Source organism: Lampetra planeri, chromosome 60, assembly GCF_965212315.1.
Source record: "Lampetra planeri chromosome 60, kcLamPlan1.2.h2, whole genome shotgun sequence".
In the NCBI taxonomy this organism is placed as follows: domain Eukaryota; kingdom Metazoa; phylum Chordata; class Hyperoartia; order Petromyzontiformes; family Petromyzontidae; genus Lampetra; species Lampetra planeri.
The window spans coordinates 4,743,744-4,887,922 of NC_136166.1; the positions used below are offsets into that span (position 1 = coordinate 4,743,744).

General features: G+C 47.4%; 3 protein-coding genes across 7 annotated transcripts in view; 2 read left to right on the plus strand and 1 right to left on the minus strand.

The window, feature by feature from the left end:
• Positions 1-419: 419 nt before the first annotated feature.
• Positions 420-85,505, minus strand: LOC144736269 (copper-transporting ATPase 2-like). Of its 4 annotated transcripts, none has more exons than XM_078618893.1 (23): positions 84,854-85,505; positions 69,192-69,422; positions 44,225-45,143; positions 42,720-42,986; positions 40,147-40,410; positions 38,366-38,529; positions 36,268-36,429; positions 32,687-32,763; positions 30,719-30,899; positions 29,021-29,254; positions 26,921-27,012; positions 25,086-25,213; positions 23,709-23,863; positions 22,885-23,019; positions 20,130-20,324; positions 18,123-18,305; positions 16,614-16,815; positions 15,044-15,208; positions 9,872-10,014; positions 7,550-7,753; positions 6,424-6,541; positions 3,973-4,075; positions 420-2,853 (listed from the first exon to the last, which is right to left on the minus strand). In XM_078618893.1, the coding sequence occupies exons 2-23, from the start codon at positions 69,360-69,362 to the stop codon at positions 2,550-2,552; spliced, it is 4,566 nt and encodes a 1,521-aa protein (XP_078475019.1). In that variant the 5' UTR covers positions 69,363-69,422; positions 84,854-85,505; the 3' UTR covers positions 420-2,549. The 4 variants fall into 4 exon arrangements, with proteins under 4 accessions (XP_078475019.1, XP_078475018.1, XP_078475021.1 ...); XM_078618892.1 differs by having other exon boundaries at positions 84,327-85,505; XM_078618895.1 differs by lacking the exons at positions 69,192-69,422; positions 84,854-85,505 and adding an exon at positions 57,577-58,064.
• On the plus strand, positions 85,419-99,215 carry LOC144736271 (GDP-Man:Man(3)GlcNAc(2)-PP-Dol alpha-1,2-mannosyltransferase-like). Its single transcript, XM_078618899.1, has 5 exons — positions 85,419-85,783; positions 89,051-89,257; positions 90,377-91,124; positions 92,557-92,749; positions 98,186-99,215. Exons 1-5 carry the CDS (start codon positions 85,749-85,751, stop codon positions 98,461-98,463), a joined length of 1,461 nt encoding a protein of 486 aa, XP_078475025.1. The 5' UTR covers positions 85,419-85,748; the 3' UTR covers positions 98,464-99,215.
• Positions 99,216-122,109: 22,894 nt separating this feature from the next.
• Positions 122,110-144,179, plus strand: part of LOC144736270 (high affinity cationic amino acid transporter 1-like) — a 76,661-nt gene continuing 54,591 nt past the window's right edge. The window contains exon 1 of one of the 2 annotated variants that reach the window (XM_078618897.1): positions 122,110-122,238. The gene's annotated coding sequence lies outside the window, so the exon portion shown is untranslated. The remainder of the gene's footprint in view (positions 122,239-144,179) is intronic. The other variant, XM_078618898.1, reaches the window with a different exon arrangement.

Consider the following 144,179-nt stretch of genomic DNA (forward strand, 5'->3'; position numbering starts at 1 on the left):
AAACAAATTGACTTGAATATAAACAAAATAGGTGATGGAATGAACTGCGTCTATTTAGATTTTTTCCCCACCCTTAGTAGATTGCGTAAATATAAATGTGTCGTTAAACCTGCCACCACCCGACACAGCCAATTCGTGACTGTTGTACACATTCATCTCGTCACCGAGACACTCCATAGTGACCCCACTGCCTGTCATATCTCATAAATTGCCTATTATCGTTGAGTAAAATGACGTTTAAGATTTAAAACAACGGCTGCCAGCCGGGGAGAGGGGGGTTGGGAATAGAACCCTGGCAGAGGGGCCAAAGAGCCGCGCATGCTACACAGGAGCCGCAGGTATCTGACCCCTGGGTACGTAAACTAAATCGTGCACGGGGAACTCTTCGACTTGAGCGAGTTAGGATCTGGAGATCTGGGTTCGTAAGTCCAACTTTACTCCCGTAGATTCTAAAACACGTTGTACAGCATGTGCACTACACACGGGAACGACTTTAAACGTTGTATAATCTCCTGTAGATGTAGATGGTTCTTCACGTTCTGCAGATGTAAATGCCACCACCGCCATCTATTGCGCGGTGGCTGAACTTACGACTGGCAGTCCGAACAGGCAACTGGACATACGGACAGGTCTGCCCGTAAGTAGAGGAGTCCCTATATAGAACAGGGTCATTGTTGGTGATGGCTTTGTGGTGGATCGCAGAGCCCTCTGAGATCTACCAAGAGAGTTTAACCGTGCCTGGTGGATTGGCCAACGATGGCTGTGGCCCACAGTAAATATGGTTATACGGATGACGGGTCATTGGCAAACGTGCAAATGTTACACGTAGATTTTTTTTAATTCGTTTGCACATTCGAAAGTGCTTGGAAATTCTGCATCGCTTCCAATGTTCTCACTCTTGTCGTTTGATCTTGAAACCATGGCTATGAGGCAGGGTACGCAAATAATAACAATGAAAAACATTTCCACGGTTAATCTTGACTCGTTCTTACCGTATATAGAAAATAAAACTACCTTCATCACGGCAACCGTCGAGCGAATCACTTGAGCAACATGGCTAGGTAAAATGTTTTTGATTTCATTAAAAAATATATATACATGCAAATGGATACTAAAATAATTACTGGTAAAATTGCGTAAAACACTCGACTCAATGCGGTTACAGTTATTTGGCGGCAGGGAGGGAAATCAACCTCCACTCCCTCCGATTTGATTAAGCTGAAATTAATTAAATTCTCTGTCCACCATTTACAACTGCATTAGTTTCACATTTTACTATGACTCTGCTTGTTTACCCAGGAAAGTCTCAAGGTTCAGGATGATCCTGCCAGGTTTTTGCAGCAGGGTGGGGGCCGGGGGGCAATGTTGTTGCTGCTGCTGTTGTGCGTAATCCCAACTGAGTATTTTTTGTTATTGTTCTGGATGTTTTGTCAATACCAGTTACATTGTATGTTGTTTTGAGCTGTAGGAGAAAACCAGAAAACCTGCAGGAAACCGACGCAGAGCAGAGGGAGAGCGAACATCTCCACACAGAAGGGCGCCCGTGTCGGGAATCGAACCCTGGCCTCCCCTTCTGGCTGAGGTGCAAGCGTGACCACTGCGCCACCACTCCACCACCCTGCTGCCCCCCCTTACACATTACACCGTTATAACTGCACGCTCGGCATCAATTACACGATACGTCACCCTTTGCAAAGGACTCAAGTTAAAAAAATTGCCATTTCCCCCATCTGCAGATCGGAGCAAGTTTATATATCGCTCCCATTCATGTTATGTACGGATGTATGTTGAACATCTTTCGCACCGTACGTAGCCAACCGTGCTAATCGGAGGTGCGGGGAAAGGACAACAAACTAATAACCATGTTTTTGCATTTTAGATGCAGAAACAGGATTATTATCGTTTTTAAACCATACAAATATTGTATAACGAGAGGTAATGCACCTCGTGCAGAGGCACTGTAATAAAAATAAACTTATATGAAGAGGCTAAACAGGGCGCAGCGAGCGAGAGAGAGCAATCGAGCACGCCACTCCCTGTCGGTATGAATGAATGGAATGCGTTCACACTAATTAGTATTATTTTGATTATGCTTGTTAACCCAGGAAAGCTTCACGGAGTCTCACGGACTCTTTTTTTTAAAGAGGGTCCTAGACAAGGGAAAGTTCCGGTTCTCTGTTCCCGTGGCACGAAACGAGCGTCGCAGGAGGCGACATCGCGTGCTCGCTTTCACGTTAATCTTCAGGCGAAAACAAAAAAAAATCCTCGTTCGTGACTTCACTAAAACCACGACATGTCGGCAAGTCCAACAACGTATTTACATTGTAAAAGTTCGAGCTAAAAACCTCGTCTTGCAAGCGTGCGATAGACTTCAAGGTTGCCATCACGTTATTGCACAAGATGCACCGCTGGGGAAAGGACCGGGGAGGTGCGGGGGAGGGAGGGGCGGCGGTGGAGGCTTCACGCTCGACGGGCTCTCTCCCAGCACAGGCGAGCACGGCGATCGACCACAGCGGCCAACGACGGTCAGTCCCCAGCCATCGCGCCGTTCACACGTCGGTCGTGAATTCGTGGTGCGAGCCGCCGTCGCCGAGCAGCGAGTGCCGGTCGAGCAGCTGCACGGAGAGGGCGGCGGTGCCGCCGGCCATGCGCTTGTCCGCGGTGAGCGACGCGATGGACGTCTGGCTGATGAACTTGACGCGGTCCCAGACGCCCAGCTTGGGGGAGGTGCGCCCGTCCACCCAGGCGGGACGGTCTCCCATGCCCACGGCGACGCTCACCTCCGAGAGGCTGCACTCGCGTACGCGGCCCCGGGTCTGCGCCTCCAGGCGCAGGCGGCTCGGCTTCTTGTACCTGACAAAAGACAAAGGTCCTCCGGCTGAACAGACTGCTGGGGCAAGCGCTGCGCAGCGAGCACCTGTGACGGCCGGCACTGTGGCACACGAGGGGGCGGGTGGCCGGCACCGCGCCCGGCCACCTTTGAGTCAATGAAAGGGAGGCCCAGGACCGGTTCAGATCCTCGTCACTGGTGTTGGCCGTGAGCGGGAATCGAACACGGATCACCGGGTTCATAGTGCAGCGCGCTAACCGCTGCACTACCGCTCCCCGCTGCACTACCGCACGCACGCAGATGGACGCGAGACCACAACCGTGAAACCACCGCACGACCAGTGCACACATTTCCTGCTTCGCCGAGACAGATTTGCTCGCGCCGCAACACGTAACGCGCACGCGACGATTGCGCGTCCGGACATTTCGGCTCATGATGTAAGCAAATGAATTCACGGACATTCATTCTCCGAGAGCCACCGACGGCACCCTGCTTGGCGTGCACCGGCGGTCTGGGGTCCGAACCCGGGGTCACCAACGGGATTTTATCCGCACGGCACCCAGCGCTCTGGAAATCCCGGCCCTTGGGAGGTCAAGGACTCGGAGTCGATAGCTGAAGACCCCACCATCCAAATTAACAAAGCGTCTCTCTCCACCCACCCTGCCCGGCTTTCCCTCTCCCCCACTATCCTCCCCCCCCTCCCAACCTAGGTCTCCCATATTATGTTGGTTAGTTTAACACGTAGTCGTAGGCTTTCGCGATCAATATTATCCACGCACCTGGTGTTGCGGTACTTCCGTGGGCACCACGGTCGCCAGATGTAAACTACCTCGCGATCCCGACCCTTACGCCTATATATTTCGGAGTGTGCGTGTCTCTCTCTCTCTCCATGTGTTCACGTGGAATTTCCTCCGTTTCGAGTATATGGCTGCTGTAAATGTCCACGTGACGATAAGCCACCTCGTTGGGCTATCATTTGTGGCCAGGGCGCGTCTGAAAACGAGCTGTATGGCTCAGTGGGGCCTTACCAGGTTAAAATAAAAATAACTTAATTCACAGCTGTTTGCCAATGCCGCCGTCAACCGTACCCCCGCCAAACGCACGTAGGTCACGGCACTACAGACGGCGGGGCGTTAGCTCACCTCTTGAGCAGCAGCGACGAGAGCACAACAGACACGGACGAGGCAGCCATCGCTGCGGCCGCCATCCACGGTTGCAGCACTAGCCCCGCCGGCATGAACACCCCTGCACATGGCGGCACGGGGCACAGAAGGCGCGGGGCAAGTGAGCGCGGAATGGTATACAGACACGCGAAGTTTCGCGGAGTTTTGCGCGTCCTTAGCATTCAACTTTCGGCACGTGTTGTGACGGGTATAACCGCAAGATCCGCCCGGATCCGTCCGATGCTCTCCGAGCTGCGGTGGCTTCTGGTTGCCGAACGAATCCGTTATTAGGTCGCGCTCAATGACCCGCAATACCTCGCTCATCTCGTCAAGGGGCATAAAGCATCACACGAACTCCGGTCATCCACGCAGCAAGTGGCTTTTGGCTCAGCCATTGAACAAAGACGGTCACCGCATCACGCACTTTCAGATGCTCTTCCGCGGCCGACTGCAATGCTCATGCTTCTCTAGAACAGCTTTTTGTGTTTAGTTTGTTGCCAAAGTGGTGGTGCTGCAGACAGCCCCAGGTAGCCTCAATAGACCTGACACTTTACTTCCCCCTCACTTCTGATTATCACGGTTGGCTACGTATGGTGCGAAAGAAGTTCCACGTACATACTACCCATAGACTCAACACTACCCATAGACTCAACACTGCCCATAGACTCAACACTGCCCATAGACTCAACACTGCCCATAGACTAACACTGCCCATAGACTAACACTACCCACAGACTCAACACTACCCATAGACTAACACTGCCCATAGACTAACACTACCCTTAGACTCAACACTGCACCTCCGATTAGCATGGTTGCCTACGTACGGTGCGAAATAAGTTCAATATACATACACACTTGCATACAAGCACACTCCCCCTACTGTCGAGGACGCGTCACTGCAACCTTCTCAAATGTCAATCTCCCGTGCGGATAAAAAAATCAACGCCTTCCACTCATTGGCCTCATCCCACACCACCAACCTGGCCACTGGTAAACCGATCTAATCCTTAGCCGACAGCGACAGACAGATGAGCGCCATGTCCAATAAAGGCTGTAGAAACTTCAAGCGCGTCCTCAAATTGGTGATATTCTTGAGTAATTTGGCCGTTCATAATAATACATTCATTTAATATTCAGCGTCATTCACGCTAATAGCATCCCATAATGCTGCACATGAATTATACATAAGTACCAAATCCTATATACAGCCACTACACAAATAGAATAAAAATCCTACGACTACTACTCCCAAGAAAAACCATAAATTAATATACAAATTTAGAAATGGCACCAAAACAAAAAAAGCACAAATATCACACGAGGTCCACCATCCCAGACCACAATCCCAACTTTCCAACCAGGAGGGTCACAAAATTACGACTAATTCATACCAATAGATCAAATGTCCAAAAAGTTACAATTCTTCCTCCAGCTGACCGTGGATGAGAAGTCCACTTTTATGGTCGTAAAAAGATTGGGTCCGACTCACATCAATGGATGTTTACAAGATCTACTCTGCTATAAATCCCAATTCTTCGGGTAGCTTCCTTCTGATACACACGCCATGTTTGTTTGTTGTAGTACGGAGTTAGAATGATGGCTTTAATCTAAGTTGTCTTGTGGTTGTTGTCGTTTGACTTGCATCCCACTGGGATTTTTGCACACGGCTTTGGTGTACGGTGCTTTTTCTGCAATATTTTGCTGTCTTTTCTTGGATTTTCTGTTTGCACATAGTCACATAGTCACTTTAAGATGTTTTCATGTTCATGTTTTAGTTTTTTGTTTGTTGCGGTTGCACCCGATTCAAGAGCCCAATTGGTCACAGGGCTATACCAAATAAATGAAACTGAAAACTGAAACTGAAAACTCCTGTGAAAACTCATCACATCCCTGTTTAACATTTCCCCTCGCCACCCAAGACTCGGACTCATTCTCTACTACGTTTGGGAAAGAGGGCTTGCCTTCCCCTCCCGTCGACAGCGTAAATCCTCGGCCGCCACTACGAAGGAAAGGGTTTGACCCTGAACACTACTCTCGAACAGAAGACTTCTTTTGGGCGCCGAAAGGCTGAAAGGGAAGGACGGCAAGCTTCCACCGGGAGCTCCAGTTCCACATATGGCAGCAAACCAGCAGCTCCGCACAGTTCAACGTACATACATATACACAGACGCGAGGGAAGTCTCCGTCCTGCCTTGTTTCTATGTTGAATTACTTTCGCACCGTACGTAGCCAGCCATGCTCAATGGCCTTCCGCTGCATCGAGAATCGGCCCGGCCTAACAGCCCTTGCTGGATGGGCGGGAGAGAGGGGCACGGAGGGAGCGCTTGGGCACGCATGTCCCGGAGAGAACTCCTAGGGTGTTCGTACTGCACTGCGCACGTGGGGTGGGGGGGTGGGGGGGTAAGTGAGCGGTGCGCCGAGGGGAACCTGCAGCAATGGGGATCCCGACGACGTTGTAGATGAGGGCGAACACGAAGTTGATGTGGATGCGTCGCACCGTCTTCTTGGAGAGGTGAATGCTGGCAACGACGTCCAGCAGGTCGTTCTGCGCACAACAGACGCGGACGAGGCTCAACACCTACAAAGACAAAGACCTCCCATATAGCCTCGAGTACACCGCAGGGACGAGTGCTGTTAGTGAGCGCCTATGAAGGTGGACACGGCACAAAAGCGAGCGGGTGACTAGCACCACGCCCGGGCCAACTTTGCCTCCCTCTGCTGCAGCTACTGGTGGCAGACACGGGCCCGATGGACAGGTCTCGGTCTCCACGTTTCATTGGGTAGAAACCACAACGGGAATTAAACTCGCATTGCTGCAAAATGCGCAATGAGGTTCCCTACACAACAACGATTCGATTCCGACCCTGACGATGCCTGCTGTAGATTTGGAGTTTGCGTGTCTCTCTCTCACAGTGGTGAGATGTTAACTACCATGCCTGGTATACAGGTCGTGGATTCGATCCCGACCCTGACGCCCGTATACGTGCGGTTTGCGTGTTTTTCTCTCCCCGTGGTCACGTGGGGATTTTTCGCCGGATCCTCCAGTTTTTCCCTCCACATTTAGAATCAACGTCACGCGTTCAAGAGCATTTGGCCGCTGCACATTTCCACGTGACGATAAGCCGCTTCCCGTTGTTGGGCTATCAATTGCGATGGCCAGGTCGCTTCTGAAAGAAAGAGCTATATAGCTCAGCGGGCCTTACCCGGTAAAATAAACTAAATGGTTTAGTTTCATCTTCTTGGTTCTTTCGGTAAAGTCACGTAGAAGGGAAGTAATAAAATAATAAAAATAAAACATAATAAAATAATTCTCACGACGTTTCGGCCACAACGCAAGCAGCCGTCCTCAGGTGAAGACGCTGTCTCCCCAACACACCTGAGGACGGCTGCTTGCGTTGTGCCCCAAACGTCGTGAGAATTATTTTATTATGTTTTATTTTTATTATTTTATTACTTCCCTTCTACGTGACTTTACCGAAAGAACCAAGAAGATGAATCCCTGCAGTCACGAAAGCTTTAAATCGAAATGGTTTAGTTTGTCGTTGTGACTCACGCGGATGAGCACGATGTCCGCCGCCTCGATGGCAACGTCGGTGCCGGTGCCGAGCGCGATGCCCACGTCGGCGCGGGCAAGCGCCGGCGAGTCGTTGACGCCGTCGCCCACCATCGCCACCGTCTGCCCGCTCTCCTGCAGCTGCTCCACCTTGGCCACCTTGTGCGAGGGCAGCACCTCCGCAAACACGCGCCTGATGCCCACCTACAAAAACAAAGATCCAACACCCCACCCACGTATAGCCTTTAGCGGACCCATGGGGCAGGTGCTGTTAGCGCGCACCTATGAAGGCTGGCACGACACACGAGGGGGTGGGTGGCCAGCACCACGCCTGGCCGCCTTTGTCTCCCCTAGTACCGATGTTTACACACCGCACCAGGTATTTGACTTAGGGGAGGCCCAGGACTGGTTCAGATATTCACCACTATTATTGGTCAGGAGAGGGATTCGAACTCAGGTCGTTGGGTCCGTAGCGCAGCGAGCCAAGCACTGTGCCACTGCTCCCCACAGTACTGCCTACCTACACACACACACAGCACGTCCAAACACACGCGCCTGATGCGCACCTGCACACACACACACAGCACAGCTGCCTGTTTACCATTCACAGCCTACACCAAAACACGTGGCTAGTGAATTGTATTCAAACGCTTGTGAAAGGGATCCACTATCCAGTTTAAATCAGTTACAATCTTGCTGCGAGGCTACCTACGTATTACGATTATCACCGAGTTGAAATGCCAGGCGAATTGGCCAAAAGCTAGCAGCCTATGGGAACACCAGCCGCAATGATGATAATTACTACCGGATTGGTGAATTTACATCGCACTGCAAAAAAAAACCAAACGCTTTATTTTCCATCATCAAAAGCCACTTGCGTGCCATCACCTGCCACCCTTTGATTCATTAGCCCAGCTCCCTGCCTTGCTTATGACAAATTCACCGGGAATGTGGCCAATCTCATCTCATCTCGGAAGAGGAGCTGAGCCTGGACGGTGCTTAGATGGGACGAAGACCACGCACGACACGTGTTATCGGTGGAGAGAGAGAAAATAATTCTGCTCGTATTTGCATTCGAGTAATTTTATGGAGGGCAGTGAGCACTGAAGCAAAATTCTCAAAGATGGGATTCACCGGTAGAGGCAGTCGAGAGGGCATCCCTGTCGGCAGTCTTGTGTCGGTAACACTTTCGTTGATGGTCATTTCTCGTTTATTGTTTTGATGACATTAGCGCAGAATAAATGTGTATGTCAGTGTTCTTCACTCATATTCAAAGGGGGGGGGGGGGGGTGGAACACTTTTGGCAATAATACATCAGTGTGAGGGCCGCCACACATTTAAAACCATTGGGTTTGACAGCAGCACGATGATGATGGGTGGGGGGTGTGTTCACATTTGTGCATTGTCGAGGAGGCCGCACGCCAGGGGCTGCACTAAAAGCCGCCAGGGGCCGCCAGTGGCCCAGGGGCCTTGCACTGGTTTACTTGAACAATGGCAAATGTTGTAAAAATATCCCACATTGTAATTAATTCGTATGCAACTTTGCAGCTTTCCACTCAGGGGGCTCTCGTCGGATGTGCGCGGGGGCAGGCGTGTGCTGATGATGGGCGCCACTGTGGTGAGATGTTAACTACCTCGCCTAGTATACAGGAGGTCGTGGGTTCGATCCCGATCCTTACGCCTGCTGTATATTTGAAGTTTGCGTGTCTCTCTCTCATCATCATCACGGTGGCTAGGAGATGTTAACTACCTCGCTTGGTATACAGGAGGTCGTGGGTTTGATCCCGACCCTGACGCCTGCTGTATATTTGGAATTTGCGTGTCTCTCTCACATCATCATCACGGTGGCTAGCAGATGTTAACTACCTCACTTGGTATACAGGAGGTCGTGGGTTTGATCCCGACCCTGACGCTTGCTGTATATTTGGAATTTGCGTGTCTCTCTCTCATCATCATCACAGTGGCTAGGAGATGTTAACTACCTCGCTTGGTATACAGGAGGTCGTGGGTTTGATCCCGACCCTGACGCCTGCTGTATATTTGGAGTTTGTGTGTCTCTCTCCCTGCGGTCGCATGGATTTGTATCTGGGTCCTCCGGTTTTTTCCCTCCACATTTAGAACCAATGTCATGCGTTTTCGAGTATTTGGCTGCTATGCATGTCCACATGATGATAAGCCACTTCGTTGAGCTATCATTCGTGAAAGCCAGATCGCTTCTGAAAAACAGCTATACAGCGCAGTGGGTCTCACCTGTAAACATAAAAATTGTTTAGTTTAGAACCGGTGTGGGTGGGTCGGAGGTTCGGGAGGGGTTTGGGCGACCTGGGCCGCGATCGCTTGTGCCGTCTTCCTGTTGTCGCCCGTCATGAGCACCACCTGGAGGCCCATGTCGGCGAGTGTGCGCACGGCGAGCGCGGCCTCCGGCTTCACGGTGTCCGCGATGGCCAGCATGCCGCACAGCTTGCCTGAGCACGCAGAGCACAGAGCCACGGCCGCCGAAAAAATGTCAGGGCCCTCCCCCGTTTCTGAACAAACAACTAAAATGCAGGGTTGCTTCAAAAAAATGTTAACGCTCGATTTAAAGCTGCCGTCACCTGAGGACGGCTGCTAGCGTTGTGGCTGAAACATCGTGAGAATTATTTTATTATGTTTTATTTTTATTATTTTATTATTTCCCTTCTACGTGACTTTACCGAAAGAACCAAGAAGATGAATGTTAACGCTTCGGAGAATTTGCAACGACGCCACGGGAAATGTGCTGCCTCCCAGGCTCTGGAGACCACCTGGAGAAGATTCCAGGCAACCTGTTGACAATGACGGCGAACACGTGGAGACTCTGACTTTTTGAAGCTAATAAACATACATTTGTCATCATGTTACAGTGTAGTATCCATTAGAAACTATAGTCCCATAGAAGTGTTAACATTATTTTGAAGCACCCTGTACTCGCGACTGTAAACCACGCAACTAATCACGTCCGCAGTAACGTTTTTTATGGTTAGATAGCGGTAAAATAAACACGTTCTGTCGATAACACTGTGTGGCTTAAAGGGAAACATATTCAGGGTGGGACAAAAGTCAGGGCACATCATAGGATTATTTCATTCATTTTATGCATCTTCTACTTCTTTTGCACCGTGCGTAGCTAACCGTGCTAATCGGAGATGGCATTAAACATTGTAATTGTTTATTCCTTAAGTTAATATTTCATACTCTCTGGTTCTTTCGGTAAAGTCACGCAGAAGGGAAATAATAAAATAATACAAATATAAAACAATACAATTCTCACGACGTTTTGACTGCAACACAAGCAATCATCATCAGGTGTGAAATCCACAGCAAGAAAATGAAAAAAATAGTGGCGGTAAACGTCGTGAGAATGTTATTGTTTCACATTTTCAATATTATTTTATTATTGTATTATTTCCCTTCTAAGTGACTTTACCGAAAGAACCAGATAGTATGGATTCCTGCAGTCACAAAAGCTTCAAATCAAGATTGAATATTCTATCTGTTGTCATTATCAATATTTATTTTTCTTCTTCCTGTGGGGGGTCAACCTCAAATCCGTCGTTTACAAAACTCGACCAAGAACGCCGTGACGAACCGAGGCAACAAAACTTAATTGATGAACGTTCAAAGATTACACCTGTAATAAAAAAAAAAATCCTGAATTAATTTCAAAAATATCATTCATGCATGCATTAACGCTAATGGCAGTGGGTTTAAACATTTGTTAAAATAAATTAAATAACAGGGCTGTCGGGAAGACAGCGTCCTAATGAATACTGCTAAGCTTTGCAGTATATTTTAAAGCACTTTAAGCACTTAAAAATACGCTGCCAAGCTTAGCAGTGTTCATTAGGATGCTGTCTTCCCGACAGCCCTGTTCTTCACCTGAGGACGGCTGCTAGCGTTGTGGCCGAAACGTCGTGAGAATTTTATCTTATTATGTAATTTTTTTTTATTATTTTATTATTTCCCTTCTCCGTGACTTTACCGAAAGAACCAAGAATATGAATTCTAGATTTGAAGCTTTCGTGACTGCAAGGATTCATTCTCTTTGGTTTCAATTGTGGCCGAAACGTCGTGAAAATTATTTTATTGTTTTATTTTATTATTTTTATTGTTTCCCTGCAGTCACGAAAACTTTAAATCGAAATTTATTTTATTTTATTGATTATTTTACCTACGTGACTTTACCGAAAAAACAAAGAGTAATAATATTAATCCATGTAGTCACGACAGCTTCAAATCGAAAATTAAATCACCTTTTGTGATGTGTTAAAATAAACATAATAGCCCTGTGTGTCCTGACTTCTGGGCCACCCTGGATGAATAGGCGTCGTTTCGGGCAATGAACCTTGTTTGTAGCACAAGGCCACTGACTGAAACGTCACCCATTACAAAAAAACAATAATTTTAAGGCCACGCACAGTGTTACTGAGGAATGTGCTGAGTTTTTAAATCCTTTATATTAAGTTCACTTGCTTGCTTGCTTGCGCGCTTACGACCATGCAAATCTTTCGGTCGTTTTTTAACCCACTTCCCGTGATCCAATCGAGCTGACATTTTGCACACAGACTCGTTGTGCGTGACAATTTATTTTCGTGAAATTTTTTTTTTAAGATTTTCCACTTTTTAGGAAACATTTTTTTTCATATTGAATTTAAAATACCAATGTGATAAAAATGAAACTCTTACTCAAAAAAAACAGAAATGAATAATAAAATAAAACCGATGCCACGCATATAAAGGATTTATAGTAAAAAACTTTGTTTTTACGGGTTAACTTTTTATCATCTGTGCTTGTGCACCACTGCCAATGCAGCAGCAGCAGCATCGCCAAATAATTGATTGGAAATCGAGGATAAAGACGTCATCAATGGCCAATGCCAAAGAAAATAAATTAAATAATCGAATACGACGTTTCGATCGCAACACAAGCAGTCGTCATCAGGCAGAACTACATTTGCGAGAGAGACAAAACACAGACACATATATTTTCTACCTACGTGACTTTACCGAAAGAACCAAAGAGTATGCATTCCTGCAGTCACGAAAGCTTCAAATCAACTCTCTACGCTCCGCCAGATCCAACGTGGCAAGCTTCAAGATCTGTCCTGACAAGTCTCCCACCATCTGGCCTTAGGTCCCTTCTCTCCCCTTAGTCGTCTGGACTCGCATTGTATAATAACATCTGCACAACCATCTAACGAGACTTGAAATTGCGGCTCTTGATTGGAGTATACAGAAAGGCAGCACAGACGTCGGCGTGGCAAAGGAAGAGGTCGTCTGAACTCGGTCGCCAAAGGGGGCGCTGCATTCGGATTGAGGGATCCCCCCCTTCACGAGCACATGTAACTAATTATAATCCGACAATCGCCCAAGCTCTGCAGCCCTATATATATGTCAATATGTTTTCAGCCAATTAGCGAGTATATTGATGTGTGGGAGTAAACCGGAGCACTTCGAGAAAACACACAGGTGCAAGTGAGGGGGCAACCCTCTAGAAACTTTGCTGGAACCACCGTCTCCTGGCTTGCCAGCGCATGGACACCTCGACGCCCGTGGGAAGGGAGTTTCGCAACATTTTGTGCGATCCACCAACCCTCGCTGCTGCTGCTGCCTTCGTAGTGCCGGTCTGTAGGCAGCCACTACCCGGTGCACACGTGTCCGTAAAGACGATGCAGTGTAAATCTCTTCCTCCACCCCCCCTCCCCGTTCTACGTATGCAAGCAATAAATGTGTATAATCTACACATGTTTTGCATCTTCCATGTGTTTGTTTTATCCAAGCCACCCTCCCACCCATTGCCCCAGACAATTGGATAATTGAGAGGAGTTCATGGTATTTGTGTAAATCAATAGCCAGAGTTGGCAGGGACAGAACTGGGAAAAAATTAGACCTGGACCGTACCAACTGAGTCCCGAGTGCAGGGGGGGGGGGGTTGGCAGACACGAACACCCATCGAAAATCATGTAAAGTAATAGATCAATATTATTTATACATTTGTTACGCAAACAACGTTTGGGAGATCCAGAGCGTGACAGACAGACACTTGCGCATTACATAGATGGACTACCCGCCGCTACACTCGTCCGTGGTTCCTTCCGGAATGAAGGCAGCCCGGGTTCAAATTTCCCCTAGCATCACCACCACGGAGTTCCATGGTGGTAGGAGTGGTGAGATGTTAACTACCTCGCCTGGTATACAGGAGATCTTGGGTTCGATCCCAGAGTTTGCAGGTTCTCCCTGTGGTCGTGTGTTTTTTTCTTCCTTCGGGTCCTCTGTTATTCCCTCCACATTTAGAATCAACATCACGCTTTTAGAGTATTTGGCTGCTAGATTTGAAGCTTTCGTGACTGCAAGGATTCATATTCTTGGGTTTTTTCGGTAAAGTCACGTAGGTAAAAATGTAAAACTAAAATTAATAAAAGTTAAATAAAAATCACGACGTTTCGGAGGCAACACAAGCTTCCGTCTTCAGGCGGAACCGTCACAGCACGATAGCTGTATCAAGTATTATTAATTTTAGTTTTAATTTTTTACCTACGTGGCTTTACAGAAAAAACCCAAGAATATTTGGCTGCTGTATATTTCCACACGATGACAAGCCACTTCGCTGAGCTACAATATGTCATGGCCAGGCCGCTTCTGAAAAAGAGCTACGTAACTCAGTCGGCCTTACCAGGTAAAATAAAGAAATGGTTTAGTTTAGTTCTGGCTCCACCCCTGGGCATGGGTAGATGCGGCAGAGAGAACGGAGGCTCGTGATGGAGCTGCTAACAGTGAGGTGCTGGGTAGACTCCAGCTCGTTCGGAATGAAGCTGCTGGAGTCATTACGCGCGCACCGTTTCACGAGCACATCATCATCATCACACCCGCGCATTCGTCTCTGCACCGACGACTCTTCAAGTATCGGGTGGACTACAAGATCCTGCTGCTGGTCTACGAGCCTCCGCATGGGTTAGCCCCACAATATTTGCAGGAACTTATTTATCTTTACACTCTCCAACGAGGATCCTGAAATCTCCGGACTGCCTTATCCTGTTTCCGAGATCAAGGCTCAATTCTTGGGCTGAGCGGGCTTTTGCCAAAGCAGCTCCCAGACTACGGAACAACGCTTTGCCTTTGGTAATCAAATTCGTTGGAGTGAAAAAAAGTCTGTCCTGAAATCTCAACTCTTTAAACTGCCCGTTACACTCACCCCACCACCCCACTGGTTCTGGCCGTGTACCCCTGCAGGTTTCTCTTTATTTTCCTGGCTTTCCTTACAGGGTGGTGGCGCAATGGATGGATGGCCCTACGGATGAAATGGGCCACTTTACAATTACAACACTTGATACAGTAAATTTAGCTGTGACGGTCCCATCCGAAGATGGAGACTTGTGTTGCCTCCGAAACGTCGTGATTTTATTGATTTATTATTTTATTCCTATTTTTTTTCACTTTACAATTGTCAATTATCATTATCATAATGACTTTGATTACCGTTGATGGCGACCAAGACGGCGGTCTGGCCCTTCTCCTCGTGCTCAGTCATGGCCTTGTCGACGGGCTCCGCCACCAGCAGCGCATTCCGGTTCATCCACTCGCGGTTTCCAATCAAAACCGCGTATTCTTGCCCCGAGGTTGCTGCTGGTCCAGCCCCCACATCTGTTCCCGTGGACATGAAACAAGGAAAGTTTGGTGACGCGGCCGCGAGGTGGCTTTCCTCCCCCGGCACACCTCCGATTAGCACGGTTGGCTGCGTACGGCGTGCGATAGAGGTTCACCATACACACGTGTCACACACGTGTCACACACGTGTCACACACGTGTCACACACGTGTCACACACGTGTCACACACGTGTCACACACGTGTCACACACGTGTCACACACGCACAGGTGTAACCTCCATCTCACCTTCGTCAGATCACAGCTGGGGAAGGCTACTCGCCGAGTGCAGGTGGTAACAATCGTGCCTCACAGCAAGATGGACCCAGGGTTCGACTCCCCCGACGAGGGTGCCGTTATGCGTGGCGTTTGTATGTTCTCCCCCTGTTCTGCATGGATTTCCCTTTCCTCCCAAAACTCAAAACATAAAATGTCATTGATGTTGGCCAAACACACCCCAATGCAGGACTCCCCTGAAAGAGCCTTTGGACTTTCCTGCTAATATCCAACAGCGGACTGCGTCAATTATTGAATGCTCCCCGTGAAATAACCGACACACTTCCTCCGGCAATATAAAAAGGGACCGCCAACAATCGTGAGAAATAAGCAAGGTAACACGATGGTCATGTACTTATTATAAAACCATCAGCATTGTAATTACAGAGCACACACGCGGTACTCTCGAATGTTTAATCAGCCAGAATGAAACAAGTCTCAAACGCCGACTACTTTTTATGTTTAGTATGTTATACATATGTATGTTGATCTTCATAATAAACGTTTTTGGGTTAGATCGCGTTATTTATAAATGTGTCGCAACCCTCCACCACCCAACACGGCAAATCAGCAAAAAAGTGTCACGTTGACAAAAGACAAAATAGTTCACTACTTTAGCCCACCGGTGTGTTGAAGAGTGAATCCACAACATTTACAAAAAAAAAATTCTTCAACACACCGGTGGGCTAAAGTAGTGAAGTATTTTGTCTTTTGTCAACGTGACACTTTTTTGCTGATTGGCCGTGTCGGGCGGTGGAGGGTTACAACACATTTATAAATAACGCGATCTAACCCAAAAAGGACAACAAAGTAAACACAAAAATCAGTTATCAAGAAATGAGCTTTTAATCCAAATTATTTAAAAGTGAAAAGCTCCAGTGGCTTCCTAATATCGGAAGAGCATTCCAGACAGCCGCAGAAGCGCATCTGAAAGCGCACGATACGGTGACCATCTTTGTTCGATGGCCGAGCCAAAAAGCCGCTGCTGTTGCGAGGGTGCCCGGCGTTCGCCGATGACGGTTTACGCTCCTTGACGAAATCGGCAAAGCATCGTGCTTCGTTTGCGGAAAGCGCTTTGTGCGTGCGTAACGAACGCGACCTTGTAACACACACACACACATGCGCACCGGTGCTGGAGATGGTTCGGGAGCCCGCGGGTCCCCCGTCGGCGATGTCTACCAGCAGCGCCGCTGCCACCGAGTTGGCGGCGGCAAGGCCCTGTTTCGACGACGCCAGCACGGCTTCCACGTCGGACACGCGGCAGCTGATCCCGCACCCAGGGATGGCCTGGAAGTCGGCGCACGATCCCAGGCTTTCGGTGCCGAGGTTCTGGACACAGTCGCGGACACGGCCAGGGAGGAAGGAGTTTCGACGCTTGGACCGAGTAAGGGCACATCACGCGAGCGGCTCCTGCACCCGACACAGCTTGCGACCCCAGCTGCTGCCTTCAGGAGTGGGGCTGATGTTCTACACGAGAGGGGTCCTCCCTCACCTGGGCGAGACGTTAACTACAATGCCTGGTATGCAGGAGATCGTGGGTTCGACCCAGACCCTAATGCCTGCTGTGTATTTCAAGTTTGCATGTTCTCCTTGTGGTCGCGTGGATTTTTGTTCGGGTCCTCCAGTTTTTTCCTTCACATTTAGAATGGACACGCGTTTAGTATTTGACTGCTATACATTTCCACGTGATAAGCCACTTATCATTGGGCTATCATTTGTGATGGCAAGGTTGCTTCTGAAAGAGCTGTATAACTCAATGGGCCTTACCTGGTAAAATAAAAAAAACAAGCTTAGTTTTAAATTTTGATTCAAAGCTTTCGTGACTGCAGGGATTCATATTCTTGGTTCTTTCGGTAAAGTCACGTAGAAGGGAAATAATAAAATAATAAAAATATAAAACAATAAAATTCTCACGACGTTTCGACTGCAACACAAGCAATCATCATCATTTCACACCTGATGATGATTGCTTGTGTTGCAGTTGAAACGTCGTGAGAATTTTATTGTTTAATATTTTTATATTTTATTATTTCCCTTCTACGTGACTTTACAGAAAGAACCAAAAATAGCTTAGTTTTAGTTTAACCTTTGATGGTGGTAATAATTCCTATTACCACATAGGCTTTCGCGACCAAAATCATCCATAATACAGGTTTTTTGGGTTAGATCGCGCAAATATATGTGTCGTAAAACCCGCCACCACCCGACACAGCCAATTTAGTAAGATTTGTTACGTAAACAGAACATGCCAAATCGATGATCTGATAAGTGAAATTAAACATGTTAAAAAAGCGCTGCAATTCAATGGTTACAATGAGGCACAGATCAACAGGGCACTGAATACCAAAACCAAATCAAATAACACGAGCATTGAAACTGACCAAGTAGTTAAAACTATTAAAATACCGTACATTGCGGGAGTAACTGATAAACTAGCCAGATGTTTGGAAAAACAAATCATAATAAAAAAACAAGCGGTCGACACGTTTATTGCGATCGAAACATTGTGAGTTTTTGGTTTTTGACGTATATATTTTTGATAATTTTTATTTTATTTTGAATCTACGCGACTTTACCGAAACAACCAAAGAAAATGAATTCCTGCAGTCACTAAAGTTTTTAGTCACTATAATTACCTGCCGACAGTACTTGGCGACGGCAGAGCCGAGCGGGTGCTCGCTGCTCGCCTCCGCTGTGCCCACCACCGCGAGGAACGTGTGGAGGGGCAGCTTCACGTGCTCCTCCAGGATGGACACGCGCATCACCTTGGGGATGCCGTGCGTGATCGTGCCCGTCTTGTCAAATACCACCGTGCGCACCTGACGGGCGTGAACGTGCAAGTCGATCGCCGATTATTCCGGCGATTGTCCCCGGCTTCCAACACTATCCGGCGGTCCCGTGCCGATCCGGTGAACCACCTCCATCGCAAGCCGATGGCGTTGGATTCAGACTCTGAATAACCAGCCCCGATTCTATATCCCGTTATCATCACCCCATGCAAGCGTCTTCGAGATTCGAGTGGTAAGTACGATGCAGTCAATACAGTAACTATTCACAGTAGGATATTTACTTATTTCTCTTTGTGTATTTACTTATGCCGGTCTTGCGTAACAAAACGCATTATAAACACAGACATACACACAACACCTAAAAATCCATTATGCAAGAATGTGCAAAAATAAACCTATTTAAAATAATGATTAGTGATTATCCAGCATTTTTGAAAATCCAGTGCCGCCTTCCCCCCCCCCCAAGCCACCGGATAACCGATGATCTACTGTATGTACATACACGTCTGTTGAACCGATGATCTACTGTATGTACGTACACGTCTGTTGAATTCTCTCGCACCGTACGTAGCCAACCGCGCGAATCGGCGGTGCGTGAACACGCGCTGGCACTCAGGGTGTCCACCTAAACGACCGACGCCAACGACGCTATAACGTACATCCATGCCGACGCTGATCCACACATCTGTTCAACGGGACTGTTACAGTCGAATTGACCGGCTCTCTCTCTCGTTATAATAATAATAGGATACTTATCGCTACCCGCCCCCGCCCCCGCAAATGTTTTGTCCGCCATACAGTGCTTCACATTTTATTTGGGTCTTTCGGTAAAGTCACGTAGATAGGTTAAAAGAAAATAATTTACTAATTTTCTTTGAACCTATCTACGTGACTTTCAATTTGTATATTTACTTATTTACTAATTTATTTATTTTCTTTCAACCTATCTACGTGACTTTACCGAAAGACCCAAAGAATATGAATTCCTGCAGTCACAAAAGCTTTAAGTCAAGTGCTTCACGTGTTACGCTTCTACAGAGTGGTAGCGGTATTTGGCTGCTATAAATGTCCACATGATGATGAGCTACTTCGTTCAACTATCATTTGTGGGCAGGTCGCCTTCTGAAAAAGAGCTACGTAGCTCAGTGGGCCTTACCTGGTAACATAAAAATAGTTTAACGGTTTTTTTTTAAGTGCATGTTGGGGGGGGGGTTAAGGGCCCCGTGATTATATATTAATGCTGAAAGCCAGCAGCCAGGAAGAATATTGTCAATTATTTATCCACGAGAGTCCCTGCCGAGTCTCGGCACATCCTCTGCTGGGAGGTTTCGGCAATTCCTTCCGAAGCAGAGTTTGCAATGTGGAAGAAAACACGAGCGCCTGGAGTACATTGACGATGTATAATAATACAGTGGGATAGCACAATTACTGACTTGGCCACTTTTGTACGGAGCTTTGAATGTTCTCCCCCTGTTCTGAGTTTTTTCAAGGTTCTCCAGATTGTTCACACAGATAAAAAAAAATCACACAACGTAACTAACATGGGCCAGATGTGCTCCAGCGGCCGTCTGGAACGCTCTTCCTTCCGATATTAGGTAAGCACTAGAGCCATGTACTTTCAAATCTAGCTTGAAAACGAATTTCTTTAGAACTACTTCTTGTGTTTAGTCTGTTATACGTATGTTGAACTTCTTTCGCACCATTCGTAGCCAACCGTGCTAATCGTAGGTATGGGGGAAGGACAACAAACTAAACACAAAAGGTGAGGTAGTTAACATCTCGCCACCGTGGCACCCAATCTCCACCGAAAAACGCAACGTGGGCCTGCGGAACCCGCAGGGTGACCGTGCCCACCTTGTGAGCCATCTCCAGGGGCTCGCCGCCTTTGATGAGGATGCCCAGCTGCGCTCCGACCCCCGTGCCGACCATGACGGCCGTGGGGGTGGCCAGGCCCAGCGAGCAGGGGCACGCGATGCACAGGACCGTGATGGCCGCCTGGAAGGCGAGGCGCCAGACCACCTCGCCGTGCGACAGCCTCGAATCGTACTCCTTCCGTGGGACAGCACGCGGGGGGGGGGGGGGTGGGCAGATGGGGACGGGGGGGGGCAGAGTCGCACGCATCAGGATGAGCGATTAAACTAAAACTACAGGCTTTTAGTTCTTTCGGTAAAGTCACGTAGGTAAAAAAATGAAATTAAAATTAATCAAAATAAAACAATAAAAATCACGACGTTTCGGAGGCAACACAAGTCTCCGTCATCAGGTGGGACTGTCACAGCCAGATTTGCTGCATCAAGTGAGGGAGGGATTCAAGATGTAAGCTCTTAAGTACCAGTTAAGGGGGGAGGGAGGGGAGGGGCTTATCAGAATGTGGTAGCCAATGAATGGAACGTATCAGGAGGGGGGGGGGGCGGGGCTAACAGAGGGACGGGGTACTCGTGGTCGTGGTCAACGACGTGTTTGTGCGCAAGTCACTGTGGATGTACATAATAGAAAAGGAAAAGAAAATGCCTATGTTTATACCAGTGTTGGCTGACAATAAAGAGAGTACTGTTAAACGTTAGGGATGTAAATACTCGGTAAGCTTCAAATCTAGAATTAAAACTACAGAGCAATTTTTTACTCTACCAGGTAAGGCCCACTGAGCTGGAAAGCTTTTTTTCAGAAGCGACCTGGCCACAAATGATAGCTCAACGATGTGGCTCATCATCGTCATGTAGAAATTTATAGCAGCCAAATAATGTAAACGCACGTCGATTCTAAATGTGTAGGAAAAAACGCACGTTGAGTCTGAATGTTGAAGAAATATCCACGTAACCACGGGAGAACATGCAAACTCCAATGTACAGGTGTCAATGTCGGGATCGAACCCATGACCTCCTGTATACCAGGCGAGGTAGTTAACATCTCGCCACAGTGGTGCCCCAAATAAATGTGTTTTTTTTAAGCGTATGATAATATGCCTCCTTGTCAATGTCTTTCCATATAGAAAGTGTGTTGACCAAAAAAAGTTTTTTTTTTACAAAACCATCAGCCACATGGTGTTCTTGGAGTAGATTTTGTCAGCAATGTTGGTTTAACACACCAGCGCCGGTTTTGACTCATCAGCTTTCTTTCACCAATCAATGGTGGTGAAATACCAGATGTTAACCCTTTGCTAGATATGGGTCTGAGAAAGTCACGTGGTGGATAGGATGCATCTCAAAAAAATGTATGCAGAGAGACAAATTCTGCAAGGAGACGTATATTGTCCGATTATTTAGTGACTGATAAGCTTTTGAGCTCACTATAAAAAAATAAAACACCGTAAAACACGAAAAGCGCCCTTCCATTTCAACACACGAGCAATTGGTGAAAGGTCCGTGCAAAGGTGCGAAGATCATCGACAGCTTCAGGATACAGACATTTCTTGAGAAGGTGGTGTTGGAAATTCAGGTAAGACACGTTCAGACCGGTATTCCGTGTCGTGGTTTGGCTTAGGATTGAATTAAACACGGGTCCGCTCAGGTTTCAGCCACTCGGTTGTTTCTAAAGATGTTCAAAAGCCTTGACTTGGGTCAGGCTCATGGGAATCCTAAGTGTGGCTGGAACCACGTTCAAGAGCCAGCTCAAGTTTAGCGTGGCTGTGAACCAGAATCAGATTTTTTTTTTTTCGATTTAAAGCTTTCGTGACTGCAGGGATTCATCTCCTTGGTTCTTTCGGTAAAGTCACGTAGAAGGGAAATAAGAAAATAAAAAAAATTAAACAATCAAATACAACTCTCACAACAGCGTCTGTCTTTCCGACAGCCCTGTTCTTCACCTGAGGACGGCTGCTTGCGTTGTGGCCGAAACGTCGTGAGAATTATTTTATTATGTTTTATTATTATTATTTTATTATTTCCCTTCTACGTGATTTTACCGAAAGAACCAAGAAGACAGAATCAGAATATTTAGTTAAGACTGCAGGAAGGGTCCTATGAGCTATGAAGCTCTTTATCACAGTGTGGGGTGGGGGTCATCAAGCCGCGACAGCAAACACGACACAAAAACACGACGGGAGTGCAACATTTATAAAAAGGTAAGCTAGTCCACTGATTATAAATAGATACATAAATAATTATAGAAATCCGATGTATCAAGCTTGGGCAAGGCAGCATAAAAACAACAAAACAGTCCCAGACCACAGCAGGATTAATACCACAAAGTCATTCATTCGTGACGCACAGTCAGTGAAGGACCGTTGCTGCGCCAAACGTGCGACCTCTTGCGGTGACAGCATTCGCATAAACTGCTCTTGGCTGCCATACACCGGCGTCTCGAGTGATTTGTTTGATCCACGGATCACGGTGGGGGAGGGGGGGGGGCGACTCCGGTGACGTGTCCACAAAAGTGACAGCCGTCTATCCCTCGAACTAATAACAACACGGTAGTAGTATTCCCTCAATAAAATGGCACACATTAAGAGTGAACCGTCGACACTACGTGGGTCAGGATCAAAAGGCCTGGCTCACTGGAGCCAGCGCTGAGCAGAGCAGGGCCACGATCACAAATGTTAAACAGGGCCAAGGGGCCGCGTCATTCCACACCGCTGCAGAATCCAACGCGGGGGGGGGGGGGGCAAACTCACCGGAAAATATTTCTTAGCGATGCTGAAATCCACGTAGCCGATGGTGACCCAGGAGAGTAGGGTCACCACCGAAACGCCCACGATGAACGGCACAAAGTAGCCGCTGATCTTGTCGGCAAACTGCTGGATAGGTGCCTGCAGGAGAGGGGCGACAACGCGACCCCGTGTTGGTCGGGCGATCGTCCCTCAACGTCATACGGGCCCAATGGCCCTCGCCTTCTCCAAGTCTGCGAGATAAAAACTACTAAAGACTGAAAGTTTTTTCTTATTTTTACCAGTAAAGGCCCACTGAGCTGTGGCTATTTTTAGAAGCGACCCGGCCACAAATGATAGCGCAATGAAGTGGCTCATCACACGGAAATACTCTTAAAATGCGTGTTGATTCTTAACGTGGAGGGAAAAACCGGAGGACCCAGGAGACAAATACATGCGACCACGGAGAAAGAGAGACACGCAAACTCCAAATATACAGCAGGCGTCAGGGTCAGCATCGAACCCACGACCTCCTGCATACCAGGCGAGGTAGTTAACATCTCGAAAGCACAGCACCCATGAAAGGTAGTCCTACCCGCGAGAGCTCGTGGTCACTTGCTGACTGCGCCATATGTTTAACTTTATTTCACACCATACGTAGCTCCCCGTGTTAATCGGAGATGCGAGCAGCACTGTAATAATAATCATCATCATTTCTGTGGTCCCACAGAAATCATAATAATAATAGATGTTTGGAATGATAGCCCTAGGAATGGGCCAGTGTAACATGCTGATGTACACTAGGGGGGGGGGGGCGCTTACCGATGGCAGCACGTGGCCACGAGCCTCACCTTGGAAGTCTGCGCCTCCTCCACCAGCCGCACAATTTGGGACAGCGTTGTGTCGGCTCCCACGTGAGTGGCCTTCACCAGCAGGCCGCCGTTCTGGTTGATGGAGCCAGCGATCACCAGGCTCCCCGGCTTTTTCATCACTGGCATAGCCTCCCCTGCGAGCGACGCGGCAGAAATTACAGAAAGACATCAACCTACACCAACATCTCGAGGAAGAATGAAACACCACCAAGCTTGGAGTGTATATTTAAGCTGGGTTGGAGGGGGGAAGAAGAGCGCCTTGACAAAAGAATTTGCATATCAAGAATAATTTAGCATATTTATGGTAAATGCGTAGGAGGTGGGCGGGGGGTTTAAAAGTCATATTATGCCCGTGCATTATGCAGGATTAGCAGCATCAAAGGGAGGGGATGGGGGTAGCATTAACAAAGGGAAGGAATGTTAATAGTATGTAGCTAAAAAACCACGTAAAAAACTAAAGTATAAACTACATAGTATCATCAGTATACTAAATATACTCTCCAATAAGCTGAGCTACTAAACAGTAAGTAATACATTACAATTCTATGTCAAAGTGGCGAGATGTTAACTACCTCGCCTGGTATACAGGAGGTCGTGGGTTCGATCCCGACCCTGACACCTGCTGTGTATTTGGAGTTTGCGTGTCTCTCTCTCTCATCATCATCACGGTGGCTAGGAGATGTTAACTACCTCGCCTGGTATGCAGGAGGTCATGGGTTCGATCCCGACCCTGACACCTGCTGTGTATTTGGAGTTTGCGTGTCTCTCTCTCTCATCATCATCACGGTGGCTAGGAGATGTTAACTACCTCGCCTCGTATGCAGGAGGTCGTGGGTTCGATCCCGACCCTGACACCTGCTGTGTATTTGGAGTTTGCGTGTCTCTCTCTCTCTCATCATCATCACGGTGGCTAGGAGATGTTAACTACCTCGCCTGGTATGCAGGAGGTCGTGGGATCGATCCTGACGCCTGCTGCTGTATATTTGAAGTTTGCGTGGCTCTCTCTCTCATCATCATCACGGTGGCTAGGAGATGTTAACTACCTCGCCTGGTGTACAGGAGGTCGTGGGATTCGATCCAGAACCTGACACCTGCTGTATATTTTGTGTTTTCGTCTCTCTCTCTCCCTTTAGTCCCGTGGATTTGTCTCCGGGCCCTCCCGCCACATTTTGAATCAACGTGCATTTAGAGTAATTTGCTGCTATAGATTCCCACGTGATAAGCCACTATTGTTGAGCTATCATTTGTGATAACCAGGTCGCTTTTGAAAAAGAGCTACATAACTCATTGGGCCTTACCTGGCAAAAAAATCACAACAGTAAAAAATATTTTACTGCAATGTCGGTTCCCTCTCACCGGTGATGAGAGACTCGTCGGCGAGGGACTGCCCCTCGACGACCTTCCCGTCGACCGGGAACTTCCCTCCGGGCAGCACTCGCACCACGTCCCCCCGGTGCACCAGGTCCACGTCCACCTGCTCCTCTCTGCACAGCACAGAGGTCACGGAGCGCAGAGGTCACCGAGGGCAGAGGTCACCGAGGGCAGAGGTCACCGAGGGCAGAGGTCACCGAGGGCAGAGGTCACCGAGGGCAGAGGTCACCGAGGGCAGAGGTCACCGAGGGCAGAGGTCACCGAAGGCAGATGTCACCGAGGGAAGAGGTCACCGAGGGCACAGAGGTCACCGAGGGCACAGAGGTCACCGAGAGCAGAGGTCACCGAGGGCAGAGATCACAACGCAGAGAGGTCATCTCAAACTGTCAACCAGCCGATGTCCGTGTCCTCTCTTTGTTGGTATAGCTCTTCCTGTTGAAGCTGTTGCTGTTTGATGCACTTTTAAATGTAGATTTTAAAAAATCCGTAATGTGTTATTATAACAAAATGCGAGCCCAACTTAACACGCCTAAATGTTCCAATGACAGGGTAAGAAAACGAATCTATTTAGAACAGTTTTTTGTGTTTGGTTTGTTGTCCTTCCCCCGCTTCACCGGTTGGCTACGTATGGTGCAAAAGAAGTTCAACATATGTACATACGTTGGGTCTGATGAAAGGCCACTACTCAAAATTCCAGCCTGCTCTGTACTTTCTGTCCTGAGGCAGTGTAATGATTCATGTCAATGATTGCAACTTGCACTCAGTTGCTAACGCAAGTACATTCGCTGTCATGTTGAATTGCTTGTATAAAAAAATAATCGCACAGATATCACCATTAGTGAAGTGATAATCCGCTTTCTGGTGAAGCTGCAGAACCTATTTTGTGAGAAAGCTGTTCCTGTATCATTAGACCTCCTTTGCCAGTACCAAAATATAATAATAGGGTTTTTCCCCTTTTTTCTGGCAACAAAACTGAAACCTTTTAACGAAGGATTCATGTCTGCATTAACCACAATACTTGCAGTCAAATACAAACAAAAACACACTATGATAATATATGCATTGTCCTTGAAACTGATTGGTCCACACCAATCAGTCGTCCCTCTCTCTCAAAGAAAGCCGTCCCTTGGTGTGGACCAATCAGTTTCAAGGACAATGCATATATTATCATAGTGTGTTTTTGTTTCCATTTGACTGCAAGTATTGTGATTAATGCAGACATGAATCCTTGTTAAAAGGTTTCAGTTTTGTTGCCAGAAAAAAGGGGAAAAACCCCTATTATTAAGCTGGTCCTGTCTAAGCTGTGTTCTGCTGCAGCTCTTCCTGCCGAATCTGTTCTCCGTTTAAACTGTTCTTGTCGAAGCCGTTCCTGTTATTCCTGTCAAAGCTATTTCTGTTTACACTCTTGCCTGTCTGCGGTGTTCCTCCTGTTCCGATTGCTCCTATCTGTACGCTGTTACTGTCTTTGCTGTTCCTAATAAGTTTTTTTCCCCTTTTTTCTGGCAACAAAACTGAAACCTTTTTACGAGGAATCATGTCCGCATTAACCACAATACCTGCGGTCAGAATGCAAACAAAAACACACACTCTGATAATGTATGCATTGCTCTTGAAATTGATTGATCAACACCAGAGACAGCTTTCCTTAGAATCTAGTCTCAGACGGTGTTCGACCAGATGACTCCAAAAGGTGCACGCTATTCCTGTTTAAACTGCACGTGTTCGCTGTTCCTACTGTTCCTGTTGATGCTGTTCCTGTTATTCATGTGAAAGCTGTTGCTGTCTCAGCCAAGCGAGCACAGCGTCGACCCCCGACGTACCCGATGATGTCGTTGTAGAGTCCGTACTTCACCACCGTGGCCTCCGCAGCCTGCAGGGACATCAGCTTGACGAGCGCCTCCGAGGTTTTGCTCTGAAAGGCAAACCGCCGGCGAAGGGCAAAATGCGGCGACGTTGAATCGAAAAGCGAGCTTACACAGCCCCCGTTTCACGATCATGCATCCCACGATTCTCGGCAATCTGAAGAGAGTACAAACGCCATGAGACTGTGAAGGTTACATAACCTCAAGTTTAAAAAAATGGGAAAAACGTGCATTTAAAACCAGACGCAATGGAACGTCGGTGGCCTTTGAATCCCACATTGGCTTTGGGAGCGAGCTCAACAGACGGGAGTTCAAAATCACTGCTTGAAAGGTTCAATTCAGGTCAGTCTCGGCAAACAATGATGCAGGTAAAACGAAAAAGTAACGTGCGCTAAGCTGTGTCTTTGTAGAAACAGGGAAGAGCAGTGTTAGTATCAGCTTATTCTCCCTCCCCCCCCACCCCGAGCGTTTCCTTTTGGCAAGCTCGCCTTCTGCCGTCGATCGTTCAGCCACCAGGGGAATAGAAATGACCTTAACATTCACGGAGGTTGTCCAACTGTGGCAGATCCCGACGTTTCTCAGTTTTAAAAAGGTGAGCGTGTTACGTTTAGCGGAGGACATTTCTATTTTTTTCCCCACCGTTAATTTCACCCATCCTTGGCGTTAGTTTTAATATCTGGTTGCCGCTAAGACGTTAGCGCGGCAACTCTGAAGCGCGAACGTGGCACGGGAAGCCCTCCCATTGGCTCACGGCGCTCACGTGACAATACTGACTTTGCCGTTGGCCACCGTGCCGGTTGGTTCAGCGCCGAGCTCATGCTTCGGTTAAGTCAGGCGCGAGAGGCCCCAATTGGCCCATTGGTAAAACGGGTCGCTTCGTGGCCGTCTGCGAGACGGCTCGAGATGCGGCAATTGTTATATTTCTCTTCTTGGTTCTTTCGGTAAAGTCACGTAGAAGGGAAGTAATAAAATAATAAAAATAAAACATAATAAAATAATTCTCACGACGTTTCGGCCACAACGCAAGCAGCCGTCCTCAGGTGAAACCAGGTCTGTCGAGGCGACAGCATTCAGACGCTGTCGCCTCGACAGACCTGGTTTCACCTGAGGACGGCTGCTTGCGTTGTGGCCGAAACGTTGTGAGAATTATTTTATTATGTTTTTATTTTTTATTTTATCACTTCCCTTCTACGTGACTTTACCGAAAGAACCAAGAAGATGAATCCCTGCAGTCACGAAAGCTTTAAATCGAAAAATAAAATTGTTATATTGCCTGAACGTCTGGCGATTGGATATTGCGTACATAAGGGGCATGGGTTAGACTTGCAGTGGTTCTTAACCAGGGGTGCACGCACCCCCTGGGGGTGCGAGATGCCCTTTCTGGGGGTGCGAGACATGGCTGGATTTTTTTAGAAGGTAAATCATCGAAAACACAAATTAAGCACGGGGCACGCGAGTACAAATACTTACTTTTTTCATCAAACCCCTATGATTGAAAACCAAAGGGGTGCAAAGGCTGCAGTAAAGGTTAACAACCACTGGGTTAGAGTAACTCGGGGTGCAATAGCCGCTGACTTCGACTCTCTACGGTGGTTGCGCGTCTTCAATAAAACGTGGAAACACTCATTCATATACGGAGGACCGCAGGGCTTGGGCGATTGTTGGTAACGGCGGCTCACCCGCGTGGCTGTTGCCTTCCCACTCGCCCGTGGTTCCTCCTCGCGCCTCCGCGTGGAGGAAATGATTGTAATTGTTATTATTGCTTTTAGTTATTATCCAACAAGGCAAGCCTGTATTCTTGGGTCTTTCGATAAAGTCACGCAGATAGGTTCAAAGGAAATAACAAAAAATAACAAAAAACGACGATGTTTCGATCGCAACACAAGCGGTCGTCTTCAGGATTGCCCGCGGAATCTTCAGGAAGACGACCGCTTTGAACCTATCTACGTGACATTACCGAAAGACCCAAGAATATGAATTCCTGCAGTGACGAAAGCTTGAAGTCAAGGCAAGGCTCCCCGCGGCGTGCTCAAACTTCCTTCTGGGGCGGCCTCACACCTTGGCGATGTGCTCGAGCCAGCGGCCGAGCGACACGAACACGAAGAGCATGGGCGGCGTATCGAAGAACGTGATGGGGCTGACCATCGCCTGCTCCCCCATGGCCACGAAGAGCACCACGCACGAGTAGGCGTACGCCACGGTGGTCGCCAGGACGATCAGCACGTCCATGTTGGCCGTGCCGTGACGCAGGGCCCCGTAGGCCTGCTTGTAGAAGTACCAGCCGCCGATGAACTGCGGGAGAAGGGAGATGGGCGCTCAGGGGGCCTGTGGACCGGTGGTTGGGAATGAAGCCGGAAACGCCCGTGGAATGCCCCCGGAATGCCCCGGAACGCCGTAGCGGGAGTGGATTTCCACCTGAGGACGGCTGCTTGCGTTGTGGCCGAAACGTCGTGAGAATTATTTTATTATGTTTTTATTTTTTTTATTTTTTATTATTTCCATTCTACGTGACTTTACCGAAAGAACCAAGAAGAAGGGGAGTGGATTTGTGAACCCTGCGACTGCGTTCCGGAAGGAAGCAAGGATTCATCTTGTTTCTTTATTTCTTCCTTCTGCCTAACTTTCCGCTGACTTGTAAGGTTTCCATATGCAAGTGTTAACTCTTGTGTGTTCTGACTGAACTGCCTTGGCCACGCCTCTTGTATCAGCCAGCCAATAGTAGGACCACAGACATTGGTTTCATCACTACTATATACTAAATATCAACTTCTTCATTTTGTTAATTATTAAAAGGCCACTACAAAGGCTTTTCTCTAGATGTGCCCTATAAAATAACACTATTTAAGGGGGGGGTCACTCGACCCCTGGTATAATAAATGTTGTTACGTCACTGCGCTCGGCACATATGCGTCCCCCTAGCGATGTCATCCCATTCCCACCCCTACCTACGAATCGTTCAGGAGCCTGGGTTTTATGACGCTGTGCAGGTTAACCCCTTTCCCGTTCCGATGAGGTACGTGTCGGTCATCAGTTCTTCCTTCCTGATTCCGATGTACACGTATGTGTACATCATCAAAAACGAACCCGGCAAGAAAAACTAAAATAAAGTAACTTCATCGGTACCGAGGCTCCCACAAGGCCATGCGGGGAGAAGACATGTGGCACAGTGTTGGCACCGGCTATCGTCGAGTGCGGCGGTCGTGTCTCTACGGTTCTCCGCGGTGAATAACGTCGTTAAAAACAACGGCGTTACTACGCCTCTCGAAATAAAATTTATGCCGAGCCACTTGAACCGTTCCGAGATTCGGCGGTGAACGAGACCCACCCACCACCCTGCGACTTGCAGACGCCTCGGAACGGGGTAGGGTTAAGTGGGCCGCGGCGTGACCTTGTCGACAGACAGCGCGTTCGCCCGCTTGTCGCAAGAGGTTCCCGGTTCGCGTCGAGCGGCCAACCCCCCCATTTAATAACCGCGGGCGTCTTAACGGCGGAAGCGTGCGCTCGTCCGCTTCGGAGTCGACGTTAAAGATCCCGTGACGTCACTCGCAAGCGTTAGGGGGGCCCATCGTGTGCCGCCGGCGTCACGGTTCAAATTTGAATCTAAAGGTGGCAGTCGTCGTCCCCCGCTGCAAAAAAAAAACTTGGCGGGGGCCTTCCTGAAAATGAGGAATTCCTGGGTAAGCGAACGTAATAATAATGGTAACGATAACGTGATCTGTGGATTTTATGTTGTTCGTATTCGTTGGGAGTCGATACCTGCACTGGGGTGCACAACACGAAGGCAGCGAGGTTCATCAGAGAGAGTCCCGGCACGATGTGCTTGGCCAATATGCCGGTGTGGTGGCCCTCGTGGTGGCGTTCTGTCACCATCATGTAAATCATCATCCCCATGGTAGGAACCACAATAATCAGGCTGAAGAAGAATGACCTTCGCCACCTGTAACACACACACACACACAAAAGACGGAGATGCTTTGTACAGCTAGGAACACACCCGGGCGCCAATGTCTCTCCGTGTACGAATGTTTACACATCACGCCGGGTACTCGTTTAAGGCCGTTTACCTAGAGACAGCTTCAGATATTTGTCATCGATGTTGGCTGTGAGCGGGAATCGCAACTCGGGTCGCTAGATTTGTAGGGCAGTGCGACAACCACTGCGCTACCGCACTCCACAAAGACAGCGATTGCCCATATCGACTTCAAACAGATTCATATTCTTGGTTCTTTCGGTAAAGTCACGTAGAAGGGAAATAATAAAATAATAAAAGTATGAAACAATTAAAACTACTATTGTTTAATATATTTTTTATTGCATGATTTCCCTTCTACGTGAACGTGACTTTACCGAAAGAACCAAGAACATGAATCCCTGCAGTCACGAAAGCTTTAAATCAAAATTTAAACAGATTGTCGGGGCAAGTGCTACGATTAAAAAAGTAGCACCTTTGAAGGCCGGCACGGCACACACGGTGGGTTTCGCCACCGTCTCCCCAGTGACGCCGTTCACACGCTGCACCAGGTACTCATTTGAGACAGAGTTGACCTAGGGGAGGCCCAGCACCAGGTTTCAGATGATCACCACCGTTATTGGTTGTAAGCAGGAATCGAACTCGAAGCCGGATGTGCAGCGTGGTGCGCTAATCGGAGGGAATTGAAGTAAGCATTTGAAGCCGTAACATATCAAGTTCTATTTAAAGCTTTCGTGACTGCAGGGATTCATATTGTTGGTTCTTTCGGTAAAGTCACGTAGAAGGGAAATAATAAAGTAACAAAAATAAAACATAATAAAAATTCTCACGACGTTTCGGCCACAACGCAAGCAGCCGTCCTCAGGTGAAGAACAGAGCTGTCGGAAAGACAGCGTCCTAATGTTTTATTTATCTTATTTTATTATTATTTCCCTTCTACGTGACTTTACCGAAAGAACCAAGAATATAATATATCAAGTTCTTAAAAAAAAATTTTTTTATATCAAACCCACGAACATTGCACAAGTTATTCAGCAAAATACAAATCAGAGTCAACAAGGAGTGATGCTCTGCTCTCACCAACATTACACAGACACATTAAAAAATAAAATCCATGAGGGGCCGTCCATAAATGAAGTCACGCCCTAGGGGGGGGGGGGGGTCAGACATTTGTGACGAGGGGGGGTTTGAGAAATGTGACGTCACGTAAAAATGCGCAACTTTAAACAAATATAGAATTGTTATAACAACACTAATTGTTTAAACAACACTCCTACAACATCAGAGTGCAGCGCCACATTAAATACGCACTTCAATGACAATAGTTTAAAGCGATTTGAAGCATGTTTTATTTTCAAAATGGAAATATGGTTTGGGGGGGGGGGGGCAGAGCTTTGTGACGTCATATTTGAGGGGGGGGTGTCTGACTTTTTGTGACGCCGTGTGACAAGGGGGGAGGGGGGGGGGTCAAAAATTGCGTGACGTCATTTAAGGACGGCCCCTAAAAGAAATTGGAGAAAAAACATAGATCGCATTAGCCATATCAGATGCCCTGACAACAGTCGTCATCGCAGTCAATGCATACAACGGGTGGCGCTGTGGCGCAGTGGTTAGCGTGCTGCTCGCTGAACCTGGCCACCTGAGTTTGATCCCTGCCCACAGCTAAATATGCGAGGTGATCTTCACCGGTTTGGAAGAACGTCAAACCGCATAGCGTGGGCATCTTAAGGCAATGAGCGACATCAATATCTCACTGGTGAATCTTGTCCGAGTGGTCGAGGTGGTTCCCCGTGCGGTCTCTCTTCAGGTGGACGGCGTGGAACCCGGCATTCTGTGAATAACACGATGGCGATGATTAAATCTGTGTTAGACATCCAACGCAGGTGTTGTGGGGGGTGGGGGCGGGTTACTGGGAACGGGGTGGAGCAACACGATGTAACGTCTCAAATTGAGTGTGTGCTGCCTAACGCACACGCGCACCCACCGCACCGCCCGCCCGGTTAGCGAGGCTCCCGTGTGCGCGGGTGCGTGTAGCTTGCTTTCAGGAGCGACCTTCGCCACAAATGATAGCTCAAACGAAGCGGCTTATCAAGTGGAAATCTATCGCAGCCAACTACTCGAAACGTGCATTGATTGTAAAGGTGGAGGGAAAAACTGGAGGACCTGGAGAAAAATTCACGCGCTCACGGGGAGAAGGTGCAAACTCCAAATTTATAGGCATTAGGGTCAGGATCAAACCTACGAGCTCCTACATACCAGGTGAGGTAGTTACATGATGTCATAACAACCCAAACTAAGGACCACATAGTAAACCACTGTAGCCTGCGCTCCAAGTAAAACTACACAAACTCTATACTCTTTGGTTCTTTCGGTAAAGTCACGTAGGTGATTTTTTTTTTGTTTAATCACCACGTGATTTAATTTTATTTTATTTTGTTTTCACCTACGTGACTTTACCGAAAGAACCAAAGAGTATGGATGCTTGCAGTCACGAAAGCTTCAAATCTATACAAACTCTCTCTCCTGAAGCCATCATCGTGGCCAACAGACCTTGACACTGGAATTTAGCTTCTGAACCACATTGAAAATAAACCCCGTCGCCACTGTGACGTGGAGCGGACCTCAACTGTTGCGGTTTCCGTTCTTATGCCGCACACACGAACGCATCGGAGGCCACATCACTCCCAACACGAGACTATTCCGCACCTCCGATTAGCGCTGTTGGCTATGCACGGTGCAAAATCAGCGCAACGTACGTGCGTGCGTACTCACCCGACAGCACTGCGGCTGGAGTAAACTGCGGCACTGAGCTGTGGCTTCTTAGAGTGATCGACACACATTGATCCCCCCCCTATCTTTAGGATTCAGGACTAGGATGGAAATCCCTGACTGGACCCCCCTAACTACCCAACATGGGGGCAGTGGCTGCTCGTCCTGCAAAACTTTAAGAACCTTTGGGCACACCTGACTCTACCTATGTACAGGTACGTGCGTTGAACTTCTTTCGCACCGTACGTAGCCAACCGTGCTAATCGGAGGTGCAGTGTTGAGTCTATGGGTAGTGTTGAGTCTATGGGCAGTGTTGAGTCTATGGGTAGTGTTGAGTCTATGGGTAGTGTTTAGTCTATGGGCAGTGTTTAGTCTATGGCCAGTGTTGAGTCTATGGGTAGTGTTGAGTCTATGGGCAGTGTTTAGTCTATGGGCAGTGTTGAGTCTATGGGCAGTGTTGAGTCTATGGGCAGTGTTGAGTCTATGGGCAGTGTTGAGTCTATGGGCAGTGTTGAGTCTATGGGCAGTGTTGAGTCTATGGGCAGTGTTGAGTCTATGGGCAGTGTTGAGTCTATGGGCAGTGTTGAGTCTATGGGCAGTGTTGAGTCTATGGGTAGTGTTGAGTCTATGGGCAGTGTTGAGTCTTTGGGCAGTGTTGAGTCTATGGGCAGTGTTGAGTCTATGGGCAGTGTTGAGTCTATGGGCAGTGTTGAGTCTATGGGCAGTGTTGAGTATGGGCAGTGTTGAGTCTATAGGTAGTGTTGAGTCTATGGGTAGTGTTGAGTCTATGGGCAGTGTTGAGTCTATGGGCAGTGTTGAGTCTATGGGCAGTGTTGAGTCTATGGGCAGTGTTATGTCTATGGGCAGTGTTGAGTCTTTGGGCAGTGTTGAGTCTATGGGCAGTGTTGAGTCTATGGGTAGTGTTGAGTCTATGGGCAGTGTTGAGTCTATGGGCAGTGTTGAGTCTATGGGCAGTGTTGAGTCTATGGGCAGTGTTGAGTCTATGGGTAGTGTTGAGTCTATGGGCAGTGTTGAGTCTATGGGCAGTGTTGAGTCTATGGGTAGTGTTGAGTCTATGGGCAGTGTTGAGCCTATGGGCAGTGTTGAGTCTATGGGCAGTGTTGAGTCTATGGGCAGTGTTGAGTCTATGGGCAGTGTTGAGTCTATAGGTAGTGTTGAGTCTATGGGTAGTGTTGAGTCTATGGGCAGTGTTGAGTCTATGGGCAGTGTTGAGTCTATGGGCAGTGTTGAGTCTATGGGTAGTGTTGAGTCTATGGGCAGTGTTGACTCTATGGGCAGTGTTAGTCTGTGGGCAGTATGTACGTTGATCTTCTATTGCACCGTACGTAGCCAACCGTGCTAATCGGAGGCGAGAGGGAAGGACATCGCCAGGTCTACTGATGCTACCTGGGGCTGTCCGCGGCACCGCCACTTCAGAGGGAGGTGTACCCACCCCTACTGCACATCTGTGAGAAAGAGGTTTGTAGCTCATCGGATTCCTAAAATATGAATAAATATTCTCATTGTGATACCACACAGCATTACTGCCCAGAGGCACTGGGAGTGTAGGGCGCTCGAAGCGATTATCGGGGCCACTTAAGACTGCAGAAAAAGTTTCATACGTAAAAAAAAAGTAATGTGCAGGAGCGTTCTTTTTTTTCACATGATAGCAACAATTCTTAACGTTAAATAGTCGTCAAAGAAGCCATTTACGATTTTAAAACTGTGATCGTCGTTTTTTCCCCAAAAGATATTTACACACACACACATTGCCCTCCATCAGCCCCCCACCGCCCCCCCACCCCTATTTAAATGCTCATCTCTCCCCCGACGATGTCCTCACTTAGTTGGAGCAGCAGAACCCCCCCCCTCCCCCCCCCCTACAAATGGCAAATAATAATACAGTCATACCTCGTAATACGTCGAATTTGGTATACGTCGTGTTTTGACGAGAAAAAAATGTCTTGGGATACGACGTCTTGCTTGGGATACGAGGCGCTTGCTAGAACTTGTATGGGTCGGGATGAGTCACCGGCGTACCCGCGTAGACCCGTTCACGACTCCTCCCCTTCCTCACCACCATCCTCGTAGGCTATCAACTCCTCTCAGCAAGGTAAAGTGATGTTATATTTTATTTATATTTCAATTCATTTTAATTTATTTATGCATTTATTTTAATTTATGTATGCATTTTAGTAGTGTCTAAATTATTTTATACAACCCCATGAATGTATAATATGCCATATAAAATATCATTTCTTATACTCTAGAACGAATGATTTCCTTTCCCTTTATTTCTTATGGGAAAAATTCGCTTGGTACACGTCATTTTCGGTATAAGTCCTCCGACCTTCTGGAACGAATTAACGACGTATACCGAGGTACCGCTGTATACGGCTCCGTTGCATCGGGACTGTTCTCCGCGAGTGTTGACTCCCCGACTTGCGAGTCGAGCGATGGGCTGTAACGGGCTCGCGGTGTGTTGAATAATGAATAAAATAAAAATAAATGACAAGATATACGACACACAGAGAACACGTCGGCACGGCACGGACGACGGGCTGACCTGGACAGCCTTGATGATGTCCCGCGGGCCGATCTGGTCGGGGTCGAACTCCACGTGCGCCCGGTTTGTGGCCAGCGCCACGGCGGTGCTCGTGACGCCGTGGCACTGCGTGAGCGCCGACTCGATGGCGTGAGCGCACGACGCCGACCGCATGCCCTGGACCTGCCGGCGCCACCGCGGCAGAGGAGGCATGTCGCCGAACAGGTCAGAGGTCAAAGCGGCAATCACATGATCGCGCGGCACCGCCGTCGCACCTGAATTTTTTCGACGCTGTTATGTTGTTACCTATTTGTCGGTTGATCACCCTCAGCTTTTTACACGATTTTATTTAACTCACTCTTGTCTGTTGTTGTTGTCGTATCCTCAAATCTTGTAACTCAATTTTAACCCACTTCCCAATGTGGTATCGACTGCAAACTTGGTATACTTATGTCATACCGATGACAATACTATATTCTATCATGAAAATAAATATTTTTAAACAATCTTTTTTCTATGTTATGTTTCGGCTTGGGTCTAATTGTCCACGGTCAACTAACATTGGCTATAATTGCCCACGGTCCCTTACGTTATGGCAAGCTTCGGGGCCACTTCCTGGAGTCGTGGAGTTCTTCCATTACTCGTAGACTTCATAAAAGCGTGTATAAAAAAAAAGTTTTTTTAAATGTATAGACAGACCTGGTCTTCACCTGAGAACGGCTGCTTGCGTTGTGGCCGAAATGTCGTGAGAATTATTTTATGTTTTATTTTTATTATTTTATTATTTCCCTTCTACGTGACTTTACCGAAAGAACCAAGAAGAAGAGCCATATCGCTCGGTGGGCCTTGCCGAATAAAATAAAATGTAGTTCATAGTTTTATGTTGATTTGAAGCTTTCGTGACTGCAGGAATCCATACTCTTTGGTTGTTTCGGTAAAGTCACTTAGGTAGAAAAAGAAAAGAAAAAATAATATATCACAACGTTTCGATCGCAACAAAAGTGGTCGTCCTCAGGCGTAAAAAATAAATCGCTTGTGTTGCGATCGAAACGTTGTGATATAATTTTTTCTTTTACTTTATTTTTCTACCTACGTGACTTTACCGAAAGAACCAAAGAGTATGGATTCCTGCAGTCATGAAAGCTTCAAATCAAGATTCTCACCCCTCGTCTAGTTTGGTTTCATTTTTTTTTTGGAATATCCCTGTGAGCCATTCGCCTTTTGATTCGGGTGCAACTGCAACAAACAATAAAATTGCAAGATACATTTAAAATATACTGTACGCAAATTGAAACATCCCCTACAAAACAATCAAATCTTCCAGAAAAAAGCACCATTTGATTATGCTGCGTACGAATATGTGCAAAAATCCCATTTTGATGTTAGATCAGAATAACCATCATAATACAATTTAGATTAAAATTTTAAGTCTAACTCTATACTACATAAAAAAATCGGGCTAAACTAAACCTTTCTAGAAATTACTAAAATAATGCTATAAAAACAATGTTACAGTTATCATAAGAAATGTAATTGAAAGTTTACAATAGCGACATACATAACATATATTACTAAACCTAGCATCCTTCACTAGTTGCATGAGTCAATACATAATAACAAGAGTAACAATAGTAGAACCAAAGAGTATAGTTTTATGTTGCTGTGCGTAATCTCAATCGAGTAATTTGCAGTGTTGATAGTTCAACGTTGGCATGTTCGGGCCAATACCAGTTCCATCATATGCTGTGTTTTTGTTAGTTATGCGAGGAAACTGGACAACCCATAGAGAACCGCATGCAGATTACGGGGAGACCATAGAACACACTAATACCAAGCGCCTGCACGTAGCATGTATATATACGTTGAACTTCTTTCGTGCCGTACGTAGCAAGCCGTGCTAATCGGAGGCAGCATAGCAACTTTAGACCGCAAGGTTTGGGAGGCATTGAACTTAGCGTGCAATAACCAAACCATTAACAAGGTCAATGAGGGACACAGGTCACATTGTACACTCCTTTAAAAACACAAACACCTCTGCTGACGTTCCAGTCTGCAAAGAAATATCGACAGCAATTGTTTTTTTTGTGTTTTTGTTTTCTATAACGGCCGGGACGCGTACCACGAGCTCCAGGCAGCCCGGCGCGATGTCCTGGTTGTCGAGGAGCGTCGCCCCAAAGCCCATGTCTCGCACGCTCTCCGCGATCTCCTCCGGGGCCACGGAGGCCGGGTGGTAGCGCACCTCGGCCTTGCCGGCCATGAGCGACACCAGCACCGACTGAACACCTGCCGGGGGGTGGGATGAACGTATGCATGTACGTATGTACAGTCTGTTCTCCAAAAACGCGGTAGGTGGTAGTTGCGTTCCTGAACAACAGTACACGGGTATAGCACGGTCCGCGATAACACGTGAGATGCGTACGCAGGCTGAACAAAGACGGAGGCGCGTGTTTAGCACCTAGAAGCATCCAGCAGCATCCCGCCTTGTGCGATGCTACGCCGAGGTAGCCATACGACCGTTTATTCACACTAGTGCGACGTAGCTCTGTTCACTCGATCGCGCCACATTCAATTCGTATATCGGCGTAATAAAAATATAACGCCAACGGACTGTGTGTTGAACTTTCGCACCGTACGTTGCCAACCAACTGGAGGTGTCTGGTGAAATCGCATCACCCTGGACGTGCTGACAACACATTCGGAAGCGAATACGTTACGCAACAGGCCATTCTTTACTCGTACAGCGAATTATATCGCTTATATGCCATTTGTGTCTTTGCTGTGTTTGGATTTTATCATTTTTGTGACCCAGGACGCTCTTGCAAGTGAGACTCCTCTCCTGGATTCTTGAGTTGTCACCTCCTGGTTAAAAAAATAAACCTGAAACCCGATAAACCTGGGCTACTTACAGCGCACTGCAATTAAGCCTAACAGAGATTACTGGGCACATTTCTTAATGGGCATTACTTTTCGTGTTTCCCGCAAGAGCGGAGTGAGTTTGGAGGACAGTGGCCAGAATAAACTCACGCGCCAGGGAATAACACTTAAAGGTTACACAGACGGGTGTGGCAGCCCACAGCCAACTGTACTTCCCCTACAAAGATCTCCCGTGTAGCCTTAACAGACCGTTGAGGCAACGGCTGCTAGCGAGCACACGTGAAGGCCATTACGGAACGCGGGGGGGGGGGGCAGCGTCACGCACGCCCTGCCGCCTTAGTCTTCCCCAATCCTGATGTCTACGCATCCAGAGTAATTTGGCCCGTGACAAATTTCCACGCGACTATAAGCCAATTCGTCGGGATATCATTTGCGATAGCCAGGTGGCTACTGCATGGCTCGGTGGGCCTTACTTGCTAAAATACTAAAAATAGTTGAGTTTTTTACACGCTTTTATTTAACTCACTCTGTCTGTTGTTGTTGTTGTAGTATTCTCAAATATTGTAACTCAATTTTAACCCACTTCCCAATGTGGTATCGACTGCAAACTTCGTATACTTATGTCATACTGATGACAATACTATATTCTGTCAAAAATACATTTATTTTTAAACAATCTTTTTACACGCTTTTTATTAACTCACTCTGTTGTTGTCGTATCCTCAAATCTTGTAACTCAATTTTAACCAACTTCCCAATGTGGTATCGACTGAAAACTTGGTATACTTATGTTATACTAATGACAATACTATATATCATTAAAACATATGTATATTTTTAAACCATCTTTTTTATATGTTATGTTTCGGCTTGGGTCTAATTGTCCACGCTCAACTGACGTTGGCTGTAAATCACCACGGCCCCTTACGTTATGGCAAGCTTTGCGGCCAATTTCATTAAAGCGTGTTTATTAGTTTAGACTGCATGCCCCCGGGCAGAGGGAGGATGGGGGGGGGGAGCCCTTACCGTGCCTTCTGCCGAGCACGCGCTCGATGTTTGCCACGCACGAGGCGCAAGTCATGCCCGTGACCATCAGGAAGCACTTGGCCTCCTCTTCCTTCGCCGATGCCACCACCGCCTCTTCCTCGGTGGGCACGAGCTGCATGGCCCCCTTGCTGCTGCTGCTGGTGGACGCGTGCCAGCCCGGCCTGCTGCCGTTGAGCGAGGGGGTAGTCGAGCCCTCCAGTAGGAACTGCGAGTGGCTTGCCCGTGACTTGGGATCGCTGCCATCTGTGGTGAGACGGGACGACGACGTTCGCAATTGCAGCATTCCTGTCGCGTTTCTTTTTTTGGTATTTTTTTCTTGTTGTAACTTTCTGACCTCATGTGCCCCTACTGGACATCTGCGCAAAAAAAAGCTTCCCACCTCATCGGATTTCTCCAGCACAGTAAAACCTTGGATTGCGAGTAACTTGGTCTGCGAGTGTTTGGCAAGACGAGCAAAAATTTTAAATACATCTTTACTTGATAAACGAGCGAGGTCTTGCAATACGAGTAGCACATATACGCTTTGTCTGCCGAGCGTCACGTGATCACAACTGAGCCGACGGTTCTTCTCTCTCTCTCTCGCTGCGGGATTGTGGGTAATCATCTCCCATGCTCGGTCTCAGTCGGCGTGCCTCACTCGTATAGTCAACATCTGTGCGAGCGTAAACTGTTTACTATAGTGTTGTGACCATTTTCGCGAGATCCTCAAAAGGAGGCAAAAGCAAGTGTCATTGGATAGGTTCCTTGTTAAAGTCGCACAAAAAGAAAAAAATTCCAGTGAGCCAACAGATGGCAGTGATTCCGTTGGTGACAGTGAAAATCGTCCTACACAATAACCCTCCTCCTCCTCTCCTCTCTCTCGTCTCCCTCACACCAGCCACGATTAAATGTAATTAATTAATTTGATTACTTTATATTAAATAAAAATGATAAAAATATAAAAAGTTATTTTGTATGAATAATTTTTACATGAACACAGTATTTTTAGGTTGTGGAACGAATCATCTGAGTTTCCATTATTTCTTATGGGGAAATTCACTTTGATATACGAGTGCTTTGGATTACAAACACGTTTCCGGAACGAATAATGCTCGCAATCCAAGGTTTACTGTATCTATAAAATAATCTGATTCTGACTCTAGGGGCCACAGTTTGGGTCCCATGGTCACGATCGCACGACTGTGGCTTGCCTTTTATGTATCTCCTTGAGTCTCTACGTATCTCCACTGGTCTATATGCATCTGCATGAGTCTCTATGCGTCTCTCTGGGTTTACAAAATGGTCCAGGGGTTTGGCAGGTGATACGTGAATTCAATGGGAACTCACGTATTCCCACGGTCGCCACTTGTAAAAGACAATCGCGTCACTATCATGTCGCGGGGGTGGGGGGGGGCGAAACATCGTCGAACACGACGATAAATTATGCAGGCGATGCATGAACGTACATCTGCGCATCAGGATCCGATGATGGAATGCACATTATATAAATTAGAATTTTCCTGGCATGAGTCATGTGGTCATGACTCATGCCAGGCTCTTGCTATGTTGAAACAAGAACAAAAACAAGTTTTACCCTTTCTGGCAATAACACAGGAGGTGTTAAGATGTACAAACACCAAATAGAAACCCTTTTCAAGGAATAAAGTTACTGCATTAACCACACGTACTTGTGATGAACATGTAAACAAACACGCTCTGATAATATATGGCATTGCCTTTGAAACTGATTGGCCTACACCAGAAACAGTCTTCATCAGGGCCTTGTCTCAGCAGTGTCAAACCAGAGAACGCCAAAAGGTGAACACAGTACAAGGACAATGCCACTATCAGGGCATTTACAGCTCGGGGCGAGCAGCTACATAATTGGACCTCTTTGCCAGCATCTTGCTACGTTGCTTCACGCACACCGCTCGCGGTCGACAATCGGTGGGGAAACATCATGATTTGTTTTTAAATAACCAATATCTTATCTAGATATATATAGCGCCTTATTCCAAGACGCTTTACAGAAATTATAAAAAGGTAGTTCTAGATTTGAAGTTTTTGTGACTGCAAGGGTCCATACTCCTTGGTTTTTTTCGGTAAAGTCACGTAGGTAAAAAATAGAAAATAAATTAAATCACGACGTTTCGGAAGCAACACGCCTCAGTCATTTTGCTGGAGCAGTTAACACCTGATGACGGTTGCTTGTGTTGCTTCCGAAACGTCGTCATTTAATTTATTTTCTCTTTTTTACCTACGTGACTTTACCGAAAAAACCAAAGAGTATAAAAGGGTAGGCCTGGTCGTCACTGGGAGGGCGTGGGCAGGGAGTAGCAGCAGCAGCAGGATGGTCTAGGGAGAACAGGTTTTAATTATAACTCATACGCTCAGCGTACTTTCTACCCGGCGTTTCATCGTGAACGAAAAACCTGGGGCGTATGTGATTGATAAAGAGTGCGAAAGTATGGTGGCGTCCGTGAATTAACAAACAAAATACATTCGTAGGAAGCGGAGAAGAGGGGTGGGAGGGGGGGGTGGTCATAGGATGTAGAGGAGGCGGCTTCACCGACCGAGCAGGGAAGCCTTGAAGCCCTTGCCGGTGATGCTGGCGCAGAGAGCGGCGGGGCTGACGCCCCGGGGGTCATAGTGCACGGTGGCGGTGCTGTCGACGAGCGAGGCGCGCGCCGTTTTCACGCCGGGGCACTCCAGCAGGGCGCGCTCCACGGCGAGGACGCCAGCGGCGCTCTCCATGTGCTCCACGCGCAGCATCACGACGCTGCTCAGCGGAGGAGGAGGGGGGGACGCCACCGCCTTCGCCGACGTTGGCGAGACGCTCGCTAGGGTGGGGAAAGGAAAACGTTACCGATGCGGTGACCCCCACGTGCCGGTTTGGCACTCTCGCCCGTTCCTTCCGCTGGTGTTGGAACCGTTTCCCGTTCCGATGACGTACGCGTACATCGTTGAAACAAAACCGGGAGAAAAAAAAAAATAACTTTATCGGTACCGAGGTTCCCACAGGGCCATGTGTTTGGCGCCAGCTATCCTAGAATGCAGTCGTATCGCTACGGTTCTCTACGGCAAGTAGAATGTCTCAAAAACAACGGCGCTATGCCCCTCAATAAAATGAACGCTGAACCCGCTTGCGCGTTCCGAGATTCGGCGGTCAACGGTACACCTTAAATTTCGATTTAAAGCTTTCGTGACTGCAGGGATTCATCTTCTTGGTTCTTTCGGTAAAGTCACGTAGAAGGAAAATAATAAATTATTAAAAATAAAACATAATAAGATCAAATTCTAACGACGTTTCGGCCACAACGCAAGACCCCTGGCCAAACCTCCTACGCATTTCACAAGTAGTGCTAATCGCATATCTGCATTTCCCATAAATATGCAAAATTCCTCTTGATATGCAAATTATTTTGTCAAGTCGCTCTTCGCCCCTCCATCCCAGCTTAAATAGTCGCTCCAAGCCTGGGGCGTGCCATTCAGACCTGTTCTCCACCTGAAGACGGCTGCTTGCGTTGTGGCCGAAACGTCGTGAGAATTATTTAATTATGTTTTATTTGTATTATTTTATTATTTTCCTTCTACGTGACTTTACCGAAAGAACCAAGAAAACGGTACACCTTCCCTGTGATTCGCAGACGGAACGGGAAAGGGTTAAAATAATTCTGTGGTCGGCAGCCGGAAAAGACAAGCACGCACAAATGGTGCCCTCCACCACCCGACACGGCCAATCAGTAAGGGATTTGTCACTTAAACAAAACGCCAAATAGTTACTACTTCAGCCCACCGGTGCATTTGAAGAGTGAATCCACAACATTACAATCTGAGTACTCAGATTGTAAATCTTGTGGATTGTTTACGTGACAAAACCCTTACTATATATACTCTTTGGTTCTTTCGGTAAAGTCACGTAGGTATAACATAAATTAAATCACGACGTTTCGGGCGCAACACAAGCGTCCGTGATCAGGTGGGACATGTCTGTGTCGGGTGGTGGAGGGTTTCGACACATTTACACTTACGCGATCTAACCCAGCAACCTTTAGTATGAAGTACTGCCCAGTTTTACCTTTAAAGATGCCGGGTGGAAGCGCCTCGATGGCCTGGCATAGAGCCGCGGGGGAGATGTCCTCCGGGCTGTAGATCACCGCAGCCGACTTTGTCTCGAGAGAAACCACGATGCTGTGCACTCCGGGCAACTGGCCGATGTTGCTCTCGATGTTAAAGACGCACGACTTGCAGTGCATCCCCTCGACGCTTATGGCGACGTTCGGACACTTCCCGAGGCCCAGCGACGTTGGCTTGGCTTCTTTGAAATGGCACACAGAGCCGTTCATCTCCTGCAGTTTCTGCACGGCCTGCGGCGACAACCTCAGCTGCTTCGGACGCGACCTCACCGTGGTTTGCAAACCACATTCGGCGATCTGGTTTTGGATGTCGTCGACGCTGATGACGAGTTTCTGGAACCACACGACCACCTCCTGGCTGGACAGGTTAACCTTCACACGCAGGACACCATTCAACTTGCTCAACTTCCCCTCCACTGCATTCACCGCCGATTGCCCAATCAATCCTTCGAGTCTCATTTTCACCATATCCTCGGCGGTTGACCTGCCCTCCTCCGCGGTGTCCGTGGCAGGCTTCCGATCGACGGGGCGCGCCTCGAATCCCATGTCTTCGATTTCGTCGCACAGCTTCTGCATGCTTATGACCTCCGGAATGAATGCGGCCGTGGCATTGTTTTTCTGTAAGCACACGCTGAAACTCAGCACTCCCTTGAGCTTTGACATTTTCCCCTCTATGCTCTGCACACACGACTGACAGGTCATGCCCACAATGTCAACGTCGGCGACTTCCAGCATCATGACGGTGGCTGCTCCCCTGTGAGCTGCCTCAAAGCCAATGTCCTCAATGCTGTCTTTCAGAGAGTTGAGGGTATGCAGTGCCGGGTCGTACAGAACTGAAGCACTCTTATTCTCCAAAGACACCTGCGGAGAGAATGATTAGATAATCATTAGGTGTCTACAAGCTTACAAATATCCCGTACCGCCTTTGAGCACAGTTGGCTACGTACAGTGTCAACGAAGTTCAAGATACATTTTTTAATTAAAACTATTTTTTAGTTGACCAGGTAAGGCCCACACTGAGCTATACAGCTCTTTTTCAGAAGCGGCCTGGCCACAAATGATAGCTCAACGAAGTGGCTTATCACGTGCAAATGTATAGCAGCCAAATATTCTAAACGCACATTGAATCTAAGTGTGGAGAGAAAAACCAGAGGACCGGGAGAAAAATCCACGCGACCACGGGGAGAGAGACATGCAAACATACAGCAGGTGTGTCAGTGTCGAGATCGAACCAACGACCTCCTGTATAACAGGAGAGGTAGTTAACATCTATACACACGTACAATATAGGACCACAGAGCTTGGATAACTTAACCTTATGGCGGGACCCCGGGGCCCCATAAGCCCCCGGCTCTCGCATGAACTGCGTTGCGACATAATTTTATGTCTGTTGAAGGCGAACGATATGGCAATCTATTCCTCTCAACGAGCTCTACACGATGCGCTAATCAAAGTTTTGTTTATGACGACGGCATTAGTCCTCGCTGCTGCGCTCTGACATGACAACAGAATGATCCGCGCCAGGTGGGTCGCTGCGTTTATGTGCGCGGTGGGACGGAGTCGCCATAAATAAATAAATTACGATTTTGACTTCTATTTATTTGGGATTCCGCCATAAGGTTCAACTGTTGGTAAGCATCGGGCTGTGGATGACTTCCCACGCCGCATATCTGCAGTTTGCCCCCGCGCCTCCGTGCGAAAAACCGTGTGTGTTACAACGTCTACAGTGATTCGAGATGCGGTTTGCATCAGAGGTCGCAATCGGGTACGGGTACCCGTTTGCGACCCTGGTGCGGCTGGGTACGGGTAGGCCGTGAGTCACTGGTGAGTAACCGTTTGTCACTCATTTCCCAACGTCTTGTCTCTTCTCACAATTCAAGTTCCTAGAATCAACCCACCCGCGCCTGCAACATGGCTTCATCCCAGAGGTCGCAATCGGGTACCCGATACCCGGCCGGGTACCGGGTACGGGTACGGGTACCCGATACCCGGCCGGGTACGGGTAGCCGGATATCGGGTAGGGCACGGGTACCCGATACCCGGCCGGGAACGGGTAGCCGGGTATCGGGTAGGGTACGGGTACCCGTTTGCGACCCTGGTGCGGCCGGGTACGGGTAAGGAATCAAAACCCGTTTGCGACCTCTGGTTTGCATGAATGACAAAACATTTTAAATGACGTAACATGTAACAAATAATAATGCAATATCAATTGTCATTGCTCATCACAACCACATTTCTCTTCATATATCGTATGATAAGCAAAGGTCGATGGGAATGTTTAATAAACTGATAATGCAGGCAAAATGTAGCCATTATTACAAAAAAAGTATATTGTGCACACCAAACCATGCATTTGATGTACAAATTAAACTTACGGTGAAAATACATTCGACCCTTCTACAATTGCGCACTCGTTATAACCTCGGTTATAAGAGCTGCGCTTTTATAAACGCGCTTACTTACTAAATAAATCTATTTTAAAAAAATTAACCTCCCAACAGCTCTCCCATGTCCAGGTGTCCTCAATTACGAACAGACGGAATTACGTCTGTTCACTTAAATTAATTTAAATTCTGACGCAGTGGAAAATAAGAATTGTCTCCGCGTTCGAAATTGAATCTCGGTGGCCTTCTGGCACGGCACGGCTGGCAGCATCAGGATGGAGGGACATGCGCACCCCCTCTGACCTGGCCATGTGTTCTCGCCACAGTGGCGCCCCAGGGTGGCGAGATGTTAACTACCTCGACTGGTATACAGGAGGTCTCGGGTTCAATCCAGACCCCGACGACTGCTCTACTTACGATGGAGATGCGTTACGACGACCCCATCGTAAGTCAAAAATATCGTAAGTCGAAGATGGCCTAGCCTACGCAGGAGTCTTAAAGAATGGTGATAATTTAGCAAAACAGAGCAATTTACAGTACCGTACTGTATAAACTATATACTGTATGTGTTTATTAATTACAATACCGTATTGCACAGTAAAATGTAAAGTAAAAAAAACAAGGTAAATTCTTAGCCTACCTATATGAACTGCAATTTAATAGAAAGTTTTTTTCAGGAAACAATCCTATCTGCTATAAAAACTTTTAACATGCATTGAACGTATCGTATCGTGGTAACCCTAAAATGAAATCGCTAAAGCTACGTATCACACATGCATTGAACGTATCATGTTGTACTGTAGTCACCAAGATTCATACGCCGCTACGTTTGCCTGCCGCGCGAAATTTAAAATATTTAACAATTTTGTCGTATCGCTTTCGCCATCGTTAGAACGAAATATCCTAAGTCGGACCCCCATCGTAACTCGGGGACTGTCTGTATTTGGAGTTCTCACTCCTCGTGGTGGTGTGGATTTTTCTCTGGGTCCTCCGGTTTTCCCCTCCACATTTATAATCAACATGCATTCAGAGTATTTGCCTGCAATACATTTCCAAATGACCAGCCACTTCGTTGAGCTATCGTTTGTGGCCAGGTCGCTTCTGAAAAAGAGCTGTGTATCTACATCATTAGACCTCCTTTGCCAGTACCAAAATATAATAATAGGGTTTTTCCCCTTTCTTCTGGCAACAAAACTGAAACCACGAGGATTCAAGTCTGCATTAACCACAATACTTGCAGTCAAAATGCAAACAAAAAACACTATGATAATATCTGTGGCATTCTCCTTGAAACTGATTGGTCCACACCAAGGGACGGCTTTCTTTTGAGCCTCGACCCAATTGGTGCTCGACCAGAGGACGCCAAAAGGCGTACAGCTCAAAGACAGCGGCACTATCAAAGTAATGAGGGCTCGGGGTGAGCATCTACATCATTAGACCTCGTTTGCCAGTACCACAATATAATAATAGGGGTTTTCCCCTTTTTTCTGGCAACAAAACTGAAACCTTTTTACAAGGATTCATGTCTGCATTAACCACAATACTTGCAGTCAAAATGCCATTAAAAAACATACTATGATAATATATGCATTGTCCTTGAAACTGATTAGCCATTCCTTGGTGTGGACCAATCAGTTTCAAGGACAATGCATATATTATCAGTGTGTTTTTGTTTGCATTTGACTGCAAGTATTGTGGTTAATGCACACATGAATCCTTGTAAAAAGGTTTCAGTTTTGTTGCCAAAAAAAGGGGAAAAACCCTATTATTAAGAGCTGTGTAATTGAGAGTCTCAGGACCCAGCATTGAAAGGTTTACGAAGGTTTCGGAAGCTGTTCAAGATGCTATTGCCTCTTACAAGTTGATTTATGAAGAGAAGTAGAGAGCAACTGTGCAGACATCTCCTGGTAAGTTTTCAAGAGAGTAGAGAGGAAACACATACACCAAAGGGAATTAGCATCTACATCTGCAGAACATAAAGAACCAGTGGCATCCACATCTGCAGAACACAAAGAACCAGTGGCATCGACATCTACACAACATGAATAACCAGCGGCATCTACATCTGCAGAACATGAAGAACCAGCGGCATCTACATCTGCAGAACATGAAGAACCAGTGGCATCTACATCTGCACAACATGAATAACCAGTGGCATCTACATCTGCAGAACATAAAGAACCAGTGGCATCTACATCTACAGAACATGAAGAACCAGTGGCATCTACATCTGCACAACATGAATAACCAGCGCAATCTACATCTGCAGAACATAAATGACCAGTGGGATCTACATCTGCAGAACACGATGAACTAGTGGCATCTACATCTACTGGAGATAATACAACTTTTAAATCCATTCCCCATCTTTGGAATCGATGGGAGTAAAGTTGGACTTACGAACACATCGACTTGCAAACGGACTTCTAGAACCTAACCCGTTCGTAAGTAGAGGAGTTCCTGTATTTCACACACCAGTGTAAAATTATCAAATTGATAGTAAAATCAGTTTAACACGTAGCAGGCTTCCGCGACCAATATTATTCATAATAAACGTATTTGGGTTAGGTCGCGTTTTTTATAAATGTGTCGTAACCCTTCTCCACCCGACACGGCCAATCAGTAAAAAAGTGTCACGTTGACAAAAGACACTACTTTAGCCCACCGGTGTGTTTAAGAGTGAATCCACAACATAAAAAAAAAAATATGAATCCAAACATTTTTTTTTATGAATCCACAATAAAAAAAATGTATGAATCCACAATAAATTTTTTTTCATGAATCCACAATAAAAAATTTTTTATGAATCCACAATACATTTTTTTTTAATGATGTGGATTCACTCTTCAACACACCGGTGGGCTAAAGTAGTGAACTATTTTGTCTTTTGTCAACGTGACACTTTTTTACTGATTGGCCGTTGGGTAGTGGAGGGTTACGACACATTTATAAATAACGCGATCTAACCCTAGGTAGAGTCAGGTGAGTGTCATATTGCCCCACCGGTAGCACAGGACACCTTCGAGTATGTATATTCTCAGCTCCATTTGCCAGTCACTCGCTCACAGCATTTACGCAAGTAATTCTATTCATATCAGGTCCCATTATGATATTTGGTTTGATAGCCTTACCTATAGCCTCGTACATGGACATATTGTTATTAAATTTGTTCGTCCTCAAAAGCCTCAGCGAGTCTCAAGAGGAGATTCCTGCCACGTTTTCAGTCGGGTGGTGACACTGCTGTACGTAATCTCAATTGAGTAATTGGCAGTGATTGTTCACAATTTGGATTTTTTTCGTTTTATTTTGGACCAGTACCAGCTCCACTGTACGTTTGATCTTTAGCTAATGGGGAAGAAACCGGATAAGCTGGAGGACACCCGTGAGTGAGCCAGTGAGCGAGCACTTACTCGCGAGCCAATACTTGCTCACTCACGGCACTGCTCGTAGAAGGGCCTCAATTAGAGGGAGGGTATTTGATCTAAACTCCTGGGCGCTGAATAGAGGGGCCCGAAAGGCGGAGAGAATTTCTGCGCGTGCCGCAAAACAGGTAACCGTTTTTGTTGTTGCCGTTTCACGCGGTCACCGGTGATTCCGCCCAACCCAAATTTTACCAACCCCCCTACAACGGCACGCGTGTGCCGAATGGGACCAGGCCTCGTGACATGGAAGCGCAGGACGCTACGTGTAAATACACAAAAGGTCATCATGTTTTCGCGTTACTTGTAAAACGTCGCGAGAACGTTTGGAGTCACGTTACCCCCCCCCCGCCCCTTGTATGTGTGGTGTGTGGGTGTTGCTCCACTGATTCCTATTTTACAAGCAGTACGCAAAAGTCCAACCGACTGTTGCCCAAGAGGCCATGCTTTACTATTTACACAAGCACTTTCCTTTATAAAATTACCTCTGTCAGCGACCAGGCAATTGTTTTAAATTTCACGGGGGGGTTCCTAAAGTACTTACGACAAGGCACATGCAAAAGAAACGGCTAATTCTTTTGGTTTCTATCCACATTTGACAGATATTTAAACTGATTTAGAGGAAAACTTGTTTTAAAATGTGAAAATATTTAGAGATCTTTGGGATTTGTTTTATTGTTAAATATGAAGTCAAACAAATAAAAATAGAGAAGCACACATCAAAACGAAAGTGCAATTCGTACCAAATCTAAGAATTCAATAATTTGTAGCGAATAGGTCCAAGTTACTTCACTGAAATAAACATATCCCAAACCATAATGGGTTATTGCACTGGAATAAATTTATGAATGATGGTCGTCATAATATATAAATCCGCTTTATAACTCACGCAAATGTCGTGCAGTGAATCGCTGGCACAAATCGGTCAATAAATCGTGACGAACGTCAATAAAGTACATTTTTTGTAAAAAACCTTACCCGGCATCGGTAACGACAAACTCACGTCAAGACATCATTTCACAAACTCGCTCTTTCCACACAAGCGTGTGTACGTGCGCAAGTTGGTCGCCATGAAAAACTAAAAAAAACACATGTGCCAGGCAGGAATACTTACTCACGCCGCCGCAGCGCAACGGAGGTCCGATCGTTCGTGGCTTGTGTGGGTGCCGCGTCGCGATTTGTGAGCGAGCAGATGGGGGGGTTGTGGGACAGTGCGAGGGAGAAATGTTTGCAATCCCAGTACAGGGGTTAGTGGAACGGCGAGGGGTGGGAGCACGAGGAATGGGGGTGGAGGCATTGGAGCCACAGGAAGTGTGGAGCTGGGCACGTTTCACGTGTCATGTGACAGGACCATGCGCAGGTCATTGCGTCCCATGGCAAAAAAAAAGCAAGGAATAAAAACCACGCACGCACGTACGCATGGATGCTGTAACGCTTTACAACGTACGATGTGTCCTTGTAAGCGCCAATGAACAGCGCTACGAGAGGTAGTGTTGTGTCTATACCCTTTTTTTATTAAGAACAATTCAAAATTGTTTTTTTTATAATATTTTTATTTTATCTATATATATATTTTTTTATTAAACAATGAAAACAACTCACTTCTCCTCACAAGCACACCAGGAATCCATGAAACATGGAGGGCGGTTAAAATGTTGAGAATTCGGTCACAGAGAGGTCATAGACATCCAGATGGACAAAAGATGTATGGACTAGCCTCCCAAGACATCTGGAGATGTACAGATAAGGTGCAGAGTAAATAACGGTTGCAACTCGCGTTTTCTTAACGTTTTCCTTACCGAAAAGTAGAAACTTAACAAAGATAATTAACCAACAAACAATAATATTTTTTATTATTAGTATATGTTTCCTACCTACACGACCTTCCTAAAAACTAAAGAGTACGAATTCCAGAAAGCTTAAGTGGAAACATAGTTACGCTTAACCTCAGGACATTAAAATATAACTCAGAATAAAACACCAATCTCTGGAGAACTTAACTTGGCGAAGCCCCAAAATAATAATGTGACGAAGATCATTACGAATATTCATTAAACATAGACGAATGATAACCCCGATACTAAGACCGAAGGAACTCATAAAATATAATTCAAGAATAAATGTAACACACAGGACCACATAAATGTATTGCAAACATCTCCTCAGCCACCTTTGTCTTCCAGCGGGGCCTGGCAAGCAAAGAGGGAGAAAAAAGGTCACAGGGGGGAATCGGTGCCTGACATTCCAAAGATATCTGTTTTTTTTATTCTGTTTGTTTTCTCTCGCAAGAGACGCGGAGAGAGGAGAGGGGAGTCACGTTTTGAGTTAGGCACGGGCGCACACAGCGAACAGGCAGTCTGGGTTGAGTCGTGCTCAGTCTCGCAACTCGGCTTGCGACGCGGTGTTGCGACGGGGCTCGCAAGAGAGGTGTGGCAGTCGTGCCTCAAGGAGAGATGGGACGACGAGACGTTGTTAAAGTGACAGTCTGAGAGCAGTCTGGATCGAGTCGTGCTCGGTCTCGCAACTCGGCTTGCGACGCGGTGTTGCGACGGGGCTCGCAAGAGAGGTGTGGCAGTCGTGCCTCAAGGAGAGATGGGACGACGAGACGTCGTTAAAGTGACAGTCTGAGAGCAGTCTGGGTCGAGTCGTGCTCGGTCTCGCAACTCGGCTTGCGACGCAGCATTGCGACAGGGCTCGCAAGAGAGCGGGGACAGATCGTGCCTCGAGAAGTGATGGAACGAGGAGGGGTCGTTCGAGTCGCAGAAGTCTGAGTTCAACCTGGGTCGGGGCTGGGTTTCAGCTGTGCTCCGGCTGGCGGAGCGTCGTGAGGAAACGAAACACCGATGCCGATAGCAGGTGTCGCTTCTCACAGAACGAAGTTAAGTGTGAGTGAAGCTGGCAGCTGCACGAACAAGGGAAGCACGGAGCAGAGAGAGTGACGAGCGACGACAAGCAATCAACCTGTAAAAGGGCGGAGATCGCCAAGCGTCGACCAAGCGAGCAAAGCAGAGAGCGCGAAGCAGTGGAGAAAGCCTGGTCAAACGGCTGTGAGGAAGAGGACAACGCCATCGAATGCGCCGTGTGTCTAATACACACCCAGATCAACCAGCATCAACCAAAACCGACTCGTCATCCCGCAGTGGAGAAAGAGAGTCAAAGTCTTCCGAACGAGCGCCACCGAGCGCGACCGAGCGCCACCGAGCGCCACCGGGCGCCACCGGGCGCCACCGAGCGCCACCGAGCGCCACCGGGCGCCACCGGGCGCCACCGAGCGCCACCGGGCGCCACCGAGCGCCACCGAGCGCCACCGGGCGCCACCGGGCGCCACCGAGCGCCACCGAGCGCCACCGAGCGCCACCGAGCGCCACCGAGCGCCACCGGGCGCCACCGAGCGCCACCGAGCGCCACGAGCGACCGAGCATCTTCAAGGACAGCATCGTGCCAACTCGTCATCTAGCAGTAGAGGGAGAGAGAGCGCAAGAGCAGCACGACTCGGACGTCACCGGGCGTCACCGAGCGTCGTGCCAACTCGTCATCTAGCAGTAGAGGGAGAGAGAGCGCAAGAGCAGCACGACTCGGACGTCACCGGGCGTCACCGAGCGTCGTGCCAACTCGTCGTCCAGCAGTGGAGAGAGAGAGAGCGCACAAGCCGAGACACGCCGAGCGAGGGAGCAGCAGGAGCAGAGCGGCGGCCACGCCCAACCCAGAGAAAACTTCTGGCCGCTGTTCGTATCCTCCCACACCACACAAGCTAACGACACAACTCCCGGCTCTAAGAATTAATTAATATTACAAGGGGACAACGCACACACAGCACGCACACGAATAAGAAAAAATTGTCATTGCGTTTCAAAAAGGGTTGCCATTTCGAGGTGGTGCGTTCAATATCAACGGATCGTGCAAAGCCGTTGCTGTCGTCGAGTTACATGAATAAGAAATGTTTTAGTCATTCATTTTCGTTAACTGCATAATCACGCCAATGAAGAAGTATTTTTAGTCATTCATTTTCGTTACTGCATAATCTTGTCCATGAATTTATTGACGTATACTTGCTTTCGGATAAGAGAGTGTCATGTGCTTGTTTAGAATAAAATTGCTTAACACCAACTGTTCGAGTGCTTCTTTCCAAGTCCATGGAAAACTATGTTATTCTTGATAACTGTATCCTGCGATGAGATATGAAAATGGAGACCTAAAATATCATAACACACACTAAGATAATCGGTAAACGTTTAATCGATGATAATCGTATTATCCTGATTGATATAACAATGGATAAACGAAGCTAAGCCTAATTATCATAACTACTCACAGTAACATAATCGCAAGCATCCGCATAAATTACTACGCTTATACACTGGGAACCTCACGCTTATCTCCGCGATTATCATAATTTATGCATATAATTACACACATTATCATAATTTATGCATGTTAATACACACATTAACATAATTAATGCGATTTGCGCATTTTTCGGAAAATTATTAATTTTTATTATTTTCATCAAAATTTCATAACCCAACACATACAACAGTAGTCACACGGCGCGTGGAGTGTGACATCACCGGATGACGTCCCACGTTAAATAGTCATTGGGAGGGCGCTGGTCTCGTGTGTAGGATTTGGGAAAACTTTGATCAACTTGTATATATCCCAAAACAGCAACAAAACTTGATACTAAAGTTCTGCTCGTATTGGATTTGTATTACAAAGAGCCATTGTGCTCCTGATTGTACAGACGCAACAGACGGATGGATGGCAAGAGCGAATGGGTGAATACTTTCTACCTTAATTTGAAAGCGTAAAAAAAACGAGGAACACACCTCTTCCGTTTCATTACCAACTTGAAAATGTTGCTTCTACAGAGACTTCAAATATTCACAAGATAACGTTGTGGAAACCAACTTTAAAAAATAAAATCAACTTCCCATTTCTGAATTCCAGAATGGTGTTGACACTGAAATCTACACCTTAACACCAACGACAAAAATGAATACCCAAGTCTGTGCCACTTTCCGTGCCACTTTCCGTGCCACCCGAGCCTTATAAATACTCATTGGCACATGTGGATAATGACCGGACTATCTGGGTCTATGACAATAATTACATTCAACTTACAATGCGTATAGTATCTGCTCACTTCCAGATTTGGAGGCTTTCGTGACTGCAAGGATTCATACTCTTTAATTTTTTCGGTAAAGTCACGTAGGTAAAAAATAAAATAAAATAACTGAAAACAACTCAATTAAATCACCACAACCGCTTAAGCGGTTGTGGTGATTTAAGCACAACCGCTTAAGCGGTTGTGCTTTCGCTACGTTGTCCCCACCTGAAGAAGAACGTTTGTGTTGCGCCCGAAACGTCGTCATTTAATTTAGTTGTTTTCATTTATTTGATTAAATTTGTTATCTGCTCACTGTCAACAAAATAAATCTTAGCTCTGCGGTCCTCCATATATCAACGGGTCGTGTGGGAGGAAACTGAAGCACCAGGAGAAAATCCATGCGCGTGATGGGGAAACACATACAGTGAGGGAAAAAAGTATTTGATCCCCTGCTGATTTTGTACGTTTGCCCACTGACAAATAAATGATCAGTCTATAATTTTAATGGTAGGTTTATTTGAACAGTGAGAGACAGAATAACAAGAAAATCCAGAAAAACGCATGTCAAAAATGTTATAAATTAATTTGCATTTTAACGAGGGAAATAAGTATTTGACCCCCTCTCAATCAGAAAGATTTCTGGCTCCCAGGTGTCTTTTATACAGGTAACGAGCTGAGATTAGGAGCACACTCTTAAAAGGAGTGCTCCTAATCTTGGCTTGTTACCTGTATAAAAGACACCTGTTCACAGAAGCAATCAATAAATCAGATTCCAAACTCTCCACCATGGCCAAGACCAAAGAGCTCTCCAAGGATGTCAGGAACAAGATTGTAGACCTACACAAGGCTGGAATGGGCTACAAGACCATCGCCAAGCAGCTTGGTGAGAATGTGACATCAGTTGGTGCGATTATTCGCAAATGGAAGAAACACAAAAGAACTGTCAATCTCCCTCGGCCTGGGGCTCCATGCAAGATCTCACCTCGTGGAGTTGCAAATATCATGAAAACGGTGAGGAATCAGCCCAGAACTACACGGGAGGATCTTGTCAATGATCTCAAGGCAGCTGGGACCTAGTCACCAAGAAAACAGTTGGTAACACACTACGCCGTGAAGGACTGAAATCCTGCAGTGCCCACAAGGTCCCCCCTGCTCAAGAAAGCACATATACATGCCCGTCTGAAGTTTGCCAATGAACATCTGAATGATTCAGAGGACAACTGGGTGAAAGTGTTGTGGTCAGATGAGACCAAAATGGAGCTCTTTGGCATCAACTCAATTCGCCGTGTTTGGAGGAGGAGGAGGAATGCTGCCTATGACCCCAAGAACACCATCCCCACTGTCAAACATGGAGGTGGAAACATTATGCTTTGGGGGTGTTTTTCTGCTAAGCGGATAGGACAACTTCACCGCATCAAAGGGACGATGGACGGGGCCATGTACCGTCAAATTTCTTCTTGCTGTATAATTTTCACACCTGATGATGATTGCTTGTGTTGCAATCGAAACGTCGTGAGAATTTTATTGTTTTATTTTTATTATTTTATTATTTCCCTTCTACGTGACTTTACCGAAAGAACCAAGAATACGCCAAAAATATGATATTGTTTTTAACCATCTGACTTGCGAACCAAACCGGGGAACTATTTCGTTCGCATCCTGTGCTGCTTTCCAACAAGCAAGCCTGCATCAGGACTCAAGGCAAGTGAAAATAAATAATTTTCCTTTTTTCTTTTCACGTCACTTTATTTCACGTTTTTCTTCACTCCAAAGTATGTATTAAAGTATTACATGCAAATGTTCAATATTTGTTCTTATTTCTAGTTTAACAATGCTTCCCTTCTTTTGTTGAAATGTTACACATTTTATAACACTGACCTTGCCTACAATTACATATTGTGATCCGAGATACAATTAAATAGACTTCCGAACGGGTCACAGGAACGTAACCTGTTCGTAAGTCGAGGACTGTTTGTAATTGGAAACTTCACCATCTTCCATCCGTGACCCATTGGGTTAAAAAATAATAGTACTGCCCCTTCAGCATTAAAGTGCCTCAGCTATAAGATAACGAACAAAGCTAACAGAATTACAGATGCGGAAGAACACTGGCGAACAAGAGTGGAACAATGGGGGGACATCCACCATGAACACCTCATTCATTCAAAACACAAACATCACACCTCATGGCTTTGCCATTCCTCAAAAAAACACTGGGGTGACCATCAACCGCGGAAGAACATCGACAGGCTGCTGCGCACATCTCCTTCGCGAATGTAAAACAAACGGTTGAACCCAAATCAAGAGCCGAATGGCTCACAGGGTAAATCCTAATAAATTAAACTGAAAACTAAATAAATTAAACTCAAAACAATGACACTCACCAGAAAGTTGCCCGACACTTGCCACTCAGCCTGAAGACACTCACCAGCTCCCTATTACCGCGCCGTGTAAGGCGGTGTGTGCAATGAGGGGTGGCGCGCACAACCCATTGAAACGAGTGATTGGTCAAGGTTTATGGCCAAGGGTCAAAGGTCATTCGTCAAATTCAACTCCAAAGGTCCCCCAAGTTCTTACAACCTGAATTGGGCCTCACCAGAGCCTGCGCAATGATTGTTACTCAGCATATGCACTGGCAGAGTAGTAAAAATGCCTGTGTGTGTATATATGTTTAAATGTGTTGAAATCTCTGCCTTCATTCTTCTGCTGCCATGCTCAGTGCTCTTATCCAGCAGCTCACAATTTTATTTCCATCTCGAGGAAGACATCGAATTTACTCACTTCGTCACATGGGTGGAAAAAACCCGATTTTTCCAGCGGCAGGCATCGGGTTTATTCTTTAATACAATTAAACCCGATTTCGGGGAATTAAAACCTGCATCAAGTGAGGCAATGATTCAAGAAGTAATCCCTTATAAGCAAGTTGAAGGGGGGAGGAGAGGGGGGGGGGAGCTCATCAGAATGTGGTAGCCAATGAATGGAACGCATCGGGAGGGAGGGGGCGGGGCTCAAAGACAGCACGGAGCGCTAAGCACAACGCATCGGGAGGGGGAGGGGGCGGGGCCAAAACAATGGACGACGGCTTGAAAAAAAAGACTAAATTACACTTTTTTGGACCATCTTATCTGACAGGCACTATTTTACTTTACTTTACCGAGTGTTAACATCCCCAGTTATTTTTTGGCAGTGCTCTCTTCATTGTTCAGCCAGCATTGGTATAAACATGGGCATTTTCGTTCTTTTGTCTATCATGTGTATCAGACCTCCCCTCCCCCCTCTCTGTCCATTGTGTTGGCGTGTGCAGCGGCAGCCGCGTCCAAGCCGTCGTCCATTGTTTTTCATTGGCTACCACATTCTGATGAGCTCCCCCCCCCTCTCCTCCCCCCTTCAACTTGCTTATAAGGGATTACTTCTTGAATCATTGCCTCACTTGATGCAGCTAATTCGGCTGTGACGGTCCCACCTGATGACGGAGACTTGTGTTGCCTCCGAAACGTCGTGATTTTTGTTTTTATTTTATTTTATTTTCATTAATTTTGATGTTTTACCTACGTGACTTTACCGAAAAAACCTAAGAATATGATTCCTTGCAGTCACGAAAGCTTCAAATCTAGAATTAAAACCTGGTTTAATGAATACGAAACTCACAGGCTTAGGCTGCTTCCTCGTCGGTGCTGCAATCGTACTCGGGGCCGTCGGGCACGGGGTAGTTGTAGAATGCGGGCAGGTTGGTCTTGATGAACACAAACTTCTCCACAATCGTGGGCGCCAGTGAGTTCCTTAGCTTGGAGTGGATGAAGCCCATCGTTGAGAAGTGCGGTTCTTAAATTAGAACCAATTAAACCGGATTTCTCCCAATCTCAAGATGATCGGGTTTAATATAAAAAGACAATTAAACCCGATTGTAAAAAACCCGACTGTGCCACCATTGCTTCATCAAGTCATGTGTATTGTATTCCCGATTCATAATTTAATTTTGGATGAGGCCACGTAATGAGCTGACCCGGATTTGTGTTCTTAAGAACCCTGCAACACCCAACAAATTAAATTGTTACGCGTACAAGCGTTTAACGACGCATGGATTATATTATTATCGTTTCAGCTCATTCATCGGTAATTTGAATAACGATACTCACAACTTAATTAGTATCGTATTGCTAATTTGACACTGGTGCGTGAAACACTTTGCTTCCTCATGTCTGCACGGAATATCTCTGGAGATTTTCACTCTCCCATCTCATTTCAATAAATCCATTGCTGCGATGTCTTTTGAATCCATTGGAAATCTCACCACTGTCAAATCCGATACCAGCAATGCGCTTCACATTACATCTTGACCTATCGTCTTCTAGTGTTATTTTTCAACACCAGTGACTCCAGATCATGTAACCCAAGCTATGTACCACTTTATATTCTTAGTTTTTTCGGTAAAGTCACGTAGGTAAAAAATGAAATTAAAATTAATAAAAATAAAATAATAAAAATCACGACGCTTCGGAGGCAACACAAGTCTCCGTCATCAGGTGGGACCGTCACAGCCAGATTTGCTCTATGAAGTGAGGTACAGCAAATCTGGCTGTGACGGCCCCACCTGATGATGGAGACTTGTGTTGCCTCCGAAACGTCGTGATTTTTATGATTTTATTTTTATTAATTTTTATTTCATTTTTTACCTACGTGACTTTACCGAAAAAACTAAGAATATGAATCCTTGCAGTCACGAAAGCTTCAAATCTAGAAATATGTACCACTTAGTAAACCACTGTCGTCTGCGCTCCTTCAAGGGAGGGGGCAAGAGCAAAACTACACAAACTCTCTCTCTCGAACAGGGGCGGTTTCTTCATTAGGGCGATTGGGCGACGCACCACCAATGTCATTCAACCACAGAGTCGCGCTAGCCGTCACTGTCAGCCTCTGGATATAGTCCAATCAGCGTCATGTCACGTTCTGTGGAGTACCGCCTCTTTTTGGGCGATTTCACTCCGGCTGAGAATCGCCCCGAGTGGCCCCATAGACTTACATTCAAAGATGTTTTTTTTCGAACGGGGGCGCTGCAATGCATTCTCTATGGCTTCCGGGAGGGCTCGCACTAACGTGCTTACGTCATCATACGTAAGCACGTTTCATCCAACAATATAATTTGTCGCCACCTAGTGGAATCCTTAATAAAATAAACTTGAGTGAATTGTATTAATAGTGAGTATAGAAACAAACAAGATGTATTGTAAGAGTCACTTTATTTTTCATTAATATTAAAGAAGTGAAGTTGCCTTTACATGCTTAAGCTGTTAATTTATCATTTGCATGGGTGGACCTTATCCTTATCAATCATCCAGACATTTGCCCCCCCCTGAGAGATTTTGCAGGAGCCGCCACTGCTCTCGAAGCCCTCTTTATGGCCAGCAGCAGACCGCGACATTGGCATTTAGCTCCTGGGAAAATATGCCATCATATGGAAGAGAGAAATAGTCGCTATTAAAATGTTTTAAATATTTGTTAAATGACTTCGGAAGCGCCAACACTTCACTCCGTAAACAGAGAAAGTGTTTCTCTCTCTCTCTACTGCACAGTACAGTAAAACCTCATTATCTCGGTAATTAATCATTCGTAATGGGGGCTCATTCGGCACGGCTGCGCTTTCGGCACATACACGGTGTATTAGTATTTATTTTATATCGTGCGCCTTTTGGCGTCATCTGGTCGAACACCATAGGAGATTGGGCTCCAAAAAAAAGCTGTCTCGGGTGTGGACCAATCAATTTCCAAGACAATGCATACATTATTAGAGTGCTGTTTTTTTGTTTGCATTTGACCGCAGGTATTGTGGTTAATGCAAACATGATCCCTTGTAAAAAGGTGTCAATTTTGTTGCCAGATAAAAGGGTAAAAAACCTATTATCGGTGTATTAGTAATTCGCCACGAGCCGAATTGCCATACCCAATGGTCCAATTTCGGATTGAACGTGGAGCGAAGCTGTGCACCACGACCAAAACAACGACTCAGCGTGATCGGGCCGCGTGCGTGGTGAGCGTTGGTGCAGACCCGTCGCTTTGGACTCGACTTCGTTTATGCACTCTGTGCAAACTTACTCTTTGGTTTTTTCGGTAAAATCACGAAGGTAAAAAAAAAAATAATAAATCACGACGTTTCGGAGGCAACACAAGCTTCCGTCTTCAGGTGGCACCGTCACAGCAAAATTGCTGTATCAAGGCATTTTCTTTTTTACCTACGTGACTTTACCGAAAAAAACCAAAGAGTATGGACCCTTGCACTCTGTGCAAGCCAATCCTCTCAGAAATGTCGTCCACATCTACATCTCAAAGTAATAGGTAGGGGTTTTTTGAGTTAGATCGCGCTATTTATAAATGTGTCGCAATCCTCCACCACCCGACACGGCTAATCAATAAAAAATTAACCCGTAAAAACAAAGTTTTTCACTATAAATCCTTTATATGCGTGGCGGCTAGAGTCCTCTCGTCCTCTGGCTTGAGATGGCTGCCACCTATGGGTCAGATGATTGTCTGCCAGCATTAAGCAATTGGTAATTAAATATTTTAAAAAATTTCCCTAAACAGTGTAAAATGTAGGAATTTTTTTTGCACGAAAATTTATTGTCACGCACAACGAGTCTGTGTGGAAAATGTCAGCTCGATTGGATCACGGGAAGTGGGTTAAAAAACGACCGAAAGATTTGCACGGTCGTAAGCAAGCAAGCACGCAAGCAAGCGAACTTAATATAAAAGATTTAATAAGTATAACCCGTAAAAACAAAGTTTTTCACTATGAATCCTTTATATGCGTGGCAGCGAACTTAATATAAAGGATTTAAAAATATATTCGCCTGTGGAGGACGCGGGGATCGATCCCGCGACCTTTGGCATGGGAAGCGAGGGCGCTACCAACTGCGCTACTCCGCCACAGCCTGTGGAGGGGTTACGCTCTGGGCTCTTATACTGTGACGTTCAGCCAAAACGATGAATGAGTTCTATTTGAATAAATGTAAAATATTTTTTTTTTGCCTAAAAAGTGTCAAATTTTGGGATTTTTTTTCACGAACATTAATTGTCTGTCACAACGAGTCTGTGTGGAAAATGTCAGCTCGATTGGATCACGGGAAGTGGGTTAAAAAACGAGCGAAAGATTTGCACGGTCCTAAGCAAGCAAGCACGCAAGCAAGCAAGCAAGCACGCAAGCAAGCAAGCACGCACGCAAGCAAGCAAGCAAGCAAGCGAACTTAATATAAAGGATTTAAAAATGTGTCACGTTGACAAAAGACAAAATAGTTCACTACTTTAGCCCACCGGTGTGTTGAAGAGTGAATCCACAACATTTACAATTTGAGTAGTACGACGTTTCGCTGAACATTACACCCAGCATCTTCGGGCGATTTGCCAGAATAGTGACGCCATCCACGTGCTTCCAGTCTTAAATAGTGCAGGATGACGTCATCATTGTTGAACGCCATCAGGATTCGAGATCAGAGGCGGGGGTGTGGGTGAATGAAATTATGTAATAGATCAGTAATCAGCCACTTAGCATGTGACTCACCTGTAAGGAATTGAAATGTGTGTTGTGAATTACTTAATAATACGCCTCCAGGCTGCGCTGAGTCTATAGCTATCACAGTGATTAAGGTGATTTGAATTCTTGTCAATTTCAATTGATTCTCTAACTATTCTTGGCCACTAATAATTAGATCTCGCATAGCACTTCAACGCTATCAAAATCAATTGAATGTCCTTGTTGGCAAGCATGCTCTGCCACTGCTGACAGCTGTGTTTGGGAGAATTTAATGTTCCTTTGGTGTTCTTTTAGTCTTATGCTGATGTTACATCCCGTCCGTCAAATATAACACTTACCGCATAAGCAATTGATCCGATATACACCTTCTGTTGTTAACTTCGGTAATTCATCTTTAGTACATGACACTAGTTTTTGAATTCTGTGTACCGTACCAAATCTCACTTCAATGTTTTGCAGAACTAATTATTACTGACCAAGATTAGTTAGCGAATCAATTGAAATTAAGAATTCGAATGACTTTAATCGCTGCGATAGCTATAGACTCGGCTCAGCTTGGAAGCGCATTATTAAGTCATACACAACACATTGCAATTCCTTGCAGGTGAGTCACATGCTAAGTGGCTGATTACTGATCTATTACATAATTTCATTCACCCACACCCCCGCCTCTAATCTCAAATCCTGATGGGGTTCAACAATGATGACGTCATCCTGCACTATTTAAGACCGGGAGCACGTGGATGGCTTCACTATTCTGACAAATCGCCCGAAGATGCTGGGTGTCATGTTCAGCGAAACGTCGTACTACTCAAATTGTAAATGTTGTGGATTCACTCTTCAACACACCGGTGGGCTATAGTGGTGAACAATTTTGTCTTTTGTCAACGTGACAATTTTTACTGATGTGTCGGGTAGTGGAGGGTTGCGATACATTTATACATAACGCGATCTAACCCAAAAACCTTTATTATGAATAACATTGGTCGCGAAAGCCTACGTGTTAAACTAATAGGAAAGGACTTAAGTATAAATCCCTGAGACTGCGAGACAAATCCAGAGTTTTGGATAGAATTGATGCAGGTGTGTCAATGCGTATTTGCTGATATAGCAAATCTGTACATGGAAAACTTTGAAACAAGAGATGGTTACTTTGTTTGGAAAAAATAAAAAAATTAGTTTTTTTTATTGGGACAGGAGGGACAGGAGGCACTGGGGAGGACTATTGTACATAATTCAAAATATTGGATAATTCGGCAAGGCCAAAGCGCCATATATGTCGAATTAACAAGGGTTTACTGTATATCCACTGTCTGAACTGTGTAAAAGTGCATGCTATTAAGCGGCACCCCCTGGTGACTTAACGTGCATAGTGCAAGTTTTCGACAAGTAACTTTCACTGCTAGAGATCACCTTAGTTAACACATTCCTGCGGAGGGAGCTGGCAGGAACGTTGGGTTGCTCGGTCAACGGCGGCGTGGTGTATTCCGCAAATATGGCCGACTGTGAGGGTGGGCACAAGCCGGCGTGAGTAGGTTAAACGTTGAGTTTTATAAGGGCACCACGGGGTGACCAGCCCATCCCATCCCCACCCAGCCCACCCCTCCCCACCCTCCCCTCTCCACCCAGCCGCACCCCTCCCATTTTTGGATGCACGACGGACGGACACAATAATCCCCTGTGGGCTGGTGTAACCAGGAGGTTCCTACCAGTATCAGGCACAAGATAACGACCATCAGGCAAACTTGCCCACCCCCACACACTCATTCTCAAACCCCTCCTAGCACGCCACGCTGGCCCAATCTGAAATATGAAACAAATGATTGACAGGAAAAAAACACTCGTCATTAAGGGGCCGTCCATAAATGACGTCACACACCTGGGGGGGAGGGTCAGACATTTGTGACGATGTAAGACGAGGGAGGGGGTTTGAGAAATGTGACGTCACATCAAAATGCGCAACTTTAAATAAATATAGACAACACGTTCTACTTAATGAAATAGACTTTTTGATAAATTCTAGATTTGAAGCTTTCGTGACTGCAATGATTCATATTCTCAGGTTTTTTCGGTAAAGTCACGTAGGTAAAACATTAAAAGTAATGAAAGTAAAATAAAACAAAACAAAAATAAAATTCACGACGTTTCGGAGGCAACACAAGTCTCCGTCATCAGGTGGGACCGTCACAGCCAGATTAGCTGCATCAAGTGAAGCAATGATTCAAGATGTAATCCCTTATAAGCAAGTTGAAGGGGGGGAGGAGAGGGGGGGGGGAGTTCATCAGAATGTGGTAGCCAATGAATGGAAACGTATCGGGAGGGAGGGGGGTGGGAGGGGGAGGGAGCCAACAAAAAATTTGGCGACGGCTTGGACGCGGCTGCTGCGCACGCCAACACAATGGACAGAGAGGGGGGAGGGGAGGTCTGATACACATGATAGAACAAAGGAACGAAAATGCCCATGTTTATACCAATGCAGGCTGAAAAATGAAGAGAGTACTGTTAAAAATAACTGGGGATGTTAACACTCGGTGAAGTAAATTAAAATAGTGCCTGTCAGATAAGATGGTCCAAAAAGTGTAATTAAGTCTTTTTTGCATGGTTAATAACATCTTTCCAGTGATTACTGAGTTTGTACCCATCATCACGGTTGAAATTATGTCTGTGTTTGTATATTTGTATGGCTTCGTGTACAAACCTTTGATGGTAGCCAGGAGGCTTGCAGAGAACCTTGGTCTCGGAAAAGACAATTTCATGAGAGCCCGCCGAGTTGTAGCAATGATCGGCAACGGCCGAAGAATCAGTTCTGCCGTGTTTCAGATCTGACTTGTGCTCGCGGACACGATCAGCAACATGACGTTTTGTTTCTCCAATGTAGCAATCACCACAAATGCAACTCAATTTGTAGACTCCAGGATACTGTAAGTCAGGAACGACATCCTTCACAGATGGAATCAGATCACGGATTTTATGCACTGTGCTGAATCGGACTTGGATCTTATGTTTGTTTAGAATTTTGGAGATCTTTTTGGTCACGCCTGCTATGTATGGTAACGTGATAGTTTTGGTCGGAGTTTCATGTGGTTGTTTCTGTGTGGTGGGAGAGACAGCTTGGTGGATAGTACGGTCAGAGTATCCGTTCATCCTGAGGGCCCGATGTACATGTCTTAATTCATCAGTCAGGTGGTGTTGGTCAGAAATGCCATGGGCTCTGTGGTATAGCGTTTTGATGAGAGAATTCTTTTGAGATGGGTGGTGGTGGGAATCCGGTTTCAGGTAGGAATCTGTGTGGGTGGCTTTCCTGTAGACAGAATGTCCCAAGGATCCGTCAAGCCTCCTCTTAAACAGAATATCCAAGAATGGTAGTTTACCGTCTTTCTCCACTTCCATGGTGAATCTGATAGATGGGTGTCTAGAATTGATGTGGTCCAAGAAGTGGTTCAATGCTGGGAGGCCATGTGGCCAGATGACGAAAGTGTCATCCACATATCTCTTCCACAGGGAAGGACGCAGGGTGGATGTCTGGATGGCGTCTGATTCAAACTTTTCCATGAAAATGTTGGCTATAACTGGTGACAAGGGGGAGCCCATAGGGGTACCCTCATTCTGTTTGTAGAAGGTGCCATTCCAGGTAAAATAGGTGTTGGTGAGGCAATGCCTAACCAGCGCAGGTACATCAGAATTCAATCCCTGTTGGACTAAGTCCTCAATTATTGTTAGGGTGTCCGGTACTGGGACTTTGGTAAACAAAGATACTACATCAAAGCTGACGAGAATGTCATCAGGAGATAGTACCATGTCCTTAACCATAGAGACTAATTGGGTTGAGTTGAGTACTGCCGAAGAGGTCTTGCCTGTGAAGGGGAGCAGAGTATCTGATAGAAAACGGGCTAGTTTGTACGTCGGAGAGTTTATCGTCGACACGATGGGTCGTAGCGGGGTGCCTTCTTTATGGATTTTAGGAAGACCATAGAGTCTGGGAGGTCACAAAGAGTGTGGATTCCTGCAGTCACAAAAGCTTCAAATAAAGAAAGAATACATTTCCTACTTTAAAAAATTACTGTATTTACTGTACCGTACTTACCACTCCAATCTCGAAGACTCGAGATGGGGTGATGTATTTACGTGCAGTATTTTTGTTTAAGTTGTTGTATGAAGTGTATAATGTACTGTAAGTAACATTTAACACTAAAATAAAGTATAGCTATCTTTTTCTTGTCACATACTTGGTGCCGGTCGCCGGACTGGTTACAGCCTTTGGTGCGGTTTTGCCGGATAGGCCCAGGACCGCCAGATAATCGCGCGCCGGATAATTGATACTCAACTGTAAAAACGTTTCCTTCTAAGGACACACACACGGTGTTATTTATGATGAATGTGTTGAGTTTTTTCTGTTGTTATTTGTGCATGTGCACCACACGGCCAACGCGGCATCGTCAAATAATGTTTCACGTCATGGTTATTGGTGGTCAACGAGCATTCACCAAGTGTTCATTAAATGAAAGTGTTTGGTGTTAAATAGACACAAGGCGAAATTAAATCGAGTACATTTGTAATTTTTTGCAGTGTGCCGGACATCTTCCCCATGATCATTCCGCCAACCGGACAGTTTTACGATGAATCAGAATCTGTATTTAGAAAGAGGAATCTGATGAGTCCTGAAGCGCTTTTTCACAGATGGCCAGTAGGGGCGGGTCAGCTAATTACAACAACCAACAAAACTAAAAACGATAGGAGTGCAAAATAGAGAAAAGTTAAGCCAGTCACTTAAATAAATGAAATGTGTGTATATACGGCAGAGGTCGCAATCGTGTACCCGATACCCGTACCCTACCCGATACCCGGCTACCCGTACCAACCAGGTACGTGTACGGGTACCTGTTTGCGATTCCTGGTGCGGCCGGGTACGGGTAAGGAATCAAAACCCGTTTGCGACCTCTGGTATACGGAGAGCGGTAGTGTGGCGGTTAGCGCACTGCGCTACAGAACCCAACGACCCGAGTTCGATTTCCGCTCGCGGCCAACACCGGTGACGATTATCTGAACTGGTCTTGGGCTTCCCCTAGGTCGACTCAGCCTCAAATGACTACCTGGTATGGTGTGCATACATCACCACTGGGCAGACAAAGGCGGCTGGGCATGGTGTTGGCCACCCACCCCCTCGTGTGATTTGCCGGCCTTCATAGGTGCTCGCTAACAGCACTTGCCCCAACAGTCTGTTACAGGCTATATGGGGCATCTTTGTCTTTAAAATATATATAAAGTATCTAAGTACAAATTGCATAAGTAGATAAATGCCTGCCAATTTTTCAACACCAAACGCACGCTTGGACAAGGCAGCAAAATAACACCAAAAACAGTCCCAGACCCAACTAAGACAACAACAACAACACAGTGCCTCAATCCTGCAGGAGTTCTACTGTCTGTGTATTAACCGCGAGACGTAAAATACACATCGAGCACTTCAATCAAGGTGGGCGCCAAGGACCTCGCGACGCTATTGGAAGTACATCAGCACCGTGTGTGTCAGCATCGTGGTCCAAATTTTACATTTTTGGGTTTGTATCCCGCACTTGCGTACAATGTCAACATCAGCTATGTGGTTCAGAAACTGGATTGCCAATGTCGAGGTCTGCTGGCCACGATGAGAGGGCTTCAGCAAAGAGAGAGTTCGTGTCGTGTGGTTTTGCCGTTCACTTTTGGAATTTTATTCCACTCTTGCGTACCATTGCAACATCAGCTATATGCTAATATGGGTTCTCCCCTTTTTTCTGGCAACAAAACTGACACCTTTTGCAAGGCATCATGTTTGCATTAACCACAATACTTTCAGGCGAATGCAAAAAAAAAACACCATATGAGACTAGACTCTAAGAAAAGCTGTCTCAGGTGTGGACCAATCAGTTTCAAGGACAATGCATAAATAAGAGGTTTTTTTTTACTGCAAGTATTGTGGTTAATGCAATCACGATTCCTTGCAAAAGGTGTCAGTTTTGTTGCCAGAAAAAAGGGGAAACATCTATTAGTATATTTTGGTACTGGCAAAGGAGGCCCCATGATATCAGCTATGTGGTTCAGGAATTGGATGCCCATGTCGAGGTCTGCTGGCCACGATGAGAGGACTTCAGCAGAGAGAGGGTTCGTGTCATGTGGTTTTGCCCTTGAAGGAGCACAGACACCACAGTGGTCTTACCCTGTGGCCCAAATTGTGAATGAGTGACATTAAAAGAAGTAAACCTTTGTGTAGTTTTCGTCTTGCTTATGGCAACGTATGTCAATGTCGAGGTCTGATATCCCCGAGAAAGTTTCCAGAGAGTTGCGTAGTCTTTTGCAATTAGATGCCAGATAAATACAATTCATGCGGTACACGTTCAGTGAAAGCAGCGCGATTTCCTTGTGTGGTTTTTGTTGTGTGCGTGTAAAGTATAATATCAAAGCCTGCTGCTGCAAAGAGAGAGCCATGACGCACGCCCGCACCTGTACGCTGTAGATCCCGGGCAGATCCGCGAGCACCTTGGTGATGCTCTGCACGCACGACTGGCACGTCATGCCTTCCACGGTGAATGTGGAGTGCCACACCTCCATGTCGGCCTTCACCTCCACATCGACCTTTACTTCCGCGCCGGCCTTCACCTCCTCCTCCGCCATGCCCAGCGGCTCACAGTGCTCCGGTTTTCAAGCCACACGTTGCCGCCACGCGCCGAAGCCCTACGCCAAGCACACAGAGAACGTAACAGCACGTCCGTCAAAAACGCCGTGTGGCCTTAAAAGAGAAAGAGTGTAGTAGTAGGTTTTTACCCTTTCAACTGGTAAAAAACTGACACCTTTATACAAGGCATCATGTTTGCAATAACCACAACACAAGTAGTCAAAATGCAAACAAAAATAAACAACTCTGATGATGATAATGATATGCACTGTCCTTGAAGTTTAAAGGGTAAAAACCTACTACTATATTTTTCCACTGGTAAAGGAGGTCTCATAGAGAAAGAGTATGTGATGAGGTGGCGTCTCGGGTAATGGCCCTTTCTTCATTCACACATCCAATTAGCACAGTTGGCTATGTATGGCGAGAAAAAAGTTCAACATACATAGAAGACAAATATGAAATAGTCAATCTTGATTTGAAGCTTTCGTGACCGCAGGAATCCATACTCTTTGCTTCTTTTGGTAAAGTCACGTAGATAGAAAAATAAAATTAAAAAATTTTTATATTTAAAAATAAATTATTCTTTTATTTTTAAATATTAAAATGATTATTTATTTTTAAATAAAAGACATTTTTTTTTTAATAAAATAAATTTTAGTTATTTTATTTTTCTACTTACGTGACTTTACCGAAAGAACCAAAGAGTATGAAATAGTAAGTTTAACTCGTAGGCTTTTGCGACCAATATTATTCATAAGAAAGGTTTTTGGGGGTTAGATCGCGTAAGTATAAACGTGTCGTGACTCTCCACCATGACCCGACACAGCCAGTAAGGTTCGTCACGTAAACAACGCACCAATTAGTTACTACAACACAACGGTGGTAACTAAATGGCACTGGTGGAGGGTTACGCCACATTTATACTTACGCGATCCAACTAAAAAAGCTTTATTATGAATGAAACACAATAGATTCTCGATTATCTGCGTGTGGTTTATCCGATTTGTGGGATTAACCGCACACCTAACATTTTGCCATAAACTAATAACTCATAGATTTTCCCTTAAGCCCTTATTAATAATCTAAAACCAATTTCGATTTGAAGCTTTCGTGACTGCAGGGATTCATCTTCTTGGTTCTTTCGGTAAAGTCCCATAGTCTGTCTCCCAGACAGACCTGGTCTTCACCTGAGGACGGCTGCTTGCGTTGTGGCCGAAACGTCGTGAGAATTATTTTATTATGTTTTATTTTTATTATTTTATTACTTCCCTTCTACGTGACTTTACCGAAAGAACCAAAAAGAAAAATCTAAAACCAGTTATAGATTGTTATTGTTGGAAATGTTTATAGCAAGTCACGTGCTTAAACTGAACAAATGTTGCTCCAGTTAATCCGAAATCCACGTGATCGCCTCTACAGTCCAGTAGTTGCAATAGCTTTACAACAGTGGGCGACGTTTGATTGATTTTAATTGGCGTGGCTCTGCTATCACTGAGCATGCGAAACAATCGGTCGACCGTTAATACTACAAATGTTCGTTTTCATTAACAAACTAAATTTTATTAACTTGAACACAATTTATACCCCTATATTAGTGGTTTTTGGCATAGAGATCCACGGAAAATGGTTACTTTTTGGATTATCCGCAATTTTTAATTATCCACGGCTGTCCTCCCTGTCATTAGTGCGGATAATCGAGAGTCTACTACAGTGTATCTCAATACACGCAGAATTGTACTTCATCGACAAGTGGGTTGACAGAGGGGGACAAAAATACGCATTTATTAAATCCTTTATATTAAGTTCACTTGCTTGCTTGCTTAGGACCGTGCAAATCTTTCGGTCGTTTTTAAACCCACTTCCCGTGATCCAATCGAGCTGACATTTCCCACACAGACTCGTTGTGCGTGACAATTAAAGTTCGTGAAAAAAAATTCAAAAATTTTTTAGGACAAAAATATTATATTTAATTACCAATTGCTTAATGCTGCCATGCAACCATCTGACCCATAGGTGGCAGCCATCTCAAGCCAGAGGACGAGAGGACTCTAGCCGCCACGCATATAAAGGATTTATAGTGAAAAACTTAGTTTTTACGGGTTATACTTGTATTATGATCGTAGTGTACATCCCATTGTGTTGTGATAAAATGCAAAACATGGCAAAGAACAGGGGTGGTTGTTAAGAGGGGGTTCTACTTTATGTCTTTGTCTAAGTAATAAAAACAATTAAAATTTACAGCCGTGTCAATCCACACTGGAATGAAGGTCTCTCTCCGTGCTGTGTCGGTTGTGGGTTGCTGATGGGGGAGAAGGCAGGGAGGAGGGGGCAGAACCAGTTCAGACATCACTCGCCGCTGATGTTAGCCATGATCGGGAATCAAACTCAGGTCACCGGTTTCGTCGCTGCAGTGTGCAAACTGCTGTACCACTGCTTGCCAGGTTATAATGGCTTTATGTATGTTGAACTTCTTCCGCGCTGTACACAGACAAAGAGGTTCAACATACATAAATCCATTATAACCTGGGAAGCAGTGGTGTAGCAGTTAGCACAATTTATATTGTAATATTTTCTCATTCATGCAAACAGAAATGTGAATGGATTTTGACAATTTGCTGAACTTCATTCGTTCCTCTGCCCCATCCTGAGAAAAGTTCTGTATTGTTGGCTCTAATTATGGGATGCAATACTGTAATTAAAGTCGTATGGATGTTTGGGGTTTTGTTCTCATAAATTAACGGATGAACCTTTGAAATACCACTTTGAACTTGTTTGACGGCTTCTCGGCAAAAAATTTATTGCGGCTGCAAAGAAAGACATTTGGCTTTCTTTAAAATACAGAAGTGTAAGAAATGCAACCATATTACATTCTGAGGCATCTGCAAATTGCAGGGTGGGTGTTCTGTTCACCGCTGAATCTCAGAACGGGTAAACGGTTACCGTCAATTTTAGTTAAGAGAGGCGGAGTGACGTTGTTTGTAAACACATTGTACTCAACGCAGAAAACTGTAGTGATGCGACCACACTCTGATTGCTGGTGCCAAACTGTGCCACAACACACCCTCCTGCATGGCCTTGTGGGAACCTCGTTGCCGATAAAGTTTTTTCTCCGTTTTCTTTCGGGATTGATGACATACGTACACGACGTCATCGGAATGGGAAAGGGTTAACAAGTATAACCCGTAAAAACAAAGTTTTTCACTATAAATCCTTTATATGCGTGGCGGCTAGAGTCATCTCGTCCTCTGGCTTGAGATGGCTGCCAACTATGGGTCAGATGATTGCATGGCAGCATTAAGCAATTGGTAATTAAATATAATATTTTTGTCCTAAAAAGTGTAAAATTTTGGAAACAAATTTTCACGAACATTAATTGTCACGCACAACGAGTCTGTGTGGAAAATGTCAGCTCGATGGGATCACGGGAAGTGGGTTAAAAAACGACCGAAAGATTTGCACGCTCCTAAGCAAGCAAGCGAACTTAATATAAAGGATTTAAAAAATACAGTAGAACCATTCCTAATGGAGATGGTGAAAGTGGAAAGAATTGGGTGACATCAGAAAGTTTTCTACTCACGGAAGAACGGAGAGAAGCATAACAAAAATCGTCCAACGCCCAGGAAAGACATTTATAAAAAAAAAAATCCTAATAAGAATGAATCCAAGCAAAATTAAAAATATCAAAATGCAATGGCGGAGCCAGGATTTTCAGGTAAGGGGGCAACCCCTCTAGCAATGAAAAATGATAGAGGAGTTGTTAGTAAGCAAGGATTTGTCCCTTGCTTTTTATTTGACGCGTGTGCGGCGATGGCGCAGCCATCGATCGAGGGTCGAATTCGAACGGCGCGTGATCGGCATCGCGCTCGCTGAAGGTGTTTGCAGTTATAAGTGACTCACAATTCTGTGAGTCACTTATAACTGCTTTGCCGTTACTTATTGCCAATAATGGACTCAGACTATTGTCCTATCATCTCATAGAGTCTCTGGCACATAATAATATGCTACACAGTGGTAGGGTCGCAAAATGCCGATTCATTTCAAAATTAGGGATTTCGATCGGATCATTGGGGGGCATGTGCCACCCCACCCCCCACTGGCTCCACTAGTGACTAAATGACCAATGAGGAAATAGAGTGTCAAAAATAATAATGTACGATTCATGTGGGGGAGAATCAATGAAATTATTGAGAAAGTATACGATTCTTCTAGAGGTTGCATAAAGTCAAAATGTGGTTCGATAAGAGTGTGCATCATCAGTTTAGCACGTATCATCCATAATAATAATAACAGGTTTCTTGGGTTATATCTCGTAAATAACACATTCCTGCGGAGGGAGCTGGTAGGAACGTTGGGTTGCTCGGTCAATGGCCAGGGTCAACGGCGGCGTGGTGTAATCCGCAAATATGGCCAACTGTGAGGGCGGGCACAAGCCGCCGTGAGTAGGTTAAACGTTGAGTTTTATAAGGGCACCACGGGGTGACCAGCCCCTCCCCACCCAGCCCCACCCAGCCCCACCCTCCCCACCCAGCCCATCCCCACCCTCCCTACCCAGCCCCTCCCCACCCTCCCCACTCAGCCCCTCCTCACCCTCCCCACCCAGCCCCTCCCCACCCAGCCCCTCCTCACCCTCCCCTCTCCACCCAGCCCCACCCTTCCCATTTTTTGATGCACGACGGACGGACACAATAATCCCCTGTGGGCTGGTGCAACCAGGAGGTTCCTACCAGTATAAATGTGTCGTTAAACCCACCGCCACCCGACACAGCCAATAAGTAGGAGGTTTGTCACGTAGATGGAAGGTGCGTCACAAGAGATAAACAGAAGAATACTGCAGCACCGGCAAAATATATATTTCAGAAAATAGGATTTGTATTGAAAAATATGAAATGATCAATGACTAGGAAAAATAGAATACCGCATTTGCTGCTTGTGCAGGTTTGTTCTCCTGTATGGATGTGAGAGCTGGACAATTACAGAAGACCCAAAAAAGCACATTAGAAGCAACAGAAATTAGTTTTCTTTAGGAATGTTGAATATTTTAGAGTCAGACAGAAGATGAGTAGCATATATGTATCAGGGTACACAACAAGAAAATGTATAAGATTAATTCTAGATTTGAAGCTTTCGTGACTGCAAGGATTCATATTCTTAGGTTTTTTCGGTAAAGTCACGTAGGTAAAACATTAAAATTAATAAAAAGTTAAATAAAAGAAAAAGAAAAATCACGACGTTTCGGAGGCAACACAAGCTTCCGTCTTCAGGTGGATTAGAGAGAGGCAAAGTTAGATTTCTTATCCATGTAATAAGTTAACAGGAGACTGAATATAAATGTTTGAGACTGGGAATTGTATAGGCATAAGAAGCCGGGGAAAACACCGATTTAAGTACGCAAGCAATTTGAACGATTGGATGCAACTCCTCGTATCTAATTCAACGTTCTGCAGTAAATGTCACGGACAGGGCTAAATGGAAGGGCATGTGGAAGGGCAATAGTTGCCGACATCTTTGAGAGAAGGACACGGCACACAGACAAACAGCGATGCGTCTTCCCACACACGCTGTGATGTTCACATCGTAAGCGTGCCCATAAAGTTAAATATTCGCAGCAGCATTATTATTGCGCTTCGCAACACTGTCGAGATTTTACGCCGCTCTTTTTTCCCCGCAGGCTTAACGAGAGCGAGGGAAACACCGCCTTGGGGTGCGCTCAACAGCAGCTTGGATGCATTAAAAATGCGGAATTTTGCTGCATTTTGATGCAGCAAGCGTGCTGTGACGGTTCCACCTGAAGACGGAAGCTTTTGTTTCCTCCGAAACATCGTGATTTTTATTTTATTTGTATTTTACTTTTATTAATTTTTATTTTTTACCTACGTGACTTTACCGAAAAAACCTAAGAATATGGATGAAATGAGGCCACAGAAGCCATTTCAAGGTCAACAAAACCAGTCAGGGGCCTTGCGCTATGGGCGAGCTGAAACATTTCATGAATTAAAAAAAAATGCATGGCGACCTTTTCAAGTTAACGTGCACCTCACGTCTTACCTTTTTTTTTACGATTTTCCGTTCAGGTTTAACGAGGGCCCGTCAATGAGACGCATAAACGTGGAAACTGGCTGCGTGGTTTAGCCTTTGGCTGATGGGGCCCTCTAAAACGTCGTATTATTTGCGCAAGACGGAACAAAACCATTTCCCCTTGTTCATTTACACTTTTGAAACATCATATCATCATCGCAAGCTGGCGTTACTCGTGACCTGCGACTGAAGTTGCCCAACAAGTGTGTGTCTGTCTGTACCACCACTAACTTCTTCTCTGTTGGGCTATCCTGAGCCAATGCTGACAACTCCATGTTACTATGCCAGTGGTGCATTTGTAAAGGCCCCAACCACCACCACCACCACCACAATGTCGACATCACCCAACCACGTACTTACACACATCACTCCCGTTATATAAACACGTGATTAACCCGTTTGTATGTTGAACTTCATTCGCACCGCACGTAGACAAACGTGCTAACACAAAATAAGCATTGGCGTAATAGTGGAGAATTTAATGAACGAAATCGAAAAGTAGACAATAGTTTAAGCCTCTTTCTCCTGTCCCTCCACATATAGACACACAGTTACATTAAAAAGACAAGTTGCAGCGAGACTTTGGCAGTACAACCAAAACAGTGGATTATATAGTACGTAAAAACCCATAGATACATAATAATACTTAGATTTTATTTAGGGTCATTCATGCTAATAGCATCCCATAACGCTGTACGTTAATTACATATCAGGACCTAATCCCATATACAGCCACGATTAAGCAAATGAAAACCCTACAACTACTACTAACAAGCAACATAAGTGATATTTAAAAAAAGTTTTTTTAAACACGCTTTTATGAAATGTACTAGTAATGGACGAACTCCACGACTCCAGGAAGTGGCCCCGAAGCTTGCCATAACGTAAGGGACCGTGGGTAATTACAGCCAACGTCAGTTGACCGTGGACAATTATACCCAAGCCGAAACACAACATATAAAAAATAATGTTTAAAATGTTCTAATTTTAATGATAGAATATAGTATTGTCATCAGTATGACATAAATATACCAAGTTTGCAGTCGATACCACATTGGGAAGTGGGTTAAAATTGAGTTACAAGATTTGAAGATACAACAACGACAACAACAACAACAACAGAGTGAGTTAAATGAAAGTGTAAAAAAAAAAGTGAAAAAGCAAATTAAGAAACGGCATCAAAAACAGAAAGTGATCAAAACAAAGAAATGAGTCAACGAGGTCTAACCGTGCCCACATCCCAGAGCATATTCGCAACTTTCCCATCCAAGCCAGGGGGGAAAAACCTTCACAGGATGGGGCCAATGGAGTTACCATACGGACACGCTGAGTTACACCAAAGATAAGTCACATCGGTGTGCGATTGCACCCATGGAACCCCAATTAAGGACCGCAAAGTTAAACCCCACTGCGGTCTGGGCTCCTTCAACAGAGGAGGAACAGCAACACGACATGAACTAAATTTCGATTTAAAGCTTTCGTGACTGCAGGGATTCATCTTCTTGGTTCTTTCGGTAAAGTCACGTAGAAGGGAAGTAATAAAATAATAAAAATAAAACATAATAAAATAATTCTAACGACGTTTCGGCCACAACGCAAGCAGCCATCCTCAGGTGGAGAACAGGTCTACTTGACGGACCTGTTCTCCACCTGAGGACGGCTGCTTGCGTTGTGGCCGAAACGTCGTGAGAATTATTTTATTATTATGTTTTATTTTTATTATTTTATTACTTCCCTTCTACGTGACTTTACCGAAAGAACCAAGAAGACGACATGAACTCTCTCCTGGCGGCCTCTTCTCGTGGCTATCTCCATATATATAAAAGGCAAAGTTGTGAATATGTGTGTCCGTAAAAAATGTTTAGCCTACTTCCCGACATGCAACAAACTTGAAATTTGCCATGTGGGTACTTTCCAGACTGTAGACCATGCAAACATTATAAAAAATACTTTTTTTTTGCTGGGGGGAGCTCAATAATGCATATTTTTTCAAGTGAGCTGTGACGTCACATCTGTCACGTGACCCGCGCGTGTGGAAGCGTAACGCATTGTAGTGTCGTGGTTAGCGCGCCGCGCTACGAACCCGGCGACCCGAGTTCGATTCCCGCTCACGGCCACCACCGGTGACGATTATTTGAACCGGTCCTGGGCCTCCCCTAGGTCGACTCAGCCTCAAACGAGTAACTGCTCTGCTGTGTGAACATCGCCACTGGGGATACAAAGGCAGCAGGTGTGGTGAATCCAAGTCCCGGGCGAAGCCGGTAGCCCAGCGAGTCAAACTATAAACTAGGAAACTATTGTTTTATTTAACCAGATAAGGCCCAATCTTGAGTTGAAGCTTTCGTGACTTCAGGAATCCATGACCTTTGGTTCTTTCGGTAAAGTCACGTAGGTAGAAAATTAATAGATCACGATGTTTCGATCGCAACACAAGCAATCCGTCATCAGGTGAGACAGCTTTTTGTCAGAAGCGACCAGGCTGTAACAAATGATGGCTCAACAAGAAGTGGCTGATCACGTGGAAATCTAGATTAGTCATATCTCTAAACGCGTGATGTTGATTCTGAATGTGGACGGGGAAAACCGGAGGACCGGTGAAAAATCCACGCGACCAGGATGGGGGGTAGAGAGAGAGACACGCAAACACCAAATGTACAAGAGGCGTCAAGGTCGGGTTTGAACCCACGACCTCTTACACGCCAGGCAAGGGAGTTAACATCTCCTAGCCACCGTGATGTTTGCTCCTAAACGGCATTGCTGCCATCATAGGGAGGAATCGAAATGGACCGTGATCTGTATAAACGACTCTGCAGGGAATTTATTTAACATTGATTTATGTTTACGCATTTATTTCCCATTGCTAAAGTGACAACGCAGTTGTCGTTGCTTCGATTTATATTTGCTTCAATGCCGTAGGTTATTTGACTCGTTTTACTTCTGTCATTTAACGTGACCCCCTCTCCACCCACCAGGTTTCTCGCCCTGATGAAACGAAATCAACTAACTCACTCACCCACCATCTCACTCACTAGCTCACCATCTCACTCACCCACCCACCATCTCACTCACCCACCCACCATCTCACTCACTAGCTCACCATCTCACTCACCCACACACCATCTCACTCACTCACCCACCATCTCACTCACTAGCTCACCATCTCACTCACCCACCCACCGTCTTCACTCACCCACCCACCATCTCACTCACTAGCTCACCATCTCACTCACCCACGATCTCACTCACCCACCAACCATCTCACTCACTCACCCACCATCTCACTCACCCATCCACCATCTCACTCACTCACCCACCCACCATCTCACTCACCTACCATCTCACTCACTCACCCACCATCTTCACTCACCCACCCATCTCACTCACCCACCCACCATCTCACTCACTCACCCACCATCTCACTCACTAGCTCACCATCTCACTCACCCACCCACCGTCTTCACTCACCCACCCACCCACCATCTCACTCACTAGCTCACCATCTCACTCACCCACCAACCATCTCACTCACTCACCCACCATCTCACTCACCCATCCACCATCTCACTCACTCACCCACCCACCATCTCACTCACCTACCATCTCACTCACTCACCCACCATCTTCACTCACCCACCCACCATCTCACTCACCCACCCACCATCTCACTCACTAGCTCACCATCTCACTCACCCACCCACCATCTCACTCACCCACCCACCATCTCACTCACCCACCAACCATCTCACTCACTCACTCACCCACCATCTCACTCACCCATCCACCATCTCACTCACTCACCCACCCACCATCTCACTCACCTACCAACTCACTCACTCACCCACCATCTTCACTCACCCACCCACCATCTCACTCACCCACCCACCATCTCACTCACTCACCCACCATCTCACTCACCCACCCACCACCTTCACTCACCCACCCACCCACCATCTCACTCACTAGCTCACCATCTCACTCACCCACCCACCATCTCACTCACCCACCCACCATCTCACTCACCCACCAACCATCTCACTCACTCACCCACCATCTCACTCACCCATCCACCATCTCACTCACCCATCCACCATCTCACTCACTCACCCACCCACCATCTCACTCACCTACCATCTCACTCACTCACCCACCATCTTCACTCACCCACCCACCATCTCACTCACCCACCCACCATTTCACTCACTAGCTCACCATCTCACTCACCCACCCACCGTCTTCACTCACCCACCCACCCACCCACCATCTCACTCACTAGCTCACCATCTCACTCAACCACCCACCATCTCACTCACTCACCCACCATCTCACTCACCCACCAACCATCTCACTCACTCACCCACCATCTCACTCACCCATCCACCATCTCACTCACCCATCCACCATCTCACTCACTCACCCACCCACCATCTCACTCACCTACCATCTCACTCACTCACTCACCCACCATCTTCACTCACCCACCCACCGTCTTCACTCACCCACCCACCCACCATCTCACTCACTAGCTCACCATCTCACTCACCCACCCACCATCTCACTCACTCACCCACCATCTCACTCACCCACCAACCATCTCACTCATTCACCCACCATCTCACTCACCCATCCACCATCTCACTCACCCATCCACCATCTCACTCACCTACCATCTCACTCACTCACTCACCCACCATCTTCACTCACCCACCCACCATCTCACTCACCCACCCACCATCTCACTCACCCACCCACCATCTTCACTCACCCACCCACCATCTCACTCACCCACCCACCATCTCACTCACCCATCCACCATCTCACTCACCCACCCACCATCTCACTCACCCACCCACCATCTCACTCACTCACTCACCTACCATCTCACTCACTCACCCACCATCTTCACTCACCCACCATCTCACTCACCCACCATCTCACTCACTCACACAACATCTCACTCACCCACCCATCATCTCACTCACCCACCCACCATCTCACTCACCCACCCACCATCTTACTCACCCACCCACCATCTCACTCACCCACCCACCATCTCACTCACCCACCCACCATCTCACTCACCCACCCACCATCTCACTCACCCACCCACCATCTCACTCACCCACCCATCATCTCACTCACCCACCCACCATCTCACTCACCCACCCACCATCTCATTCACCCACCCACCATCTCACTCACCCACCCACCATCTCACTCACTCACCCACCATCTCACTCACTCACCCACCCACCATCTCACTCACTCACCCACCCACCATCTTCACTCACTCACCCACCATCTCACCCACTCTCTTCACTCACTCACCCACCATATCACTCACTCACCCACCATATCACTCACTCACCCACCATATCACTCACTCACCCACCATATCACTCACTCACCCACCATATCACTCACTCACCCACCCACCATCTCACCCACCATCTCACTCACTCACCTACCATCTCACTCACCCACCCACCATCTCACTCAATCACCCACCATATCACTCACTCACCCACCATATCACTCACTCACCCACCATCTCACTCACCATCACCACTCACTCACCCACCCACCATCTCACCCACCCACCATCTCACTCACCATTACCACTCACTCACCCACCCACCATCTCACTCACCCACCCACCATCTCACTCACCATCACCACTCACTCACCCACCCACCATCTCACTCACTCACCTACCATCTCACTCACCCACCCACCATCTCACTCAATCACCCACCATATCACTCACTCACCCACCATCTCACTCACCATCACCACTCACTCACCCACCCACCATCTCACTCACCCACCATCTCACTCACCATCACCACTCACTCACCCACCCACCATCTCACCCACCCACCCACCATCTCACTCACTCACCCACCCACCATCTCACTCACTCATTCACCCACCATCTCACTCACTCACTCACCCACCATCTCACTCACTCACCCACCATCTCACTCACCCACCCACCATCTCACTCACTCACCCACCATATCACTCACTCACTCACCCACCATATCACTCACTCACTCACCCACCATATCACTCACTCACCCACCCACCATATCACTCACTCACTCACCCACCATATCACTCACTCACCCACCCACAATATCACTCATTCACCCACCATCTCACTCACCCATCCACCATCTCACTCACCCGTCCACCATCTCACTCACCAACCTACCATCTCACTCACTCACCCACCCACCATCTCACTCACCCACTCACCATCTCACTCACCCACCCACCATCTCACTCACTCACCCACCATATCACTCACCCACTCACCCACGCTCTGCACTCACCCACCCACCATATCACTCATCCACCCACCATCTCACTCACTCACCCACCATATCACTCACTCACCCACCCACCATATCACTCACTCACTCACCCACCATATCACTCACTCACCCACCACATCACTCACTCACCCACCATCTCCTTCACCCACCCACCATCTCATTCACCCACCCACCATCTCACTCACTCACCCACCCACCATCTCACTCACTCACCCACCCACCATCTCACTCACCCACCCACCACCTCACTCACCCACCCACCATCTCACTCACCCACCCACCATCTCACTCACTCACCCACCCACAATCTCACTCACTCACCCACCCACCATCTCACTCACTCACCCACCCACCATCTCACTCACTCACCCACCCACCATCTCACTCACTCACCCACCCACCATCTCACTCACCCACCACCATCTCACTCACCCACCATCTCACTCACCCACCATCTCACTCACCCACCATCTCACTCACCCACCCACCATATCACTCACTAACCCACCATATCACTCACCCACCCACCATCTCACTCACTCACCCACCATCTCACTCACCCACCCACCATCTCACTCACCCACCCACCATCTCACTCACCCACCATATCACTCACTCACCCACCATATCACTCACTCACCCACCATATCACTCACTCACCCACCATATCACTCACTCACCCACCATATCACTCACTCACCCACCTACCATATCACTCACTCACCCACCCACCATATCACTCACCCACCCACCATCTCACTCACTCACCCACCCACCATCTCACTCACTCACCCACCCACCATCTCACTCACCCACCCACCATCTCACTCACCCACCCACCATCTCACTCACCCACCATCTCACTCACGCACCCACCATCTCACTCACCCACCCACCATCTTACTCACCCACCCACCATCTCACTCACCCACCATCTCACTCACCCACCCACCGTCTCACTCACTCACCCACCGTCTCACTTACTCACCCACCATCTCACTCACCCACCCACCATCTCACCCACTCACCCACCCTCTTCACTCACCCACCCACCATATCACTCACCCACCCACCATCTCACTCACCCACCCACCATATCACTCACTCACCCACCATATCACTCACTCACCCACCCACCATATCACTCACTCACCACATCACTCACTCACCCACCATCTAACTCACCCACCCACCATCTCACTCACTCACCCATCCACCATCTCACTCACTCACCCACCCACCGTCTCACTCACTCACCCACCCACCATCTCACTCACTCACCCACCCACCATCTCACTCACCCACCCACCATCTCACTCACCCACCATCTCACTCACTCACCCACCATCTCACTCACTCACCCACCATCTCACTCACGCACCCACCATCTCACTCACCCACCCACCATCTTACTCACCCACCCACCATCTCACTCACCCACCATCTCACTCACCCACCCACCGTCTCACTCACTCACCCACCGTCTCACTTACTCACCCACCATCTCACTCACCCACCCACCATCTCACCCACTCACCCACCCTCTTCACTCACCCACCCACCATATCACTCACCCACCCACCATCTCACTCACCCACCCACCATATCACTCACTCACCCACCATATCACTCACTCACCCACCCACCATATCACTCACTCACCACATCACTCACTCACCATCTAACTCACCCACCCACCATCTCACTCACTCACCCATCCACCATCTCACTCACTCACCCACCCACCGTCTCACTCACTCACCCACCCACCATCTCACTCACTCACCCACCATCTCACTCACTCACCCACCCACCATCTCACTCACTCACCCACCCACCATCTCACTCACTCACCCACCATCTCACTCACCCACCCACCATCTCACTCACCCACCATTACACTCACCCACCCACCGTCTCACTCACTCACCCACCGTCTCACTCACTCACCCACCATCTCACTCACCCACCCACCATCTCACTCACCCACCCACCATCTCACTCACCCACCCACCATCTCACTCACCCACCCACCATCTCACTCACCCACCCACCATCTCACTCACCCACCCACCATCTCACTCACTCACCCACCATCTCACTCACTCCCTCACCATCTCACTCACCCACCCACCATCTTCACTCACCCACCCACCATCTCATTCACCCACCCACCATCTCACTCACCCACCCACCATCTCACTCACCCACCCACCATCTCACTCACTCACCCACCCACCATCTCATTCACCCACCCACCATCTCACTCACCCACCCACCATCTCACTCACTCACCCACCCACCATCTCACTCACTCACCCACCCACCATCTCACTCACTCACCCACCCACCGTCTCACTCACTCACCCACCCACCGTCTCACTCACCCACCCACCATCTCACTCACCCACCCACCAAGATCCACTCCAGCTCTTGAACCCACGATCCACTGCTGGACTGAACTCTCTCTCTCAGCCCTGTGAGTCTCATCTGCAGACAACCTCGCTCGACTGTTCTACCTCGTCACCCCCATCACCCCCGGGTCGTTACCTCAGAGCTGAGGCCGGAAGCTTCGCGTCCACTGCGCAATCCGATGGGATGAGAGTCGGAGGGGATGAGAGGGGAGATGAGGGGGGGATGAGAGTCGGGACGCCCTGGCCCCGCGCGACCCGTAACCCAGCCGCACGGTGGACGAGGGTGTTGCTGATGCTGGTGATGATGGTGGTGGTGGTGGTGCTGGTGGTGCTGGTGGTGATGATGATGGTGCTGCTGATGATTGTGGTGGTGACGGTGGTGGTGGTGACGGTGATGATGGTGTTGCTGATGGTGTTGTTGTTTGATGCTGATGCTGCTGATGGTGGTGGTGACGCTGATAATGGTGGTGTTGTTTGACGGTAGTGATGATGACGGTGGTGATGGTGGTGTTGTTTGACGGTAGTGATGATGACGGTGGTGTTGTTTGATGGTGGTGTTGTTGATGGTGTTGTTGATGGTGGTGTTGTTTGACGGTGGTGGTGTTGTTTGATGCTACTGATGGTGGTGATTGTCAACGATGTGACCGGTGATGACGATGTTACCGCGACGCGATGGCGCGCGCTGGAAGTCGCTTGCTGATGACGTAACGAGGAGGAGGCGGAGGCGGAAAGAGGATTATGAGGATGTGACGTCACGGCGACTCGGTGCCTTGTGACGTCACCCGCTGTTGCTGCTTGCCGGTGGTTGTGGTTGTTGTTGATGAGGATGTGACGTCACGATGATTCGGTGCCTTGTGACGTCACCCGCTGTTGCTGCTGCCCGTTGGTTGTGGTTGTTGTTGGTATTCTTATTCTTAGGTTTTTTCGTTAAAGTCACGTAGGTAAAACATCAAAATGAATGAAAATAAAATAAAACAAAAATCACGACGTTTCGGAGGCAACACAAGTCTCCGTCAAATCTAAAATTAGTTGTTGTTGGTGTTGGTGAGGATGTGACGTCACGGCGACTCGGTGCCTTGTGACGTCACCCGCTGTTGCTGCTGCTCTGTGGTTGTGGTTGTTATTGATGAGGATGTGACGCCACGACGATTCGGTGCCTTGTGACGTCACCCGCTGTTGCTGCTGCCCGTTGGTTGTTGTTGGTGTTGGTGAGGATGTGACGTCACGGCGACTCGGTGCCTTGCGACGTCACCCGCTGTTGCTGCTGCCCGGTGGTTGTTGTGGTTGTTGGTGGTGGTGGTGATCATGATGAGGATGTGACGTCACGTGCTTCCTCCTCCCACCCACCCCCCAGACTTTCCTGCCCCTCGTCGTGACGTCGCTGGAGCGCTCCCCTCGCTGTTGGCTGCGGCAGCCGCCCGCGAGAGACAGAGACACAGAGAGAGACAGAGACACAGAGACAGAGAGAGACAGAGACACAGAGAGAGACAGAGAGACAGACAGAGAGACACACAGAGACAGAGAGACACAGACACACAGACAGAGACAGCGTGCGGGCATGGACGCGGCGGAGACTGTGCACGGAGCCATCAGGTGACGGCGGGGGTTGGGGACACGGAGTGAGCCCCCCGCTGCCCCCCCCCTCCTGCCCCAAACCCCCCTCTTGTTTGTCCTTCTGTCTCCCCCCCCCCGTGTCCCTCTGCCCCCCTCCCCGCCGTGTCCCTCTGCCCCCCCCCCGTGTCCCTCTGTCTGCCCCCCCCGTGTCCCTCTGCCCCCCCCCCGTGTCCCTCGGTCTGCCCCCCCCCGTGTCCCTCTGCCCCCCCGTGTCCCTCTGCCTGCCCCCCCCGTGTCCCTCTGCCCGCCCCCCCCCCGTGTCCCTCTATCTGCCCCCCCCCCCCATGTCCCTCTGTCTGCCCCCCCCGTGTCCCTCTGCCCCCCCCCCGTGTCCCTCTGCCTGCCCCCCCCCGTGTCCCTCTGTCTGCCCCCCCCCCGTGTCCCTCTGGCTGCCCCCCCCCGTGCTCCTCCCCCCCCCCCCCCGTGTCCCTCTGCCCCCCCCCCCGTGTCCCTCTGTCTGCCCCCCCCGTGTCCCTCTGCCCCCCCCGTGTCCCTCTATCTGCCCCCCCCGTGCTCCTCCCCCCCCCCTGTGTCCCTCTGCCCCCCCCCGTGTCCCTCTGTCTGCCCCCCCCGTGTCCCTCTGCCCCCCCCCCCCCGTGTCCCTCTATCTGCCCCCCCCGTGCTCCTCCCCCCCCCCGTGTCCCTCTGCCCCCCCCCCGTGTCCCTCTGTCTGCCCCCCCCTGTGTCCCTCTGACCCCCCCCCCCCACATTGTTCCCTCTGTCTGCCCCTCTGTTTGTGTTTCTCCCCCCACCATCCCCCCATATGCTGTCAATAGCAGTGGCGGCCCAGGTCCATGACCAGACAGTTGTGAGTCTTGGGTCCGTGTGGACACAGCGTGAGGGCCCACCACACATTTGAAACAATTGCGGTTTTGACAGCATGATGGTACGGGTTGTTTTCGCACTATTTGTCTATGGGGCCGTCCATAAATGACGTCACGCACCTAGGGGGCGGGGGGTCAGACATTTGTGACGTCACATCAAAATGCGCAACTTTAAATATAGACAACACGTTCTACTTAATTAAATAGACTTTTAAATAAATGTTTTCTCATACAACATCAGAGTGCAGCGCCACATTAAATACGCACTACAATGACAATAGTTTAAAGCGATTTGAAGCATGTTTTATTTTGGGGAGGGGGGCAGAGCTTTGTGACGTCATATTTGAGGGGGGGGTCTGACTTTTTGTGACGCCGTGTGACGAAGGGGGGGGGGGGGTCAAAAATCGTCCAAAATCGCGTGACGTCATTTATGGACGGGCCCCTTGCAACGAAGAACACCGGCGTGGAGTGTGCGGCAGGCCTGAGGCCGAGGTGTCGTGGGGTCTCGGGGGTGGGGGGGGCCCACGTTGCTCGTTTCAATGTGTCTGTGTGAACGCTGGTGTCGACATAGCCCCAAATGAGCACCCGGTGCAGTGATGTATAAACATCGCCACTGGGGAGACAAAGGCGGTCGGGCTTGGTGCTGGCCACACCACCCCCTCGTGTACCGGTCCGGTCTTCACAGGTGCTCACTAACAGCACTTGACCCAACAGTGTTCAAGGCTGTGCGGGTGATGGGGTCTTTGTTTTTGAACGCTGGCACTGGCTTGAAATTTTTACTTAAAACTTTCGTGACTGCAGGTTCTTTCGGTAAAGTCACGTAGATAGTAAACCTTTTTTTTTTAAAGATATATATATAAAATAATACATTGAAAATAATAAAAGCAAAAAAACACGATAAAAATACTAAAGAAAAATAGTTAAATAAATTAGAATTAAAAAATTAAATTGGCGCTGGCCTCGTTTTCACTACCGGTGGGGAGCCGTGCCGTGCCACGCCACCACGTCCCCAGCACGACACCCTCGGCTCGAGCCGTGCCACTCACGGGCTCGCAGTTAACAAACAAATTAATAACCCCGAGTGGTTGGGACTCGTTTTCAGCAGGGCCCTGACGCCATGGATTTTTACTTCAAGATGTTTACCGGAGCACCCGGGGAAAACCCACACGTGCGTGCAAGGGGACAACACCCAATCCCCGTATAGATGGAAACAGATGGCGATCAGTCCACTTGCTGGACTGCATTGTGGCGGGGGCCAGGGTACAGCACCTCCATGCCCAACGGGAAAGGAGTTTTCGCAACATTTGTGCCATCCACCGACCCTCTCCTCCACGCAGTTCTGGTTGATGTTCCTGCTGTTGTGGAGTGGCTCATGCAGCCAACTGTGGCTGCAGGGTTTTGGTAGTACATGTTTATGCCATTTATTGTGAAAATTCCGTCACAGTTCCTATGATTGCTTTTTCATTGCTTTCATGGCTTTATTTTGGTAATTTCGAAAAGTGTATTGGTTTAGCCATGTTTGTTTGTTGTAGTACAGAGTTAGACTGATGGCCTTAATCTAAGTTGTCTTATGGTTGTTGTTGTTGTTGTTTGACTTGCATCCCACTGGGATTTTTGCACACAGCGTTGGTGTACGGTGTTTTTTTCTGCAATATTTTGCTGTCTTTTCTTGGATTTTCTGTTTGCACTTAGTCACATTCACTTTAAGATGTTTTTTGTTCATGTTTTTTGTTTGTTGCGGTTGCACCCGATTCAAGAGCCGAATGGCTCACAGGGCTATACCTAATAAATGAACTTGAACAGGCGTGCGTAGCCACGACCGCTCTGCTAACCTGTGTGTGTCTATTCCAGCGTCACAGCTTTGGTTCCGCAGTGGCGGCATTGATAACACTGGTCAACAAAACAAAATATTTTTTTCTGGCCTGGACTTTTGCAGCTGTTTTAGACTAATTTCAGGGCGCTGATTCTAAATGTGATCTCAGATTTGCTCTATCACATCTCATTTTTATGCTATCGGCATACCCCATTTTCATTGATTTTACCCGAAATTAACTCTGTCACTTATGATTGCAAGTTGTTGCGAGTCAGTGACTGCTTTAGTGTTAAAATATGGTGCTGTATTTTTAGGATAGTGTGCTTATAATATAATTTTATGTAGATATACACATTTATTTAATATTTTTCTTCTGCAGCTTTTATTGAAAATGCAATATTTGATATCTCAAAAACCTGATGTGATAGACAAAAACTGAAAAAAATTCCCTTAAAACCGTTGGAATACCTTATGCCAGAAAAGTGTGTTGACCAGTGTAATATACTCTGATCGGGTGGGGGGAGGGCGTTGCTGCTGTGTGGCTTTTCCCGCCCACATTGTAGAAAACCACCGCCATGCGTAACCGTGAGCTGTGCGTCTGCGCCGCAGGTTGTTTGCTTCGATTCTCCTGCCGCTGGCGCTGGCCCTGGTCGTGTTGATGCTGGCGCTCGTCGCGCTGCTCTTCCTCGTGCGCCAGTGGATGGTGTCGAGCCGAAGCGACGCGCCGCTGGTGGTGGCGTTCTTCCACCCGTACTGCAATGCCGGCGGCGGTGGAGAGCGCGTGCTGTGGTGCGCCCTGAGGACCCTGCAGAGCAAGTAAGAGCGGAGCTCCTGGCACTTCTACGGTTTACTGCGCGTGAGTAGATGAACCCGTTCCGATGAGGTACGCGTACGTCATATTCTTGGTTCTTTCGGTAAAGTCACGTAGAAGGGAAATGATAAAAAAATAAAAATTTAACATAATAAGATACAATTTTCACGACGTTTCGGCCACAACGCAAGCAGCCGTCAAGATCGGCATCGAACCCACTATCTTGTATACCAGGTAAGGCAGATGGCATCTCTACACTTTGTTTTTTTCGGTAAAGTCACGTAGGTGAAAATAAAATAAAAAAACAACTAAATTAAATCACGACGTTTCGGTGGCAACACAAGCTATCATCTTCAGGCGGAACTGTTACAGCCAAAATCACTGTACGACAGTTCCACCTGAAGACGGAAGCTTGTGTTGCCTCCGAAACATCGTGATTTAATTTTGTTTTTTATTTTATTTTCACCTATGTGACTTTACCGAAAAAACCAAAGATCCTTGCAGTCACGAAAACTTCAAATCTAGAACAGATGGCATCTCTCCACCCATCTTTTTGCATCTTTTCCACGTGTGTCTGCTTGCGTCTTCTTGTCTGTCCCTCCGTCTGTTCCACGTGTCTTGTCTCTGAATTGGGATTATACTCCATTGGAATTATATGTAGCAATCATTGCCCCCTACTGGCAGACTGATGCCCGTTTGCAGGCCAGGTGCTGAGTCACCTCGTGCAGCCCATGGACAGCTGCCACAGGGAGTGCCCTTTCAAATGTGTTGATATGAGATGTGACTTCAAGCGTTCTTGAGTCAACCAGTGCTGTCGCGTTAACCAGGTGTTTGCGTCATGCAGGTATTTGTCTTTGTGATGTAGGGGAAGTGTTGGCGTCCTGGTTAGTACACCGTGCTACCAACCCGATAACCTGAGTTGCATTCCTTTTCGAGATCCTACTCAAATGAATACCTGGTGTAATGTGTCAACTTCGTCACTAGGGAGACAAAGGTGGCCGTGCTTAGTGAAGCCACCCACCCCTTTCATGTGCCGTGTCGGCCTTCATCGGCGTTACTCCCTAACAGCACTTGCCCCATCAGTCTGTTCAGGCTACAACGGGGGATGTTTGCGTTTGGTGCAGGTACAAGGACGCGGTGTTTGTCGTGTACACGGGCGACACGGGAGTCACCGGAGCCCAGATCATCGAGGGAGCTCGCCAGCGCTTTAACATCACCCTTCCCCGTCCCGTCGACTTCGTATTCCTGCGCTGCCGATACCTGGTGGAGGCCGAGCGATATCCGCACTTCACCCTCCTGGGCCAGAGCCTGGGCTCCATCGTGCTGGGATGGGAGGCGCTGTGCCGCCGTGTGCCTCACGTCCTCATCGACTCGATGGGTTACGCGTTCGTGATGCCCCTCTTCCGCTTCCTGGGCGGCTGCCGCGTGGGCTGCTACGTCCATTACCCCACGATCAGCGTCGACATGCTGAACGTCGTGCGGGACCGATCCGCGCGCTTCAACAACGCCGGCCGCATCTCGCGCAGCCCCCTGTTGAGCAGCACAAAAGTGGTCTACTACCGGCTGTTCGCGTGGCTGTATGGCCTGGTGGGCTCCAGCGCCCGCTGCGTGATGGTCAACTCCTCGTGGACGCTGGGTCACGTGCTGGCGCTGTGGCGCTGCGGCGACCGCACCGCCGTCGTGTACCCTCCGTGCGACGTCGACGCCTTCCTGGAGCTGCCGCTGGAGCGACAGGAGGAGGGCGGCGGTGGTGGTGTGCTGACGATAGTGTCCGTGGCGCAGTTCCGGCCGGAGAAGGATCACGCCCTGCAGATCCGCGCCTTCCACCGGCTCCAGGAGTTGTTGGCGCCCGCGGAGCGAGCGCGCGTGAAGGTGGCCGTCGTTCTGAACGCGCTGTCAGGTTGTGCAGCTCTCGTGCCTGAGTGAATGTTCAACTATTACTGGGACACTTTTTATTACACGCTTTTATTGAACTCACTCCGTCTGTTGTCGTATCCTTAAAAAATCTTGTAACTCAATTTCAACCGTCTTCCCAATGTCGTATCGACTGCAAACTTGGTATAGGTATGTCATACTGATGACAATACTATATTCTATCATTGAAAATTAAAAATATATTTTTTTAAACGATCTTTTTTACGGGTATAATTGTCCACGCTCAACTCACGTTGCCTGGAAATCACCACGGTCCCTTACGCTATGGCAAGCTGCGGGGCCACTTCCTGGAGTCGTGGAGTTCTGCCATTACTCGTACGGTACATTTCATTAAAGCGTGTTTTTAAAAAGTATTTTTAAATATTTTTATTATTTTACAAGGTGAGGGGCCACGAGGCGATGTAGCTCTTTCTCAGAAGCGGCCTGGCTATCACAAATGACAGCTCAACGAGGTGGCTTATCACGTGGAAATGTATAGCAGCCAGCTGGTGCCGGTTTGGTTACTAATCTGCGTGTATTATTCAGAGCTGGTGCTGGTAGATGGTAATAACACATTCCTGCGGAGGGAGCTGGTAGGAACGTTGGGTTGCTCGGTCAATGGCCTGCAGGGTCAACGGCGGCGTGGTGTATTCCGCAAATATGGCCGACTGTGAGGGCGGGCACAAGCCGGCGTGAGTAGGTTAAACGTTGAGTTTTATAAGGGCACCACGGGGTGACCAGCCCCTCCCCACCCAGCCCCACCCCTCCCACCCCCCACCCAGCCCCACCCTCCCCACCCAGCCCCTTCCCACCCTCCCCACCCAGCCCCTCCTCACCCTCCCTTCTCCAACCAGCCCCACCCCTCTTATTTTGGGATGCACGACGGACGGACGGACACAGTATTCCCCGATTTGTGTGTGTGTGTGTGATTGACAGTTGGTGGTGGTATCATTACTGATGTGCGTGTGTGCGTGATTGACAGTTGGTGGTGGTATCATTACTGATGTGTGTGTGTGCGTGATTGACAGTTGGTGCTGGTATCATTACTGATGTGTGTGTGTGCGTGATTGACAGTTGGTGGTGGTATCATTACTGATGAGTGTGTGCGTGATTGACAGTTGGTGATGGTATCATTACTGATGTGCGTGTGTGCGTGATTGACATTTGGTGGTGGTATCATTACTGATGTGCGTGTGTGTGTGATTGACAGTTGGTAGTGGTATCATTACTGATGTGTGTGTGTGATTGACAGTTGGTGGTGGTATCATTACCGATGTGCGTGTGTGCGTGATTGACAGTTGGTGCTGGTATCATTTCCGATGTGCGTGTGTGCGTGATTGACCGTTGGTGCTGGTATCATTTCTGATGTACGTGTGTGCGTGATTGACAGCTGGTGCTGGTGGGTGGTTGTCGGGACCGGGAGGACCAGAAGAGGGTGGACGGCTTGCGAGCCCTGGCCGCGTCTCTGGGCCTGGATCTCAGCGTGGAATTCCACATCGGAGTTTCCTTCTCCGAGCTCAAAGCGCTGTTGGGCCGAGCCACCATCGGTCTCCACACCATGTGGAACGAGCACTTCGGAATAGGTATCACGCTCACACGCGCCGTCACCTCGCATTGATCCCTTGTGTTATTTTTCTCTTGTGCCTTGTTTTTTTTTAACAGCACGTAAATCTCCGTACCCCGCACCGTGGGAAGGGGAGTAGAGTCGAGGATGTAATTGATGGAGAAAGAAAAGAGGAACGGGAGAGGGATGGGACCCCAGGACGGAAAGTCTAAAGATGAGCAGCAGGAAGGGGAGGAGGAGCGGGAGAGGCAATGCTCGTGCCAACATGTCGGGGATGATGAGAGGGTGATGATGGGGGTGATTAGAGGGGAGGGAAGAGAGAAAGAAGAGAGTACAGAATGAGCGAACAGGAGTGACCTGCACGGAGGAGCAGTCTGTTTTCTCAGGGGGCTGCAGTTGGGAGAGGGGAGGGGTTTAGTTCAAGTTCATTTATTAGGTATAGCCCTGTGAGCCATTCGGCTCTTGAATCGGGTGCAACCGCAACAAACAAAAAACATAAACATGAACAAGAAAACATCTTAAAGTGAGTATGTGACTACAGTGCAAACAGAAAAACCAAGAAAAGACAGCAAAATATTGCAGAAAAGCACCGTACACCAACGCTGTGTGCAAAAATCCCAGTGGGATGCAAGTCAAACAACAACAACAACAACCACAAGACAACTTAGATTAAGGCCATCAGTCTTACTCAGTACTACAACAAACGAACATGGCCAAACCAGTAAACTTTTCGAAATCACCAAAATAAAGCAATGAAACAGTGATCATAGGAACTGTGACGGAATTTTCACAATAAACGACAAACAACATTTACCACCAAAACCCTGCAGCCATAGTTGGCTGCATGAGTCACTCCACAACAGCAGGAGCATCAATCGGAGTATTATAATTTTTCAGTGCACCTTTAAGATCAAACACAGGTTATACTTTGCAGCAATCATCCGCCACACAGAAGTCACGTGATTTACGCGAGGCTTGAGCTGATTTAGATAGAGAGATGAAGATCCATAGTTGAGATAGAAGGGATTCAGGATGGAGGTGGCCCACACAAAAGTCACCTTGTGAATATTGGCCATATTTACAAATGTGGTGGAACAGCTGCGCGATTACGTTTGGGATGACCAAATAGCTGGGCCCCTTGATTATAGGATGAATATAACGCCCATCAATAATGCCTTCTTCTTGGTTCTTTCGGTAAAGTCACGTAGAAGGGAAATAATAAAATAAAAAAAATCAAACATTATAAAATACAATTCTCACGAGGTTTCGGCCACAACGCAAGCAGCCGTCCTCAGGTGAAGAACAGGTCTGTCGGAAAGACAGCGTCTGAATGAACACCACCATGCTTGGCAGCGTATAGTTAAGCTGGGTTAGGGGAGGAAGGGTGCCTTGACAAAGGAATTTGCATATCAACAGAGGAATTTAGCATATTTATGTAAAATGCAAATATGGGATTAATCACTACTTGTGGAATGCGTAGGAGGTGGGGGGGGTCTCAAAGTCATATTTTGCCCGTGCATTATGTAGGATTAGCAGCAACAAAGGGAGGAGGTAGGGTTAGCAGTAATAAAGGGAAGAAATTTTAATAGAAATTTAATAGTAAGAAGAAGAACCAAGAATATGAATCCCTGCAGTCACGAAAGCTTTAAATCGAAATAATGCCTTCGTGATGATATCTCGGTGGTGTGAGAGCCGATGCAGCGACGATGAGAAGACGTGCAGGGCGGCCTGACACCGTCGATATTTGTGGAGTCACAGATGAGAAGGTTCTTGACGAGAGGAATTTTAATAGAATGTACACAATGTTATTATTATTACTACTAGATTTACATTTTGATTTAAAGCTTTCGTGACTGCAGGGATTCATATTCTTGGTTCTTTCGGTAAAGTCACGTAGAAGGGAAATAATAAAATAATACAAATATGAAACAATAAAAATTCTAACCCTAACAATATTTATTGTTTTATAATTGTATTATTGTATTATTTCCCTTCTACGTGACTTTACCGAAAGAACCAAGAATACTACTAGACTTGTTTACCCAGGAAAGCCTTCATGAGTGTCGAGGGTTCTTTTGCTGGAAGGTCCTGCCAAGTTTTGAGAGTACGGAGGCGATGTTTGCTACTGCTGTGTGTGATGCCAATTGAGCGGTAGTGTAGCGGTTAGCGTGCTGCGCTATGAACCTGGCGACCCGAGTTCGATCCCCGCTCACGGCCGACACCAGTGACGATTATTTGAACCGGTCCTGGGCCTCCCCTAGGTCGACTCAGCCTAAAATTAGTACCTTGTGCGGTGTGTTAACATTGCTACTACGGAGACAAAGGCGGCCGGGCATGGTGTTGGCCACTACCCCTTCGTGTGCGGTGCTGACCTTGATTGGTGCTACACGCTAACAGCACTTTCCCCAACAGGCTGTTCAGGCTATTGGGTGGATCTTTGTTTTTGTACTATGTATATTGAACTTCTTTAGCACCGTAAATGGCCAACCGTGCTAATCGGAGGTGCAGGGGAAGGACCGCAAACTAAATGCAACAATTCATATTCTTAGGTTTTTTCGGTAAAGTCACATAGGTAAAACATTAAAATTGATAAAAGTAAAAAAAAATAACGACGTTTCGATTGCAACACAAGCAATCATCATCAGGTATAAATGAAATAGCAACAAAAAATTCTAACCAGAAAAACTATAGACAGACATATAAGCAGACAGATATCACCAAGATACATAGAGAGAGAGTAACACAGGTACAGAGAGGGAGATCGTCTCTGTTGAGTGGCCTTAAAAAGCTTCAAATCTAGAATTAAATGCAACAAACAAGCAGCTAACAGCACTTCAAACACGGCAGGACCAATACTTCTGCCGTGGCTGATCATTACTTTAATGCGGCTGGCTCACGTGAAATTGATTTCTCTAAGACGATGGTACTTTGCAAGCCGACTGGCTATCAACAAAGATTCGTTCACGAAGCCATCCATATATACAGACAGACACAATTTCAACGGAGACGATGGTTATGAACTCGGCAATCATTGGAAAGATGTCATCAACCACTTTGGGTCATGACTTTATTTGTGTTTTATTGTCAACCTCTACCGTCAGCAGTGTGGATGTGTGTAGCGTGGTGCAATGCCCCCCCCCCCCCGCCATCTCTACCACCCTCTTTCCCCTATCTCTACCCCCCTCTCTCTCCCCCTATCTCTACCCCCCTCTCTCTCCCCCTATCTCTACCCCCCTCTCTCTCCCCCTATCTCTCCCCCCCTCTCTCCCCCTATCTCTACCTCCCTTTCTCTCCCCCTATCTCTACCGCCCTCTCTCTCCCTCCCCCTATCTCTACCCCCCTCTCTCTCTCCCCCTATCTCTACCCCCCCCTCTCTCTCCCCTATCTATACCCCCCCTCTCTCTCCCCCTATCTCTACCCCCCCCTCTCTCTCCCCCTATCTCTCCTCCCCCTCTCTCTCCCCCTATCTATACCCCCCCTCTCTCTCCCCCTATCTCTCCCCCCCCTCTCTCTCCCCCTATCTCTACCCCCCCCCTCTCTCCCCCTATCTCTACCCCCCTCTCTCTCCCCCTATCTCTCCCCCTATCTCTCCCCCCCCTCTCTCTCCCCCTATCTCTCCCCCTATCTCTCCCCCCCCCTCTCTCTCCCCCTATCTCTACCCCCCCCCTCTCTCCCCCTATCTCTACCCCCCCTCTCTCTCCCCCTATCTCTCCCCCCCCTCTCTCTCCCCCTATCTCTCCCCCTATCTCTCCCCCCCCCCTCTCTCTCCCCCTATCTCTACCCCCCTCTCTCTCCCCCTATCTCTCCCCCCCTCTCTCTCCCCTTATCTCTCCCCCCCATCTTTCTCCCCCCCATCTTTCTCCCCCTATCTCTCCCCCCCCTCTCTCTCCCCCTATCTCTCCCCCCCCCTCTCTCTCCCCCTATCTCTCCCCCCCCCTCTCTCTCCCCCTATCTCTACCCCCCTCTCTCCCCCTATCTCTACCCCCTCTCTCTCCCCCTATCTCCACCCGCCCTCTCTCTCCCCCTATCTCTACTCCCATCTCTCTCCCCCTATCTCTCCCCCCCTCTCTCTCCCCCTATCTCTTCCCCCCCCCTCTCTCCCCCTATCTCTACCCCCCTCTCTCTCCCCCTATCTCTCCCCCCCCCCTCTCTCTCCCCCTATCTCTACCCCCCTCTCTCTCCCCCTATCTCTCCCCCCCTCTCTCTCCCCCTATCTCTCCCCCCCCTCTCTCTCCCCCTATCTCTCACCCCCTCTCTCTCCCCCTATCTCTCCCCCCCCCTCTCTCTCCCCCTATCTCTCCCCCCCCCTCTCTCTCCCCCTATCTCTCCCCCCCTCTCTCTCCCCCTATCTCTCCCCCCCCTCTCTCTCCCCCTATCTCTCCCCCCCCCTCTCTCTCCCCCTATCTCTATCCCCCTCTCTCTCCCCCTATCTCTCCCCCCCCTCTCTCTCCCCCTATCTCTCCCCCCCCCTCTCTCTCCCCCTATCTCTCCCCCCCTCTCTCTCCCCCCTATCTCTCCCCCCCCTCTCTCTCCCCCTATCTCTCCCCCCCCCTCTCTCTCCCCCTATCTCTATCCCCCTCTCTCTCCCCCTATCTCTCCCCCCCCTCTCTCTCCCCCTATCTCTCCCCCCCCCCTCTCTCTCCCCCTATCTCTCCCCCCCTCTCTCTCCCCCTATCTCTCCCCCCCCTCTCTCTCCCCCTATCTCTCTCCCCCCCTCTCTCTCCCCCTATCTCTCCCCCCCCTCTCTCTCCCCCTATCTCTCCCCCCCCCTTCTCTCCCCCTATCTCTCCCCCCCCCTCTCTCTCCCCCTATCTCTCCCCCCCTCTCTCTCCCCCTATCTCTACCCCCTTCCTCCCCCCATTGTCTAACACACTTGGACTGCTCCCCTCGCCTTCAGCCTCACCTCTATCTCGCGCTTTACTCCGACATTGGCACTGGCTGCCCCGCCCACGCTGGTTACACCGCACAGATTTCCTTGCTGCTGCCTCGCAACTCTCGTCCCCTGCCCACTCACAACTTTGGAAGCCGTCATTATAAGCAGTTGCATTTGGAGGCTTCCCCCCTCTTTTCTCTCCGCCTGATGAAGACCGCTTGTGTTGCGGTCGAAAGGTCGTGGGTTTTTTGCTTTTATTTTATTTAATTTTTATAAAATTCTCATTTTTTATCAACGTGACTTTACCAAAAGATTTCGATTTAAAGCTTTCGTGACTGCAGGGATTCATCTTCTTGGTTCTTTCGGTAAAGTCATGTAGAATAGAAATAATAAAAATAAAACATAATAAAAGAATATAGTATAATAATATAATTATTTTATTACGTTGTATTTTTATTATATCCATTCAACTTGACTTTACCGAAAGAACCAAGAATATTTTGTGTTGAGGCTCTAAACGACGGGAACCTTTGCCCCTTTTTTGCCGCGTCTCCCCCCCCCCCCCGCTCGCGCGTCCCGGAGGTGTGGTGGAGTGCATGGCCGCCGGCGCCGTCGTGCTAGCGCACGACTCGGGCGGCCCCAAACTGGACATCGTCGTGCCCGCGGAGGGAGCGGCGACCGGCTACCTGGCCGCCAGCGAGGAGGCCTACGCCGAGGCCATGGCCGCCATCCTGGCGCTGCCACCGGCCGAGCGCGGGCAGCTACGTGAGCGAGCCCGGCGCTCCGTCTCCAGGTTCTCCGACGCCGAGTTCGAGCGCTCGTTTGCCGGCGCCACGGAGGCGCTGTTTGCCGGCGCGTAACCCGACGTGCGTGCGTACGTGCGTGCGTGTTGAACGTAGCCAGTGGCGCTCATCGGATGTGCGGGGGGGGGGACAACAAAAAGGCCCCCCGTGGGGCCGTTGAGGTGTACCCGGCGTCGTTAGATTTGTCGTCATCGCAGCGCAGCGGCGTGAAGCTCACCGATTCACGTTTGTTTATTGGGTTGGGCACCACGGGATGTAACGAAAATCCTAAGTTCTTTTTGTTATCCCTCCTCCGCCATCCCGGCAAAATTGACACGTTTACAACGGTGTCAATAGCACGCGGCGTTTCGTCGTTCAAGTTATGACCGATAAAGCTCCTCACGAGCGGTGTAAGTGTGACGATCTCGTGCGATGTTCGAGGATTAATCACGAGAATTTCAACAAATCTCCCGTCCGGCCGAACCCAAATGCAGGGACGGATCCTTGTATTGGCTACGGAAACCAACGTTTTGTGATGTTTACTGTACATAACCCCAGTGTCCCTAAAGTTCATCCACATTCTGCTTGACTCTTTTGGAGTTGGCCACACAGCCCCGATTATAGGAGGGCAGAGCTTGAACAATTGTCAGCAGCGTCGGTCCGGTTCGCCTTTCCGCTGTTTTGTATTTCACGCATCCCGTGCATAAAGAAACTGTGTGCTGCGTTACGCATTGCTACAGCGGTTGTTTGCGATGCAGCTTCAGTGAATGACTGCGATATAAAACTGAAATATTGTCTCATTAAAACATTGTTGCGGCTGTGCGAGAAAAGGTCTTCAGTCTCAACATTCTATCGATCGTCGTTTATTTGTCACACGGGGGAAAGTCGGGTTTAGCCAGCTACCCAGCTCGTTCGTCGCGGAGATCCGCGGTGTTGTCGGCACAGAACGAGAGCAACGGACAACATCAAGGTGTTAATTCTAGATTTGAAGCTTTCGTGACTGCAAGGATTCATATTCTTAGGTTTTTTCGGTAAAGTCACGTAGGTAAAAAATTAAAATTAATAAAAGTTAAATAAAATAAAAATCACGACGTTTCGGAGGCAACACAAGTTTCCGTCTTCAGGTGGAACCGTCACAGCACGATAGCTACGTGACTTTACCGAAAAAACCTAAGAATATAAACATCAAGGTAATCCCGTATTGGAGGAACAGGCAACAAGGAGTGGAATCAAACACGTCAGAGGTGCAGGCAAACTTCGTGCTTAAAGAACTAATATTAACTAATATTAACTAATATTAACAATAAACAATGGGCACATTATATTCTTGGTTCTTTCGGTAAAGTCACGTAGAAGGGAAACAATAAAATGATAAAAATATAAAAATAAAATTCTCACAACGTTTCGACTGCAACACAAGCAATCATCATCAGGTGTGAAATCCACAGCAAGAAAATTTGAAAAAAGTCCTGTGGATTTCACACCTGATGATGATTGCTTGTGTTGCAGTCGAAACGTCGTGAGAATTGTATTGTTTTATATTTGTATTATTTTATTATTTCCCTTCTACTTGACTTTACCGGAAGAACCAAGAATATGAATCCCGGCAGTCACGAAAGCATTAAATCAAAATTTAATGGGCACATTGTTTATTTTGTGATGAGGTGATGAGGTTATGAATGGTTGGAGAGAAAATGTGCCTGGGATGAAGCGAATGCAATCGGAGTCATAATTGGTTTATTTTGGGTTATATCGTCTTGAGTATAAAGTTATTTTTTTACTATAACCCTCCACCACTTGACTTAGCCAATCAAAACAAGTTTAACTTCTTTTTCCGTGCCTGGGTTTCCTCCCGATGATCTAATTTCCTCCCCGCACATTTCCGCTCGTTAATTGGCTGGAAGCGTCTTGATACATAGAGGACTGCAGAGCTTGGGAAGTTGTTGATGCAGTTGGCATGAATAATCACGCCGTGTATAACATTAAACATTACAATGTTGGGACTGCATATATTTTCTAAGAAAAAAACTGAAGAAGTAACTGAAGAATTTGAAAGGTTAAGTAAAGCCGACTGTAATTTATTATTGGTAACTTTAAGATGTTTTATTTTAGAATTAAATTGCACTTGTTATAACAAGGTAATGGTGCATCATGGGACCTTTCTTTTCCAGCATCAAAGCATGAAATATAAGAACAGGTTTTACCCTCTCTGGCAAAAAAACAAGTCTTAAGATGTTCAAACACCAAAAATAAACCTTTTGCAAGGAACCAAGTCTGCATTAACCACACGTACTTGTGATGAACATGCAAACGAAACATGTTCTGATAATATATCGGCATTGTCTTTGAAACTGATTGGCCTGTACCAGAGACAGCCTTCTTTATGGCCTAGTCTCACCAGTGTCAGACCAGAGAACGCCAAAAGGTGAAGAGTGGAATGCCAATGCACTATCAGAGCATTTGCAGATCTGGGTGAGCAGCTATAACACATTCCTGCTGAGAGAGCTGGTAGGAATGTTGGGTTGCTCGGTCAATGGCCAGGGTCAACGGCGGCGTGGTGTATTGCGCAAATATGCCCAACTGAGAGGGCGGGCACAAGCCGGCGTGAGTAGGTTAAACGTTGAGTTTTATAAGGGCACCACGAGGTGACCAGCCCCTCCCCACCCAGCCCCACCCCTCCCACCCCCCACCCAGCCCCACCCTCCCCACCCAGTCCCTCCCCACCCTCCCCTCCCCACCCAGCCCCTCCCCACCCTCCCCTCTCCACCCAGCCCAACCCCTCCCATTTTTGGATGCACGACGGACGGACGGACACAATAATCCCCTGTGGGCTGGTGGAACCAGGTGGTTCCTACCAGTATCATGGGTATATATCAAGGTTATTTTGCGTCCAACAATGGTTTTTTTTCACGGGCATCTGGTTTAAGGGTTATGATTCTCACGATTGTGGCAAATGTCTGTGTTGGTGGTTTGGCCAGTAACCCTGGTAAATAAATTTCGTGTACGCATTCTGATTTTGTTTGTGTCACAGCAACGTGGGTTTTTTGTCTGGATTTATTACCATAACTCGTGTGTCCTCCGTGGAATTTGACAACATTTCTCACATTCTGCAACTCATAAACTGTGCACATAGCTATGTTAAATTTAGAAATTGTGCGGCGATTGTTTTCAAACTAACCGCCGTGCGTTGCAAACATGGGTGTGAATTGTGCCATGAACATGTGAAATCGGGAAAAAAACTACACGTACACAGTGATACAAAAATTATACAAATTTCTAAAGTAAAACTATAAACTATTTATAATTGTACCAGGCAAGGCCCACTGAGCTATCAAGCTCTTTTTAAGAAGGCGACCTGGCCACAAGTGATAGCTGAACGAAGTGGCTCATCATCATGTGGACATTTATAGCAGCCAAATATCGCTGCCACTTTGCAGCAGCATAACACGTAATTTAATTCATTTTATTTTATACCTACGTGACTTTACCGAAAGAACCAGAGCGAACAGGTGCAGGCCACACTTTTGCTGCACCGCCTTCTCCTGGCGAGCCAAGGGTATAGCACCTCAACACCCACGGGGAAGGGAGTTTTGCGACGTGTGGTGCCTGGTGATCCATCAACTCTCGTTGGCCCCCACAGTGCTACGTTACAGACGTCCAGCAGCATAGCCATCACCGCGCCTGGCTAGAGCATTACGCGTTGGGACACGTTGAACTCGCTGTTATGTATGTGTAGTGCCGTAGATGGGCCACATGTGTTGTGTAGTAACTTTAACACGTAGGCTTTCGCGACCAATATTCATAATATAGGTTTTTGGGTCAGATCGCGTTATTTATAAATAATAACGCGATCTGACCCAAAAACCTATATTATGTGTAGTAACTCTTGACACGCAGGAGACTTGTAGAGCCAGACGGAGATGAGGATTGTTACATAGGGCTGCTTGTCCTTTATTCACAACTGTTACACAATCTTACACACTCTGTTTTCACTCTCTACGCTCGACGCTTACACGCGTCAGAACTCTGTCCTTTACTTCTAGAGTTGAATCTTTCGTGACTGCAAGGATTCATACTCTTAGGTTTTTTCCGGTAAAGTCACGTAGGTGAAAATAAAAATAAATAATAAAAATAATAATTGAAATAAAATAATAATAAATCACGACTGTATCACTTGATACAGTAAATTTAGCTGTGACGGTCCCACCTGATGTGCGGAGACTTGTGTTGCCTCCGAAACGTCGTGATTTATAATTTTATTTATATTGTTATTTTATTATTTATTTTTATTTTTGCCTACGTGACTTTAACCGAAAAACAAGTATAACCCGTAAAAACAAAGTTTTTCACTATAAATCCTTTATATGCGTGGCGGCTAGAGTCATCTCGTCCTCTGGCTTGAGATGGCTGCCACCTATGGGTCAGATGATTGCATTGCACCATTAAGCAATTGGTAATTAAATATATTTTTGTCCTAAAAGTGTAAAATTTTGGGAAAAAATGTTCACGAACATTAATTGTCACGCACAACGAGTCTGTGTGGAAAATGTCAGCTCGATTGGATCACGGGAAGTGGGTTAAAAAACGACTGAAAGATTTGCACGGTCATAAGCGCGCAAGCGAACTTAATATAAAGGATTTAAAAACCTAAGAGTATTCTGTCCTTTACGCGGACATCCCTCAGCTATCTCAGCCCCGGTACGGCTTCCCCGATGCCTATCACCTCGTCTGCCCCGGGCGGGGAGCTCACCCGGCGATGAGGTGAGACCTCGCCATCTCTAGCCCTTCTTTGGCGGCGGCTGGGATGTCTACCACGCAAGCTCTCGTTCCCCTTTCTTTTTTTATACGATCAAAGGAAACAAGAAGATGCTCGGTGTAGTCGGCACTTTGCTTCGTTCATCAGTCAGTTTATAATGCTTTGCTTTATGTAAACCCCCCCCCCCTATTTAAATGAAAGATTTCACAAAATATTTATTGCTCTGCTCTCCTTACCCCTTCCCTCTCTACCCCCCTCTCTGCCCCCCCTCTCTCTCTCCCCCATCTCCCTATTCCATGTCGCTCGCTCTCTCTCTCGCTCTCTCTTTTTAAACTACGACAAGTGCTGCATCTGCACCCAGCCCTTCTCGCAGTCCAACGGCCTCCGATTGGTAGCTCGTATCTGCATGCAGAGCTCCCCGTCTTCTGCCACCGAGCACACGGCCTCTCTCTCACTCCCCTACGGCGACCCCGCCCTCGTCCCGGGGTCCCCTTTAAGTACCCCGCCACCTCGGTGACATGACGTCATCACATCACGTCATCCCACTTTACAGATGACATGACGCCATCCCACTACTCCTCTACATATGTATGTTGAACTTCTGTCGCACCGTACGTGGACAACCGCGCTAATCGGAGGTGCGGGGTAAGGACAGCAAACTAAACATAAAAAGCAGTTGTGAAGAAATGAGTTGGTCAGTCTAGATCAGGGGTCGGCAACCTACGGCTCCGGAGCCGCATGCGGCTCTTTACGGGCTGCTTCTTGACGATATGTACGTATGTACAGTATGTACTCAGATGCATTGCGGCTCTTGAAATACTGAATTTTGTACCGAATTGGAAATAAATGGCTCTTCTTGTTATTTTGGTTGCCGACCCCTGGTCTAGATGATTTAAAAGTGCATCTCTCCGGTGGCTTCCTAATATCGGAAAGGGCGTTCCAGACGGCCACAGAAGCGCGTTCCAGACGGCCACAGAAGCGCGTTCCAGACGGCCACAGAAGCGCGTTCCAGCCGGCCGCAGAAGCGCGTCTGTAAGTGCAGCGCGATGCGGTCACCAGCGTCTTTGTTCGATGGCTGAGCCAGAAGCCGCTGCGAGGATTACGACGCGTGATGATGGTTGATGCTCCTTGACGATGTCGACGAGGTCGGATTTACCCGTACGCACAAACAGTTCGTGTGTGTGTGCGTGCGCTCGCCCGCGGATGTTTGCCCAAGCCAAATGTGATGGAGCTTTCATTAATGGCAATGAAAAATTACTACTATAATAAGCCAATAATGTGTCCCGCGTGTGACGTCACTCCACTTGAGCCCCCCCCCCCCGCGTGACGTCACTCCACGTGGGGCAACTCCCCTCATTAATAATCGTGAGCTGAACAATTTTTCTATTGTTATATTTCAGATTTTCTGCAATATACACCCGTCCTTGGACGGGCAAAAAAGCTAGGATATATTTATTAAGCAAGAATGTTCACGGTGCGTGGGAAAGTTTCCCCGTAGCCGAATTAAACTCGCTGCATCGCCAAAAAAAAAAAAACGCGCTACAAAATTGCCGCCAGTATTCGCTGAAAATCCGATTAACGAAGAAAGGGAGAGAACGCTCGCATTTAATAATGGCGTGCCAAAAAAAAGAAATTCGCGCAAATTTGAATCGCCACCGACTCGGCCGTGGGTGGTGGATCGGGCCCCAATGAAACGGGGGGTGCGCACGAATTCGCGTAGGCAAATCTCCGCTGAAAGCTTTGGCGAGTGCAGCTGGCAGAGCGGTTGTTATAAGTTTTCAAATATTCGAGGTTGACAAAAATGATCAACTCGGAAAGCTTCGGCGACGCGCAGTCGCCGCTCGCCTCTCAAAGGGAGCGAGAAAACGAAACCGTTTCTTAATTTTGCCCGTCACAAGATAATTTTACGCCAACAGGCACTTGGCGTTAACCCTCCACCACTGACGTGACGGTGGCTAAATCCAACCGCATCTCCAGATGCTTCACATGGGGAGAAAACTAACGACGCGACATGCACGTGACAAAAAACTATTTAATTACACAATAAACTATTTTTTAATTTTACCAGGTAAGGCCCACTGAGCTATAACCAAGCTCTTTTTGCAGAAGCTACCTTGGCCACAAATGGCAGCTCAACAAAGCGGCTGATCGTCACGTGGAGATGTATTGCCGCGAAGCCAAATACTTCTCTGAAATCACGTAGGTAAAAAATAAAATTAAAAGTTAATAAAAGTAATAATGAAAATAAAATAATAAATAACGTGATTTTTTTATTATATTTCCATTATTACTTTTATTAACTTTTAATTTTATTTTTTACCTACGTGACTTTACCGAAAAAACCTAAGAGTATGAATCCTTGCAGTCACGAAAGCTTCAAATCTAGAACTTCTCTGAAAACGACTCGGATCTACCACGTGGTGAGCCAGTGCCTAATTCCCCCACCACCCCCAAGTTCTGCGGTCCTCTATGTACGAAAGTATTCTCGGCCAATTAGTGGGAAGAAGCCTGGAGCATCCGGAGAAAGCCCATTCATTCGAGGGGGCATACGGAATAGGTGGGAGCCCACATTTTTGCTGTACCGCCTTCTCTTGGCGAGCCACAGCGTGGCAACCCACAACCTCCGAATCTGTGCCGCAGCGGATGCGCTGCGAGTTGGCATTGCAGTTGTATGAAAGTTGAAATCGCAGCGGTATTAAAGTTGAACTTGCGGTCGCATTAAAATGTCGAGGTTAAGGATTGGCGAGCAGTGAAGCGGTAAGGCAGCTTGCGGCAGACATCCGTAGCAATCCACCCGATGAAAAGTATATACTTTATTTTTTATTAGAACGTTAATTGCACAACGGCCAAAAGACAAACAACAACTCCACAGCATGCGTGGCCTAAAAGTTGCACCTGGTGATTCGACGCCCAGTATAAAGTGTGGAGTTGTCTCGTTGTGCATCTAGAGATCAGGGGCACGTGATGATGCAACGTAGGAGATGACGATTTACTACAAAAATGCAATATCTGTTGGTCAAGCCAAACTGAGCCACTTCCATCGCTTGGAATTTTTTTTGTGCAATATTGACGAAATTACTTTCGTGAACAATATCACTCCGGCACCAGAATGGAATGAGAAACAGCTTGTCCCACCAGATGGGCACGGAAATTTTACTTTGAATCCGGAGGGGCATCCACCCTCGCACGTGCTCCAAACCACTTTGATGCTGGCAAAAAAAAGTCCCCGTGATACTGGTAGGAACCACCTGGTTCCACCAGCACACAGGGGATTATTGTGTCCGTCCGTCCGTCGTGAATCAAAAAATGGGAGGGGTGGGGCTGGGTGGAGAGGGGAGGTTGGGGAGGGGCTGGGTGGGGTGGGGAGGGGCTGGGTGGGGAGGGTGGGGCTGGGTGGGGAGGGGAGGGTGGGGAGGGGCTGGTCACCCCGTGGTGCCCTTATAAAACTCAACGTTTAACCTACTCACGCCGGCTTGTGCCCGCCCTCACAGTCGGCCATATTTGCGGAATACACCACGTCGCCGTTGACCCTGCAGGCCATTGACCGAGCAACCCAACGTTCCTACCAGCTCCCTCCGCAGGAATGTGTTATAGCCGCTCACTCCGAGCTATGAATGCTGTGATGTGTGCATTGTCTTTGGGGCCGTCCATAAATGACGTCACGCACCTGGGGGGGGGGGGTGGTTAGACATTTGTGACGATGTGTGACGAGGGGAGGTGGGGTTTGAGAAATGTGACGTCACATCAAAATGCGCAACTTTAAATAAATATGGACAACACGTTCTACTTAATTAAATAGACTTTTTAATACATGTTTTCTCCTACAACATCAGAGTGCAGCGCCACATTAAATGCGCACTTCAATGGCAATAGTTTAAAGCAATTTGAAGCATGTTTTATATTTTGGGGGGGGGGGGGCAGAGCTTTCTGACGTCATATTTGAGGGGGTGTTTGACTTTTTGTGACGCCGTGTGACGAAGGGGGGGGGGGTTCAAAAATCGTCCAAAATCGCGTGACGTCATTTATGGACGGCTCATTTGTACCGTTCGCCTTTTAGCGTTCTCTGGTCTGACGTTGGTGAGATTAGGCTGTCTGTGGTGTAGGCAAATCAGTTAAAGAATTTAAATGCGTACATTACAATTATCAGAGCACGTTTGTTTGCATGTTCGCCACGCGCACTCGCTCAGTCACGCTTGGCATGTTGGCAGGGCCGCCTATGAGATGTTAACTACCTCGCCTGGTACACAGGAGGTCGTAGGTTCGATCCCGACCCTGATGCTTGTCTGTTCTTCCCGTGGTCACGTGGGTTTTTCTCCAGGTCCTTCGGTTTCCCCCCCCCCCCCCCACATTTATAGACGCGCGTTTAGGTTATTTGACCGCTATACATTTCCACGTGATAAGCCGATTCGTTGAGCTATCATTCGTGGCCAAGTCGCTTCTGACAAAAAGAGCTGTACAGCTCAGTGGGCCTTACCTGGTGAAAAAAATAAAAAAAAAATTGTCAAAATTGTTTGTATTGCCAGGAAGGGTTAAAGCTATTCTGAAATTTGCATGATGAATTACACGAAAACAATCCCAGCTCTCGTGCCAAGACTTTGTGAGAATCCTGTAGCCAACTCGTTTCGCGCGTCTGCTGCTGCATCGCCTACACGTTCACTCCCTTAATTTTCACTCATCCTTGACGATTGCAACTCCTCTGATTCTCGGCCTACCCCGCCCACGCCTTCACTAATCTTTCAACAACAACGACAACGACTGATGCAAAACCAAGGGCGTCGCCATGGAGTCAACATTGGGGGGGGGGGGGGGGACCAAATCTTCCAGGGTGTCCCAACCCAGAAAAATATCTAAATTTGAAAACTAATTTCCTGCCTAAAATATTAAAAATTTCACCAACCCTTGGTATGGACTTTTTATTTATTTTTTACAATAATGTCTAATAGGGTATTGTATTACATTGCTCTGTTTATACTTTTTTTTACCATTTCTTGCTTCATTGTATGCAATGGCAGAGATTAGGGATTGATAAAGTACAACCATAACCACAATCATATAAACAGAAATCTATGCATTGATTTATATGAAGACAAGTCCAGATATTGTGGCCAAGGTTTAGCAAATTGTTATTTTTATTTACAAAGCATAGAAATAAAAAATGTTTCTAGCAATATATTGGGGGGGGGGGACATTTTGAGCATATTTAAATATTGGGGTGGATGTGTGTCCCCTCCCCCAATATATATTATAATTACGGCCTTGTGCAAAACGCCTCAGCTCATTTTAACCCCCCCCTCAACCCCATTACCATTCCCACGCTTCTGCTCTACTCTCCCACGCCTCCGCTGACCTCCCTGTTTGCTACTATCGCTCTGTGTTTCAAAATTCTCACCCCTACTGACATGTCCTCGAGCCTCAGCAGTCCGCCTGCTGCATTGTTTCACCTGATGACCATTGCTTGTGTTGCTATCGGAACGTCGTGATCTATTATTTTTCTACCTACGTGACTTTACCGAAAGAACCAAAGAGCATGGATTCCTGCAGTCACGATCACTACCCCAACCTCTATCACTACCCCTATCACTACCCCAACCCCTATCATTACCCCAACCCCTATCACTACCCCTACCCCTATCACTACCCCAACCCCTATCACTACCCCAACCCCTATCACTACCCCAACCCCTATCACTACCCCAACACCTATCACTACCCCAATCCCTATCACTACCCCTACCCCCGTCACTACCACAACCCCGATCACTACCCCAACCCCTATCACTACCCCTACCCCTATCATTACCCCAACCCCTATCACTACCCCTATCACTACCCCTATCACTACCCCAACCCCTATCACTACCCCGATCACTACCCCAACCCCTATCATTACCCCAACCCCTATCACTACCCCTACCCCTATCACTACCCCAACCCCTATCACTACCCCAACCCCTATCACTACCCCAACCCCTATCACTACCCCAACACCTATCACTACCCCAACCCCTATCACTACCCCTACCCCCGTCACTACCACAACCCCGATCACTACCCCAACCCCTATCACTACCCCTACCCCTATCATTACCCCAACCCCTATCACTACCCCTATCACTACCCCTATCACTACCCCAACCCCTATCACTACCCCGATCACTACCCCAACCCCTATCATTACCCCAACCCCTATCACTACCCCTACCCCTATCACTACCCCAACCCCTATCACTACCCCAACCCCTATCACTACCCCAACCCCTATCACTACCCCAACACCTATCACTACCCCAATCCCTATCACTACCCCTACCCCCGTCACTACCACAACCCCGATCACTACCCCAACCCCTATCACTACCCCTACCCCTATCATTACCCCAACCCCTATCACTACCCCTATCACTACCCCTATCACTACCCCAACCCCTATCACTACCCCGATCACTACCCCAACCCCTATCATTACCCCAACCCCTATCACTACCCCTACCCCTATCACTACCCCAACCCCTATCACTACCCCAACCCCTATCACTACCCCAACCCCTATCACTACCCCAACACCTATCACTACCCCAACCCCTATCACTACCCCTACCCCCGTCACTACCACAACCCCGATCACTACCCCAACCCCTATCACTACCCCTACCCCTATCATTACCCCAACCCCTATCACTACCCCAATCCCTATCACTACCCCTACCCCCGTCACTACCACAACCCCGATCACTACCCCAACCCCTATCACTACCCCTACCCCTATCATTACCCCAACCCCTATCACTACCCCTATCACTACCCCTATCACTACCCCAACCCCTATCACTACCCCGATCACTACCCCAACCCCTATCATTACCCCAACCCCTATCACTACCCCTACCCCTATCACTACCCCAACCCCTATCACTACCCCAACCCCTATCACTACCCCAACCCCTATCACTACCCCAACACCTATCACTACCCCAACCCCTATCACTACCCCTACCCCCGTCACTACCACAACCCCGATCACTACCCCAACCCCTATCACTACCCCTACCCCTATCATTACCCCAACCACTATCACTACCCCTATCACTACCCCTATCACTACCCCAACCCCTATCACTACCACTACACCTATCACTACCCCAACACCTATCACTACCCCAACCCCCGTCACTACCCCAACCCCTATCACTACCCCTACCCCTATCACTACCCCAACCCCTATCACTACCCCTATCACTACCCCTATCACTTCCCCGATCACTACCCCAACCCCTATCACTACCTCAACCCCTATCACTACCCCAACACCTATCACTACCCCAACCCCCGTCACTACCCCAACCCCTATCACTACCCCTATCCCTATCACTACCCCAACCCCTATCACCACACCTACCCCTATCACTACCCCTACCCCAGCACCTCCTTAACCACTCCCGCCTGTTCTCCTGTCACAACAACTACGCCACCACTTTAAATAACCCCACTATTTATCTCAACCACTTTAATCTCATATAAATATTTCACAATTGTCGTAAAGGACCTCGGGATAAGGGGCTCAATAAATCTAGAAGATATGAGAACTCTGAACGTGACTAATCAATAGAGATGGGGGTGATCGGCCAATTAAATCAATGACACATTTGAACCAATGACTCTTTCTGTTGTCGATTCCCCATTTAAAAATCGCAGCCACCAAGAACAACATCCCTGCCTCCTGAAGGCAGGAAACCCCCTTGCAAGCCACGCCCACCGGGATGCGATTAATTATGCGGGTGACGTCGTAGAGTTCCTCCCATCGACTTTCCTCCAATGGGACGCAGCGGTGAGACCGCCTTTTACAGCCATTTCCGTGTCATCCACCGATTAGAGAAATCAAACGGATCATTGAAACAGTGATCGATGATTTAAAACACATTCCTGCCGAGGGAGCAGGTATGAACGTTGGGTTGCTCGGTCAATGGCCAGGGTCAACGGCGGCGTGGTGTATTCCGCAAATATGCCCGACTGTGAGGGCGGGCACAAGCCGGCGTGAGTAGGTTAAACGTTGAGTTTTATAAGGGCACCACGGGGTGACCAGCCCCTCCCCACCCAGCCCCACCCCTCCCACCCCCCACCCAGCCCCTCCCCACCCTCCCCACCCAGTCCCTCCCCTCCCCACCCAGCCCCTCCCCACCCTCCCCTCAACTCCCAGCCCCTCCCTCCCCAATCATCCCCTCCCTGCACAACGGATACAATAACCCCCTGTGGGCTGGTATAACCAGGAGGTTCCTACCAGTATAATCAGACCTGGCTTCTCCTGCTCTCACGTTTACACTTTTTTGTTCTGATTCGCGTGTATGTTTCGTTTTTGGTCGTTCAAAACCTCGTTTGTTAGTGGTGCAATGCTCCTTGTCTTTTGTTTGTGTTTCTGCTGTGCTCGCGCACTACGGATCTCCCTTGTAAAATAGCCGGGACCATTGGCTTATGATAAGTGTGCTTCTGTGGCCGTCTGGAACGCTCTTCCTTCCGATATCAGGAAGAGGCTGAAGCCATGCACTTTCAAATCTAGATTGAAAACTCATTTCTTTAGAACTGCTTTTTCGTGTTTAGTTTGTTGTCCTTCCACACGCACCTCCGATTAGTGCCGTTGGCTACGTAGGGTGCGAGAGAAGTTGAACATAAACGGGACCATCCGTGTAACAAATCAAAGTAAATTCAAACATTCCATGCTCAACACGTACGTGTGAGACTATTGCAGCATTCATCTTTGATATCTTCCTCTGCTGTCCCAATGGGCGCTTACGCTTCCCACGATTGACACTTTGCAATGTCTCCAACCGCGGCCTGAGTAGAATAATCCGCTCGGAACATTTCAATATTAAAACACACACAATGCAGGACACTCCGGAAAATAAAGAGTCGTTGGCCTTTGTGTGGCCTGCTGAGTAAACGAGTAATTAATAATTTCTACTTGGAACGCACTGCCACACACGGTATCTCCCCCCCCCGCTCTCGTAGAGAGAGGATGACGCGGAGGTGCGAGCGGGAACCGCGGACGAGCGGAAAGGCAGCAGCAGCCGTGTGATGAGCCGACGCCAACGGTTGCCCGAGCTCTGCGGTCCTCTCCATATGAAGGTGTTGTCAGCCAATTGACGAGGAGCTTAAATGTGGGAGGAAACAGAGCAGCCAGAGAAAACTTACACGTGCGAGGGGGCAACACCCTATCCCATGAATTACGGAACAAACGGAGTCCACATTCTTTTTTGCTGTCCTGCCTTCTGGCAAGCCAGGGTTATGACCCCTTGACACCTCGGTGAAGGGAGTTGCACAACATTTGTTAGATCAATCAACCCTCGTCTCCACAGTGCTGGATTATACTGGTAGGAACCACCTGGTTCCATCAGTCCACAGGGGATTATTGTGTCCGTCTGTCCGTCCGTCCATCGTGCATCCAAAAATGGGAGGGGAGGGGCTGGGTGGGGAGGGTGGGGAGGGGCTGGGTGGGGAGGGTGGTTGGGAGGTGGGAGGGGTGGGGCTGGGTGGGGAGGGGCTGGTCACCCCGTGGTGCCCTTATAAAACTCAACGTTTAATCTACTCACGCCAGCTTGTGCCCGCCCTCACAGTCGGCCACATTTGCGGAATACACCACGCCGCCGTTGACCCTGGCCATTGACCGAACAGCCCAACGTTCCTACCAGCTCCCTCCGCAGGAATGTGTAAGTTATTTGGGTACAAACTTGGTCGCGAACTTCGCTATCCTGTTGCTAATGACGATCCCTACTCCCTGCCGTATGCTCATCATTCTTCATCCCACTACTTTATACCACGAGGTATCATTCTCAATCCGGGGTTGACCCGAACCAAGCCACCTCGTTGTGCTTATTCCACAGATTCGAAATGCACGTCACGTTTGCCCTTTCTTCCCCGTTTGAGGGGTAGTGTCATGACATTCCACTGTTGTCATCCCTTGTTGTTGTCATCCCTTGCCGGGATGAGTACTAAAAGTGCAATCCCAGGGAAAAAAAAGTCAGAGTCAGAGATATTCCCTGACTCCTCCCTCCCCTCCTCCACACAAAAAGCGCACCCTGTATGTCCTCGTGTATTCCTTAGAGGACATGTTCTTGTTGAGACTGTTGCAAGAATTTGATCTTTTCGGATGATAAGTTTCACTTGTGCATTTCCCAACTCCAGAAGGAGATTTTTTGCGGAGGGCGAATTTCGCAACAACGCAGAGGTTTTCCGCACCAAAGGCATTTGATAGTTCAGCGAGATTGTGGGTCAGTATCTTTTTTTGGGGGGGGGAGGGCTGGGGGGGAATTGTGTAAAGTTTTTTTTCGGGGAGGTGGGGGGGGTGGTGGGAGTGAGTTTCTAGTTCGTGGCAGGCGTGTCCTGTGGTTTCATGAGTTGAGTACAGAGAGTGGCGATGCGGATTAACTCAGTGTCTGTAGGAGAGAATGAGTCTCTGTTGCTTTGATTGTCCGTTCACCTGGTGAGCTCCCATCTGTCCATCAACAATGGAAATGCTGATTTATATCAGACCGCAAGCAATAGAATGCATTCGTTCAATATTAAAACAACACACAATGCAGGACACTACGGGGAGGGAAAAAAACAGTCGTTGGCTTTTGTGTGGCTTGCTGAGTAAAGGAGTAATTAATAATTTCTACTTGGAACGCACTGCCACACACGGTATCTCCTCCCGCTCTCGTAGAGAGAGGACGACTCGGAGGTGCGAGCGGAAACCGTGGACGAGCGGAAAGGCAGCAGTAGCAGCCGTGCGATGAGCCGACGCCAACGATTGCCCAACCTCTGCGGTCCTCTGCATATGAAGGTGTTGGCAGCCAATTGACGTGTAGCTTAAATGTGGGAGGAAACAGCACCCAGAGAAAATCCACACGTGCGAGGGGGCAACGCTCTATCCCATGAAGACGGAACAAACGGAGTCCACATTCGTTTTGCTGTTGTGCCAATAGAATGCATTCATTCGTGGGACTGTAAACTGATTGGGAAACGAAGGAGAAATGGAATCGAAAGACGCAGCACTTAAATGGTGAAAGGCATTTTTGGCGTAAGGCAAGGCCGTAATTATAATATATATTGGGGGACACACATCCCCCCCCCCCCAATATTCAAATATGCTCAAAATGTCCCCCCCAATATATTGCTATAAAATATATTTCTGTTTATATGATGGTGGTTATGGTTGTACTTAATTTATCCCTAATCTCTGCCATTACATACAATGAAACAAGAAAAGGTAAAAAAGTAAAAACAGAGCAATGTAATACAATACACTATTATACATTATTGTAAAAAATGAATAAAAAGTCCATCGTATGTGTTAGTGATTTTTTAAAATTATATTTTAGGCAGGAAATTAGTTTTCAAATTTAGATTTTTTTCTGGGTTGGGACCCCCAGACCCCCTGGAAGATTTGGTCTGCCCCAATGTTGACTCCATGGCTACGGCCTTGGCGTAAGCCATAGCCGCATGAAGGTTACTAAAGCAGTGGTTCTCAACCTTTACTGCAGCCTTGCACCACTTTGGTTCTCAATGGTCAAAAAAATTAACCCGTAAAAACAACGTTTTTCACTATAAATCCTTTATATGCGTGGCATCGGTTTTATTTTATTATTCATTTCTGTTTTTCTTGAGTAAGAGTTTCATTTTTATCACATTGGTATTTTAAATAAAATATGAAAAAAAATTTTTCCTAAAAAGTGGAAAATTTTGGAAAAAAATGTTCACGAAAATAAATTGTCACGCACAACGAGTCTGTGTGCAAAATGTCAGCTCGATTGGATCACGGGAAGTAGGTTAAAATGTCAGCTCGATTGGATCACGGGAAGTGGGTTAAAAAACGACCGAAAGATTTGCACGGTCGTACGCGCAAGCAAGCAAGCAAGTGAACTTAATATAAAGGATTTAAAGAAGTAGAATGTTAATCAGTACCTTAGGGGCTTGATGAATCAAAGTAAGTAGTTGTACTCACGTGCCCTATGCTCAATTTGTGTTATCGATGATTTACCTCCTAAAAAAATCTGGCCACGTCTCGCACCCCCCAGAAAGGGCATCTCGCGCCCCCAGGTTAAGAATAAGAACCACTGCCTGAAGAGACGTTCAATCTTGATTTAAAACTTTCGTGACTGCAAGAATCCATACTCTTTGGTTCTTTCGGTAAAGTCACGTAGGTGTAAAATAAAATAAATCAAGACGTTTCTGGCGCAACACAAGTGTCCGTCATCAGGTGACTTTACCGAAAGATTCTAGATTTGAAGCTTTCGTGACTGCAAGGATTCATACTATTAGGTTTTTTTCGGTAAAGTCTACTGGGTAAAAATAGAAATAAATAAAATTCTAATAGAAATAAAATTATAAATCACGACGTTTCGGAGGCAACACAAGTCTCCGTTATTACTTGGGACCGTCACAGCTAAATTTACTGTATCAAGTGATAAAATTGTGTTTTCGATTATTTACCTTCTACTGTATCAAGTGATACAGTAAATTTAGCTGTGACGGTCCCACCGTCATCACTTGGGACCAGGGGCGGTTTCTTCATTAGGGCGATTGGGCGACGCACCACCAATGTCATTCAACCACAGAGTCACGCTATCCGTCACTGTGCCTCTGGATATAGTCCAATCAGCGTCATGCTACGTTCTGTGGAGTACCGCCTCTTTTTGGGCGATTTCACTCCGGCTGAGAATCGCCCAGAGTGTTCCCATAGACTTACATTCAAAGATGTTTTTTTTCGAACGGGGGGCGCTGCAATGCATTCTCTATGGCTTCCGGGAGGGCTCGCACTAACGTGCTTACGTCATCATACGTAAGCACGTTTCAGTCAACAATTTTATTTGTCGCCACCTAGTGGAATCTTTAATAAAAGAAACTTGAGTGGATTGTATTAATAGTGAGTATAGAAACAAACAAGATGTATTGTAAGAGTCACTTTATTTTTCATTAATATTAAAGAAGTGAAGTTGCCTTTACATGCTTAAGCTGTTAATTTATCCTTTGCATGGGTGGACCTTATCCTTATAAATCATCCAGACATTTGCCCCCCCTGAGAGATTTTGCAGGAGCCGCCACTGCTTGGGAGATCGTCACAGCTAAATTTACTGTATCACTTGTTTGACTTGCATCCCACTGGGATTTTTGCACACAGCGTTGAAATGCGGTGTTTTTTCCCGGAAGGCTTTGCTGTTTTTTTCCCAGGATTTTTCTGTTGCGTGTAGTCACTTTAAGATGTTTCTTGTTCGTGTTTTTGTTTTGTTGCGGTTGCAACCGAGTCAAGAGCCGCATGGCTCACAGGGTTTTAGCCATAAATATAAAAGGCAAAGTTGTGATTATGTGTGTCTGTTCAAAATGTTTAGAGTACTTCCCGACATGCAACAAACTTGAAATTTGCCATGTGGGTGGGAGCTCAATAATGCATTTATTTTTTGCACGGCAAGTGAGCTGTGACGTAGAATCTGTCACGTGACCCGCGCACGTGGAAGCCAAACGCGTTGTAGTGTAGTGGTTAACCCGCCGCGCTACGAACCCGAGTTCGATTCCCGCTCACGGCCACCACCGGTAACGATTATTTGAACCGGTCCTGGGCCTCCGCTAGGTCGACTCAGCCTCAAACGAGTAACTGGTGTGTGAACATCGCCACTGGGGAGGCAAAGGCGGCCGGGTGTGGTGAATCCAAGTCCCGGGCGAAGCCGGGTAGTACAGCTCGTACCTAATAAATTAAACTGAAACCTCCCTTCTCCCGTGGGTCGCCCAGATGCCATAACCCCTTGGCTCGACGCGAGAAGGCGGTAGAGCAAACGTGGACTCCACCTTGCTACTGGCAAAGGAGGTCTCATAATGTAAATGCTTACCCCGAGCTCTCAATACTCTGATGGTGCGTTGTCTTTGAGTTGTGCGCCTTTTGGCGTCATCTGGTCCAACACCATGTGAGACTAGGCTCTAAGAAAAGCTGTCTCGGGTGTGGACCAATCAATTTCAAGGACAGTGCATACATTATCAGAGTTGACTTTTTTATGCATTTTGACCGCAAGTGTTATGGTTAATGCAAACATGATCCCTTGTATAAAGGTGTCAGTTTTGTTGCCAGATAAAAGGGTAAAAACCTATTACTCCACCTGTCCTGTCTGTATGGGATGGAGTGTTTATACCTCCCACTTATAAAGGTGGGTTTTCTTCGGTTTCCCCGGTTTCCTTCCGCATGTAAACCCTCATTCATTGGCCGAGAACACCTTGTTGCTTAGAGGACTGCAGAGCTTGGAGAATCGTTAACGTTGGCTGTCTGTGCTTCCTTCATCATTGCCTCTGAGCCGTTCTCTCTCTATGAGAGCGAGCAGATACTGTTCGGCGGTGGCGTGTTACAAATATAAAAAACATTATTTGTCATACAATCTTGAAATTAATGATCCGACATCATGCACCATACCTCCGTTACATTCGTCCTTCCTCGCATTACATAACGTCGATGTCGAACGGAAGCTTGTGAACCCCGAGTTTTGCGTCGTGAAAATTCAAAGCACGTGCTTTAAACCTCCCTCCCCCCACCCCTATAATTTAACGCAATAGCATGAAACACGATCATCTGCGTGTTAGCTAATGAGCCAAGCCTCTCTTCCCCACGCAGCCCCCCACCTCACCATCGCCAGCCTCATGCCTAGCGGCCAACAATCCCCAATAGCCTCACAGCAAGGCCGTAATTATAATAGATATTGTGGCGGGGGGACACACATCCCCCCCCCCCCCAATATGCAAATCTGCTCAAAATGTCCCCCCCCCCCAATATATTGCTATAAGAAAATAATTGCTATGCTATGTAAATAAAACTAAAATTTGGTAAACCTTGGCCAAAATATCTGGACTTGTCTTCATATAAATCAATGCATAGATTTCTGTTTATATGATTGTGGTTGTACTTTATTAATCCCTAATCTCTGCCATTACATACAGTGAAACAAGAAATCTATCAAAAGGTAAAAACAGAGCAATGTAATAAAATACACTATTAGACATTATAAAAAAAAAAGTACATCCCATGTATTAGTGAATTTTTTTGTATATTTTAGGTAGGAAATGAGTTTTCAAATGTAGATCTTTTTCTGGGTTGGGACCCCAGACACCCTGGAAGATTTGGTCCCCCCCAATGTTGACTCCATGGCTACGGCCTTGCCTCACAGTGAACAGAACGCGCCAGTGGCTGGATGGATGGTCAGTTTAACTCTGGCCATTGTCTATTATTATAAGACGCTTTTATTTAACTCACTCTGTCTGTTGTCGTATCCTCAACAAATCTTGTTACTCAATTTTTACCCACTTCCAAATGTGGTATCGACTGCAAACTTGGTATACTTATGTCATACTGATGGCAAGACTATATTCTATCATTAAAAAGAAAAAACATATATTTGAAAACATTACTTTACACGCTTTTGATAAACTCACTCTGTCTGTTGTCGTATCCTCAAATCTTGTAACTCAATTTTAACCCACTTCCCAATAATCGTATCGACTGCAAACTTGGTATACGTATGTCATACCGGTGACGATACTATATTCTATTATGAATTTATTTTAATTTTTTAAACAATCTTTTTTTATGTTATGTTTCGGCTTGGGTCTAATTGTCCACGGTCAACTGACGTTGGCTGTAAATCACCACGCTCCCTTACGTTATGGCAAGCCTCGGGGCCACTTCCTGGAGTCGTGGAGTTCTACCATTACTCGTACGGTACATTTCATTAAAGCGTGTTTAAAAAAAAAGGTATTTTTAAAAGTATGACTTATTATTTTATTTTGTATTTGCTCCTGTTGCTTATCCAGGGAAAGCCTCGCTTTAAATCTCGTGTCAAATCTTTCAGGGATGGGGGCCACTGGTTGCTATGTATGATCCAGAGGTGTGGACTCGAGTCATGTGACTTGGACTCGAGTCAGACTCGAGTCATGAATTTGATGACTTGCGACTCGACTTGGACTTGCATAACAATGACTTTGTCCCACCTATGAGATGTGGACTCGAGTCATGTGACTTGGACTCGAGTCAGACTCGAGTCATGAATTTGATGACTTGCGACTCGACTTGGACTTGCATAACAATGACTTTGTCCCACCTATGAGATGTGGACTCGAGTCATGTGACTTGGACTCGAGTCAGACTCGAGTCATGAATTTGATGACTTGCGACTCGACTTGGACTTGCATAACAATGACTTTGTCCCACCTATGAGATGTGGACTCGAGTCATGTGACTTGGACTCGAGTCAGACTCGAGTCATGAATTTGATGACTTGCGACTCGACTTGGACTTGCATAACAATGACTTTGTCCCACCTCTGGTATGATCCCACTTGAATCACGTGCTATCCATTGCTTTTGAGAGTGTGGTGTATTGGGGGTTATTAAGGTATGTAATGCATGCATATGGAGTGTCAGTGATTCGGAGACGAGGTTTGTAGGAGGCACCTGCTTTTATTTAGAGAAAATTCACGGTCTCGTATTCCTTGGGTCTTTCGGTAAAGTCACGTAGATAGGTTCAAATTAAGAAAAATAATAAATATAAAATAAACAAACTACGACGTTTCAAAGTGAGCAAAGCCCTTAAAAGCAGTTGCATTTGGAGGCTTGCCCTCTTCTTTTCTCTCCGCCGGATGAAGACCGCTTGTGTTGCGATCGAAACGCCGTGGGTTTTTTCCTTTAATTTGTAATTAATTTTTTTTGTTATTTTATTTGTATTTTCTATCTACGTGACTTCACCGAAAGAACCAAAGAATACGGTGTTAGACCAGAGGACGTGTTGACCAATCAGGTTCAAAGACAATGCCATATATTATCAGAGTACGTTTTTTGTTTGCATTCTAACCGCAAGTATTTGTGGTTAATGCAGACATGATTCCTTGTAAAAGGTTTCAGAATTTTAATTCCTGCAGTCACTTAAGTTTAAAGTCAAAATTTAAATGCATAATGCATTTAGCATGCATAATGTATGTCCGCATTATCTCGTTGAGATGGTTACATGACCGGGTATGCATAATTGGGTGTCGCAGTGGCGAGATTATGTTAACACCCTCGCCTGGCACGCAAGAGCCCATGGGTTTAATCACTGGCGGATCATTGGGGTTACACGTGCCCCCCCCAATGATCCGATCGAAATCCCTAAATTCGATCGGATCATTGGGGTTTATTGGTAATAAATCGGCATTTTGCGACCCCCACTGCCACTGTGTAGCATTTTATTACGTGCCAGGGACTCTATGAGATGATAGGACAATAGTCTGAGTCCATAATTGGCAATAAGTAACGGCAAAGCGGTTATAAGTGACTCAGAATTGTGCGCAGTTGCGTATACAGCGCACGACTTACCTGAAGGCATTCACCTTCAGCGAGCGCGATGCCGATCACACAACGCGGTTCGAATTCGACCCTCGATCGATGGCTGCGCCATCGCCGCACACGCGTCAAATAAAAAGTAAGGGACAAGTCAATATAGATTTGAAGTTTTCGTGACTGCAGGGATCCATAATCTTTGGTTCTTTCGGTAAAGTCACTTAGGTAGAAAATAAAATAAATGAAATCACGACGTTTCGGGCGCAACACAAGCGTCCGTCATCAGGTGGTTGTTCCACCTTTACTGAAAGAACCAAAGTCCTTACTTACTAACAACTCCTCTATCATTTTTCATTGCTGGAGGGGTTGCCCCCCCCTACCTGAAAATCCTGGCTCTGCCCTTGGGTTTAATCCCAGTACTGCTTCTTTTGTATTTGGATTGTCAGCCAACACCGATTACAACCTCAAGTCGAGGTACACCGATTGTTCTCTTTTAGCCCCGCCCACCCCCCCCAACACGTTCCATTCATTGGCTACCACATTCAGATAAGCCCCTCCCCCTTAACTTGTATTTAAGAGCTTGTCTCTTGGAATTTTACCTCACTTGATACAGTAAATTTAGCTGTGACGGTCCCACCTGATGACGGAGACTTGTGTTGCCTCCGAAACGTCGTGATTTATTATTTTATTTCTATTATTTTATTATTTACTTTTTTTTACCTACGTGACTTTACCGAAAAAAACCTAAGAGTATGAATCCTTGCAGTCACGAAAGCTTCAAATCTAGAATTAATCCCGGACCCTGACGATGACTGTTGGATATTTCTCTCCCCGTGGTCACGTTTTTGCTGAGATTTATTTGGCTCTAGATTTGAAGCTTTCGTGATTGCAAGGATTCATACTCTTAGTTCTTTCGGTAAAGTCACGTAGGTAAAAAATGAAATTAAAATTAATAAAAAATAAAATGTATTAATGAAATTAAAATGAATTAAAATAAAATTTATTACATTTATTAAAGAACTAAGAGTATTTATTTGGCTGCTCCTATAAATTCCCCACATATGATGCTGATGTGGTGGTGGTGATATCAGCAGCTTCGATGAAGCTATACGATGTGTGGTCAGGTCGCCTCTGAAAAATAACCGAGTGCTAAGTGAGTTTTACCCCGGTAAATAAAACAGCTGAGTTGTGTTTAATTGAGAGCTCTTGTGGGAGGGACCTCGGGCGATAGATCATCTTAGATATGACGGAGAATACCCTCAGGACGTCTCAAGCCACCCCAACGCTTGTTTTGCATTTACAGTATCCCTACACCTAGCGACGTTTGTGGCCTAGGGATAGCCGTGTAGAATGCGATTGTGCCAATGACGGGAGTGGTTTGTATGCATGGCATGGGATGCAGGATGCAATTGCATTCTCTAGCAAATAGCAGACTGATTTTTTTTGCGTTCAGCTTAATGTCCCCCCCCCCCACCGCATTTCCGATTAGCACGGATGGCTACGTACGGTGCGAAAGAAGTTCAACACGCACACACACGTGCGTGTCTGTATATGGCGCAATCGTTGCGTGAGACGTCGTCTGTGATGCAGTCACAGCAACAGCCGGTAGAGGGAAGGGGGGAGCGAGGCGAATATAAGAGAAGGAGCGTGGGGGTGGAGTGAGTGAGTGTGTGTGGATGAGACGCGAGACAGAGGCCCTTGCTGCTGCTACGGCTGCTACTTGCGTGTTGCATCAGGCGGAAGTCAGCTTCGGCGGTGGAACACGTGCGTTCTTGCAGAGGGTAAGTGAACACGTGTCCGTGGCGCGTACTTGCGTACGGATCTTACACGCGTTGAGAATTTCGTTTGATGCGAGTGACCACCACCACCGCCACCAACACACACACACCGCCACCACACAGACCACGACCACCGCCACCACCATATACCACCACGGCACCACCACCAGACCGCCACCACCACACACCGCCACACACCGCCACCACCTCCTCCATCACCACACCCCACCACACACACCGCCACCACACAGACCACCACCACACACACCACCACACACACACCCACACACCGCCACCACCTCCTCCATCACCACACACCACCACCTCCATCACCACCACCACACACACACCACACACCACCACCACACCCCACCACACACTCCACCACCACACACCACCACCACCGCACACCCACCACACACCACCACCGCCACCACCACACCCCACCACACACCACCACCACCACACACCACCACACACACCACCACCCCCACCACACACCACCACCACACGACCACACACACCACCACCACCACACACACCACACACCACCACCACACACACACACCACCACCAGACCGCCACCACCACACCCCACCACACACGCCACCACCACACACCACCACCACACACCACACACACACCACCACACACCACCACCACCACCACACACACCACCACCCCACACACCACACACACCACCACCACACGACCACACACACCACCCCACCACCACCACCACACACACACACACCACCCCACCACCACCACCACACACGGCGAGCGAGACGTGTCTATTCTCGCCCTCTCCCCCAGCGGGCACGTGGCGGCTAGACCACTCGGACGACACATCCGACACTTGTAGTTCCGATTAACAACAACAACAGCAACAACAACAACTCGTATCGGAGAGATTGGAGGGAGGAAGTGGTGGGAGGGAGGATGGGGGCGAGTGGGAAATCCGCACCGGCGTCAAATAAAAAACTCTGAATCCACGTGGACGCAACACAGACGCGTTTTGTTGACGGCTCTTTAACTTTGAAGCATTTTTGCAGATTTTTTTTAGTAGCAAGCGAGTAAGATGGCCCACGAAGGCCGTCACTGGCAAGAGATGAGTGTTGGGTGGGCGGCCAGCAACTGGGACCGCCTTTGTCTCCCCCGGTGGCGAGGTTTACACGGGGTCACTCGGCGAACACATTTGAGGCTGAGTAGACCTAGGGGAGGGGCAGGACCGGTTCGGAGATGAACGTGTGTTGGAGTGGCCTCGAGCGGGAATTTTCACTGGGGTTGGCGTAGTGCGCTAACCGCTGCGCCACCGCTCCCCATGGATCTGCAATGTGGAACAAAGACAAAGATCCCCCGTGTAGCCTGTAACAGACTGTAGGGGCAAGTGCTGCTAGCGAGCACCTTTGAAGGCCAGAACGGTACACGAGGGGGTGGGTGGCCAGCACCACGCCCGACCGCCTTTGTCTCCCCAGTGGCGATGTTTACACACCGCACCAGGTACTCATTTGGGGCTGAGTCGACCTAGGGGAGGCCCGGGACCGGTTCAGATAATCGTCAGCGGTGTTGGCCGTGAGCGGGAGTCGAACTCGGGTCGCCGGGTTCATTGCGTAGCGTAGCGCTAACCACTACACTACCACTCCACAACACACACGTACACACACACGCCACCACACACACCACACACTCCACACAACACAACACACACACTCCACACAACACACACTCCACAACACACACACTCCACAACACACACACTCCACACAACACAACACACACACTCCACAACACACTCCACAACATACACACTCCACACAACACAACACACACACTCCACACAACACACTCCACAACATACACACTCCACAACACACACTCCACAACACACACACTCCACACAACACAACACACACACTCCACAACACACACACTCCACAACACACACACTCCACAACACACACACTCCACAACACACACACTCCACAACACACACACTCCACAACACACACACTCCACAACACACACACTCCACAACACACACACTCCACCACACACACACTCCACCACACACACACTCCACCACACACACACCACACACTCCACAGAACACACACACTCCACACACACACCACACAAACTACGCACAACACACCACAGCACACACCACACACACAACACACACACTCCACACATTCCACACACACCGCACACACACACCGCACACACACTCCACACATTCCACCACACACACACTACACACACTCCACAACACACACACTCCACAAAGATCCCCCGTATAGCCTTAACAGACTGTAGGGGAAAGTGCTGTTAGCGAGCACACACAACACACACACACTCCACCACACACACTCCACCACACGCACTCCAACACACACACTCCACAACACACACACTCTCCACACAACACACACACTCCACCACACACACACTCCACACACACACACTCCACACACACTCCACCACACACACAACACACACACACTCTACCACACGCACTCCAACACACTCTCTCCACAACACACACACACTCCACACACACACCACACTCCACAACACACACTCCACACACACACACTACACACTCCACCACACACCGCACACATACCAACCACACGCGCTCATTTCACGCAAACTCCACGTGGCATGCAACACATACAGGTTGGTCCAGATGTCTCGTGACCCCACGCCCCCCAAATAATTAACCCCTAACATTGTGTTTTTTTTCCTTGTGCGTTATTACTTTATGTATAAAATAAACCTGATTTAAAAAAAAAATCCGCTTTAGAGAATTAAATGGGGGGGTCACAAGACATCTGGACCACGCTGTACACACGTGTGCGGTAGGGACACGTGTGTTTGAACGGTGAACACGCAAGGCTCATGTGTAAAAGGGGACTTGCGTGTTGCCTCGACACACAGGGATTGTGTCAAGGGGGGGCTTGTGTTGTCTCCACACATGGCTTGTGTCAATTTCTGAAACCAACTTGCATCCAATGGCGCTGAATAGGGGACAGGGGGGATTTGGTACGTGACACTTTCGTGGATTGGCGAGGCTAAATATAGACCCTCTCGTTGCAGTCTTAAAACAGATGCCCTGCCCTTCGAGTAATCCTCAAATTTGGACTATCCGTAAGGGCTGCCCGTTCATTATGAAATAATTTATGAGTCAACAACATCATGGGACCTCCTTTTGCCAGTACCAAAATATGAGAATAGGTTTTCCCCTTTTTTCTGGCAACAAAACATTTGTGTTAAGATGTTAAAACACCAAACTGAAACCTTTTGCAAGGAATCATGTCTGCATTAAGCACAATGCTTGTGGTCAGAATGCAAACAAACAAAAAACGTACTCTGAAAATATATGGCATTGTCTTTGAACCTGATTGGTCAACACGTCCTCTGGCCTAACACCGTATTCTTTGGTTCTTTCGGTAAAGTCACGTAGGTATAAAACAATAAATCACGACGTTTCGGGCGCAACACAAGCGTCCGTCATCCGGTGGGAAAGCTGCTGCTGAGGCAGACTGTTTTAAAAGGTTTGAAATGGGTGTAGCCCAAGGGTCATAATGAAGTGGCTAGTTGATGTGTTGCGCCCGAAACGTCGTTATTTATTTCATTTTCTACCTACGTGACTTTACCGAAAGAACCAAAGAGTATGGATTCCTGCAGTCACGAAAGCTTCAAATCAAGATTGGTCCTAACACCGTTTGAGACTGGGCTCAAAAGAAAGCTGTCTCTGGCGTGGGGCAACACCGATGTTTTTTTTTACAACGCCGATAACGTCGACAATATCGATATAGAGAGGTTTTTGTTAATGTCAACAATAACAAATGCGGTGCAGCAACAGGAAATGTCAACAATGCTAAAGTGAATGTCAACACCACGTGCCTAAAATATTAGCAACAGCTGACTTGTTTTTTTTACAACCACATTTGAAGGCACAATATAACCACAACCGTAACAAACACAACTACAACCAGTTTTCCATAACAAGACATTTTTGGGTTGGATCGCGTGAATATAAATGTGTCGTTAAACCCGCCACCACCCGACACCGCCAACTAGTAAGGGTTGTCATGTAAACAAAACATGGCCAAATCGTCACTAGTACAGCACTAGTGTGTAGTGTATAGTGTAGTGTACTAGTACAGCACACCGGTGTGTTGGAGAACAAATCCACAACATTTATAATCGGAGCACGACGTTTCGCCAGTAATTGCAACCAGCCTCATCAGGCGACAGCCAGACTTGTGGAGAAATCCTCCTGTTACAGCCAGTTGATTTCTTGTAGCCATAACAGCTGCATTATAATCGCAACTCAAATGACAACCACAGTCATTGTCACAACTGCATTATAACCACACCCACCGAAAATGCAAAGACTGTTCAGGCAAGTGCTGTTAGGAAGTAGCACCTATTCAGGCCGGCATGGTACACAAGTGGATGGGTGGCCAGCACCTCGCCCGGCTGCCTTTATTTCCCACGTGGCGATGTTTTACACACTGCAACCGGGTACTCGTTTAAAGGCTGAGTCGACCCAGGGGAGGCCCAGGATCGGTTCAGATAATCGTCATTGGTTCTGGCCGTGAGCGGGAATCGAACTCGGGTCGCTGGGCTCATAGCACAGCTACAACCAGATAACCACAACGGCCAGAATATAACCACGACGATAATTTAAAGCACAAATCACAAAGGGCGCATTATAACGCCATTATAACCGCACGTGGAAGCACATTTGTGTAAGCACAACCACATTACGACTACAACCATATAAGCACATTATAACCACAGCCCCATTCTAACCAAAACCATATTAATAACACCCATAACCACTGGGTGTGCCATTAAACCTAGTGCGCGTGGTTTTTTTTAATCCCACCAGCGATCGAACACTTGTTGGTTTTACACACGTGTTCCTCCCACGTCGCGTTTGGGAGATCCCGGAGCGTGACGCTCAGACGGACTCGTGTGCATTATCCTTACATCGCTTAAGGTTTTGCTATTCAGTGTCGGATGTATGTATGTTGAACTTCCTTCGCACCGTACGTGTACCCAACCTGCGCTAATCGAAGGTGCGGTGGAAGGACAACAAACTAAACACAAAAAGCAGTTTCTAAAGAAATTGGTTTTAAATGTAGATTTAAAAGTGCAAAGCTCCAGTGGCTTTCTAATATCGGAAGAAGAACGTTCCAGACGGCTGCGGAAGCGCATCTGAAAGCGCCGCGCGACGATGCGGTGACCGCCGCCTTTGTTCGACGGCTGAGCCAAATGCCGCTGCTGCTGCTAGGATGACGATGGGAGTTCGCGTGATGGTGGTTTGTGCTCTTTGCAGAGGTCGCAAACGGGTTTTGATTCCTTACCCGTACCCATACCCGGCCGCACCAGGGTCGCAAATGGGTACCCGTACCCGGCCGGGTACGGGTACCCATTTGCCCGGCCGGGTACGGGTACCCGTTCCCTACCCGTACCCTACCCGAAATGAGTGACAAACAGTTACTCACCAGTGACTCACGGCCTACCCGTACCCGGCCGCACCAGGGTCGCAAACGGCTACCCGTACCCGGCCGGGTACGGGTAGCCGGGTATCGGGTAGGGTACGGGTATCGGGTACCCGGTTTCGACCTCTGGCTCTTTGACGAGATTAGCGAGGTATTGTGGTTAATTTGTGGCAAGCGTTTTGTGTGTAATGAGTGCGATCTTATTGAGTAAGGAATGGCATGCTTCGAAGACGAACAAAAATGTGGTGTTTCATGCACAAAGTTTAGAAAATTATTATCATTGCGCAACAATAGTTTTAAACATACTCTTTGGTTCTTTTGGTAAAGTTACGTAGGTTACCGAAAGAACCAAAGAATATGGATTCCTGCAGTCACGAAAGCTTCAAATCAAGATTGAAGAGTTTTAAAGTGTGGTTGACAAAAACACTTGCCTGAAGCAATGATGTCATTGGGTTGGTGTTGTGGAAATCCCGACCTCGGGCAGATAATGGACTGGCTTGGCAATCCAAAGCATCGCAAAACATAAAACGTCACCCTGTTCAGCCTGGCTATTACATATTCAGATGAACATTGCACTGCCAAATTTCTGGTTCTACATTATCCTGTGTTTCATCATTCTTTCTGCGTGGTTTGACACTTGTGTTGGAGAATGGTAATGCACGTAGCATAGGCACTCTCTTGGTTTAAGAATAGCCTTTTGGCGTCATCTGGTCCAACACCATGTGAGACTATGCTCTAAGAAAAGCTGTCTCGGGTGTGGACCAATCAATTTCAAGGACAGTGCATACATTATCAGAGTTGTGTTTTTTGTTTGCATTCTGACCGCAGGTATTGTGGTCAATGCAGACATGACTCCTTGTAATAAAAAGGTGTCAGTTTTGTTGCCAGATAAAAAGGTAAAAAAACAATTATTATTATAATAATATAATAGGCACATTTTTTAAGAAATCAAGTTTCATTTGGATTAATAATATCGAATTGTATTTTGACAGGCGCTGGCACGTCTGGAGAGACGAGAACGGCTACGATGCACTGCGCTCAAACGTCAGATCTTTTTACGGGACAAGCGATTACAAAATAGCATGCACTCCCTTCTCCGCATCGTACACACCCCCCCCCCCATACGTCAGGCGTCCAATTTCGTGGACTATCAAGGGGAGTGAGTTTCCGGACGCCGCATACAGTTCCCGCGTTGTACGACATAATTTCTGACGTGTACGGACAAGGCTCTGTCCAGGTTGGCCTGGTACACAAAGCCCCGGGGCCGATGAAGGGTTATTTTGGTACCGGTGCTCCGGATATTTTTCTTATTTTTTTTTACTGCTCACATTTTTGCCTGCTGAAGCCCACCTGAGCTATATATAGCTATTCTATGGGTATTCTTGGTTCTTTCGGTAAAGTCACGTAGAAGGGAAATAATAAAATAATAAAAATAAAATTTAATAAAATTCTCACGACGTTTCAGCCAAAACGCAAGCAGCCGTCCTCGGGTGAAGAAACAGCGTCTTAATGAACACTGCTGAGCTTGGCAGCGTATTTTAAGCTGGGTGGGGGGAGGAGAGAGCCTTGACAAAGGAGTTTACATATCAACAGAGGAACTTAGCATATTTATGACAAATGCAGATATGGGGTTAGTCACTCCTTGCGGAATGTGTAGGCGGTGGGGGGGTCTCAAAGACTTGCGTTGTTGGCCGAAACGTCGTGAGAATTTTATTGTATTATATTTTATTTTTATTATTTTATTGTTTCCCTTCTACGTGACTTTACAGAAAGAACCAAGAATATAAATCCCTGCAGTCACGAAAGCTTTAATTCGAAATTTACTCTGGGTCTTTCCGTAAAGCCACGTAGATAGAAAAATTATAATAAAAAAAAGCACTCTCTCACCTGAAGACGATTACTTGTGCTGCGATCGAAACGTCGTGATATTTTTTATTATTTTTCTATCTACGTGGCTTTACCGAAAGACCCATACAATATGTATTCCTGCAGTCACGAAAGCTTTAAGTCTATATATAGTTCCTTTTTCAGAAGTGACCTGGCCATCGCAAATGATAGCTCAACGAAGTGGCTTATCGTGTGCACATTTATAGCAGTCGAGTACTCTCCAATGCATGTTTATAAATGTGGAGGGGAAAATCACCTTAGCACCCAGGAGACCAATCGACGCATGCATGGGGAGAGAGACACGCAAACTCCAAATATGCAGCAGGCGTCAGGGTTGGGATCGAACCCACGACCTCCTGTATACCTGGGTGAGGTAGTTAACATCTCTCCACCGTACACATTGTGCATATTTTGGTTCATGCCTCCTGCGTGTCTTTGATTGGACGCAAACACGAGTTCTCAGATTTGGGAAGGAATCTTCGCTCGCCACTTCTCAAATGCATCCACCTTCGAGACTGACTTCACAACTCGGTAAACGTCGAACGTTGAGCCAACGTTGGCATTGTTCACTGGGATTTGAACCGGGGGCACTTAATTTCGCTTCCCACATTTCCCTTCCAAAATCTGTCGCCTGATGAAGCTAACTGTAATCACCGGCGAAGCGTCGTACTCGGGTTGCAAAAGTTGTGGCTTGGTTCTCCAGTACGAGTAACGAATTGGCATGTCCTGTTTACATGACAAACCTTACTAGTTTGCTGTGTTGGGTGGTGGCGGGGTTAACGACACATTTCTATATTTACGCGATCTAACCCAAAAAACATGTATTATGGATAGAAATGTTCACTTTGCACCTACGGAACGTCAGAAACTCTCTTGCGCCTTTTGCTGCCGAGATGCTTGTATGTACGTTGAACTTCTTCCGCACCGTACGTAGCCAACCGCGCTAATCGGAGGTGCGGGGGAAGGAACAAACTAAACACAAAAAGCAGTTCTAAAGAAATTAGTTTTCTATCTAGATTTAATATTGCAGAGCTCGAGTGTCTTTCTAATATCGGAAGGAAGAGTGTTCCAGACGGCCACAGAATAGCTTGATGCGCTTCTGTGTGCCTATGTGTGTGTCTCTTTCTGTGTGTCTCTGTGTTATCTCTCTGCTTATGTGTCTCCGTGTCTGTGTTCTGTCTCTCTCTCTCAAATTTAGCAATCTTTGGAAGAACGTAATCAACCAGGTAGGGTGTTGACTGTTATGTTAGCCGACTCTCTGTGTTGTATTGCATTATATTTATAAGTTTACTAGGTTTGTGTTCTCTTTCATTTGTACCCGATTATGATTGCTTGTGTTGCAATCGAAACGTCGTATGCTGCTATTTAACTTATTTTATTTCTACGTGACTTTACCGGAAGGACCAAAGAGTAATTCCTGCAGTCACGAAAGCTTCAAACCACCGTCTTTGTTCGATGGCCGAGCCAAAAGCCGCTGCTGCGAGGATGACTCGAAGTTCGCGTGATGTCGGTTTATGCCCCTTAACGAGATCAGCGAGGTCTCGTGATGCTCGCCCATGCCACCATCGTTGTGACTCCCTCTTCTGCGGTCTTTCCGCCTCCACGCACTCCTGATGATCGAAAATGCTTCGCACTTTTCACACTCTTCACGTTGCAACCCACTTGTTTAGTCGCTAGCGTATTGCCAGGCATGTTGTTGTGTATACATAATGGGGCACGTGCTTTAAATGAAAAAAGGCCTGCCAATGAATCGCAACGAGTAACCACGGCAACAAAAACGCATTCAATGCAGGTCTCCGCTTACCACTTGCTAATTGCTATTCAGCAAAGAAAGAGAACGTTGGTTCAAAGATTCAAATGACATTCCTACCTTGGCCCAATGTTTTTTTGGGACCTGTCTTGCAGGCTTCCTGCCTAAGCGTGTCTCCAAAGGACAACAATACGTAACATTAATTTTACAGGTCTTTACTGGACGAAGGCCTCCTCCATTGCCATGTCGATTTCGGAGGGTTGTTTGACCGTGCTTCACCACGCCGGTCAATGTTGATGCAGCTGATGGGGCACCACTGGTTCAGATCTCGCACGCAAACTGATGAAGCCGAGTGTCGTTCATGGCCGGGAATCGAACGCAGGTGGCTGGGTTTGATTTAACATGTAATTGAACACGTTACTGGGTTTATAATGCAGTGTTTCTAACAACTGCACCACCGATGCCCCCGTATAGTCTTTCTCTGAAAAAAATCACATCGGTTAAACTCTGCCAGACATTTCACATTCGACACTCGCGTCAATTCGGGTGCGTTTCAATTCCAAAATAAGCGTGTCTGAACCTGCTATTCTTGCGTTTATTATGACGATTTCATTCGCAACGCAGCAATTATCTCTTCGCACATGTCAAACGGAAGTATTTGGTAAAACTAGGACCCATATCCTCCAGAGATAATCCTTGCCTATAAACGCCTGGCAGTTGTCCAGCATTGGTTTAAGCAAACCTGACTGCTGATGGGACACTGAATGTGGAACCGGTTTTGCTTTTATTAAACCAGTACTTTTGGGGAAAAAAATAATACTCCCGGAAGGCCGTGTGGCTCATGGGATGTGTATAAAATATAAAAACGTAGAATGTTTTTTTATGTGGGAGACGGCTACGTGACGGAGGGGTTTCCATTGAAAACGAGCTTCTTAGTTCGGTGGGCCTTACCTGAAATACACCTGACTGAAACTGACTGACTGTAATGCCTACTTATTTAGTTTGTTTCACATGTGGCTGTGAGAGGAGGGGGGGGGGACGGTGAGTAATGGGAAGTTTGTGGCTAAACGGAAATACTACGGCTTACTCTGTCAAATACCCGGGGACTGCCCGAGACGGCAGGCTGTGGCCGTGCGTCGGCAAAGCCACGGTCACAAAAATAACCGCGGGACATTTCCCATCCAAAGGGGCCGAGGCCGAACGCCGCGTGTCCGATGAGAATGCCTGTTCCCGTGCAGTCGTCTCCTCGGGTGAAGTTGGCCTCCACGATCTGCCAAAGTTGTACCCCATTCTTCGTGCGCTTCACATCCGTACGTACGCGCGCGCGTACGGCACGTTGGTACTTCTTTCGCACCGTACGTAGCCGACCGTGTTAACCGTCCAGGTGCTCTGTGACGAACGCGAGGGGCCCGACTACGCGAGTCGTACGCGACCGCCGGCACATTGAGCTGAGACGTCGCGTGAAGTAATTGCAACGACGCCGTGCTGCTGTTTTAAGTCGGCCCTGCCAGAAGTGCCTCCCGCCCCTGAAGGGACTTTGGGACAGTGCAGCGTTGGAGGTGCAGTCTCGCTTCTGTGCCGTCGGCGATCAACGCCGCTGCCACCACACGGCTGCTCCCCCCCCCCCAATGATCCGATCGAAATCCCTTATTTCGATCGGATCATAGGAGTTTATTGGTAACAAATCGGCATTTTGCGACCCTCACTGCCACTGTAGCATATTATTACGTGCCAGGGACTCTATGAGATGATAGGACGATAGTCTGAGTCTACAATTGGCAATAAGGAACGACAAAGTGGTTATAAGCGACTCGCAGAATTGTGCGCAGTTGTGTATAGAGTACACTACTTCCCTGAAGGCAAACACCTTTAGCGAGCGCGATGCCCATCACACAACACGGTTCGAATTCGACCCTCGATCGATGGCTGCGCCATCGCCGCACACTCGTCGAATAAAAAGCAAGGGACAAGTCCTTACTTACTAACAACTCCTTTTATTTTTCATTGCTGCAGGGGTTGCCCCCCCCCCACCTGAAAAATCCTGGCTCCGCCATTGCCACTGCTCCCCACACAATCGCGTTTACAACCAATCCGTGCACATGAGTATACAATCATGGTCACGAGGCTAAACTAAAGTTTTCATTTGACCAGGTAAGGCTCACTGAGCTATGAATAGCTCTTCAGAAGCAACCTGGCCACAAATGATATCTCAACGAAGTGGCTTATTATGTGGAAATATATTTTTTCATTTTTCTTGACGCCACCATTGCCCAGCGCCATCCTGTCCACTTCCCCGATGTCTCTGTTTTATGGATAGCGATTTCGTTTTTTTTGCTGCGTCTTTCTATCGTACGGCTGCCGATTTAGATGCCGAGCAACAACTTCCAATTTCACATTGAGACGGTCAAGCCCAGAGAGCCACCGTCAACAGGAGCAGCAAAGTTCAAGTTCAAGCTTCGTTTATTAGGTATAGTCATGTGAGCCATTTGGCTCTTGAATCGGTTGCAACCGCAACAAAACAAAAACATGAACAAGAAAACATCTTAAAGTGACTATGTGCAAACAGAAAATCCAAGAAAAGACAGCAAAATATTGCAGAAAAAATCACCGTACACCAACGCTGTGCAAACAACAACAACCACAAGACAACTTAGATTAAGGCCTAACTCTGTACTACAACAAACAAACATGGCCAAAACAAAAACTTTTCGAAAATCACTGCAGAGCAGTGCATCGCTGCTTCGATGTTTCCTTTGTATTTGTGGATCTGGGCATTGCGTTGTTGTTGTTATAAGTCGTTACCGGTCTCTTCTGGATGACCACAGTGGCATCATCAGGGTATCCGCATCTACTGCCATGGCTTGTGCAGAGAGATGCGGTTTAGGGTGGACCATGAGCCTCGTGGAAGATCAAACCCAGGGATATTCTGCTGTGTGTTTGAAATGAGAGGCGTTGCAGGGATAACACTCGGGTATTTTTCCGCCAATATTGATGACTCGTGATTGATTTTTGAGTCCATTCGCACAAGTATATTTCGTGTTTGTTGTAAACCCTCCTCCACCCGCTTTATGAATTCTCGAAACTGCCCGATGATGATGATGATGCTGGTTGTAACTACCAGCGGAACGTCGCATACCAAATTGTTTAAATGTGTGCTGATCGCTCTCTAATATCACCGGCGTTGTGCGGAAGCCGTGATAAATTGGCGCGTTTGTTCATCATGTGGCAACTTTATTAATTGGCTGCGTTGGATGGATGAGGGTTCGTGAAGCGCCTTTTACTGATGTGACCTCTCTCCAAAAGTCAATTGTGAATTATTGTGCAGTGGTCCCTCGGTTAACAGTATTAATCATCCCTAATTTAAATGATTGCTAATTAAATAGCAGAAATACATGTGGATGGCTTAATTTGTTCCAAGAGGATCTGAAATGTACCTTTTTCACGTATAAAAAATGGTTTAATACTTAAACAAGCAATTTTAATAAATACACACGTTATGAGAACACATTAAAGCATTACTATTAATGGAAATATGGATAAATAATGAATAAAAATTACATAAAAAGGTGCATAAACTTAAAAATATTTTCTAAGGCAAAGAAGATGGATGGTTGCCATTGTTATTTTTCTTATGTAACTTTTAAGTAAAAAAATGAACACTTAACTATTCAAGAGTACTGTTTCCATAAGCAACACAACATCAAACACTGAAAAACGAGCAGCCAGTTGCTCTCAAAACGCTCATGAAATCGCGTCGCTGATTGGCTGAGGTCTGCTGCCGAGTCCACTAAAAGAGTTCCGATTGGCCGAAAATGGCGGGTCCGCCTAATATCGTAAACGCATCGTTAATCGAAAATTTATCCTTAATAGAAACAATGGGGGGGGGGGGGGGGCTCTGGAAGTCGGATTGTTACTCGAAATTTCGTTAATCAATAACCATCGTAAACCGAGGGATCACTGTAATTCTATTTTCCACTGTAATCGTGAGTCATGGGTTATGGAGAAGAGGGGGGGGGGGGTTTCCTGTGGAATTTAAGTCTAAACGTCTTCGTCTGCACTTCACAAAATGGGGTCCCCCTCCCACTGCTCGCACTGTTTAACTTGTTTTTCTGGTGCCTCTTGCCCCACATGTTGTTTACGTCCCTGTTCGACTCGAATATAGAGCATGCACATGTGACTAACTTTATTTTTGGTGCATCTTTAACGCTAGCGTTATATTAATTTTTTTTATTCGCCTGTGTTTTTTGTGTACGACCATACGCGCACCACCTCGTTTGTTAGCTGTGCGGTATTCGTAGAGCACCCTGCACTCGGCCCGCTCGGATGCTTTCCTGGTAAACGGACCGCTATAGGAGGTCCCTATAACACTGTTTCAGTGGAGTTGCGTAACCGACAGCGCTATAGGAAACGGAGCTGTAGGAGGTCACTATACCATGGCTCCAGTGGAGATGCGTTATCGACAGCGCTGTAGGAAACGGCGCTGTAGGAAACGGCGCTGTAGGAAACGGCGCTGTAGGAAACGGCGCTGTAGGAAACGGCGCTGTAGGAAACAGTGCTGTAGGACGTCACTATAACATGGTTCCAATGGAGATGCGTTACCGACAGCGCTGTAGGAAACGGCGCTGTAGGAAACAGTGCTGTAGGAAATGGCGTTGTAGGAAACGGCGCTGTAGGAAACGGCGCTGTAGGAAACGGCGCTGTAGGAAACGGCGCTGTAGGACGTCACTATAACATGATTCCAATGGAGATGCATTACCGACAGCACTGTAGGAAACAGCGCTGTAGGAAACAGCGCTGTAAGAAACAGCGCTGTAGGAAACAGCGCTGTAAGAAACAGCGCTGTAGGAAACAGCGCTGTAGGAAACAGCGCTGTAGGAAACAGCGCTGTAGGAAACAGCGCTGTAGGAAACAGCGCTGTAGGAAACAGCGCTGTAGGAAACAGCGCTGTAGGAAACAGCGCTGTAGGAAACAGCGCTGTAGGTAACAGCGCTGTAGGTAACAGCGCTGTAGGTAACAGCGCTGTAGGAAACAGCGCTGTAGGAAACAGCGCTGTAGGAAACAGCGCTGTAGGAAACAGCGCTGTAGGAAACAGCGCTGTAGGAAACAGCGCTGTAGGAAACAGCGCTGTAGGAAACAGCGCTGTAGGAAACAGCGCTGTAGGAAACAGCGCTGTAGGAAACAGCGCTGTAGGAAACAGCGCTGTAGGAAACAGCGCTGTAGGAAACAGCGCTGTAGGAAACAGCGCTGTAGGAAACAGCGCTGTAGGAAACAGCGCTGTAGGAAACAGCGCTGTAGGAAACAGCGCTGTAGGAAACAGCGCTGTAGGAAACAGCGCTGTAGGAAACAGCGCTGTAGGAAACAGCGCTGTAGGAAACAGCGCTGTAGGAAACAGCGCTGTAGGAAACAGCGCTGTAGGAAACAGCGCTGTAGGAAACAGCGCTGTAGGAAACAGCGCTGTAGGAAACAGCGCTGTAGGAAACAGCGCTGTAGGAAACAGCGCTGTAGGAAACAGCGCTGTAGGAAACAGCGCTGTAGGAAACAGCGCTGTAGGAAACAGCGCTGTAGGAAACAGCGCTGTAGGGAACAGCGCTGTAGGGAACAGCGCTGTAGGAAACAGCGCTGTAGGAAACAGCGCTGTAGGAAACAGCGCTGTAGGAAACAGCGCTGTAGGAGGTCACTATAACATCGTTCCAGTGGAGATGCGTTACCGACAGTGCTATTTTTGTTTTACCTATGAACGATTTTATACGAGTGCTTCATTGGGGTATCGGTAATAGCCTTAATAATGTGATTGTACACATGATAAATGTATTAAAGCATTTTTCTAAATAAAAATGATAACTTCTAATGATAATGACCTTAAAAAATCCACAATATGTCATGTGCTCACCAGTGCATTCGGTCGGAGCTTGCGTAAGATTCACCACCGTCTGCCATCAACGCACGTTCTGCAGGAAGCTGTACTAACAGATTAATCGCTCCTCTCACGTGGCTGTCGGATTGAAAATGAGCAGAATCGATACTATGGTTATGTCGGTTCAGGTTCTACAACACCGTATGTGGACAAATACATTCCCCCCCCCCTCCGCATGCAACTCCATGCCTACTTTCTTCCATATATTGGGCTGATCGGGGAAGGAACTATCGGCCGGGACAGAGAGCACTACAAGCAAAGGGCGTTATAAGAGGCAGCGGCTATACGAGGCAATGCTGTACTGATGTCTTTGCCTTGGGCTTTTTGTTGCTGCCGAGCTGCTTGTGCAGCGCCATGGATTTCCCCCCCTTTTCCAAAATAGCCGGGCGGCTGGCGAAACGGAAGCCGTCGTCCGTGCAACATAACCAAAGAAAGTCGCCGACTCGCCGTTTGTGTAAAAAGCACTGTCCCACATGCTCGGCCATTTCACGTTGCTAGGCCCGTTCACGTGCTTGTTGTGACGCACAAAGACACCTCGAAGAAGTGGTGGTTTTTACACCGAATCAGAAATCTGTATTTGTACCGGAGGAATCCGATGAGCTTACAAAGATCTTCTCTGCAGACCTGCAGGAGAAATCAAAGTTTACTTTTCATATGCACAGGATAAAGTGAAGTGTAACGCAGTACAATGAAAGTGCTTTGCGTGCAAGCTCTCTCCTCTCAAACAGTGCAGCAGCTGTACAAAAAAAATATTCGCTAAAAACAATAAGTAGGCAAAACAGCATAAAAGAATACTACGTCAATAAAAAAAGAAGTAACAAAAATAAGTAAGAAATAAGAAAAGTAAAACATTTAATGTAGGAAAATAAAGTAAATATTTTATTATAAATTTTAAGTGAGAAAAAATGAATAAAAATTGGTAAGAAAAATTATTAAAATGAATATAATTGTTATTAAAAACAAGTAAGAAAAAGCACAAAGGTCAGAACAAAGGTTGTGACCCCTATCTCAGCACTCCCCCACCACCACCCCCCATGGCATCGTAGCCTCCTGGCCAGCGGCCCAGAAAGAGCCGCCGCACGCAATCCGTGGCGACCTCAAAGCGGGGGTCCGAGTTTAAATATTTGCGAATGCCAGCGGAGGGAACACGCGGAGTGTGCCTGACCATAGATAGTGTGGTGTGGTGGGTGCGCGTTCGCCGAGTGTCACCGCGCTTGCCCGACCCAACAAACAAACCACATCACTACCCCCCCTCCAACTCCCCCTCTGTTTCTTGACACAAGCACAACGCCGAGTTTGACTTGCCGCTTTCTACTGTCGCGTGCCGTTTGAAATAATATGCAGCGGGGGGCGGCTACTGCTACTGCTGTTGCTGTCAGCTTAATGTTGTTGAGCCATTCCAAGGCAGCATCCCGAGTCGTAGCTGATTTTAGAGTCTGCTGGTTCCAGCAGGGTCCGGCGTGGCGAGGTGTTAAATATTCCATCGCCGTTGACATGTTTCTCCCCCCCCCCCCCTTATCCCTTGCGCCAAATGACGCTCGGCGCGCAAGCAAAATGTGCCCTCCAAACCTCGAGTGCGCTTGCTGCCTCGCACACGCACGCACACGCACGTTGCCACACAGCTAGAAAGGGGTTCCTCTTGCTATCGCTGGCACCATCGGTACAAATTTAGTTTTTTCTTTCCACGATGTCATCCGTTGCGACACGTCGCCTGCCACAACGTCTCCGCCCCAGGGCTTCGCCAACGGTGTCATCCCTCCGCTCTCTTTTCCCTTCGAAGGAAGACAGTACGTGTGGTGTGCCGTGAACTTTCTATGTACGCTGAACTTTTTGCACCGTGCGTTTCCAACCGTGCTCATCGGAGGTGCATCCATATGTGTGTGTGTATGTTCAAGTTCATTTATTAGGTGTAGCCCTGTGAGCCATTCGGCTCTTGAATCGGGAGCAACCGCAACAAACAAAAAACATGAACAAAAAACATCTTAAAGTGAATATGTGACTAAGTGCAAACAGAAAATCCAAGAAAAGACAGCAAAATATTTCAGAAAAAAAAAATCACCGTACACCAACGCTGTGTGCAAAAATCCCAGTGGGATGCAAGTCAAACAACCAACAACAACCACAAGACAACTTAGATTAAGGCCATCATTCTAACTCTGTACTACAACAAACAAACATGGCTAAACCAATACACTTTTCGAAATCACCAAAAATAAAGCCATGAAAGCAATGAAACAGTGATCATAGGAACTGTGACGGAATTTTCACAATAAAAGGCTCCGTACGTAGCCAACCGTGCCTATCGGAGGTGCGGGGCAAGGACGAGAGATGCGCGCATCCATGCCGTTGCTGAAAAGAGTTTGCTGCAAGGTGGCCAGAACAGCAGATGGTGGGGGTGTGTTGGGAACCCATCTGGTACGGCCTTTTGAGCGTTATCCCCCTCGTGTAATGCACAAATATCCCCCCCCCCCCCGCCGAGTGATCCGGTTTTGAAATTATGTACGCGAGTGATTTCAAAGATTTTTGGATGCGAGTGGGGAGGGGAGTATCCGATGCAAGGTTGTCGGGTAAATATCTCGGGGACAGAACTACGTTGGATACGGGGTGAGGCCACGGTCGCTGACGTCTCCGAAACGTTTCGTGGCGGGAGAGCGAGCGAGGGTGAGGGAGTGAAAGGGCTCCCGGATGCCCCTCTTTTCCGCCTTGTTTTAATCGTCGAGTTAACCGCGGCGGGCTTGGATGCCGGAGAGGGGCCGGAGAGCGCCAGACCGCGGCTGCTGAGAAAACCTGGGTTGGAATCCAGGTTTCAACCGCACCCCCCCACCGTGCGATTTAAAAAAAAAAAAACCTGTTTCTTAAGCGTGTCTTGGGTCACCAATAACCGTTCAAGACGATCTGTCCTCTTGCAAATTAGATAATGCGTGCTTATTTTTATACATTGGAGGTCTGAGAACACTATGTAACACAATTTGTTCCTGGGTGGTAAGTGTTATTTTCTAATTGCTTATTCCTCAAAGGTATAGCAAATGGCTATTATTCCACACACTAACTTTGCTTTTGTGACCAGGACTTTACGTGAAGGAATTGACACAAATGCACACCACGTTTTCTCATTTGAAAATAGGAACATTTCAAAATATCACTGTCCTGGTCACAAAAGCAAAGTTTGTGGGGAATAATAGCCATGTTCTGTACTTTTGGAAAATAAAACTTGCTACCCAGCAACAAAAAATGAAATTGTTACACAGTGGAATCAAATCACTGCACCCATACTGCAACTGCTGCATCACAGCACTACACTTCACCACTGCACCATACCGCACCGCTACACTACACCACTACTCTACACTGCTAAACGACACCACCAATACGCTGCATCACGTTTTCTCATTGAAAATAGGTACATTTCAAAATATCACGGCATAAGTAATTAGGAAATGACACTTGCTACCCAGGAACAAAACAAAATAAAAAAAATTGTTACAGAGTGTAAAGTGTGCATTATCTTTGAAACTGATTGGCTTACACCAGAGAGGGCCTCCTTCACGGCCCCGTCTCACCAGTGTCAGACCGGAGAATGGCAAAAGGTGACCCGTACGAAGACGATGCACGTACGCTGCACCGGCGAGGTGGGTGTAATGTCCGTCCGAGCTACGGCACCCTTCACGCGACCACTCTGTTTGGCTCGGGTCGGGTGGTGGAGGGTTCGCAGCTACAACTCGCATTAATACCCACACGATCCGATCCCCCGACAGACACCGGTTGTGAATCGTAATATATCGGTCGCGATCCCTGCGTGTGAAACGACACCGTACTGCGCCACTTTGCCGCATCCCGTAAACCGGCGGTGGGTTTATTTTGTTTCCTCGTAAAATCTGCATTGCGCGCAATTAATACTCGCACGTGCGCATTTTTTTTTAACGCAGATTACTCGGGTCGCTGGGTTCTTCGTAGCACGGCGCCCTAACCGCTGACGGTACCGCTCCCTCGTCCCGTGGTTGAGTTGGCGCACACATTTCAGCGTAAAGTTGCGAGAGGATTAATGCCAATTTGCGCGCTTTGACCTGTACAATGTGCATTTGAGCCCCGCTTGATAGTGAAACCTGTTAATATGTCCTCAAGCTAATAGTTTGGAAATTAATGATGCACCCGATTTTAATAAATAACTTGGGTAATTTACTTTTAATTAAGTAGGGCAGCTTGATTGTCTACTCTCAAGGGGCTGAAAGGCGCAATTGGCGAAGTTGTATCTGACTCGCTGGTGAGTGTGGGAGGGAACGGTGGCACAGTGATTGGCACACTGCGCTACGAACGCAGCCACGCGAGTTCCATTTCTGCTCGCGACCGATTAGCAGTGGCGAATATCTGAGCCTGGGTTTTCCCCTAGGTTGACTCGGCCTTAAATGTGTACCTGGGGCCAGGGTGCGTCCATGGGGGGGGGGGGGGTGCGGGGCAAATCCCACCGTGTGGTCTCCCCCCCCCCACCACCTGATGCCTTGAAGTATTACATCACGGGGTACCTCACCCCCAAAGCAACGGGGCCCAGGGCGGTCGCCCCCGATTCGCCCGTACCCTAGAGACGGCTCTGGCTGGGCCAGTGTGTGAACATCGCCACCGGGGATACAAAGGCGTCAGGGGGAAGTGCACGCCACCCCACCACCTCGTGTGCCATGCCGGCCATCGTAGGTGCTACTCGCTAACAGCGCTTGCCCCAAAAGTCTTGTAAAGGCCTTGCAGAGAGCGGTTGGCGCACTGCGCTAGGAATCTGGCGCGCCGAGTTTTATTTCCCCTCGCAGACATCATCGCTGCGGTGGCTAGGAGATGTTAACTCCCTCGCCCGGTATGCAGGAGGCCGTGGCTTCGATCCCGACCCTGACGCCTGCTGTATTATTCTCCCCGTGGTCGCGTGGATTTTTTTATGGTTCTTTTGGTTTTAACCTCCATATTTATGAACATGCAATTTTAGATTATTTGGCTGTTATAGATTTCCACGTGATGAGCCAAGTTCGTTGAGCTATCGGTTGCGGCCAAGTCGCTTCTGAAAAAGAGCTATGCAGCTCAAGTGGGACCTTACCTGGTCAAAGAAAAAAAAAAGTTTATTCCTGACTTGAAGCTTTCGTGACTGCAAGGATTCATATTCTTAGGTTTTTTCGGTAAAGTCACGTAGGTAAAACATTAAAATTAATAAAAGTAAAATAAAAATAAAATAAAAATCACGACGTTTCGGAGGCAACACAAGCTTCCGTCTTCAGGTGGAACCGTCACAGCATGATATCTGTATCACAGCTATCGTCGTGATTTTTATTTTATTTTTATTTTACTTTTATTAATTTAAAATTTTTTACCTACGTGACTTTACGGAAAAAACCTAAGAATAAAAATAAGTTTAGTTTAGTTTATCATCGGTGACAAATGTTTAAACCCGTCTCCTATGTTGACTCTGCTGCAGTGAGCACGTGCTGTGGTGAGCATTCGGGAGTCAAAGGCGGCTGGGGCGTGGGGCCTGCCACCTGTCTCCTCGTGTGCCGTGCCGACCTTAATAGTTGCTCGCAAACAAGGCCCGCGCCGACAGTTTGGCGAAGAATCCGTACGGGGCTCTTGAAGATCGATGCAATCCTCGGTGTTAGAGTTCAGGACAGAGCTACCTCTGAAATTCTTTTAAGTGACCTCTGCCCCCAACCTGCCCTTGAGAGTAATGTTTGTCACGTGGACACAATCTCTCGCGCGGAGTAAACATATCGGTTTAAAAATGTCTAAATTTAACAGCAGAGCTTCATCTTACGTGACAAATCGAAATCATCATTGGCATTGTTGTTGAGAATATAAATAACAATCTATAAGCAATGTCTCATCGCATGTCTAGTCTCTCAACGTAATATATATAGTACTATATTTGCTACACATCCCATCGGCTGCGTGGCTTTCTGGGCATGAATCATTTCGGCAGCAATGTTACGAGACGAGTAAAAACCTCCTGAACCGGTTTTTGGACATTCGTCTGTGCGTTGAACTTCTTTCGCACCGTACGTAGCCAGCCGTGCTAATCGGAGGTGCGGGCAGGGGGAAAGGACAACACAAAACTAAACGGAACAACGCATTTGATGTCTCGTCAGCGTGGTGGGGATTGCTGGCACGTCTCATGTGCTGGTTTTATTTTTTCGATAATCATTGACTGGGCTGACCCCCCCAAATCGCGCTCGGAAGAACCATTGCTAGTCGCACCCCAGATTTTTCGTGGCGGTCGGCCACGTACGGTGCCAAAGAAGTTGAACATTGGTGTAGGGACATTACTAGTCACGGGCGGGCGGCTGTCTGGATTCGAACCCAGGTTCTCTGCGGCACCGGCTCCCAGGGCTGCGGCCTCTATTGAGCGAGAGGCGCTTCGATAATAGCGGATGACGGGAGGTTGTTAGGTTGTTGTTGTTTGAAAAATGTAACCAACGTTAACGATCACTTCAGAGGGCGTGTGCAGACACGGGGTAACTTCAGCATGGTGGGGGGGGGGGGGTGCCTTCTGGGTAGGCTTTCCTCCTTAAACATGGGCAGGTTATGAACGGTGTTACGAGGTTCACGTTCACGTCGCCCGTCTCGATGAGCAAAAGCCCCCTGCAGAAAAATGCGCGCGCTTCAGTCGGCGTTCGACGCTGCGGCTTCCCCACCGCACTATGCCGCAGCACTGCACTCCACTGCTACACTACACCACGACACTACACCACAACACTACACCACGACACTACTCCACGACACTACTCTAACGACGCCACCAATACACTGCACCGCGGCACCACTACACCGCACTGCACCAAGAACATCGCCAGCGAGTGTAACGTCAGTTAGAGCTTTGCACCCTCCACGTGACAACTCTTATTTG

Excerpts from the sequence above, each read along its gene's own strand:
- LOC144736269 (XM_078618893.1), bottom strand. The coding sequence starts at position 69,362 with ATGGCGGAGGAGGAGGTGAAGGCCGGCGCGGAAGTAAAGGTCGATGTG. Across the intron at positions 42,987-44,224 it reads TCCACCCGGCATCTTTAAAG|CGAGCGTCTCGCCAACGTCG; the intron begins GTAAAACTGGGC and ends TCCCCACCCTAG. Across the intron at positions 7,754-9,871 it reads CACAAGCGATCGCGGCCCAG|GTGGGCATCAGGCGCGTGTT; the intron begins GTCGCCCAAACC and ends TTGTTTTTGTAG.
- LOC144736271 (XM_078618899.1), top strand. The coding sequence starts at position 85,749 with ATGGACGCGGCGGAGACTGTGCACGGAGCCATCAG. Across the intron at positions 85,784-89,050 it reads ACTGTGCACGGAGCCATCAG|GTTGTTTGCTTCGATTCTCC; the intron begins GTGACGGCGGGG and ends TCTGCGCCGCAG. Across the intron at positions 89,258-90,376 it reads CTGAGGACCCTGCAGAGCAA|GTACAAGGACGCGGTGTTTG; the intron begins GTAAGAGCGGAG and ends CGTTTGGTGCAG.